Source organism: Ylistrum balloti, unplaced genomic scaffold (assembly GCF_031769215.1).
Source record: "Ylistrum balloti isolate Yb309-2 unplaced genomic scaffold, AGI_CSIRO_Ybal_v1 Utg370448, whole genome shotgun sequence".
NCBI classification, from domain to species: Eukaryota; Metazoa; Mollusca; class Bivalvia; order Pectinida; family Pectinidae; genus Ylistrum; species Ylistrum balloti.
In genome coordinates this window covers 945886-1087500 of record NW_026782298.1, presented here as the reverse complement: position 1 = coordinate 1087500, position 141615 = coordinate 945886, and the positions used below count along the sequence as shown (strand labels likewise).

General features: G+C 37.7%; 5 protein-coding genes across 7 annotated transcripts in view; 2 read left to right on the top strand and 3 right to left on the bottom strand.

The window, feature by feature from the left end:
• Positions 1-3765, bottom strand: part of LOC132554851 (uncharacterized) — a 4259-nt gene extending 494 nt beyond the window's left edge. Inside the window, exons 1-4 of the mRNA XM_060219174.1 lie at positions 3698-3765; positions 2415-2565; positions 1866-1908; positions 1-124 (exon numbers count right to left, since the gene is read on the bottom strand). The exon at positions 1-124 is cut by the window's left edge and continues 494 nt beyond it. Coding sequence (XP_060075157.1) covers positions 24-124; positions 1866-1908; positions 2415-2565; positions 3698-3717 — 315 coding nt within the window. The 5' untranslated portion in view covers positions 3718-3765 and the 3' untranslated portion in view covers positions 1-23. The remainder of the gene's footprint in view (positions 125-1865; positions 1909-2414; positions 2566-3697) is intronic.
• Positions 3766-7434: 3669 nt separating this feature from the next.
• On the bottom strand, positions 7435-12497 carry LOC132554850 (uncharacterized). The gene is made up of 3 exons (XM_060219173.1): positions 12485-12497; positions 8341-8859; positions 7435-7925 (listed from the first exon to the last, which is right to left on the bottom strand). The coding sequence occupies exons 1-3, from the start codon at positions 12495-12497 to the stop codon at positions 7435-7437; spliced, it is 1023 nt and encodes a 340-aa protein (XP_060075156.1).
• An 8247-nt stretch (positions 12498-20744) lies between these two features.
• Positions 20745-68779, top strand: LOC132554849 (coronin-2B-like). The gene is made up of 15 exons (XM_060219172.1): positions 20745-20821; positions 32809-33003; positions 33588-33704; positions 34881-35030; positions 38986-39150; positions 45824-45943; positions 46208-46312; positions 48955-49051; positions 49863-49975; positions 51666-51779; positions 54296-54352; positions 56667-56869; positions 61813-61981; positions 68209-68304; positions 68765-68779. The coding sequence occupies exons 1-15, from the start codon at positions 20816-20818 to the stop codon at positions 68777-68779; spliced, it is 1722 nt and encodes a 573-aa protein (XP_060075155.1). The 5' UTR covers positions 20745-20815.
• Positions 68780-86025: 17246 nt separating this feature from the next.
• LOC132554877 (TBC1 domain family member 16-like) lies at positions 86026-112086 on the bottom strand. Of its 3 annotated transcripts, XR_009554405.1 has the most exons (13): positions 111502-112086; positions 110573-110820; positions 106966-107041; positions 101740-101834; positions 101027-101274; positions 99899-100002; positions 98877-99009; positions 98249-98330; positions 97778-97868; positions 96175-96323; positions 94330-94486; positions 86540-90268; positions 86026-86468 (listed from the first exon to the last, which is right to left on the bottom strand). XR_009554405.1 is itself a non-coding variant. In XM_060219203.1 (12 exons), the coding sequence occupies exons 1-12, from the start codon at positions 111519-111521 to the stop codon at positions 90151-90153; spliced, it is 1521 nt and encodes a 506-aa protein (XP_060075186.1). In that variant the 5' UTR covers positions 111522-112086; the 3' UTR covers positions 86026-90150. The 3 variants fall into 3 exon arrangements, 2 of the variants coding, with proteins under 2 accessions (XP_060075186.1, XP_060075188.1); XM_060219203.1 differs by having other exon boundaries at positions 86026-90268; XM_060219205.1 differs by having other exon boundaries at positions 86026-90268; positions 94330-94471.
• A 511-nt stretch (positions 112087-112597) lies between these two features.
• On the top strand, positions 112598-126358 carry LOC132554870 (uncharacterized). Its single transcript, XM_060219195.1, has 8 exons — positions 112598-112642; positions 115996-116189; positions 117840-117987; positions 118265-118353; positions 120252-120489; positions 122567-122719; positions 124603-124701; positions 125610-126358. The coding sequence occupies exons 1-8, from the start codon at positions 112600-112602 to the stop codon at positions 125759-125761; spliced, it is 1116 nt and encodes a 371-aa protein (XP_060075178.1). The 5' UTR covers positions 112598-112599; the 3' UTR covers positions 125762-126358.
• Positions 126359-141615: the final 15257 nt, after the last annotated feature.

The following is a 141615-nucleotide window of genomic DNA, read 5'->3' as shown; positions in this document are numbered from 1 at the left end:
AGGAAATTCACGTATCACTGTATCTACTCTTTAAACTGCTTTTTAACAGTGTCTGTCAAACTGTCCATGCCTCCACTGACCAGACTAGGAGCATCACTCACAAACTCAAAAGTTTTCTGGACACCTGTAACACAGAAAGTTTATCAAATGTCAAACATTTATGACATAAATATCTATCAAAATTAGTTAACAGATGGACATATCATGGGTTCCCCGTCCATCACCTTGCCTGTGTAATGTTAGACCTTTATAATTTAAACTATGTCTACCAAAATTTGATAAAGCTTCATGTTATCATACTAAACTGTATAATGTAGGTCAGTAAAATGATGGAGTATGTTATACAATATTTGACCGATGCAAACATTTATGAAAAATTTGTGACAAGGAGTCCCTGGACCAGGTGAACTGATTAGCCCTACACAACAACAAGAGTCCCTGGACCAGGTGAGCTGATAAACATTACACAACAATAGGAGCTCCCTTGACCAGGTGAGCTGATAAACACTACAACAGGAGTCCCTGGACCAGGTGAACTGATAAACCTTACACAACAACAGGAGTCCCTGGACCAGGTGAGCTGATAAACCTTACACAACAATAGGAGCTCCCTTGACCAGGTGAGCTGATAAACACTACAACAGGAGTCTCTGGACCAGGTGAGCTGATAAACACTACACAACAACAGGAGTCCGTGGACCAGGTGAGCTGATTAACCTTACACAACAACAGGAGTCCCTGGACCAGGTGAGCTGATAAACACTACACAACAACAGGAGTCCCTGGACCAGGTGAGCTGATAAACACTACACAACAATAGAAGTACGTGGACCAGGTGAACTGATAAACCTTACACAACAACAGGAGTCTGTGGACCAGGTGAGCTGATAAGCCTTACACAACAATAGGAGTCCCTGGACCAGGTGAGCTGATAAACACTAAACAACAACAGGAGTCCCTGGACCAGGTGAGCTGATAAACACTACACAACAACAGGAGTCCCTGGACCAGGTGAGCTGATAAACACTACAACAGGAGTCCCTGGACCAGGTGAGCTGATAAACACTACACAACAATAGGAGTCCCTGGACCAGGTGAGCTGATAAACACTACAACAGGACCTTTGTCCCTTCCACCACAGAGTTTTTGATGGTAACCTTACACAACAACATTATTGTCACTTCTGCTGTCCAGGTAAGATGATAAACAACTGAAACAAATACAAAGTATGCTATATTATACTATTAACCAGGTGAGCTCATAAACAACTAACAACAATAGAATTCATGTGGACTGCTTTTATAACTGATAAACCTTACACAACAACAGGAGCTGTGGAACTTGAGGTGAGCTGATAAGCCTTACACAACAGACTATAGGTAGGCTGATAATTTTCACTCTCACTACAGGAGTCTGGACCAGGTGATGCTTTAAAAAACACTGTCTTAGAGTTGTTTCAGGTGAGGGGGCTGATAAACACTTTTAACAACAGGAGTCCCTGGACCAGGTGAGAGGATGCCTCAAATATGTTTTATAATAAATGGCTGTCTCAGATGGACCAGGTGAACACTGCTGATAAACACTAAAGGACTGTCCGTCCCTAACCTAAAGGAGTGTCTTAGACTTATCTAACACTTGAGGACCCTCTTAGACTTGTCTTACACTAAAGGACTGTCTAAGTCTTGTCTTAGACTACAGTACTGTCTCAGACTTATCTAACACTACAGGAGTGTCTAAGTCTTGTCTTAGACTACAGTACTGTCTCAGACTTATCTAACACTACAGGAGTGTCTAAGTCTTGTCTTAGACTACAGTACTGTCTTTGAACACTACAGGTGCCTAAGTCTTGTCTTAGACTACAGTACTGTCACTTCTGCTGTCCAGGCCTAAAGATGACATAGGCTTCAACTGAAATCAAATACAAAGTATGCTATATTATACTATTAACCAGCAGTAGATCATCAGACAACTAATAACAATGTCATACGCATACTACAGGAGTGTCTAAGTCTTGTATTAGACTTGAATACTGTCTTAGACTTGTCTAACACTAGAGGACTCTCTAAGACTTGTCTAACACTAAAGGACTAAGACTTGTCTAACACTAGAGGACTCTCTAAGACTTGTCTACCACTAGACGGCTATCTCAGACTTATCTAACACTAGAGGACTCTCTCAGACTTGTCTACCACTAGAGGATTTTCTCAGACTTGTCTAACACTGGAATACTGTCTTAGACTTATCTAACACTTGAAGACTGTCTAAGACTAGTCTAACACTTGAGGACTGTCTAAGACTTATCTAACACTAAAAGATGGTCTAAGACTTGCCTAACACTAGAATACCGTCTCAGACTTGAAGTCTTGTACTTGAGAAAACCCCAGTAAACAGTCTGATCCTTTCTGTTTCCTTACCTTGGATATTTCTTCTGGAGTGTATGGTTCTACCAGCTCCTGTAGTTGCTTGTAGGCCTGGACTCCTTGTTCAGTGTCACCCCACACACCATAGTGACTTGTCACACCAACTGCACCACCAAGAAGGCCAAGCTTTGCTAAAGAAGTGCCACTAAAACAAAAATTAATTCATCAGTATATGCAGTGCCACTAAAACACAAATTAATTTCTCAGTACATGCAGTACCACTAAAACACAAATTAATTCATCAGTATATGCAGTGCCACTAAAACACAAATTAATTTCTCAGTATATGCAGTGCCACTAAAACAAAAATTAATTCATCAGTATATGTAAGTACATGTACACTGATTTTGACTGCAACCTAGATTGCTCTTACAATAAATGTTTTTTCCATTCATTTTCAGTGAAGTGAATAATTCAACTAAATGTTCTTACGGAACACAGGTAGGCCTATTAAGACTATTTACCGTAAATACTTGCCAAGTACTAACCACTATTTATACTGCTTCTATTTGACTCTTTCAGTTTGGTATTTAACGAAATATCATGCGTTGTGGTATTTAATGCCTTGGGTTGCATTGAGATTTAGGAAATTTCAAGAAAAACAGTGAGTGATGTAAATGGAAGAAGTCAGTATGACTTGTGTATTATGTTGAATATGGTCTCCGTCATTCACCAGGTGGAGCAGGCTTGTTTGACTCTGTAAGTAGAGCTCTGGGGTTTTTTTTTTGTTTTTTTTTTCTCTATATCGTTAATTAATAAGATATACCATGCTGCTTTCATAAATTATATGATTGACATCTAACCTTTAGATTTTAAAGACTAAATCAAAATATAAAAGCTTTTGATTTCATTTAAATTTACTGGTTTCTTGAGTTTCTTCAAATCCCGTACGTCTTTAAATAGCCCTAACTAATCTATTGTACCCATGATGATGTTATCCACAGGAAGAATGACGAAGTTTGTATACGCTTACATTGTCATTCTTGCTAGGTTACGGCTTGGCTGAATTTCCCCATATATTTTATACAAATTTGAATAAATTGTATATTTTCCTCAAGTCGGGCATATATGACTTAAATGTATTGGAACCACGGTGTTATCATTCTGATGAAATGCTCTGTCTATTCCATTCATGCGTCGTTAGTGATTTTAACGATAAAAAAAAACGACAGGTTTTGTCAGAAAATTCACTATATGTGAGATGACTGTAGAGTACTGTGTCCTTAGTGGAATCGATCAATATCTGTAAATCGTTAAAGTTGCCTCAGTTTACTTACTATTTCACAAGCATTGCCATCGTACCGCAGTAAGCTCTATCACCGAAAGTCAAACAGTTGAACTTCCGTTGAAGGGAAACAACTCTCAATAACTTATCCATTTGGTGGTAGACGGATTATGCCCGTACCAGGAATATAAGAAATAATTAATAACTCGAGCAAAAAAAAAAAAAAATCTTATTAGTTGCAAATTTTCTACATAATATACTTAAATATTTTAAAATTCTGACTCTTTGAATGAATTAATTTAGCTATCAAGGTTTTTTAATCGATGTTTTGTTATTTTTTAAGGGGTAAAAAACTTGTACGCCACACTCAACAGTGAAACTTTCCGATTGTTTTGCAAATTACAGCTATTACAGGGTTGAATTTAAGATTTTTTGAAATTCCAAACAAATAATTATAGCTATCTGATTGTAAACACACCAGTTTACTCAACGAAGCTTACTTCACATCTAATTGTCACCAGAGACGTATATATCACATGTGATATATACGTCTCTGTTGCCGCGAACTTATGATTAAGTGGTGTGAATGATGTACGAGCATGCATGCGAGAGTGAATGCTGATATTTATTGTGGTATTCGTACTCATGCCGTTGTCCAGGTAGGTGATCTATTTTAGCCACGTCACCTGTACAACCGATCCGTGTACCTATGTGTGACTGGCGAGTCGTCCTTTGTGGGTCGAATGTGTGTGACGAGTGGACTTATATTGTGTTTTGTAATGGGTTTTAGAGTGTGTAAGTCAAGTGGCCATTGGTATGAAAGTTGACTTCGTGAGTAGTGTTCTTTTGTGTTAGCAGACAGAGCTTGGACTCCCAAGAGTGCAGACGTGTTTACGACACTCTGTTTTTATTGGCTTTGTCTCTTCCCCGTGAACGTATATACCTGTTTGTACTTTATCTGCAGGTACTTCTGATCATTTTAAACATGCAGAATACAACTTTTTAATTATATCTGTATCCACGTTTCCTAGTCGTATTTGAAGTTGAAGTGAACCGAGTTCCACTCCGCGTGCCCTTAATCTAAAGGTGACAATGTTATTTGTCACATTGGCGCCCAACGTGGGGCCTTGTTAGTGTCGCTTAGTTCATTTTATATTCCATGGGCATGGCCATACGACTTTTTCTTGAACCGTTTCTCTATGTCTACTTTTTCTCCACCTCCCACCGTTGGTACCCCATACTATCGCTTTGGCCCCGGAAGTTGTTCTGGACATGTTTGAAAAACAAAATTAACTCATTTCGTGTTTAATTGATGATTTTCAGGATGAAATAAGAACTGTTTTTGATAATGTCCTTGAAACATATACTTATCTTCTAAGTGAATTAGTCAACACTAGGAAAGAAGTGCAGTTTCTCAATGAACAAACCTTCAATTTGAAGGACAATCTGAACAAGATTCAAAGTGAATTGAGACCCCGTACGCGTGTTTCTATGTCTGACAGATGTTGTCAAACTGATAGTCATACTGACATATGTCTAGCCTCGGATATACTAGTACACACCCTACCTGCTCACGAAACAAGTTCCAATCGTGGAAAACGGGTCATGTTCGTTTAACACATGTGTCCCCTTGGCTAGCAGCACTCAAGTAGACAAACCTGCTGCTCCTGTTAGTACCCAAACATGTGTTGATTTCAGTACTACTCCGTCAGATCGTGCTTGTCCTAAAAGGCCGACTTGTCACACACAGGTACACGGTTGTACAGGTTGTAGAGATGACCTAGTTCTTGTTCGCAGGTATTATCAAAGACTAAAATATCATCCATGTACACTAGACAAAGCTTCCAAGTTAAGCCTGTAAGGACTTGCTCCATCAAATGTTCGAATGTGGCAGGTGCGTTGCAAAGACCAATGGGCATAACTTTAAATTGCCAAAATCCACCATAACCTGTTACAAAGGCTGTTTTCTGTCGATCCTTCTCTGCAACGTCCACCTGCCAATAGCCACTTTTGAGATCTAGAGTGGAGAACCAAGTGGCACCAGCAAGAGTGTCCATAGTATCCTCGATGCGGGGCAATGGATGACTGTCCTTAACTGTGATGTCATTCAGTTCACGGTAGTCAATACAAAACCGTGTTGAACCATCTTTCTTTTTCACTAAAACAATGGGTGATGCCCACTGACCATTTGATTTCTCAATCACACCCATTTATGACATTTCCTTTACTTTCCTCTCCGCTTCTTTTTGTTTTGAAAATGGAATTCTGCGGATCCCTGGTGTATTGGTTTTGCATCACCTGTGTCGATTGCATGGGTAACTACATTTGTATTGCCGATATCTGATTGGCTGTTAGAAAATGTGTCACTGTACCGTATAAGGATATCTGCAACCTGTTGTTGCTGATATTCCGTCAGGTTTTCCTTCGAGCGCTCAAAAAGGTTAATAAGGTGCTCAGGTACAGCATCAACAGTCTCAAACACAGGATTGTTTACATCCTCACCCTCAAACTGCGAGACAGCACATACTGGTTCACAGAATTCAGCAACAGTGCCCTAAAACCAACAGCAAAGTCTGCCATCAGAACATCTCTGGTCCACACGGGTCGTTGTCATGGAAACTGTAGTAGAAATGATGTGCCGTCTCCATCCTTGGCCATCTCCAGTAGCTTGGCTTTAAGTCACTGTTTATTTTGATAAGTCCTACGTAACCTCTGTGAACATTTCTTCCTTCTTGCTCGTTCAGCATGTTGCCTAGTGATAAATTCCAGTAAAAGAGTCAGTCCAACCTGACACAAAATCCCTCTTGTCCACTCATGTTTTAATGAAATCCATGACGATTCTTCTTCTGTTTCCGAATATTGAACCTTGCAGTAATATATGTTATATCGGTTTGAAAAAGCAATCCTTGTTACACAGTCTGCTTTCTTTGGTGTTCCAGTATTAGGACATTTCTTGTCAGGATTCGGAAAGTATTTGTCCTTTTGTGGACGACCTTGATGAATCTTCGCAACTATGGCAGCATCCTTATCTTCCTTCTCTTGTTCATTAAACAATTTGTTTTTGTAGAGGACGTTCCGTTTCTTGCCATCCATATTTTTGGTATCATGAAACTGTCGTCTGAGCTTCTCTGGAACGATTTTTTGGGAAAAGCCATACGTTCGATACATCTCTGTTCTTATACTGGACATAATAATATAGAACGTCGTGACTACGCTTTGCTGACAAAATGTTGGAAATAATCCTCTTTTCCTTGCGACGTGCTATATCCTGACTTTTCTGAATATCTTCCTGACTTTGAGTCTCTGGTGTATCTTGACGATGACAAGTATTGTTCATTTCTGCTTGAGGTGTACTGTCTGTTCGAGTCCTCTCTTGTAACCCTAATGGTTGTGTACCCTGTGGTATATTGTTATCCTCTACTTCATCTTATACGTTACTACCATTTCTTCAGCATCAGGTTCTGCTTCTTCTATATCATCTTCATGCAATTCATGTGGATGAATGGGTCTCTTTTCAGGGTCATAACAAGGCTTTAATCTGTTAGCATGGATTAGTGACCGTACATCTTTGTTGTCGCTACATCTTCTGAGCTTGAATGTATCCTTTGGTCCTTTAGGGGTAATATTGTAAGGTCCAACCCATTTCCTATGTAACTTGGGAGCTGTACCAACAGGAACCTGAGCACAGTATAACCAAACTTTGTCTCTAACTACAAATTCAGTGGGTTTTGCATGTTTGTCACATTGTCTCTTGTACTTTTCCTGTGCTATTTTCATATTGTCCTTTGCTTATTTCCTTGTTAGGTCTAGATTCTCCAGGTGTTGTGAGAGTTGAATTCGGAAATTTTGTGGTAGGGTTGGTTTTGGAATAAGACTTGAATCGATTGGCATTCTCATCTCTTGTCCATATAGTATATAGTACGGAGAATGTAACATTGACTGAGTCACTGGTGTCATGCGATAGGACATCATTATTGCTGGTAACACATCAAGCCATGTGTTCTGCTTCTCATTGCAACGTATTCTCAATTGTTGTAAAATAACAAAGTTCATTCTCTCGCAGGCCGAGTTTGTGCGTAATTTGAGCTCGAAAAGACTCTTTGTTTGAAACATTTCCGATAGAGCTTGAATGAGTGATGACATAAAATTTCTGCCGCGATCCGAAACTAAGGTTCGTGGTGCACCATAACGAGTGAAAATTTCTCTAAACAAAACATGGGCAATTTCATTTGCAGATTGTGTTTTCAGTGAGAATGCCTCACACCACTTAGAAGCGCTGTCTACAACGAGCAGGGTGTATTTGTAGCCTTCTGATGTAATCGGTAGGCCTCCTAGTATGTCGATATGACACCTACTGAATACTTCTTCTACCGGTAAAGGGTTGAGAGGTGTAGGGCGTCCAGCCAAGTGACGTTTGGTTTGCTGACATGCTTCCCAACTTTGAACATAGTCTTTAATTTCTTAGTACATGCGAGGCCAATAGTATTTGCTTCTGATAGCGTCATAGGTACGCTGTTGTCCCTGATGACTTTACTATCATGATAGGCTACGAGAGCCTCGTGTTGAAGGCATTGGGGTACAGCAACTTGGAAAACCAACCTATCTGCTGCTTCTCTATTCTCATATCTTCCTTGGAAAATGTGGAATAGAACTCAATCCCTAAGTTCATAATTTTAAGTTTCAGCTACAACTTGCCTTGCAGTAATATGGTTTTCTGGCACCAGTCCATCCTTCTTGTAGCTAAAATGCTGTCAAAATCTGGACATTGCTGTTGTAACTGGGAAAGTTCAGAATTAGTGTGAAATTCTTCATGGAAGTCTTTGAGTTGGCTGTCATCGATATCATCCTCAGGCTCATCTTCCAAATTTTGCTGAGTGTCAATGTTGCATACACTAGCAGTTTTTTGCGTATCCGCATGATACACGAAGGTTGCCATAGCATATTCTTTTTGGCTCAACTGTTGAGCTTGACTTGATGTAGATGCTATGTTAACTTCATAGCCTGGTACATCTGGGTCTTGTATCTGCTCTGGTCCTTGGTCCTTTGAACATTGGTCCTGTATATACTCCCTCCTTGAAAGTGCAACCACATTTAGATTCTTCTGTCCTGTCTTATGTTTAACGTCAAAATTATACCCTTGGAGTTGTGGTGCCCAGCGTGCTACCTTACTATTTAATTTTTTATTACTTTGTATCCATTTTACGGTCGAATCGTCTGTATACACAGTAAATTTTTGATGATTCCAAATATGGCCGAAATGTATTGATGGCTTCTACGAATGCTAATCCTTCTTTTTTGTATTTATGTAGATATATAAACAATAACAGCTTCTTTTGTTACTCAAACATAGTTTTACATTTTCTATATGAATACTTTAATACTAAGGGATGTTATCCAGAATTTTATCTTTAAGGGGATGCAAACCGAAAATAAGATTGAAGGTGATTTAATCCAGAAACATGTTTTAAGGGGATGTAATCCAGAAAATATTTTCAAGGGAATTAAATAAAAATCATACTTTAAGGTGGACACAAATCAGAAAGATTTTCCTACTGGAAAGAAATCAAGACATGATCAATAAAAACCAAAACTTTAACTTTAATGGCACACTCAAATATTTGTATGTGGATACTGTAAAAGCATGATTGGCTGTGTAAGCTAGGGTCAAAAGGTCATGAGTATGATGCCGTTGTTGTATGTACAATTCTGTGAATTAAAAAGAGCACACGGCAGTAAGATTTATATAAAAACTTTAAAAATTCTCCTGAAAATGGTCAAGCATTCTTAAATTTGTCTACAAAATTTGATTCATTCTGAAAAGTATTCAAGGATAAAAAGAAATATAATATTTAGTTTTTTTCAGAAGTTGGATGTAATTATTTCAACTTTATTTTTTCAATAATTTTAGTTGTACACCCTTAAAATGATTTTTGAAGATAGCTAAATACAAAATCTTGCTGTTAGCTTTTAGGAAAGAATTTTTTTTCTATAAAAACAATATATAGACAATTACACTGACCAATCAGTGATCACTTGACTTAATTACCATACATACATTTACATATAAACTGAAACATCATGTACATAAAACCTAAGTATGTGTGAACCTGTCTGTGTTACAGGTAGATATGATTTTGTACACCTGTCTGTGTTACAGGTAGATATGATTTTGTACACCTGTCTGTGTTACAGGTAGATAATATTTGGTACACCTGTCTCTGTTACAGGTAGATATGATTTTGTACACCTGTCTGTGTTACAGGTAGATATCATTTTGTACACCTGTCTGTGTTACAGGTAGATATCATTTTGTACACCTGTCTCTGTTACAGGTAGATAATATTTTGTACACCTGTCTGTGTTACAGGTAGATAATATTTTGTACACCTGACTGTTACAGGTAGATATGACTTTGTACACTTGTCACTGTTACAGGTTGATAATATTTGGTACACCTGTCTCTGTTACAGGTAGATATGATCTGGCACACCTGTCTCTGTTACAGGTAGATATCATTTTGTACACCTGTCTGTGTTACAGGTAGATAATATTTTGTACACCTGACTGTTACAGGTAGATATGACTTTGTACACTTGTCACTGTTACAGGTAGATATTATTTGGTACACCTGTCTCTGTTAACAGGTAGATAATATTTTGTACACCTGTCTCTGTTACAGGTAGATAATATTTTGTACACCTGTCTGTGTTACAGGTAGAATATATTTGGTACACCTGTCTCTGTTACAGGTAGATAATATTTTGTACACCTGTCTGTGTTACAGGTAGATAATATTTTGTACACCTGACTGTTACAGGTAGATATGACTTTGTACACTTGTCACTGTTACAGGTAGATAATATTTGGTACACCTGTCTGTGTTATAGATAGATATTATTTGGTACACCTGTCTCTGTTACAGGTAGATAATATTTTGTACACCTGTCTCTGTTACAGGTACACATCATTCTGTACTCCAGTATGTTACAGGTAGATATGATTTTGTACACCTGTCTCTGTTACAGGTAGATATGATTTTGTACACCTGTCTCTGTTACAGGTAGACATCATTCTGTACTCCAGTATGTTACAGGTAGATATCATTTTGTACACCTGTCTCTATTACTGGTAGATATCTTTTTAATTGATATAATTTAACAGTTTATCTAGATATTTTGGTTATATAATTGGTATAAATAACTTCTTCTCGGGAAGAACACATTGGATATCACATATAATGGACTGCAGTATCCCTAGAGGATGGGGATTCAAAACTACTGATAATGGGGGATGACCCTCCAGGGGTTCAAGGGCAGGGCAAGAATGGTTATATTAATATGCACCATAACTTTTTCCCTTTTAACTACACACTTATTGTCACATTTGGTTGGTAGCATTCTGGCAAGGTGGAAATTCAATATTGTAAAAAGGCTGGATTTGACTCTCTAGGGGACTGGGGAGTAGCATTTTAAGACTATATTTCTATAAGCAAATATGGCCAAAGTTTAGGAATTTTATATAAATGTTCCACAATTTCTTTTTTCGAAATGTTTCATATTTGATGAAAATCAACAGTTGGTGTCAGCCCTCACTTTGCAGTACAGTACTTTGAATTTGAATTTCAAAGCACAGATTTTGTTTGGTGCGCTTCATGATCAACACACAAGTTGAAATGGACAAGGAAAAGCAAGAAAACTTCAAATTTACAAAATTTTTCCCATTTTTGAAAAGTGAATACTGTATTCGATCCAATAAGCGCCCAGGGCACTCAAAAAATTGCAATAAGGGGGGCGCTTATTAGAGACCATAGTAGATGTAAAAGAAACACATTCAGTACTAAAATACTTAAAAATCTACTGTACGGTTCATGTATTTATAAAATCACTAGTTTTTTTACATGCAATAAAACCATCTTAGATTTAAAAAGTTTTTTTTATGTTTTTCTGGAGTACATCTCCTTAGTAACCGACTTAAAACAATTCTTGATCATGACTAAAAGGCAAATAAATCTAGACTTTTAGGTATCTGAAGGGGGAGGGAGCGCTTATATGGACATGGGTGCTTATTGGGTCGAATACGGTAAATATATTCACAGTAATGTCAACTTTTTAGTTGGGATAAAAACACACCTAGAATTGATTTAAATTTAGTCAGAAGCATCATGGAGGGTAGGGAAACCAAGTTTGTACTGATAGAGGGTCTGGGCCCACCAGGCCTTAGGGTCAGGTTTGTGACAAAGTTGGGGATGTGGCCCAATAAGAGAAATGGAGGAAAAGCTTTATGGGAAGAGAAACCAATTTTGTATACAAGTGGTTGGTCTGACCCCCTTGGGCCCTAAGTTGAAACACTAAGCAAAATCTTTAATACCCCTTGTGTTGGCTGAAGTTATATGGACCAAATTTGATCAAAAGCACTATTTTGGGGAAAGTATGCCAATGTTGGATAAATTAATAGCCTAAAGCCAGATGTATGGTCCATTACTACAGCCAGGATATATAGGAAATTGCTGAATCCTAGAAATTTGTCAAAATGTGATCTGAAGCATCCTTGGTTGCAGTGGACATATATAAATTGCTTTGAAGCACACACTTTGGATCTGGACCCCTGAAGGCAAAGGAGTGAGGCCCAATGAAGACATAGATTATCCTTAAATTAAAATTGACAAAACCAGGTGTACCAGGCCCTAAATCTTACACCAGCAGTGACCATCTTCCAATACAGTAAAGCCTTATGAGGTATTCAGCTACAACAGCTCCAGTACAGCCAGGATCCAGCTGTAAAATGTCATTCTTAGAGATGTCAATACTTAAAGTTATCAACAAAAACACTATACACTCACCAGTTTTGGTCATATTAGTGATACTGTGTCACCATGTTGGTAAGTTTTGGAAAAAAAATCCAAAATAATTACACACAAATGATTTTTGAGGATTTTTCAACAATTCATTCACAATATTTGATACTCAACATAAAAAATTTGAACATCTTTGTCAGGCCGGGAATTGTTCAATTAATCTTACTTGCTTACTTTGTACAAATGTACCTCACTGCAACCTGCAGTCACAATCAGATGTGGTAGAGCCATGTGAGATCAGCTCTTCCCAGGATCCAGCTGCAAAATATTATTCTGACAAACGCTAATTCCCCACCTACCCCTAAACCCCTTCTTGCCTCTTTGCTTTCATCGATGATTTCCTGACAAATAAATACATTTCCTCTGCATAATGCAACGTAGAGAAATTGTCCAATAAAAAACAAACACCAAGCCCACCCCATTAACTCCCTGGCCTCCTGGAACCATTCATTCAATTCAGATGATACATGTAATACCCAGTAGTTAATTTCACCTATCCTCAGATTCAGATTTCAGTCAAATAAAATTTCTCTTTCATTCAGTTGATGTTATCATTGAAAGGATTGAAACTAATTGAACAGGTATATACCACTTTGACATAGACAGGGATGCACAAATTGGAAATCCAAATGACAATTGAGCCTGTATTCCATATTGCTTCATGTGCTCAAACTTATTTAGATTAAAAAAAAAAGCAACTGATGGATGTTGTCTCTTTAACAAGAGGCCCTGGACCTAACCAGTCCTGTGACTAATATAAACAATGTACAATGGTAATAAAACTGCAAAGGGCCATAACTCTGTAACTTAATCAAATTGGTCCCACAACACCAAAGCTGCAGACTCTAGTTTTGTCAAAATATATTCATATTTTCAAGTTTTCACATGCACAAGGTCCATGAAAATGAAGTTGCAAGGTCATACCTCTGTAAATTATGACTTGATTAGTGACATTGCCAAACTCATACAAATATATCGTACAAATATTTAGACTGGAGAAAGCAAAGTGATTTATAGATATATATATTACAACTTTTAAGTCGCTCCAAGTTTCCTGCATTCTATTGTTTTTCAGTTTAGTCATTCCACTAAGTTAATGTTGCCCTTTTCATGCCTTAAATTTTGTATAGGTCATGATTACATATAGGTTCTTTGATTCATTAATTAATAAAAATAACATTGTAAAATTTACCATTCAAATTAGGTCCATTAGTTTTAGCAATCATATTGTGACATTTGCATACTAATCTTAGTGTGAAATTTGAAAATGTTAAATTTGAAAATTATACGATTTCTGAGTGTCACGTGACCTTATCAACAACCATTTTTTCGTAAAAAAACCCACTTAATTTTGCCTTTATAAACCTTCATTTAAAAGTTATTTTTAAAGACATGCCTATATCACGTGAACACTAATCGCCCTATATATATAGACTTCATTACCTTTGACCCTGCTTGTTAACGGTATTAAACAATCAACAATAACACCTTCAGAATTAAATACACCCATCAGCAACAAAGATAGAGTTTGCATCTTTCTGATCATAACAGATCTTGTATTGATTGATGGATGTCAAATTAATTAGTATTAGTTGTAATTGTTCACAGATACGATATACCCCGGGATGTGTACTGACACTACAGTATATAGAGAACTTTTCTTTAGCTCGATTGGTTGAGTGTCAGACTAGTTAGCCAGGGGTCCCGGGTTCGATTTCTAGCGGAGGCATTGAAATAAATAATGACCTCTGTTACATCTATATATAGATCTACTTTCTATCTGCCTTTATAACCATATGTGTATTCAACTGTCCGATAGTCTTCTGGAATTTAGATCAACTTTCATACCCCCCCCCTAATATCTGTATACAGAATACATGGTCAGTGTCTTAAAATATTTTTGACGAGGGTGAAGAAAGACAGAAGTGGAGAGCGCACCAACAAACATCCATGCCCAACCCTACACCCACCAGCATCCCTGTCGAATATAGAAAAAAAACCGTTATGCTATGTGATAGGTGTATTCTGACAATGGCAGCGCAGGTGTTGTCGTACATTGTAGTACTTTTCACAAAGACTTGCTTCTTTTCTTTTCAGTTGTGCAGTAAAAAATACTGGCGCGTTTGAATTTCCCGCGAGTTTATGTTAATATTTATCTCACCCTTGGAGAGTTACATCTGATTTTCGAGCAACCTTTGGATTTATGAGAATGGCAATACACAATTGCCAAGAGTATCCAAGAATAAACACAAATGTCACGTGATTAATCCGAGAGCGCAGCGAATTCACATGGCCGACAGTAGCACAAACAACGCGGTGTTGTCTGCTGTCGATATATATATATAGGTAAGATTGTAACGATATGGACTTACTTATAGAAGCTACTCTAAATTTTGTTGAAGAAATCAGGTAAATTATTTTTTCTATGTGTAACTAGATGAGCTTGTAACTGCAGATTCCGATGTTGGGACGCTGTTGCGCCTTATTTTTATCGATTTTTGGTGTGTGTGCGTCACCTATGTATGTTGCCGAGTATATGTGTAGGGCCAGTCTGATTCACTGAAAGGTTTTTAATTGAAGTGAATGACGCGAAATGTTATCGACATATGAGGAAAGCTAACGGTATGTTTACCGTGCGGTTGGTATCACAGGGTCACGGAACCATAACGAGTGTGTATTACCGTGGTCCGTGGTATTACAGCTGTGACACATGCAATGTAAACATTTGTCGGACACCGACATTTTGATAATTATGACATCGATCACGGCGATCAATATACATGCATTGCATTAAACAATGATACAGCCATGATCAATCCTCTTATATAGTAATACACATATATGTACACTAGGACTTTTCTGAGGTCACTTTATTCAGACTTTCCATTTATGGTGGTGAAGCCAGTTATTGATTTATGCTTGAACTGAAAAGTTATCTCTCTAATTCTGATTCACAAATGCCATTCAAGATAATGAATTTCTGACATCATTGTCGTACAGAGCAAATTCAGTTAGTCATGTACATGTATATAGATTTTTTTTTAGAGATATTTCCTTTAAAGTTGGTGCTGCATTGACAAAGTTGAATGCATATTATATACTCATAGAAATATTTCAAAAGTTAACGTTACTAAGGGACTTATAATACAGTGTTATACGTCCCTGCTAAATGTATGTGTGAATTGAGAAAGTAACAGAACATGAACACTACTGCTTTTGTTAATGAAGAATTATGATTTCCTTTCTAACAATCTGAAATTGGGAACCTCCTTGTAGTAAATTCAACTTCTAATGTAAACAGAACTGGCACTTATATGTGACACTAAGTGTATTGTTTAGCCTACCTGTAGTAAGAGATAGGAGACTATCAGTGAGGTGCTTGCTTGTGTTATCTTTTTTCTGATTCTGGTCATGCATCCTAATTTAATAGAATGTGCTTAAAATTTCAAAAGAGTGGAATCAGGTCAGTTTATGTTGGCCAAGAACAGACATTCCTTTTCAGTGTAATTGAATCATGAATATGGAAGACGCATGTCGTCCTAATTTGTAGAAAACTGATGAGATGACTAAAGACACTGCTGAACTCTGACAGTCATATCCAAGATATAATTGGTATTAGTACTTTTAATGTCTAATTGATCACAGTAAGAACACATGCTGTGTCTAAGTTTAACGACTAACCAAGCTGGTTAATTGGGAATTTGGTCCTTATAATTCAAATTCTCCTATATCTATGGTCTGTAATCTGTCCATCTGTCCATCTGTCTCTCTGTCCATCTACCCGTCCATTCGCCTGTCTGTCCATCCATCTATCTGTCCATCTACCTGTCTGTCAATCCGCCTGTCTGTCCATCCACCTGTCTGTTCATCTGTCTGTCTGTTCATCCATCTATTTGTTCATCCGCCTGCCTGTCCGTCTGTCCGTCTGCTGCCTGTCTGTCCGTCCGTCTATCTGTCCATCTACCTGTCTGTTCATCCACCTGTCTGTTCATCCGGTATTTCTATAGAAGCTCTAGATGGATCTTTCTCGAATTTCATATGTAGGTTCTCCTTGGTCTCTAGTTGTGGCGATTTGATTTTGGGACGCTTGTATTTTGCCTAGTAAAGTGTGTTATGGCTGCATGCTTCTATAAGTACTGGATGGATCTCTCTCAAATTTCATAGGTAGATTCCCATTTTTTTCCTGTAGGATCAAGTGTCATCAGTAACGATGTAACGTTCACTTTAGATTATGAATCTCATCTTCACTTCCCCACCCCTTACTCACTACCATTCCTTCCCCACCTTTCAATCACCCCTCACTCATCACCTTCCCTTCACTCATTACTATTCCCTACCCATCATTCATCACAATCCATTCTTCATCCCTTGCTATCATACCTTTCCTACCCCTCATTCTCCACCACCCTTTCTCATCCCTCACTCAACACCATCCCTTTGCCACCCCTCACTCACACCATCCCTTTGCCACCCCTCACTCAACACCATCCCTTCACAACCCCTCACTCAACACCATCCCTTCACAACCCCTCACTCAATACCATCCCTTTACCACCCCTCATTCAACACCATTCCTTCACAACCCCTCACTCAACATCATCCTTTCCTCACCCCTCACTCAACACCATCCCTTCCTCCCCAATCACTCAGCACCATCCCTGCACAACCCCTCACTCAACACCACACCTTCCTGACCCCTCACTCAACACCATCCCTTTGCCACCCCTCACTCACCACCATCCCTTCACAATCCCTCACTCAACACCACATCTTCCCGGCCCCTCACTCAACACCATCCCTTCCCGACCCCTCACTCAACACCATCCCTTCCCGACCCCTCACTCAACACCATCCCTTCCCAACCCCTCACTCAACACCATCTCTTCCCGACCCCTCACTCAACACCACACCTTCCCGACCCCTCACTCAACACCACACCTTCCCCATCTCTCACTCACTACTATTCTTTCTGTACTGATCACTCAAAACCATCCCTTCCTCATTTCTCACTCACCATTATTCTTTCTTTATCCCTCACCCACCAACATCCTTGCCAATCCCCTCACCCATCAACATCCTTGCCTGTCCCCTCACCCATCAACATCCTTGCCAATCCCCTCACCCACCAACATCCTTGCCAGTCCCCTCACCCACCAACGTCCTTGCCAGTCCCCTTATCCACCAACTCCTATGCCCTACCCCTCACCCCCGAACATCCATGGTCTATCGGTCAGACACCAACATCCATGGCCTATTGGTCAGACACCAACATCCATGCCCTACCTCTCACCTAGCAACATCTTTGCCGTTCTCCCTCACCAACTAACTTTCATTGCCTTACTTATTAATAACCAATTCACCCAGAGTTCCATTATTTTACCCATAAAGGAAAGATGTGATTTCTTCGCATGATATCCCCTCTTTTTTTGTTAGTGTTAGAGTAGGTAAATGATACAGCTAAGAATGATCCAGATTTACCTGTGTCACTATTTATTTGTTTACAATGTTTTAGGTGTAAGAATAGTTATGTAAATACATTATTCATGAACATTGTATTAGCTTTGTTAAATGTGCCTGTAGAATGCTGCAGTTGGATACATTACTTACTGGCTACATGTGTTTCATGTTTCATTCATAGATAACAGTGACAGGTTAGATGTTTAATTCTGAGGAAAAAAAGTCAAAAACTTCAGCTTATCTTCGTGAGGTCAGCTTTTGAGATCCCACTGAGCATTGTTGGCAGGGATGTTGAGAACAAGCCTGTTAATAGTGTTACGGTGTAGCACAGAGAAAATGTTGAATGGGAGACAGCTTAATTCAGGGGAAAATATCACTTGAAATTTCCATTCAGAAAAAAAAATTACTATAGAGGTGTATGTAAAATGTTATATGAAAGTTAGTAAGTGTCTGTAGAGATGTTCTATAAATATCTTAATATATGTCTTTAGAGGTGTTATAGAAATGTTTTGATAGATATCGGTGGAGGTATTATAGAAATATCTTAATAGATGTAGTAGAGGTCTTGTTAATACTTAACATATGTCTATAGAGTTGTTTTATTAATATCTTAAAATATGTCTGTAGAGATGTTCTATAAATATTTTGATAGATGTCTGTAGAGGTATTATAGAAATATTTTAATAGATATATGTGGAGGTATTATAGAAATATTTTAATAGATATATGTGGAGGTGTTATAGAAATATTTTAATAGATATATATGTGGAGGTATTATAGAAATATTTTAATAGATATATGTGGAGGTATTATAGAAATATTTTAATAGATATATGTGGAGGTATTATAGAAATATTTTAATAGATATATGTGGAGGTATTATAGAAATATTTTAATAGATATATGTGGAGGTATTATAGAACTATTTTAATAGATATCTGTGGAGGTGTTATAGAAATATTTTAATAGATATCTTTGGAGGTGTTATAGAAATTTTTAATAGATATCTGTGGAGGTATTATAGAAATATTTTGATAGATATCTGTGGAGGTATTATAGAAATATTTTGATAGATGCTGTAGAGTTGTTCTATACGTATTTTAACAGGTGTATGTGGAGATGTTATATAAACATGTAAATAGATACCTTTATGAGTGTGAGACACTTTGAAACTGTACTAAAATGTTGGACATGTTTGTAGCCACTGTTTTGCATTGTAGACTTCAGTATTGTGGAAGGAAGTTTATGGGATAGATGTGGCTAATGCTGTGGTAAGGTGGGGATATTTCAGGATAGCCATGGTATTTCATTCAGATGAGTACATATATGTATCTGTGATAAAAGGACTCATATCAGCCACAACTCCTACATCTTAAAAAGCCTTATCACCCAATACTGGTAGATTTTTGTCAGAATTTGCATCTTTCATAATTTACCTGTTTATTGAAAGCGTCTCTGATATATAAACGTAACTATAGCGACAACTCAGTGGTCTCACACAAATCCTCATTTCAACACATTGATTTAATTCATGAAAAAGAAAGAAATTTAATATGACACAAACACATGAAATGTGTTAGATTCTGCTCATTAATATGTCACCTGAGCCATAGTCTCATAGTGACCTATTACGATCACCTTTGTCCTGCGTCGTGTGTCTGTAAACTTCCAACAATTGCAATGTCAGCTGATTAGACTGAGATAGATTGAGATTTTATATAATGTCGACCCATTAGAACACACACTTGTAGCATCTATAGTCTGCAACAGTGATGATATGAAAGCAGGTTTATTTTACATCTTATAGATAATGGTATTGTACATGTGGTTTATTGTGACACAAAAAGCATGAAAACACTACTATGTTATGTATATAAGATAGTTGTAACAAAATTGACAAAATTTTTATTTGTGACCTGTCCAGGTATAAAACACATAACCATCACACACACCACCAAGACATCCCAAAAAAGGATGCCATGGTGGTGTTATTTGTACAATTTATTATCGTTATTGCTATGTGTTATGTTAGGTAATTAGACAATTTGCCATATTGATCAATTTGAGTACAATTAACTTCCAAACATCTTTTTTTGGGGATGTCATGGTGGTGTGATTGTTAGGTAGTTTAGAATTTCTTGGCTAGATGATTTGTTCCATAGATCATGAGTTCAAGGCTCAGACAGGGCAAGTGTCAAAATGACTTTTCCTTCATCGTTTGTTTTCATGTCCAAAACTGACATCGTGTCTATTCTGCCTTAAAACATACATTTTGATTAGTATATTTACCAATCCATCCATAGTCACCTACATCATTATAAACAAGACTTAACATTGTCTTTTTATGATGTTATTCGGTCAGAGCCTACCTTTTATTCTTTTTGCTCAGTAATTCACTACATGTATTACAGGTCTCACCTTCACGGAGTTTCATGATTTAACAACTAATGAGAGTTTAATCTATTTTTAGGTCATTCCATTAGAAGTCCTTCAATCTGTGTTGCTGATTCTTGTCTGTGATGAAGTAATGATTTTATAAGGTAAGAGCACCTCTTTCTTAGTTAGGCGCTCTGCTTCTAAACGCCGTATGGAAGAGCTTCACTCTCTGGAGTTGGCTCCTCTGGTGGCCCCTGTTCTTCCCACAGAGACTTTGGTCCCTATTGAAGAGGAGATGGAGCGTATTTATTTAATCTTTTGTTGTTGGGATACATGAAAAAACCTCAATTTCATAATAGAGCACTTTAATCATCATAATGAAGAAAAATGTTTTCTTTTTTCTAGATGACATGTGACAAGTATTCAAATCTGACAACAGGAAGGTGTATCATCGACAGAGACTAGGTTGTTGGACCAATCAGAATGCCTGTAAGTTATATCTGCCAAACATCTGATCACTATAACTGACCATTCATTTGTCACAATCATCAGTCAATCACGTTTGTATATATACACTATCACTATTAGCGTTGTTAGTATGTCAAAGTATGTTTAAATATTTTGAATAATAAGTTAAATATGCTAGTGAATCAGCTAAATTTGTCAGTTGGATGTTAGAGACCAGATCTTGTCATTTCTTGCTGCGATTCCTTTGGGGATATAGCAACAACTTAGGGTCAGTAACCGCAGGTCTGTTTTATTACCAAAAAGAGACGTTAAAACAATACTGCTTTTATTTAAATACAGCAATATGCTGGAATAGTAAAACATGGTTATAATGAATCCGAAAGGAAACCACGTAAATACTGTTGTTTACATACCTATATAACATGTAATATCAGCGTGTGATAAATCCAGTGCTAGTTCGTGCATATATTTGAGAAGTTCATAATTTTCTACATTTCCCTGATCAATTTTACTGTTTGTTATGATCACTAGAAGATCTTTCTTCATGTGATAAGCATTGATCTGTCCATATACATCCAATGATATATTCTCACTGTTGATATCTGCTGTGAAAACTGATCACTAATCAGACTACATCATTTCCTCAAACTTTTACATTTGGGCTTGTATCATGTATTGGATGTTAGTAAACTCTCATGTTAATGTATCTGGGATATTTACTTTATCATTTCCTCAAACCTTTACATTTGAGCTTGTATCATGTATTGGACGTTAGTAAACTCTGATGTTAATGTATCTGGGATACTGACCACATTTCCTCAAACCTTTACATTTGATTGTATCATGTATTGGATGTTAGTAAACTCTCAATTATCACTGTCCATTTTAGGCTGTTAATTTCCTCAAACCTTTACATTTGAGCTTGTATCATGTATTGGATGTTAGTATATAATGGTCTCTGTTTATGTAGGAATATTATACTGGTATCATTTATAAACCTTTACATTTGAGCTTGTATCATGTATTGGACATTAGTAAACTCTGATGTTAATGTATCTGGGATATTTACTTTATCATTTCCTCAAACCTTTACATTTGAGCTTGTATCATGTAGAGAACCCCTGACTATATACTGGTCCCTCTGTAGGGGTGTAGAGAACCCCTGACTATATACTGGTCCTCTGTAGGAGTGTAGAGAACCCCTGACTATATACTGGTCCTCTGTAGGGGTGTAGAGAACCCCTGACTATATACTGGTCTGTAGGGGTGTAGAGAACCCCTGACTATATACTGGTTGTAGGGGTGTAGAGAACCCCTGACTATATACTGGTTCCTCTGTAGGGGTGTAGAGAACCCCTGACTATATACTGGTTGTAGGGGTGTAGAGAACCCCTAACTATATACTGGTTCCTCTGTAGGAGTATAGAGAACCCATGACTATATACTGGTCCTCTGTAGGGGTGTAGAGAACCCCTGACTATAAACTGGTCTGTAGGGGTGTAGAGAACCCCTGACTATATACTGGTCCTCTGTAGGGGTGTAGAGAACCCCTGACTATATACTGGTCTGTAGGGGTGTAGAGAACCCCTGACTATATACTTGTTGTAGGGGTGTAGAGAACCCCTGACTATATACTGGTTCCTCTGTAGGGGTGTAGAGAACCCCTGACTATATACTGGTTCCTCTGTAGGGGTGTAGAGAATCCCTGACTATATACTGGTCCTCTGTAGGGGTGTAGAAAACCCCTGACTATATACTGGTTCCTCTGTAGGGGTGTAGAGAACCCCTGACTATATACTGGTCCCTCTGTAGGAGTGTAGAGAACCCCTGACTATATACTGGTCCTCTGTAGGGGTGTAGAGAACCCCTGACTATATACTGGTCTGTGGGGGTGTATATAACCCCTGACTATATACTGGTTCCTCTGTAGAGGTGTAGAGAATCCCTGACTATATACTGGTCCTCTGTAGGGGTGTAGAAAACCCCTGACTATATACTGGTTCCTCTGTAGGGGTGTAGAGAACCCCTGACTATATACTGGTCCCTCTGTAGGAGTGTAGAGAACCCATGACTATATACTGGTCCTCTGTAGGAGTGTAGAGAACCCCTGACTATATACTGGTCTGTAGGAGTGTAGAGAACCCCTGACTATATACTGGTCCTCTGTAGGAGTGTAGAGAACCCCTGACTATATACTGGTCTGTAGGAGTGTAGAGAACCCCTGACTATATACTGGTCCTCTGTAGGAGTGTAGAGAACCCCTGACTATATACTGGTCTGTAGGAGTGTAGAGAACCCCTGACTATATACTGGTCCTCTGTAGGAGTGTAGAGAACCCCTGACTATATACTGGTCCTCTGTAGGAGTGTAGAGAACCCCTGACTATATACTGGTCTGTAGGAGTGTAGAGAACCCCTGACTATATACTGGTCCTCTGTAGGAGTGTAGAGAACCCCTGACTATATACTGGTCTGTAGGAGTGTAGAGAACCCCTGACTATATACTGGTCCTCTGTAGGAGTGTAGAGAACCCCTGACTATATACTGGTCTGTAGGAGTGTAGAGAACCCCTGACTATATACTGGTCCTCTGTAGGAGTGTAGAGAACCCCTGACTATATACTGGTCTGTAGGAGTGTAGAGAACCCCTGACTATATACTGGTCCTCTGTAGGAGTGTAGAGAACCCCTGACTATATAACAGATTTCCCCTGCTCTCCTATGCTTGACAACGATGGGTAATAGAGGTGGTGTTGTCCCTATTGATAACTGTGATGTAATGATTGGCCTCTATTCAGCTGCTACTTCCTTTTTGTACATTGAAAAGCTATGATGTTGTTATTTCTGTACAAGGATTCAGCGAATGATGATTGTGATGTAGAAACTTTCTAAGCAAGTAGGAAATTTTAATTTAGTTTTGTTAATAAGAGAGGTCTCTTTTAGTAATAGTTAGTTGTTCTATTTCTCATCTTCTAGCTCATTGCTCTTTTAGTGTGAATCATGTCTGAGAGATGATGATTTTAATTTGTTTCGTTTTGAACTATGATATGAAAATCTGTCAGGGGTGAAAGTCTGCATAGATGATACTATTTTAATTCATTGAAGTATCACCAAATTTTTGTTTATCATCCTAGCTATACTAGTACAATTTGGAAGAGATCAGAACTGAAACCTTTACAAATTACTGGTCATAATAATATACTTATACAGAATTAGAAGTGAAGGTAAAGTTCAGCAGCTGTTAACAATGTATACAATAGCCAATGAGGCGTGTCTACAGCTGCTGTTTAGTAGCACCTGTGATACCTGTCTCCCCAGTTATCCGTTTGGACTGATCGGGTTAATGTTGCACTATACAAACTAGAAAATAAACACTGATTCACAGGGGGCACATATATCAGTCCAGCTGTTTTACTGGTCAACATAATATGTGAGCCATTAGACACGGATGATTTGATGGCAGCAATGTCGGAGCAGGTTGAAGAAGCACTTATCAGGACCATGTTATATGGATATGTCAAATACTCTGGTTTCAAGTAATAAAGTGACTAAAAGTCAACACTAACATAAACAAGACAACACTGGAGTTGGTGTCACTACATTAACAGACAACACTAGAGTTGGTATCACTACATTAACAGACAACACTAGAGTTGGTATAACTACATTAACAGACAACACTAGAGTTGGTATCACTACATTAACAGACAACACTAGAGTTGGTATCACTACATTAACAGACAACACTAGAGTTGGTATCACTACATTAACAGACAACACTAGAGTTGGTATCATTACATAAACATACAACACTGGAGTTGGCATCACTACATTAACAGACAACACTAGAGTTGACATCACTACATTAACAGACAACACTAGAGTTGGTATCACTACATTAACAGACAACACTAGAGTTGGTATCACTACATTAACAGACAACACTAGAGTTGGTATCACTACATTAACAGACAACACTAGAGTTGACATCACTACATTAACAGACAACACTAGAGTTGGTATCACTACATTAACAGACAACACTAGAGTTGGTATCACTACATTAACAGACAACACTAGAGTTGGTATCACTACATTAACAGACAACACTAGAGTTGGCATCACTACATTAACAGGCAACACTAAAGTTGGTATAACTACATTAACAGACAACACTAGAGTCAAGGTAAATATCACCATTACAATTTACTGAAAAATCATTAATTATGCACATGAGAGCAGGAATATTGCCCACAATTTGTTTTTGTTTACAAAATATGAAAACTAAATGGTTTACATATGATTTTGACACATCAAGACTTTGCGTTTGGTAAAGAATTTTTTTTATTTGTTGACGTGTAAGTTTTTTTGCTGAGGAATTCTGAATGTTAACTTTGAGATTGAAATCTGACAAACTAGGAGTTATTCTTCTGTAATGGACACATAAAGTTAAGGATCATGAATAGTGATTTTTTCTGTCATTAAAATTAAGTAAGCTTTACACTCCTTGAAAACTGATTGATCACCAATGAATGCACAGTAATTTTTCGGTAATAATTTGCCCGAGCAACCTACAGCATGTAGGCCTGTAGCATGGTACGATGAAGGGCTACCAACTTTGTAAATATGAATGACATTGACCCACTTTCATGGTCACAGGTATAAAATGTGTTATAATGTTTAAATGACTTCTTCCCAATAACTAAAAGGCCCAGGATGATGATTTTGGGCCATCTTTCAAGGTCACAGGGGTCAAATGTATTGAAATGCTTAAACAACTTTTTTTTTCAGTAACTGAAATGCTAAATGTCTTGATAGTGGGTGTGTAGCCTGCTTTTTCAACAAGCCATATATCTGCAGTAATGGTAATTTTGTAGTGCATGATTCAAGAATGATTTCAAGTTCACAGAAAATCTCTTAATAAACCAATATTTTATTCTTTATGTAAAGTGTAAAATATTTGAGTAGTTTATTTAAGGCCTATTTTGCCTTTTTCATATATAGGTCTTTATAGTGAGAAGACCCTTGAGGCCCATTGAGCCTCTTGTCTTTATAGTGAGAAGACCCTTAAGGCCCTTTGGTCCTCTTGTCTTTATAGTGAGAAGACCCTTGAGGCCCATGAGCCTCTTGTCTTTATAGTGAGAAGACCCTTGAGGCCCATGAGCCTCTTGTCTTTATAGTGAGAAGACCCTTGAGGCCCATGAGCCTCTTGTCTTTATAGTGAGGAGACCCTTAAGGCCCATTGGGCCTCTTGTCTGTATAAAAGAATCTAATTGACCATAATGTGAACATTAAATCTCACATGTTTCTTGTTTACTAAGCAGTATTATAGATTTACATTATTTTAAAAATGCTGATGTTGTTTAAGTGGACATTGTCTATAAATAGATGAACATTAGGTGTAGACGTGATGTTATACAGGGTCTGGAATGACTACTATCCTATCTGACGTGCAGAAATTATCAGTAGCTGTTTTATATCATGTGTAAACTCAATATAGAATAAACTTATCTTCATTTTAGTCTCTTGTAAGATTGTGTAGATAGAATTTCAAATCTTCACATTCCAGCTACATCTGATGCTTGGATACTGCTGTATTTTTCTTTTATTCTGTTCAGACACCTTAACGGCAGTAACAGTTGAGCTTCTTCCTCAAGGAGAGGAGGCAGTAGCTAGATCATTCTTTTTCTCTTACACAAAGTAACTGGCGACTTCTTTACGAACACTATGCTGAAGGTCTGTCACATGTTAGGTCAAAATCTAGTCTTGTCCAAGCAAAGAATCATAACAACACAAGACGAACTAGGATCCTTTAAAATAAAAAATTCATTACAGATTCAAATCGGTATCAAGGTGGCATTAGTTCAATGCATTACCTGTAGAGTGAGTCACTAACACCTTGTGAACAGTATCAAATAACGGTCATATACATAACATATTAGTGATTCTATGTATATTGTAAATGATTTATAGATTTATATAGGTAAGACATATCAAACTACTTGTTGAACATGATTTGTTTAGAGTATACTGTATACAGGGACACTTTTGTCACAGTCAGTCATTTGGCCTTTATTAATAGGCACAAAAACAGCTGCTAAAACTTATACTGGTAAGGGGACATGTAATAGGGGATGTAGATTATAGGTGTATGGGGACATGTAATAGGGGATGTAGATTATAGGTGTGACACTGGTAAGGAGACATGTAATAGGGGATGTAGATTATAGGTGTGACACTGGTAAGGGGACATGTAATAGGGGATGTAGATTATAGGTGTGAGACTGGTAAGGGGACATGTAATAGAGGATGTAGATTATAGGTGTGACACTGGTAAGGAGACATGTAATAGAGGATGTAGATTATAGGTGTGACACTGGTAAGGGGACATGTAATAGGGGATGTAGATTATAGGTGTGACACTGGTAAGGAGACATGTAATAGGGGATGTAGATTATAGGTGTGAGACTGGTAAGGTGACATGTAATAGGGGATGTAGATTATAGGTGTGACACTGGTAAGGAGACATGTAATAGGGGATGTAGATTATAGGTGTGACACTGGTAAGGGGACATGTAATAGGGGATGTAGATTATAGGTGTGACACTGGTAAGGGGACATGTAATAGGGGATGTAGATTATAGGTGTGAGACTGGTAAGGTGGCATGTAATAGGGGATGTAGATTATAGGTGTGACACTGGTAAGGGGACATGTAATAGAGGGTGTAGATTATAGGTGTGAGACTGGTAAGGTGGCATGTAATAGGGGATGTAGATTATAGGTGTGACACTGGTAAGGTGGCATGTAATAGAGGATGTAGATTATAGGTGTGACACTGGTAAGGGGACATGTAATAGGGGATGTAGATTATAGGTGTGAGACTGGTAAGGGGACATGTAGAAGTAGATGTACATTATGAATGAAGGTGTGAAACAATTTGAAAATTCATCACTGAATCAGTCATCAATCATTAATTATTGATCATCCATCTCTGTTTATTCTTTCAGCCATCTGTTCATCCTTCTCTCTCATATTGACGTTTCTCATTCATACTTCCTATCTCCCTAAACCCGCCTCCTCTACACTGGTAACCCACTGAGCTGCTGACAGCACCAGAGGAAAGATGCATACAGCTGATTTAGATAACTTAAAGAACCAAGTATGATTGATGTCTGTCTTCTGTCTGTCTTCCGTTTGTCTTTTCAGTCTGGCAGCAGTGCATGTGTGTGTATAATGCTTCATTTTGCTATGCCTACAATTCATCTTTTGTAGAGGAATTTCATAGCTGTTTGGAACCTGATGATGGTGGGGTCGCCATCAGATTGTCCTTAAATCCTACAAAGCCTTAGACAATAGTTGTCAGTGTTATTTCAGGAGTTCATGTATCTCTGAGTTTTTAGTTTTGAAATTATGTTTGATTCTTTTACCTGTCAGAAAACTAAAACGTCTGAAAAGCATACATCTTTCATTAAGATTGTTAAACATTTTCAATTTTAGGGTTGATTAAAATAATGAAATGATCAGTAAGTTGCTATCTTGAATTGTATCTGAAGATATTTATCACTGTTTGTTGAAGTCTCAAAGTATGGAATGTATTTTATTGTTTGATCAATCCACTTTATAAGAATAAAAGAAAAAAAAATATTTACGAATAAAATTGTAATCAAGCTTTAAAAAGAAATCATTCTTGTAATTAAATTTGAGTTTTAAAATTTTGGTCTATTATTAGATCACCTGAAATGAACATTTTTGACTTCATCTCAGAAACCCCAGAACTTATTTCAATGAAATTTTGCTGGAAACCTTTGCTGGCCTAAGATAATTCAGATTAGTGAATTATATGGTCCCCACCCCACAGGGGCCTGAGGGGCCAGGCCAAAGAGTTAATTTGACTCAAATTTCAAAAATCTTCTTCTCATTACTCAGATATGGTAGAATTAAATGCTCTTCATGGATGGAAGTGTCTTAAAGTGCTTTATCAAAATTGTGAATTTCATGGCCCCAGGGTCTTACATTTCCCCATGGGAAAGGAGTAAAATTAACTATACTTAATATAGGAAAAATAGAGTTTTGAGCATAATTTGTTTGATATCCATTGTAAATATTTCAAATTTGGTTAGAATGATCAGGGAAGGATGACTGCTAGGTTGCTATGCACATATTGATCCTGGCTGATCCCCATTGGCTGATGGATGGGGTCAACAGAGGTCAAAATGACTTTGATTTCAAAAATCTGCTCTTCGACACTCAGATCTGGTAGAATTAAATACTCTTCATGGATGGAAACATCTTAAGATGTTGTACCAAAATGAGCCTCACTTTTCTCTCTGGGGAGGTGGTTAACTTTACTATAATTCTATAGAAAAATTGCATTTCTGAGCATTACATTGTTTATTTCCCATTGGAAATGACTTTGTAAGAATTATTATTATAGGATGACAGTGTTGAGGTATGCCTGTATTGATACTGGCTTACTATCATCAATGCCACAATTTTCTCTTTCAAAACACTTGAAAGTTACTTTTCTTTTAACCGTTATATTCAAAATTGCTTATCTTAAGTGACCGTCAAAGCTGCTAGGCCTCTTGTTAATAATTGAAGAGTAATGGTGTTCTGTAAGGTGAAAAGATTTGTTTGCTACATCTTGTGATGTATTTATAACCGACTATTTAATACAAATGCTCTTCTCTCTATCTTTTATTGTTTTATTGGTCAGCTGGAAATTTGCATGGTTTCGTTGACCTCCAATGAAAGATTTCCAATATGTTTTATAGATTTACAACAGGTCAATTTAGGCTGAAATCAAATGAGATGGACTTTATATAAACTATTCAAGTATTACTTTGTGGACATATTTTCATTGCAAGATATCCTTTTAAGTTCTGCCATAGACATAGACGTGAAGGTAACTCTCTTTTATCCTCTCCACTGTTGGAACTGGTCAGCTGTGACATGGTCAGTGTCCTTGTGTGGTTAACTTGGTGCTCCACTGTTGGTACTGGACAGCTGTGACATGGTCAGTGTCCTTGTGTGGTTAACTAGGGGATGATATCATAGACGTTGATCTAATGTTATCTCCATTGTTGGTACTGGACAGCTGTGACATGGTCAGTGTCCTTGTGTGGTTAACTAGGTGGTCCACTGTTGGTACTGGACAGCTGTGACATGGTCAGTGTCATTGTGTGGTTAACTAGGTGGTCTACTGTTGGTACTGGACAGCTGTGACATGGTCAGTGTCCTTGTGTGGTTAACTCGGTCCACAGTTGGAACTGGACAGCTGTGACATGGTCAGTGTCCTTGTGTGGTTAACTCGGTGGTTCACTGTTGGTACTGGACAGCTGTGACATGGTCAGTGTCCTTGTGTGGTTAACTAGGTGGTCCACTGTTGGTACTGGTCAGCTGTGACATGGTCAGTGTCATTGTGTGGTTAACTAGGTGGTCAACTGTTGGTACTGGACAGCTGTGACATGGTCAGTGTCCTTGTGTGGTTAACTAGGTGGTCCACTGTTGGTACTGGACAGCTGTGACATGGTCAGTGTCCTTGTGTGGTTAACTCGGTGGTCCACTGTTGGTACTGGTCAGCTGTGACATGGTCAGTGTCCTTGTGTGGTTAACTCGGTGGTCCACTGTTGGTACTGGTCAGCTGTGACATGGTCAGTGTCCTTGTGTGGTTAACTAGGGGATGTTATCATAGATCTAATGTTCCTTATCTTCACTTTGATGTGATTCAGTCTTAACCAAAAAAATTAGTTTCCAATAGAAATGTGTTATGAAATAAACTGCCTCATGCATGGCTTATGTCCTGACTGTAATTTATATACAGAATTACTAAACAAACATATATACATGCTATCAATAGTTACATTTTAATGTATAAAATGATAAGAAAAGGTAAGTCAGATGTGTCTTATCATATGCCTCACTGTTGTTTTGGCATTTCAGCATGTCAGTATTTTTGCTCACATGCACCCATCAGCATGTGACTGTTTTTTTGTGCACGCCATCTGCATGTGACCTTGTCCTATGTGACCTTGACAGAGCATATTACTTTATGTGACTTTGACTGCAAACAACTGCTTGTGACCTTGACTGTGTGTGTACCTCTCTTAGTGATCTTGGCTGTGTGCACACCATTCTAAGTGACCTTGACTGCACACCTCTAAGTGGACTTGAATGCATGTGCACACCAATTCATGTAACCTTGGGTGTGTGTGTACATCACTCCCCATGACCTTGTGCACAGGTGCACACATTGACCGTTTTGCTTACCCATTGCTTGGTAAATTTGTCTTGATATACACCATCTCTGTGTCATGTAGATGGTGTAAACACACCATTGTCTATATTATATGACCACTGTTTATGCACACCATCTCCATGTCATGTAGATGGTGTAAACACACCATTGTCTATATTATATGACCACTGTTTATGTACACCATCTCCATGTCATATAGATGGTGTAAACACACCATTGTCTATATTATATGACCACTGTTTATGCACACCATCTCCATGTCATGTAGATGGTGTAAACACACCATTGTCTATATTATATGACCACTGTTTATGCACACCATCTGTGTCATGTAGATGGTGTAAACACACCATTGTCTATATTATATGACCGTCACTGTTTATGTACACCATCTCAGTGTCATGTAGATGGTGTAAACACACCATTGTCTATATTATATGACCGTCACTGTTTATGTACACCATCTCAATGTCATGTAGATGGTGTAAACACACCATTGTCTATATTATATGACCGTCACTGTTTATGTACACCATCTCAGTGTCATGTTATGGTGTATACACACCATTTTTAGCCCACCATCTAATAGATGGTGGGTTATTCAAATCACCCTGCGTCCGTGGTCCGTCACCGACAGGTGGCCATCTTGGATTTGGGATGTAAAAGTTTGTTACCGCTATTTCTGAGAAAGTACAGGATGGATCTTTCTCAAATTTCATATGCAGGTTCCCCTTGGTCCCTAGTTGTGCATTATACCTTTTTTGGACTGATTCGAATTCAAGATGGCAGACAGGTGGCCATCTTGGATTTTGAATGTGAAAGTTTGTTACTGCTATTTCTTGGAAAGTACTGGATGGATCTTTCTCAAATTTCATATGCAGGTTCCCTTTGGTTCCAAGTCGTGCATTATACCTTTTTGGACTGATCCGAAATCAAGATGGCTGACAGGCAGCAATCTTGGATTTTGAGAGTAAAATCTTGTTACTGCTATATCTTAGGAAGTACTGGATGGATCCTTCTGATATTTCATAGATATTGGTTTCCCTTGGTCCCTAGTTGTGCATTGTACCTTTTTTGGACTGATTTGAAATCAAGGTGGCCCACAGGCAGCCATCTTGGATGTCGACAGTAATACAGCACAAGCATATTGTCCATTAATTATCCATCTGTAACTGACTGCTATCTAATAATACTTTGGGATCTTTTTCAAATGATATTTGCTAATAGGTGCTTAATAAAAATATCTTGTGCCATCATTGAGTACATTCAATGAAGACCAGTTCATGAACATTTACAACACCTGTAACAAACAAAAAAAAATACACAAATCTTCAAGAACTGAAAACAGATCCTCAAATGGTGGGCGCCAAGATCCCTCTGGGATCTCTTGTCTGTATTATATGACCGTCACTGTTTATGCACACCATCTCCATGTGACCTTAGCTGTTGTAAGGAAGCTACTGGAATGAAAACAAGCAGAAATTAACAGTTAATATGTCATATTTCTGAAATGTGGATTGATTATTTATGATAGAAAAAATATGACTTGTAACATGTTGACATCTACTGATAAAAGTAGATATTTTTGTTGGGTTCTGTTTTTATGGAATTTTTTAAGATCACAATTTCCTGGACTAATAAACGGTAGCTCAGTAAAGTTACGTATACTCAGTTGATCAGTTGGTAGACGTATGATTTCGTGGATATATATATATAAAAAAAATTTCATTAGCCAATGTCATGTTTTCACAGATGCCTTTTCAAATCCGGAGCTCCAAGTTTCGTCATGTTTTTGGACGAGGACACCGCAAAGAACAGTGTTATGAGAATATTAAAATCACACGTAATGCCCATGACAGTAACTTCTGTGCCGTTAACCCCAAGTTTCTGGCTGTGGTGGTCGAGTCGTCTGGTGGTGGATCATTCTTATGTCTGCCTTTACATCAGGTAGGTGTGGAAATCAAAAAGTACAATGTGTAGGAATATTGAAGTAAAACCATTGGTTTCATCTTTAAGACACAGATTATGAAAAAATTCACTGAACTGTCGATTTTCTGTTTATTAATGCCCTTTCAGATATGTCTTGTCTTGAAATATTCTCCTGTAGTTTCTGACTGTTCATGTTTTACTTAATAGACTTTTGTTATGATATCATGTATTCGTACTTTCTAAGCCAAACATACTCGATAATTGCTATTTTACGTTTATGAAACATATCGGTGAAATAAAGGATTATCTGTGTATAAATCATTTTCGAACTTATGTTAAATGTTTCGCTGACAATCTAGAGAAATTTCCTTCTTTTATCAGTTATATCAAGGTAACGGCTAACACATCGTAAGAAAGAGTGTGACATATTCTGGTGATGCTAAAATGAGGATTAAATTGAATAAATCGCTAAAAATCAGTCCTTCAACTTATACATGTCACAGTCTCATACACATAATTTCTATAATTAGCATAAACAGGTTACCAAATATCAGCTACATTTGGCATAATTCAAAAAAGTAAAATAGGGTTTTATTTTACAGACTGGAAGAGTTGATGTCAATGCACCACGGATCTGCGGGCATGCTGGGAAGGTGTTGGATATAAAATGGAGTCCCTTCAGCGATTATATGATAGCTTCGTGCTCTGATGATAATACAGTAATTATAGTCAAAAGGAACATTCTACTGGTTAAGCTGTCATATGTCAGTATATGTGATAGGTGTTAGGTTGATACATGAGGACAATAGATTTTAGTTTTAATGCTCCTTGAAAATTTTTGAGGAGCATAAAGTCATCGCCATGTCTGTCTGTCCTTTCGTGTAAAATTTTCTGTCCGTCTTTCCATTTGTCCTTTACAGAGTTACTGCCCTTTGTTAAAATTTTGTGTTTGAAACCTAACGTTGCTTGCATTTAACCAGGTAAATAGAACTTGGTGTATACATTGATTATGCTAAGAGGATGTGCAGGGTACCAAGTTCAGGGCCCTCAACCATTTAATTACAGAGTTACTGCCCTTTGTTACAAAAGTTAATGGAACTTGATGTATACATTGATCATGCTAAGATGATGTGCAGGGTACCAAGTTCAGGGCCCACAAGCCCTTAATAAGAGGGTTATTGCCCTTTGTTAAAATTTTGTGTCTCTACATTGACATTGAATTGCTTGTATTTAAACAAGGATAATGAAACTTAATGAATACATTGCCCCTGGATCCATCAGTTTTAGAGTTATTGGCCTTTGTTAAAAATTTCTTGTTCAAGGCATAACTTAGATAAGCAAGGATCATGATACTTAGTGCATACATTGATCATACTAAGACAGTGTGTATAAATAGGGTCGTTGACCCCTCAATATCAGAGTTATTGCCCTTTGATAAAATATCTTTTTTTTTCTTGTATTTCAACAAGGACGATGAAACTTGGTGTATACAATGATCAAACAAGGATAATGTGAAGTATACTGATATTCAGCCCTGCATCCCCTCAAGTACAGAGTTATTGCCCTTTTCTTTGTCCAGGGCATTGCTTTGCCTGACAGTGTTTAATCTGTTACCAAGTGACAATTGAATCTGTGACAAGGTGACAATGTTTAATCTGTTACTAAGTGACAGTATTGAATCTGTGACAAGGTGACAGTGTTTAATCTGTTACTTAGTGACAGTATTGAATCTTAGACAAGGTGACAGTGTTTAATCTGTTACTTAGTGACAGTATTGAATCTGTGACAAAGTGACAGTGTTTAATCTATTACTAGATGACACTATTGAATCTTATAGAAGGTGGCAATATTGATTTGAAATTGAGTTGAAATAAAAAGTTCATTTTTATCATCAGGTAAAATTGTGGCAAGTACCACAAGATGGGCTCAAAGGAAACCTGAATGAATGGGTAGTGGATCTACATGGGCACAGTCGTCGAGTTACCTACATCGATTGGCATCCTACCGCGGAAAATATTCTTCTCAGTACAGGGATGGACTTTAAGGTGATCTATGTTACTGAGTATTGTCATTGTAGCTTATCTTTACTTAACTTTGTCACATTCTTATTTCTACTCATCAACGGAATTAAATACAGCTGTGGAATTCACAAAGTGAATACTGGAATGCCACTGTAATGATCAAATGAAATTGCTGAAACATGAATTTTATGGCAAGTAGATGTAATTCAATAGTGTTTGTTCGATGAATATCATCAGATATGTAGGGAATTAACACCATCTTGTTACTGGGACTGGCCGCCTGGGTGTTACCTCGTCCCTGATGACATTGTTCATGTGATAATATGAAGACAGTAAAGAGCCAAATCCTTATATGATATAAACAGTTGTGAGGTATAAAAACACTGGTAGGACTTATCTGCTGGCCAAGGTTTCTCATGTCACTTATTGGAATTAATTAGACACGCTTTATCCAGGTACACATAGAGGCAATGGTCAGGTTGTTGACTGCTCTACAAATAAACGATAGTGATACTTAATTATAACAGTTTCATTAAAGAGATATCCCACTCAAGTTTGGATTTCATGGGATACTTTTGAAGAATACTGTATGAAATCATCTACTTATGTTCTTATGTGAATCATACACCTTGATTAACATTTTAAACAAACATGATATTTAATTTGGGGAAATAGTTTGATCGAGATAACAAAAATTTGTTCAGTCTTGATTGCATCATAACAGGTTTGCATTATTGTAAGCCGACAGAATGAAATATTTGTGTCAATTATAAAAATAACAGAAAATAAGCCTAATAAAGTAACAAAATTGTGCAGAAATTTTAGTGAGCAACACAGTACTCTGCATATAACCTATGATCCAGTGACCTTGCAGTTCTGGATTTCCCAATGTGCTATATTTAGGCCGTTTGGCTGAGAGTATTCCAAACTGACCACAGTAGAGATAATTTGATGCTAATGACAGCTTAAAGAATCATTAGAATGAGTACTGAAAAGGTACAGAACGCCCAGAAATTTTGCAGCGTGGACAGAATATCCCTTAAACAACATGACAGGTGCACGTGGACAGAATATCCCTTAAACAACACGAAAGGTGCACGTGGACAGAATATCCCTTAAACAACACGAAAGGTGCACGTGGACAGAATATCCCTTAAACAACACGAAAGGTGCACGTGGACAGAATATCCCTTAAACAACACGACAGGTACACGTGGACAGAATATCCCTTTAACAACACGACAGGTGCACTTGTTAAAAGTAATGATCTGTGTTAAAACAGTACAAATAACACATAATATACAAGGAACAATACCAGGATCTTCCAGGTATCAAGTGAGTCTGTACAGAGAGGGATAACTACGGGGACCTACTCTGGGGGGTTGGGGAAATACTGCTACACAGTAGTACAAATATATACACGGCAACCATATACAAAACCTCAGACTTGATAATGAATGGGTATATCAAGTGTTGTTTATGTATCAGACTATAAAATATAAAATGTCAGTAGATGGCAGTTGTCAACATTAACCTTCAGAACTTTACAGTTTGTATATAGAGGATCTTACATGAGTGCCAATGTATTATCGGCTTGTGGCGTATCAAATTATTGAACGAGTTTAATAAATTCCATAATACATTGACACGAGTGTAAGATTCTGTTTATCACATAACCAATTAAAATAGAAAAATCGCCAGAAAACTACGATATACTTCCACTATGCAATCAGCTGTTTCTATATAGGTCAAAGCCAACGCACAGTAATCATAGTTTTATCCATCTGTGTTGCAAATAGTACCTTTTTTCAATGATTGAATAAGAGATTGTTATGTTCCAAAATAATATTAACAAAGTAAAGCATTTAAATTCTGTTTAATGCCAAAATAACTTTTAATAATCACACAAAAAAATCTTCTGGAAATTCACTTGATATTGGTAACATGACGTCACTCGCCTCGTCATCACGGGTCATCAGGTTCTGCCTAACTGCTCCAGTTACTGCGAGTCACTGTCACTTTCAATGATAGCTTTTCATTTATTTCTGGTAACTCAAAAAAATTATACAAAAGTTTCATGTCATACAAAGTTTTGCTCAACGTATTCTTGTTTGATTGATCCTGTACAAACTTCCTACCTCATCTTCTCTGACTGAAACGAAACGACTTGGTTCAGGGGCAACAGGACCGCCATCCGGAGCGGTCGTCTGCTGTTGGGAGGGATCTACCACCTTTTCAATACGATCGCGCTCAATCTCAATTTGAAAGTCAGTCCCACACAATTCAACATTATAAAATACAGCAAACCCCCGTGGGATTATCTCCTTCACCACACCAGTCCCCTTCTTATCAATAAAAACTGTGTCGCCAATGTTGATCTGGTCCGCCATATTTTACTACAGTTTGTTGTCGTAGTAAATAAAAGTAGTACGCGCGCGGGCGTATGAATACGTTCACACGGTTTTGACCAATCAGCAGACCCCAAACCTTTATTACACATGTGTATTACCATTATTATGACATGGGCGTATGACATGGGAAAACGGGTCGGTTATGTGATAAATTTATTTATGCATCATCACATAAGATCAGTTTTCTTGGCCAAATAAATTCCAGTGTATCACCCTATAGTTATTATCCTCACTAAAAACAGAAATCTATAGTTCTGTTTGAGTAAATTTACATGTATAGTTCGCACTATTGTGATTAAAACTGCCGTGTTGAAAAGGGGTGCCATTCTTGGTGTTATCAGTCTCTATAGTTCTCTGGTCTGCCATATTGGATTACCTCCCTTCACATAAGTATATTTAGAGTGAAATGTTTCAATATAATTGAGTTTCAACATTATCTAAAAACATACACACACACACACACACACACACACACACACGCACACGCACACGCACACGCACACGCACACACACACACACACATGTTTAGCTTTGTGATTATTTACCGAAATCATCAGATGATATTTTTCACTCTGTATGTGTTATGAGGTAACATTGATTATTCCATTACTATGTGACATTATTGAATCTATGACAGTTACTTTACACTAAACACAAACACAGTCACTGATAACTTATATTACTTTGTACTAAATACAAACACAGTCACTGATAACTTATATTACTTTGTACTAAACACAAACACAGTCACTGATAACTTATATTACTTTACACTAAACACAAACACAGTCACTGATCACTTAACAAAATCCTTTGAATTCATCATTTTCATCGTCACTATTAGATATGTCATACAGCATCACGTGGAGGGCTCTGTGACACTGGAACGAGTCTAGAACTAGTAGGTTCTTATAATAATAAACGTTATTTATTTTACAACAATTGCGAAGCAAGTTTTTCCAACTTATATAAATCACTCTTGTTGGCTCGGATGGAAGCGTGCAAGGGGTGTTATTGTGGGAGGAAACCGGAGTACCCAGGGAAAACACACATGGTCGAGCAGGTGACCCCATACCTTTTCACATCCATTCCGGGAATAGATCCCTGGACGGCTAGGTGAAAGGCGAGTGTGTTACCACTGTGCCACTCTGCCACCCGACCACCCAGTAGGTTCTTCTGGCCAGTGTTGACATGTGTTGGGTGTCTCCCCTCCTATGATCCATTCTTTTATCCTCGTGCTCTTTGTGGTTTCCTTATTATTGATGGACCAAAACATCAACTGATGCATGCGGTAACTGGTAATCAAAATACATTTTGTATATTAATTAATATTTTTCTTTTAATCTGACCACAAAAACTTTCCTGCGCACTATTCCCACAAATTTTTGTTAGTACAGATCAATACCCACTTATTCTCTAGATTTTTGACATACTATTTCATGCTTTCCTCTAAATTTCTGCTCTGAAGAGATATGAAATTGCCCTTAAACCAGTCCAGACCAAGCCTTTCCCCCAACATGTTAAGCTTGTTGTGTCAATCTGTATCATCAATTCATCTTGTCTTTCAGTGTATATTATGGAACACCGAGCAAGCAGAACCTGTCAGCATATTAGATTGTCACCAGGACACTGTGTTCTCCATGGCCTGGAACCGCGATGGCAGTCTGATTGCCACCACCTGTAAAGATCGTAACCTACGTATCATTGATCCCAGACTCGGGTCTGTAGCTATGGTGAGTTTTATCACAAATGGATTCTACATTTCAGTGTATAATCATATCCTTATCAAGACTGTCTGACCTCATGGTTTACTATGTAAGTGTAATATAGACTTAGTTATTACACACAGAGTTTAATACAGACTCAGTAATTCCACAGAGTTTAATACAGACTCAGTAAATCCACACAGAGTTAAATACAGACTCAGTAATTACACAGAGTTTAATACAGACTCAGTAATTACACAGAGTTTAATACAGGCTCAGTAATTCCACAGAGTTTAATACAGACTCAGTAATTCCACAGAGTTTAATACACAGAGTTTAATACAGACTCAGTAATTACACAGAGTTTAATACAGACTCAGTAATTAATACAGACTCAGTAATTACACAGAGTTTAATACAGACTCAGTAATTACACAGAGTTTAATACAGACAGACTCAGTAATTTACAGACTCACACAGAGTTTAATACAGGCTCAGTAATTCCACAGAGTTTAATACAGACTCAGTAATTCTACACAGAGTTTAATACAGACTCAGTAATTACACACAGAGTTTAATACAGACTCAGTAATTACACAGAGTTTAATACAGACTCAGTAATTACACAGAGTTTAATACAGACTCAGTAATTACACACAGAGTTTAATACAGACTCAGTAATTACACACAGATTTTAATACAGACTCAGTAATTCCACAGAGTTTAATACAGACTCAGTAATTCTACACAGAGTTTAATACAGACTCAGTAATTCTACACAGATTTTAATACAGACTCAGTAATTCCACAGAGTTTAATACAGACTCAGTAATTCTACACAGAGTTTAATACAGACTCAGTAATTCTACACAGAGTTTAATACAGACTCAGTAATTCTACACAGAGTTTAATACAGACTCAGTAATTACACAGAGTTTAATACAGACTCAGTAATTACACAGAGTTTAATACAGGCTCAGTAATTCCACAGAGTTTAATACAGACTCACTAATTACACACAGACTCAGTAATTCTACACAGATTTTAATACAGACTCAGTAATTACACAGAGTTTAATACAGACTCAGTAATTACACACAGATTTTAATACAGACTCAGTAATTACACACAGAGTTTAATACAGACTCAGTAATTCTACACAGAGTTTAATACAGACTCAGTAATTCTACACAGATTTTAATACAGACTCAGTAATTCTACACACAGAGTTTAATACAGGCTCAGTAATTCCACAGAGTTTAATACAGACTCAGTAATTACACAGAGTTTAATACAGACTCAGTAATTACACAGAGTTTAATACAGACTCAGTAATTCCACAGAGTTTAATACAGACTCAGTAATTACACACAGAGTTTAATACAGACTCAGTAATTACACAGAGTTTAATACAGGCTCAGTAATTCCACAGAGTTTAATACAGACTCAGTAATTCTACACAGAGTTTAATACAGACTCAGTAATTACACACAGAGTTTAATACAGACTCAGTAATTCCACACAGAGTTTAATACAGACTCAGTAATTCCACAGAGTTTAATACAGACTCAGTAATTCTACACAGAGTTTAATACAGACTCAGTAATTCTACACAGAGTTTAATACAGACTCAGTAATTACACAGAGTTTAATACAGACTCAGTAATTACACACAGAGTTTAATACAGACTCAGTAATTCTACACAGATTTTAATACAGACTCAGTAATTACACAGAGTTTAATACAGACTCAGTAATTCTACACAGAGTTTAATACAGACTCAGTAATTCTACACAGAGTTTAATACAGACTCAGTTTAATACAGACTCAGTAATTCTACACAGAGTTTAATACAGACTCAGTAATTCCACAGAGTTTAATACAGGCTCAGTAATTCCACAGAGTTTAATACAGACTCAGTAATTCTACACAGAGTTTAATACAGACTCAGTAATTACACAGAGTTTAATACAGACTCAGTAATTACACACAGAGTTTAATACAGACTCAGTAATTACACAGAGTTTAATACAGGCTCAGTAATTACACAGAGTTTAATACAGACTCAGTAATTACACACAGAGTTTAATACAGACTCAGTAATTCTACACAGATTTTAATACAGACTCAGTAATTCCACAGAGTTTAATACAGGCTCAGTAATTCCACAGAGTTTAATACAGACTCAGTAATTCTACACAGAGTTTAATACAGACTCAGTAATTCTACACAGAGTTTAATACAGACTCAGTAATTCCACACAGAGTTAAATACAGGCTCAGTAATTCTACACAGATTTTAATACAGACTCAGTAATTCAGACTCAGTAATTACACACAGAGTTTAATACAGACTCAGTAATTCACACAGAGTTTAATACAGACTCAGTAATTCACACAGAGTTTAATACAGACTCAGTAATTACACAGATTTTAATACAGACTTAATTCCAATACACAGTAATTTAATACAGACTCAGTAATTCCACAGAGTTTAATACAGACTCAGTAATTCCACACAGATTTTAATACAGACTCAGTAATTCCACAGAGTTTAATACAGACTCAGTAATTACACACAGAGTTTAATACAGACTCAGTAATTACACAGAGTTTAATACAGACTCAGTAATTACACAGAGTTTAATACAGACTCAGTACACAGATTTTAATACAGACTCACAGAGCTCAGTAATTCCACACACAGAGTTTAATACAGACTCAGTAATTCACACAGAGTTTAATACAGACTCAGTAATTCCACAGAGTTTAATACAGACTCAGTAATTACACACAGTTTAATACAGACTCAGTAATTCTACACAGAGTTTAATACAGACTCAGTAATTCTACACAGAGTTTAATACAGACTCAGTAATTCCACAGAGTTTAATACAGGCTCAGTAATTCTACACAGAGTTTAATACAGACTCAGTAATTCTACACAGATTTTAATACAGACTCAGTAATTACACAGAGTTTAATACAGACTCAGTAATTCTACACAGAGTTCAATACAGACTCAGTAATTCTACACAGAGTTTAATACAGACTCAGTAATTCTACACAGAGTTTAATACAGACTCAGTAATTCTACACAGAGTTTAATACAGACTCAGTAATTCTACACAGAGTTTAATACAGACTCAGTAATTCCACAGAGTTTAATACAGACTCAGTAATTCTACACAGAGTTTAATACAGACTCAGTAATTACACAGAGTTTAATACAGACTCAGTAATTACACACAGAGTTTAATACAGACTCAGTAATTCACACAGAGTTTTAATACAGACTCAGTAATTCCACACAGAGTTTATATACAGACTCAGTAATTACACAGAGTTTAATACAGACTCAGTAATTCTACACAGAGTTTAATACAGACTCAGTAATTACACAGAGTTTAATACAGACTCAGTAATTACACACAGAGTTTAATACAGACTCAGTAATTCTACACAGATTTTAATACAGACTCAGTAATTCTACACAGATTTTAATACAGACTCAGTAATAATTTAATACAGACTCAGTAATTCTACACAGAGTTTAATACAGACTCAGTAATTCTACACAGAGTTTAATACAGACTCAGTAATTCTACACAGAGTTTAATACAGACTCAGTAATTCTACACAGAGTTTAATACAGACTCAGTAATTCTACACAGAGTTAAATACAGGCTCAGTAATTCTACACAGATTAATACAGACTTAGTAAATCCACACAGAGTTAAATACAGGCTCAGTAATTCTACACAGATTAATACAGACTCAGTAATTCCACAGAGTTTAATACAGACTCAGTAATTCTACACAGATTTTAATACAGACTCAGTAATTCCACAGAGTTTAATACAGACTCAGTAATTCTACACAGAGTTTAATACAGACTCAGTAATTACACAGAGTTTAATACAGACTCAGTAATTACACACAGAGTTTAATACAGACTCAGTAATTACACACAGAGTTTAATACAGACTCAGTAATTACACAGAGTTTAATACAGACTCAGTAATTACACACAGAGTTTAATACAGACTCAGTAATTACACAGAGTTTAATACAGACTCAGTAATTCTACACAGAGTTTAATACAGACTCAGTAATTACACAGAGTTTAATACAGACTCAGTAATTACACACAGAGTTTAATACAGACTCAGTAATTACACAGAGTTTAATACAGACTCAGTAATTACACACAGAGTTTAATACAGACTCAGTAATTACACACAGATTTTAATACAGACTCAGTAATTACACACAGATTTTAATACAGACTCAGTAATTCCACACAGATTTTAATACAGACTCAGTAATTACACACAGATTTTAATACAGACTCAGTAATTACACACAGAGTTTAATACAGACTCAGTAATTACACACAGATTTTAATACAGACTCAGTAATTACACACAGATTTTAATACAGACTCAGTAATTACACACAGAGTTTAATACAGACTCAGTAATTCCACACAGATTTTAATAGACTCAGTAATTCCACACAGAGTTTAATACAGACTCAGTAATTACACCCAGAGTTAAATACAGACTCAGTAATTCCACACAGAATTAATACAGATGCAGTGATTCCACACAGAATTTATGACAGACTCCGTAATTCCACACAGAATTAAATACAGACTCAGTAATTCAACACAGAAAACTGCAATATACAATGGCAGGGTTTTCCATAAGAGCTAGTCGCCGGCCAATTTGACCAGCTACTTTGATCATTTGGCCGCCTACACCAATCCAGTTCCGTAATAATGTTCCGTACACGACTACACGTACACAGCAGGCCAGCCTCCTACTTTCACTACACAGCCTACTACTAACAAAATTATGGAAAACCCTGAATGGTATAAAGAGTCCTATGCTTGAGCATTACAATGGCAGGTGGCACATTATTTAAAGTCATGAATGTTTAAGTCACTATTGGGTTTATAATTAGAGAAAGTGAGACCAAAATGGTGCGGAGTAATATAAACAACAGGGTTAGTCAAGAATTGAAAGAAAGGTGAAAATCTAGGGAGGTCACTTATCACTGTTCTATCACTGGGCTAATCAGTTAGTGTTCTATCACTGGGCTAATCAGTTAGTGTTCTATCACTGGGCTAACTAGTTAGTGTTCTATCGCTGGGCTAATCAGTAAGTGTTCTATCACTGGGCTAATCAGTTAGTGTTCTATCACTGGGCTAATCAGTTAGTGTTCTATCACTGGGCTAATCAGTTAGTGATCTATCACTGGGCTAATCAGTGTTCTATCACTGGGCTAATCAGTTAGTGTTTTATCACTGGTCTAATCAGTTAGTGTTCTATCACTGGGCTAATCAGTTAGTGATCTATCACTGGGCTAATCAGTTAGTGTTCTATCACTGGGCTAATCAGTGTTCTATCACTGGGCTAATCAGTTAGTGTTTTATCACTGGTCTAATCAGTAAGTGTTCTATCACTGGGCTAACCAGTTAGTGTTCTATCACTGGGCTAATCAGTTAGTGTTCTATCACTGGGCTAATCAGTTAGTGATCTATCACTGGGCTAATCAGTTAGTGTTCTATCACTGGGCTAATCAGTGTTCTATCACTGGGCTAATCAGTTAGTGTTTTATCACTGGTCTAATCAGTAAGTGTTCTATCACTGGGCTAACCAGTTAGTGTTCTATCACTGGGCTAATCAGTTAGTGTTCTATCACTGGGCTAATCAGTTAGTGTTCTATCACTGGTCTAATCAGTTAGTGTTTTATCACTGGGCTAATCAGTAAGTGTTCTATCACTGGGCTAATCAGTTAGTGTTCTATCACTGGTCTAATCAGTTAGTGTTCTATCACTGGGCTAATCAGTAAGTGTTCTATCACTGGGCTAATCAGTTAGTGTTTTATCACTGGGCTAATCAGTTAGTGTTTTATCACTGGTCTAATCAGTTAGTGTTCTATCACTGGGCTAATTAATGTTCTATCACTGGGCTAACTAGTTAGTGTTCTATCACTGGGCTAATCAGTAAGTGTTCTATCACTGGGCTAATCAGTTAGTGTTTTATCACTGGGCTAATCAGTTAGTGTTCTATCACTGGGCTAATCAGTAAGTGTTCTATCACTGGGCTAATCAGTTAGTGTTTTATCACTGGGCTAATCAGTTAGTGTTCTATCACTGGGCTAATCAGTTAGTGTTCTATCACTGGGCTAATCAGTTAGTGATCTATCACTGGGCTAATCAGTTAGTGTTTTATCACTGGGCTAATCAGTTAGTGTTCTATCACTGGGCTAATCAGTTAGTGTTTTATCACTGGTCTAATCAGTTAGTGTTCTATCACTGGGCTAATCAGTAAGTGTTCTATCATTGGGCTAACCAGTTAGTGTTCTATCACTGGGCTAACTAGTTAGTGTTCTATCACTGGGCTAATCAGTAAGTGTTCTATCACTGGGCTAATCAGTTAGTGTTCTATCACTGGGCTAATCAGTTAGTGTTTTGTTACTATGGGCAATAGAGCTATTGTTCTGTCACTGAACAAAGCCAGTAGTGTTTCATTTATTTTATTCTTAGTTTTTTTGTTCAACCTTACAAATGGCAAGAGGCACTATTTATATAACTATATGAAGGTTATACAAGACCTGATAACAATATGTAATAGAAATATATTAATATCATTCATTTTTGTAGATATAATATATGTTTTGTGTTTACCAGGATACACAAGGACACGTAGGAAACAAGGCATCTAAAGTGGTCTTTGTCAGCGACCAAAACAAACTCGTCACTACTGGCTTTAACAGGATGTCTGCACGCCAGCTGGCATTGTGGGATATTGTAAGTGTTGCTGGAGCATTGCTGGGTACAAATAGTATCACTGAAGCATCATGGGATATTAGAAATATCACTGAAGCATTGTAGGATATCTGACTCAGTAGCCATACTCTGTTACCAGGTATCTTCATTATTGTGAAAAATAACACACAAATTGAAGAGTGTGCAACAAATCTTTCCCTAACCTGTCCAAATCTAGTCCATAGACAACTGTCCAATCTTCCTAACGTCTTTTTCTTATTCTCTTCATTGTTTTTTATGTTTCAGAAAAATTTTCGGAAGCCACTGAACCTAATTGAGACAGACAGTTCAAGTGGTATTGTTCTGCCTTTCTATGACTATGATTCCAGAGTTGTGTATGTCGCTGGAAAGGTAAGTTATTTTCAGCCAATATAACCAGTAACCAGTAAAAGGGACTACAATGTATAGGTTTACACTCCATCAGGCTGTCACCAGTAGTTTACACTCCATCAGGCTGTCACCAGTAGTTTACACTCCATCAGGCTGTCACCAGTAGCTTACACTCCATCAGGCTGTCACCAGTAGTTTACACTCCATCAGGCTGTCACCAGTGGCTTACACTCCATCAGGCTGTCACCAGTAGTTTACACTCCATCAGGCTGTCACTAGTAGTTTACACTCCATCAGGCTGTCACCAGTAGTTTACACTCCATCAGTCTGTCACCGGTAGTTTACACTCCATCAGTCTGTCACCGGTAGTTTACACTCCAACAGTCTGTCACCAGTAGTTTACACTCCATCAGGCTGTCACTAGTAGTTTACACTCCATCAGTCTGTCACTAGTAGTTTACACTCCATCAGTCTGTCACCAGTAGTTTACACTCCATCAGGCTGTCACCAGTAGTTTACACTCCATCAGTATGTCACTAGTAGTTTACACTCCATCAGTCTGTCACCAGTAGTTTACACTCCATCAGTCTGTCACCAGTGGTTTACACTCCATCAGGCTGTCACCAGTAGCTTACACTCCATCAGGCTGTCACCAGTAGTTTACACTCCATCAGGCTGTCACTAGTAGTTTACACTCCATCAGTCTGTCACCAGTAGTTTACACTCCATCAGTCTGTCACCAGTAGTTTACACTCCATCAGTCTCTCACCATTAGTTTACACTCCATCAGTCCGTCACTAGTAGTTTACACTCCATCAGTCTGTCACTAGTGGTTTACACTCCATCAGTCTGTCACCAGTGGTTTACACTCCATCAGTCTGTCACTAGTAGTTTACACTCCATCAGTCTGTCACCAGTAGTTTACACTCCATCAGTCTGTCACCAGTAGTTTACACTCCATCAGTCTGTCACCGGTAGTTTACACTCCATCAGTCTGTCAACAGTAGTTTACACTCCATCAGTGTGTCACCAGTAGTTTACACTCCATCAGTCTGTCACCAGTAGTTTACACTCCATCAGTCTGTCACCAGTAGTTTACACTCCATCAGTCTGTCACTAGTAGTTTACACTCCATCAGTCTGTCACCAGTAGTTTACACTCCATCAGTCTGTCACTAGTAGTTTACACTCCATCAGTCTGTCACTAGTAGTTTACACTCCATCAGTCTGTCACCAGTAGTTTACACTCCATCAGTCTGTCACCAGTAGTTTACACTCCATCAGTCTGTCACCAGTAGTTTACACTCCATCAGTCTGTCACCAGTAGTTTACACTCCATCAGTCTGTCACCAGTAGTTTACACTCCATCAGTCTGTCACTAGTAGTTTACACTCCATCAGTCTGTCACTAGTAGTTTACACTCCATCAGTCTGTCACCAGTAGTTTACACTCCATCAGTCTGTCACCAGTAGTTTACTCCATCAGTCTGTCACTAGTAGTTTACACTCCATCAGTCTGTCACTAGTAGTTACACTCCATCAGTCTGTCACTCCAGTAGTTTACACTCCATCAGTCTGTCACCAGTAGTTTACACTCCATCAGTCTGTCACCAGTAGTTTACACTCCATCAGTCTGTCACCAGTAGTTTACACTCCATCAGTCTGTCTCTAGTAGTTTACACTCCCTCACACTAGTAGTTTACACTCCATCAGTCTGTCACCAGTAGTTTACACTCCATCAGTCTGTCACCAGTAGTTTACACTCCATCAGTCTGTCACCAGTAGTTTACACTCCATCAGTCTGTCACCAGTAGTTTACACTCCATCAGTCTGTCACCAGTAGTTTACACTCCATCAGTCTGTCACCAGTAGTTTACACTCCATCAGTCTGTCACCAGTAGTTTACACTCCATCAGTATGTCACCAGTAGCTTACACTCCATCAGTGTGTCACCAGTAGTTTACACTCCATCAGTGTGTCACCAGTAGTTTACACTCCATCAGTCTCTCACCAGTAGTTTACACTCCATCAGTCCGTCACTAGTAGTTTACACTCCATCAGTCTGTCAACAGTAGTTTACACTCCATCAGTCTGTCTGTCACTCCATCAGTAGTCACCAGTTTTACACTCCATCAGTCTGTCACCAGTAGTTTACACTGTCTGTCACCAGTAGTTTACACTCCATCAGTCTGTCACTGTCACTCCAGTAGTTTTACACTCCATCAGTCTGTCACCAGTAGTTTACACTCCATCAGTCTGTCACCAGTAGTTTACACTCCATCAGTCTGTCACCAGTAGTTTACACTCCATCAGTCTGTCACCAGTAGTTTACACTCCATCAGTCTGTCACCAGTAGTTTACACTCCATCAGTCTGTCACCAGTAGTTTACACTCCATCAGTCTGTCACCAGTAGTTTACACTCCATCAGTATGTCAGCAGTAGTTTTACCAGAGGGGAATATCATATTGAGATTTACATTCTTTTTGTTCTAACAATACATTATTATTATTTTTTGATGTTTGAAATGCTGAGAATATGAGTTTCATTAACCAACAAAGTTAAGATCTGGCACGAAATTGCACAACAATAAACAAGAATTTATTTTATTGATCTGAATAAAAATTTTACCAGATAAATAATTTGCCGTTAATTCTGATATTGTAGGGGGATGGAAACATTCGTTATTTTGAGATCACAGATGACTCCACAGCGATTCACTTTCTGAACCAGTTTCAGTCCCCATTTCCACAGAGAGGTTTTGGTAAGTACTTGATGTTATTTTGCTCTGTCACACGAAGGAAACAGCTGTATGATGCACTTTTATTACATTGTTTGACTAAGCTGTGTCTCACCTTTAATTGATATTTAATTGTCTGTCCTCTATTTTCTACATCAGTATACTTTACGAATGTTCAGGCCATCTTGAATTTGATTATCTTTGTTTGTTATTTATCAGAAAGTGCTGGAAGGACTTTTGTCAAGTTTCTAGGTTCTAATGGTGGTTAGGTAGCTATCTAGGGACTTTTGTCAAGTTTCTAGGTTCTACTGTTTCCTAAAGTTGTCCATGAATCATTTTGACATTAAGGGTGGTTAGGTAGCTATCTAGGTACTTTTGTCAAGTTTCTAGGTTCTACTGTTTCCTAAAGTTGTCCATGAATCATTTTGACATTAAGGGTGGTTAGGTAGCTATCTGTTAAGTTACAGTAAGTGATCAGTTGAAAGATGCTTTTCATGGAAACTTTACCAAATTTGATCCATATTTTCTTTTAGTCTGTAGACATACCTATTCCATTTAAAAACTGATTTTATTTAGAAAGTCAAGATTTTTTTCTCCAGAACTGTAGCGTGATTTTAGTGCATTATTATATATAGTACCAACAAGAGCTTGATTGACAGGAATCAGTTTCTCTTGTTAAATGTTTGTCACACACTTGATGTAATGGCCTCACTATACGAAAGATACATACTGATTGATTTGCAGAGATGACACCAAACTTACAGATCATTGTTGTCTTTGGGGTCATCACTCTCTGAACTCACTCTGAATGTCATTCTGTTTTCTATTATTGTAGGTGTGATGCCAAAGCGAGGCTGTGATACGAGTAAATGTGAAGTGATGAGGTTTTACAAACTTTTAGCTGCCAAAGACACCATAGAACCCATATCAATGATCGTCCCTCGGAAGGTCAGTATTAGTCCGCTGGCTAAGTCCCTGGGAAGGTCAGTATTGATCCACTGGCTAAGTCCCTGGGAAGGTCGGAATCAGTCAGCTGGCTAAGTCCCTCGGAAGGTCAGTATCGGTCCGATGGCTAAGTCCCCGCTGGCTACGTCCCTCGGAAGGTCAGTATCAGTCTGCTGGCTAAGTCCCCGCTGGCTAAGTCCCTCGGAAGGTCAGTATCGGTCAAATGGCTAAGTCCCTCGGAACGTAAGAATCAGTCTGCTGGCTAAATCCCTGGGAAGGTCATAATCAGTCCACTGGCTAAGTCCCTCGGAGGGTCTATATCAGTCCGCTGGCTAAGTCCCTCGGAAGGTCTGTATCAGTCCGCTGGCTAAGTCCCTCGGAAGGTCAGTTTCGGTCGGATGGTTAAGTCCCCCGGAAGGTCAGATTCGGTCGGATGGTTAAGTCCCCCGGAAGGTCAGTATCGGTCCGATGGCTAAGTCCCCCGGAAGGTCAGTTTCGGTCCGATGGTTAAGTCCCCCGGAAGGTCAGTTTCGGTCGGATGGTTAAGTCCCCCGGAAGGTCAGTATCGGTCCGATGGCTAAGTCCCCCGGAAGGTCAGTTTCGGTCCGATGGCTAAGTCCCCCGGAAGATCAGTTTCGGTCCGATGGCTAAGTCCCTCGGAAGGTCTGTATCAGTCCGCTGGCTAAGTCCCCCGGAAGGTCAGTTTCGGTCCGATGGCTAAGTCCCTCGGAAGGTCTGTATCAGTCCGCTGGCTAAGTCCCGCGGAAGGTCAGTATCGGTCCGCTGGCTAAGTCCCTCAGAAGGTCAGTATCGGTCCGATGGCTAAGTCCCTCGGAAGGTCTGTATCAGTCCGCTGGCTAAGTCCCCCGGAAGGTCAGTTTCGGTCCGATGGCTAAGTCCCTCGGAAGGTCTGTATCAGTCCGCTGGCTAAGTCCCTCGGAAAGTCAGTAGCGGTCCGCTGGCTAAGTCCCTCGGAAGGTCAGTATCGGTCAGCTGGCTAAGTCCCTCGGAAGGTCAGTATCGGTCTGCTGGCTAAGTCCCCCGGAAGGTCAGTTTTGGTCTGATGGCTAAGTCCCTCGGAAGGTCAGTATCGGTCCACTGGCTAAGTCCCCCGGAAGGTCAGTTTCGGTCCGATGGCTAAGTCCCCCGGAAGGTCAGTATCGGTCCGCTGGCTAAGTCCCTCGGAAGGTCAGTATCGGTCCGCTGGCTAAGTCCCCTGGAAGGTCAGTTTTGATCCGATGGCTAAGTCCCTCGGAAGGTCAGTATCGGTCCGCTGGCTAAGTCCCCCGGAAGGTCAGTTTCGGTCCGATGGCTAAGTCCCCCGGAAGGTCAGTATCGGTCCGCTGGCTAAGTCCCTCGGAAGGTCAGAATCAGTCCGCTGGCTAAGTCCCTCGGAAGGTCTGTATCGGTCCGCTGGCTAAGTCCCCCAGAAGGTCAGTTTCGGTCCGATGGCTAAGTCACAACAAAACATTTCAAGCAGTAAAAGTTTGGTGTCAGCAACTTTTGAAGTTTTTCAACAACTTTGATTTGATAGAATGAATAATGATATGATTATCAACTTAACACAATACGCATATTTCAAAAATACTTTGAAATGTATTACAACAGAAGCACAGAATTATGATGAACAGTTTTGATTTATCAAACAATGTCACATCAATGTTGTAGACTGACAAAACTGTTTTCATTTCAGTCGGATAAATTCCATGATGACATTTTCCCTCCGACAGCGAGTATGATTCCATCATTGTCGGCTGATGAGTGGATTTCTGGACAGAATCGAGAGCCAATACTAATATCTCTCCTGGTAATATTTTGTTGGGGAATCTAACACATTGTAGGGGTCCATAAGGGATTATTGTAGGGTCCTGAACGGGTTGTGTATGAGTTTGTTACGGTTATTGTAAGTACCAGGGTTTTTGTAGAAGTCCCCAAATGTTAATGTAGGGTTTGATTTACTATACCCAACGGTTCAAGGTAAGTAGCTCAAAATATTTAGATGTAACTCTTCTGTATTGTTTCATTCTAATAGAGCTGTTGTTTCATGTTTGGGATTAAAAGTCATGCATGTCTTAACCTTCCTATCCATTAAACAGACGATGAATTATATTTCCAGGATTTTTATTTGATTTGAAAATATAAACATAAAAAATATCAGATACATTCATTAGTAATACATCAGACTCAACAGATACATTAGTCAGTAATTATAAATACATCAGACTCAACAGAGACATTAGTCAGTAATTATAAATACATCAGACTCAGTAGAGACATTAGTCAGTAATTATAAATACATCAGACTCAACAGATACGTTAGTCAGTAATTATAAATACATCAGACTCAACAGATACATTAGTCAGTAATTATAAATACATCAGACTCAACAGATACATTAGTCAGTAATTATAAATACATCACACTCAACAGATACATTAGTCAGTAATTATAAATACATCAGACTCGACAGAGACATTAGTCAGTAATTATAAATACATCAGACTCGACAGAGACATTAGTCAGTAATTATAAATACATCAGACTCAACAGAGGCATTAGTCAGTAATTATAAATACATCAGACTCGACAGAGACATTAGTCAGTAATTATAAATACATCAGACTCGACAGAGACATTAGTCAGTAATTATAAATACATCAGACTCAACAGAGGCATTAGTCAGTAATTATAAATACATCAGACTCAACAGAGACATTAGTCAGTAATTATAAATACATCAGACTCAGTAGAGACATTAGTCAGTAATTATAAATACATCAGACTCAACAGAGACATTAGTCAGTAATTATAAATACATCAGACTCAGTAGAGACATTAGTCATTAATTATAAATACATCAGACTCAACAGATACATTAGTCAGTAATTATAAATACATCAGACTCAACAGAGACTTTAGTCAGTAATTATAAATACATCAGACTCAACAGAGACATTAGTCAGTAATCATAAATACATCAGACTCAACAGAGACATTAGTCAGTAATTATAAATACATCAGACTCAACAGATACATTAGTCAGTAACCATAAATACATCAGACTCAGTAGAGACATTAGTCAGTAATTATAAATACATCAGACTCAACAGAGACATTAGTCAGTAATTATAAATACATCAGACTCAACAGATACATTAGTCAGTAATTATAAATACATCAGACTCAACAGAGACATTAGTCAGTAATTATAAATATATCAGACTCAACAGATACATTAGTCAGTAATTATAAATACATCAGACTCAACAGAGACATTAGTCAGTAATTATAAATACATCAGACTCAACAGAGACATTAGTCAGTAATCATAAATACATCAGACTCAACAGATACATTAGTCAGTAATTATAAATACATCAGACACAACAGATATATTAGTCAGTAATTATAAATACATCAGACTCAACAAGACATTAGTCAGTAATTATAAATACATCAGACACAACAGATACATTAGTCAGTAATTATAAATACATCTGACTCAACAGATACGTTAGTCAGTAATTATAAATACATCAGACTCAACAGAGACGTTAGTCAGTAATTATAAATACATCACACTCAACAGATACGTTAGTCAGTAATTATAAATACATCTGACTCAACAGATACGTTAGTCAGTAATTATAAATACATCAGACTCAACAGAGACAATAGTCAGTAATTATAAATACATCAGACTCAACGAGACATTAGTCAGTAATTATAAATACATCAGACTCAACGAGACATTAGTCAGTAATTATAAATACATCAGACTCAACAGAGACATTAGTCAGTAATCATAAATACATCTGACTCAACGAGACATTAGTCAGTAATTATAAATACATCTGACTCAACAGAGACAATAGTCAGTAATTATAAATACATCTGACTCAACGAGACATTAGTCAGTAATTATAAATACATCTGACTCAACAGATACGTTAGTCAGTAATTATAAATACATCAGACTCAACAGAGACAATAGTCAGTAATTATAAATACATCTGACTCAACGAGACATTAGTCAGTAATTATAAATACATCTGACTCAACAGATACATTAGTCAGTAATTATAAATACATCAGACTCAACAGATACATTAGTCAGTAATTATAAATACATCAGACTCAACAGAGACATTAATCAGTAATTATAAATACATCAGACTCAACAGACTGTTATTTTCAGTAGCCATTAATCTAACTATGGATATTGTGATTTTTTTTTCTCTTTCTACTAATTTTATTTAAAGATATGATAATAAATGTCCTACACCAATTCTTCATTTGATGTCACCATTGCATGTTCCCAGGATGGTAGTGTAACAAACTCCCCAAAGTGCACATCGGCAAATGCTGTTCAGAAACAGGTAAATGCACCATACAGGTACAGTAGAAACCACCAAATGGTATGTGGGTTAATATCACATTTCCTGTTAATATCACATTTCCAGTTAATATCACATTTTCTTTAAACACCCATTTTCCCCCTATATACTCTTTGTAATCCAACACCTGATCATGTCAATTACTTTCATGTGGGCGTCGCTTAATATCACTTCATTTTGACAACTATCACAAAAAACACAGGTAAGCCACAGGTAAGTGAGGTCAAGAGGTATAGATTCATGTCCCAAGGGTCAAGTCTGATATATATACATCATCTGTATTTTAGCTAACTTTTTACTCTCTCCTGGACAATAGATTGACCCACTTACCTGTAAGATCCAGTTAAGTCTAGGGAAGTCTGGTGCATTTGTTTTTGTAATTGGCTACCACCATGTAAGGTGACTAAGTTTTCTGACATGATGCTGAAACTTCTTGAAAATGAGTCTTTCGTATGCATACTGGTATGATTTCATAACACAAAAGATAATTTTTTGATCTGATGAGAAAATAAGCAAACATGAACATTAATTTACAATTACATTGTGTTTGTTTTGTTTCCTGATACAATGACCACCAAACAGTGGCATGTTTATGTCACCATTATGAATGTCACCTTCTTCAACTTTACGTTAACACATTTACTGTACAGAGCTTAACCCTTTCAGCGCCAAATATCTCTCACAATGTACAGCTCGGCGCCAAATATCTCTCACAATGTACAGCTCAGCGCCAAACATTATAAAAATATATATAATAAAGATATAAAAATTGTCAACCAAAGTCGCCTACGGCGGCCTGTCTGCATGTCGACTTTAGTCACCTATGGCGCTGAAAGGGTTAGGGTGCTAAAATCACTTGTTTTTTATCATCATGATTTTTAAACTTTATTGTAAGATAGGTCTCGCATTTCTTCCTGAGAAGGAAGATTTTTAAACTTTATTGTAAAAATAGGTCTCACATTTCTTCCGGAGAAGGAAGATTTTTAAACTTTATTGTAAAAATAAGTCTCACATTTCTTCCGGAGAAGGAAGATTTTTAAACTTTATTGTAAAAATAAGTCTCACATTTCTTCCGGAGAAGATTTTTAAACTTTATTGTAAAAATAGGTCTCACATTTCTTCCGGAGAAGATTTTTAAACTTTATTGTAAAAATAAGTCTCACATTTCTTCCGGAGAAGGAAGATTTTTAAACTTTATTGTAAAAATAAGTCTCACATTTCTTCCGGAGAAGATTTTTAAACTTTATTGTAAAAATAGGTCTCACATTTCTTCCTGAGAAGATTTTTAAACTTTATTGTAAAAATAAGTCTCACATTTCTTCCGGAGAAGATTTTTAAACTTTATTTAAAAATGAAGTCTCACATTTCTTCCGAAGATTTTTAAACTTTGTCGTAATCTTCATACAAAAATTGCATTTTTCAGCAGAACATTGGTTATTTCCCATTACTATAAGATGACAGTTTTGATGGTATGCAGGTATTGACACTGCCTTACTCTATTCAGTGTCACAATTTCTGTTTCATGACATTTGATATCTCTCCTTTAACCTTTATATTCAATATTGTTTATCTTGAGTGACAGTCAAGGCTGTTAGGCCTCTTGTATACAGCTGTGTTTGTACTGTTATCAGGTCACAACTTTATAACCCACAACTTTGTATACAGCTGTTTGTACTGTTATCAGGTCACAACTTTACAACCCACAACTTTGTATACAGCTGTGTTTGTACTGTTATCAGGTCGCAACTTTACAACCCACAACTTTGTATACAGCTGTGTTTGTACTGTTATCAGGTCACAACTTTATAACCCACAACTTTTTATACAGCTGTTTGTACTGTTATCAGGTCACAACTTTACAACCCACAACTTTTTATACAGCTGTGTTTGTACTGTTATCAGGTCACAACTTTACAACCCACAACTTTATATAGAGCTGACACATTTGTCTGTACTGATCGTTTCTAGTTTTGTTCACAACTTCACTTTAAAGAATGTTGTCTTTGGATTCTTTGTACAGCGTTATGATGTAATTGTAAATCTTTGAAGTGTAGGAATAAATAAAACTGATCGTTTCTAGTTTTGTTCACAAATTCACCTTAAAGAATGTTGTCTTTGGATTCTTTGTACAGCGTTATGATGTAATTGTAAGTGTAGGAATAAATAAAACGTTTGTTTCCTATTTAATCTCCTGCTTGTTGATATTGTAGGTATGTAGATGTGCGTTTTTATTGTGACCCTGAACACTAATCCTTCATTAGTATAGGTACATTTTCTGTGTCGCTGATATTTTCAGGATGGTTCGCTAGCCCAGACGCCTACAATAACAACCTACAAAGCATTGAGTCCTCCTCATCTTGATCGCCCTGTACCATTCCCAACAACAGCCCCTAGTCAGACGGGAAAGCAGACAGGTCAAATACAGCAGCAACGCACAGAACCAGCTTCACTTAAGAACATTAAAAGACTCAGTTCTAATGAGGACTATGTGTCATTGAGGTGAGGTTTCAGGGAGTTATAATCAGGGCCCTGCATGAAAGTATGGGCGCCCTATAGTAATCACAGTGTCTGTCTGCCTGTCTGTTTGTCCGTCCATGGTTTGTTGGTTCATCAGCACTTTTGTTTCTGTGTGATAACTTGAGTTTCCCTGAACTGATCAAGCTCAAACTTCATACAGTACAGTTGAAAGTGCTTGCATGGGATTGCTTTTCAGCATCAAAGGTCAAGGTCACTGTTACTATAAATAGAAAATCAGTTTCCATGTGAAAACTAGAGTTTTTTTTGGTCAATCTAAATTATAGTGATGATAGGTCCCAGTTATAGTGGTGATATGTCCCAGTCATAGTGATGATAGGTCCCAGTTATAGTGGTGATATGTCCCAGTCATAGTGATGATAGGTCCCAGTTATAGTGGTGATATGTCTCAGTTATAGTGGTGATAGGTCTCAGTTATAGTGATGATAGGTCTCAGTTATAGTGATGATATGTCCCAGTTATATTGGTGATAGGTCTCAGTTATAGTGGTGATAGGTCTCAGTTATAGTGGTGATAGGTCTCAGTTATAGTGATGATAGGTCCCAGTTGTAGTGGTGATATGTCTCAGTTATAGTGGTGATAGGTCTCAGTTATAGTGATGATAGGTCTCAGTTATAGTGATGATATGTCCCAGTTATATTGGTGATAGGTCTCAGTTATAGTGGTGATATGTCCCAGTCATAGTGATGATAGGTCCCAGTTATAGTGGTGATATGTCCCAGTCATAGTGATGATAGGTCCCAGTTATAGTGGTGATAGGTCTCAGTTATAGTGGTGATAGGTCTCAGTTATAGTGATGATAGGTCTCAGTTATAGTGATGATATGTCCCAGTTATATTGGTGATAGGTCTCAGTTATAGTGGTGATAGGTCTCAGTTATAGTGGTGATAGGTCTCAGTTATAGTGATGATAGGTCCCAGTTGTAGTGGTGATATGTCTCAGTTATAGTGGTGATAGGTCTCAGTTATAGTGATGATAGGTCTCAGTTATAGTGATGATATGTCCCAGTTATATTGGTGATAGGTCTCAGTTATAGTGGTGATAGGTCTCAGTTATAGTGGTGATAGGTCCCAGTTATATTGGTGATAGGTCTCAGTTATAGTGGTGATAGGTCTCAGTTATAGTGGTGATAGGTCTCAGTTATAGTGATGATAGGTCCCAGTTATAGTGGTGATATGTCCCAGTTATAGTGGTGATAGGTCTCAGTTATAGTGGTGATATGTCCCAGTTATAGTGATGATAGGTCTCAGTTATAGTGGTGATAGGTCCCAGTTATAGTGATGATAGGTCCCAGTTATAGTGGTGATAGGTCTCAGTTATAGTGGTGATAGGTCTCAGTTATAGTGATGATAGGTCTCAGTTATAGTGATGATAGGTCCCAGTTATAGTGGTGATAGGTCTCAGTTATAGTGGTGATAGGTCCCAGTTATAGTGATGATAGGTCCCAGTTATAGTGGTGATAGGTCTCAGTTATAGTGATGATAGGTCTCAGTTATAGTGATGATATGTCCCAGTTATATTGGTGATAGGTCTCAGTTATAGTGGTGATAGGTCTCAGTTATAGTGATGATAGGTCCCAGTTATAGTGGTGATAGGTCTCAGTTATAGTGATGATAGGTCCCAGTTATAGTGGTGATAGGTCCCAGTTATAGTGACAACAGATATTGGTTATAGTGGTGATAGGTCCCAGTTATAGTGGTGATAGGTCCCAGTTATAGTGGTGATAGGTCCCAGTTATAGTGGTGATAGGTCCCAGTTATAGTGACAAGAGTTTGGTTATAGTGGCCCCTTGACATGGTATTTCAGAAATGTGCTTTCTGATATCAGATTAGATACCTTCCATAGCTAAAGCACAGGTACTTCACAATAACAAGAATACCATCAGTCAAGAATTATTACATAAAAATTAAAGGTATGACTTGACCCAGTTATAGTTTGTGGTTGCTTGACCTAGTCATCGTTGTAGTTTGACCTAGATTTATTGATAATTTGACCCAGTTGTAGTGACAGATTTACCAAATTATACCTATCATGTAGGTAGTACAGTCCCTAAGTATTACACAGTGTGTCATCAGTATACGGTGTATATAAAGTAGGTAGTATACAGTGTATATAATGTAGGTAGTACACAGTGTATATAATGTAGGTAGTATACAGTGTATATAATGTAGGTAGTACACAGTGTATATAATGTAGGTAGTACACAGTGTATATAATGTAGGTAGTACACAGTGTATATAATGTAGGTAGTACACAGTGTATATAATGTAGGTAGTACACAGTGTATATAATGTAGGTAGTACACAGTGTATATAATGTAGGTAGTACACAGTGCATATAATGTAGGTAGTACACAGTGCATATAATGTAGGTAGTACACAGTGCATATAATGTAGGTAGTACACAGTGTATATAATGTATGTATTACATATAAATGTAGGTAGTACGCAGTGTATATAATATAGGTAGTACACAGTGTATATAATGTAGGTAGTACACAGTGTATATAATGTAGGTAGTAGGTAGTGTATATAATGTAGGTAGTCTACAGTGTATATAATGTAGGTAGTACACATTGTATATAATGTAGGTAGTACACAGTGTATATAATGTAGGTAGTACACAGTGTATATAATGTAGGTAGTACACAGTGTATATAATGTAGGTAGTACACAGTGTATATAATGTAGGTAGTACACAGTGTATATAATGTAGGTAGTACACAGTGTAGTACACAGTGTATATAATGTAGGTAGTACACAGTGTATATAATGTAGGTAGTACACAGTGTATATAATGTAGGTAGTACACAGTGTATATATTGTAGGTAGTACACAGTGTATATAATGTAGGTAGTACACATTGTATATAATGTAGGTAGTACACAGTGTATATAATGTAGGTAGTACACAGTGTATATAATGTAGGTAGTACACAGTGTATATAATGTAGGTAGTAAACAGTGTATATAATGTAGGTAGTAGGTAGTACACAGTATATAGTACACATGTATATAATGTAGGTAGTACAGTATATAATGTAGGTAGTACACAGTGTATATAATGTAGGTAGTACACAGTGTATATAATGTAGGTAGTACACAGTGTATATAATGTAGGTAGTACACAGTGTATATAATGTAGGTAGTACACAGTGTATATAATGTAGGTAGTATACAGTGTAGTGTATATGTAGGTATACACAGTACACAGTGTATATAATGTAGGTAGTACACAGTGTATATAATGTAGGTAGTACACAGTGTATATAATGTAGGTATTACACAGTGTAGTATACAGTGTATATAATGTAGGTAGTACACAGTGTATATAATGTAGGTAGTACACAGTGTATATAATGTAGGTAGTACACAGTGTATATAATGTAGGTAGTACACAGTGTATATAATGTAGGTAGTACACAGTGTATATAATGTAGGTAGTACACAGTGTATATAATGTAGGTAGTACACAGTGTATATAATGTAGGTAGTACACAGTGTATATAATGTAGGTAGTACACAGTGTATATAATGTAGGTAGTACACAGTGTAGTATACAGTGTATATAATGTAGGTAGTACACAGTGTATATAATGTAGGTAGTACACAGTGTATATAATGTAGGTAGTACACAGTGTATAGAATAAAGGTAGTGTATATAATGTAGGTAGTACACAGTGTATATAATGTAGGTAGTACACGGTGTATATAATGTAGGTAGTATACAGTGTATATAATGTAGGTAGTACACAGTGTATATAATGTAGGTAGTACACAGTGTATATAATGTAGGTAGTACACAGTGTATATAATGTAGGTAGTACACAGTGTATATAATGTAGGTAGTACACAGTGTATATAATGTAGGTAGTACACAGTGTATATAATGTAGGTAGTACACAGTGTATATAATGTAGGTAGTACACAGTGTATATAATGTAGGTAGTACACAGTGTATAGAATGTAGGTAGTGTATATAATGTAGTGTATATATGTAGTATACACAGTGTATATAATGTAGGTAGTACACAGTGTATATAATGTAGGTAGTACACAGTGTATATAATGTAGGTAGTACACAGTGTATATAATGTAGGTAGTACACAGTGTATATAATGTAGGTAGTACACAGTGTATAGAATGTAGGTAGTGTATATAATGTAGGTAGTATACAGTGTATATAATGTAGGTAGTACACAGTGTATATAATGTAGGTAGTACACAGTGTATATAATGTAGGTAGTACACAGTGTATATAATGTAGGTAGTATACAGTGTATATAATGTAGGTAGTACACAGTGTATATAATGTAGGTAGTACACAGTGTATATAATGTAGGTAGTACACAGTGTATATAATGTAGGTATATAATGTACACAGTGTATATAATGTAGGTAGTACACAGTGTATATAATGTAGGTAGTACACAGTGTATATAATGTAGGTAGTACACAGTGTATAGTATACAGTGTATATAATGTAGGTAGTACACAGTGTATATAATGTAGGTAGTACACATTGTATATAATGTAGGTAGTACACAGTGTATATAATGTAGGTAGTACACAGTGTATATAATGTAGGTAGTACACAGTGTATATAATGTAGGTAGTACACAGTATATAATGTATATACGCAGTGTATATAATATAGGTAGTACACAGTGTATATAATGTAGGTAGTACACAGTGTATATAATGTAGGTAGTACACAGTGTATATAATGTAGGTAGTACACAGTGTATATAATGTAGGTAGTACACAGTGTATATAATGTAGGTAGTACACAGTGTATATAATGTAGGAAGTACACAGTGTATATAATGTAGGTAGTACAGAATGTATATATTGTAGATATTACATCATTGCTTCTGTCTCACAATCCTGGTGTTATTTCTGTTCATAGTGATGTTAGTTTAGATAAGAAAGTGAAGCCGTTAGAGTTGAACAAGTCACATTCCGATGACCAGAGTCCTGTCTCTAGGACAGCGCTAAAGAAAGTGTGGACACCAACGTCTCCTGCAAAGAAAGATCCCTCATCTAATGGATTTATTGGACCTGATAACAGCAGTGATGTAAGTGAACGTTTCTGATCCTACAGTCAGTCACTCCTTCTGTACTTCTCCTCCCTATACCATACCTCTGATCTGTTGTCATCTTTCCTCTCAAACTTTACACAATGCTTACTTACAGAAAATGCTTGCCTGGGATGCTCTGACATTCTGTAGACAGAGTTTGGATTATACATTATAGACGACTAGAATATTTACTCCAATCTTGCCGATGGATTGCTTGCTTACAAATGTTTTCCATATTTTAAAGTCATAGGTTAAAGACCACTATTACTTTGAATGAAGAAATCCATTATTTCTGTGTAAAACTTGCCTGTATTCCAACATTGGTATATTACTTGGAAATAATTTGTTTTAATCTTATTATCTACTTGTAATTTTATCTGTTTTCAAGATCCCCATTTTTGTGTGTCAATGTTCACGTAGTGCACTCATCAAATTGTCTGTTCATCTGTATAGTTCACTGTTGTCGCTGGTGTGACTGTCCATCTGTATAGTTCACTGTTGTCACTGATGTGACTATTCACCTGTATAGTTCACTGTTGCCACTGGTGTGACTGTTCACCTGTATAGTTCACTGTTGCCACTGGTGTGACTGTTCACCTGCATAGTTCACTGCTGTCACTGGTGTGATTGTTCACTTGTACAGCTCACTGTTGTCACTGATGTGACTGTTCACCTGTATAGTTCACTGTTGCCACTGGTGTGACTGTTCACTTGTACAGCTCACTGTTGTCACTGGTGTGACTGTCAACCTGTACAGTTCACTGTTGTCACAGGTGTGATTGTTCACCTGTATAGTTCACTGTTGTCACAGGTGTGACTGTTCACCTGTATAGTTCACTGTTGTCACTGGTGTGACTGTTCACCTGTATAGTTCACTGTTGTCACTGGTGTGACTGTTCACCTGTACAGTTCACTGTTGTCACTGGTGTGACTGTTCACCTGTATAGTTCACTGTTGTCACTGGTGTGAATGTTCACCTGTACAGCTCACTGTTGTCACTGGTGTGACTGTCCATCTGTACAGTTCACTGTTGTCACTGGTGTGACTGTTCACCTGTATAGTTCACTGTTGTCACAGGTATGACTGTTCACCTGTATAGTTCACTGTTGTCACAGGTGTGACTGTTCACCTGTATAGTTCACTGTTGTCACTGGTGTGACTGTTCACCTGTATAGTTCACTGTTGTCACTGGTGTGACTGTTCACCTGTACAGTTCACTGTTGTCACTGGTGTGTATGTTCACCTGTATAGTTCACTGTTGTCACTGGTGTGACTGTTCACCTGTATAGTTCACTGTTGTCACTGGTGTGACTGTTCACCTGTATAGTTCACTTGTGAATGCTTATTTGTAAACTTTTCTTTGATCACTTCTAGTCACCCATATTCGTTAAACTGCCATGCTATGGTTAATTTACTTTTGAATATCTGTACAATTTTTGACTTTTTTTACAAATATTTGATATTTTGTCGTTGACTTTGCCAGGTTTTTTTTTTTTTTTTTGTTTTCTTATCTGTTATTTTAGATATCGAGCAATTCATCAAAACAAGACCAGACAGGACCAAACACTAATTCTTACCCTAATAAAAACAATTCTAATTGCCCTTCTTTCATTAAGTCTCTGAATAATAAGCCCTCCCCCCCTGTGGAGCTGTTGCTAGGATACTCGCCTCAACTGCCAGAGGAACAAAATCATGTAAGTCTTGTGATGCAGTGGTTTAGTGACTAACAATACGAAAACAATTCCAATTATAGCTCTCACAATGTATCACCCTGAGTTTTAACCAGACAAACTAGAGCTACTTTATAAATAATATATATAGATATATATATATATATTTAGAGGCTTTTCTCTTTAAGCTGAACAACTACTTATGTGCAGATTTTTAACTAATCTCTGTCTACATACAAAGATTGATCTGCACAAAGTCTTTAACTTGAACAACCAAATCCAATGCCAGGCAGAAGGCTTAAGACACATACTACACATGATCCCTATCTATTTCTTTTGGGATTGCCAATTTGACAATCAAAAGATGCCAAATTGCCAGCCAGAAGCTACAAGTATTAGACAGGACCACAAGTTGCCAATAGAATACCAACAAATTCCTAGTTCCAATTTAACACAGGGCTTAAACTATTACATCGTACTTTTAATAGATATTAATACTAGAAACACACCACTTCTGAAAGACCCTTTGAAATGATTTCAATCCACTTTTGATTCTAGCTAATACAATATTTATACCTCATTTATCAAGCAGCCACCCCAGACAGTGGGGCTGGATGGAACTGGGAGTATACATAGTAATGAAAATATATTGTAATGAATAAATATACATTCATTGTTGACTGATCAAACCCAGCAGATGAACACAAAGACTTACTAAATTTGCTAAGTACTGCAGTTAGGTTGATCACCAAAAACCAACATGATGTTGCCCCAACAACCAATGTAAACACAATGTTAATGGACCATTTATGCTATAATAAACTACCAAATGATAACATATTCTTACTACAAGAATAAATTACAATGTCCCAAATCCAGAAATCTGTGAAATATACTTCTGTAACTACATTAAGAGTCACTTTATTAAAAATAATGATCATTTGGTCAGTATAGCTTCAGAATTAGTTCTGAAACAGCCTTCACTTGCACCGGTGAAAGTTAACCCTCTCCATTACCATACTAACCTTGTACAAAATGAGAAGCATGATAACCCTCACTCCAATAGTAAATTGTCAACATTGATAAATTCTCACTCCAATAGTAAATTGTCAACATTGATAAATTCTTACTTCAATAGTAAATTGTCAACATTGATAAATTCTCAATCCAATAGTAAATTGTCAAACATTGATAAATTCTCACTCCAATAGTAAATTGTCAAACATTGATAAATTCTTACTCCAATAGTAAATTGTCAAACATTGATAAATTCTCACTGCAATAGTAAATTGTCAACATTGATAAATTCTCAATCCAATAGTAAATTGTCAAACATTGATAAGTTCTCACTCCAATAGTAAATTGTCAAACATTGATCAATTCTCACTCCAGTAATTGTCAACATTGATAAATTCTCACGCCAGTAATTGTCAACATTGATAAATTCTCACTCCATTAATTGTCAACATTAGTTAGGTCTCACGGTAATACCAAGTAAATTGTCAACATTTCACAAAGCTGTAGAGCAGTTCTGCATGACTTCTGCTTAATCATTGTTTTTTTTTCGCTAGTTATAGATCCAGATAATGAAACTTACTCTGTATCTTATAAGTGTTTAATGTTTTACCTGACATGACTGATTTATTGTCATATTGCAAAAGCAGTTTTCCTGTTAGCGTCTTAATTCCTACCAAGCTGGTGATTGTGTCAACCTGATTAAGTATACAGGTGTTAGATAACACATAATTTACGGTGACTATACAAAAATAACTCTACTGTGTTGTCTTTGTCTCATTTAATTTCCTCTTGATAATTGTAATTCCCTTTAGTACACTAGGGACTTAACATTGGGCTTATGTTCAATCAACCATGGTTTGTTGTCATCCATCTATGCATTTATCAGTCCTTCAGTTTCATTGGCCCACCAGCCTGCCATTCCTTCAGTCTCATTGGCCCACCAGCCTGCCATTCCTTCAGTCTCATTGGCCCACCAGCCTGCCATTCCATCAGTCGCATTGGCCCACCTGCCTGCCATTCCATCAGTCTAATTGGCCCACCAGCCTGCCATTCCTTCAGTCTCATTGGCCCACCAGCCTGCCATTCCTTCAGTCTCATTGGCCCACCAGCCTGCCATTCCTTCAGTCTCATTGGCCCACCAGCCTGCCATTCCATCAGTCGCATTGGCCCACCTGCCTGCCATTCCATCAGTCTAATTGGCCCACCAGCTTGCGATTCCATCAGTTGCATTGGCCCACCAGCCTGCCATTCCATCAGTCTAATTGGCCCTCCAGTTTGTCAGTCCTTCTGTCTAATTGGCCTATCAGTCTGCCAGTCTATCAGTCTATCTGTTGACCTACCAGTCTGTCAACCCTTCAGTCTAAATGGCCCACTAGTTTCCAGTCTATCAGTCTGGCCTAAAATGAACCAAAACAGTGAAGTTTAGGTATCTACCCCACAGGGACCTAAGGGGCGGGACCAAATAGTCAAATTAACACTAATTTAAAAAATCTTCTTCTCATTACTCAGATATGGTAGAATAAAATGTTCTTTATGAATGGAAGCACCTTAAGGTGCTTGATCAAAATTGTGAATTTCATGGCCCCAGGGTCTAACATTTTCCTGTGGTGAGGGGGTCAACTTTACTATAGTTTATATTGGAAAAATAGATTTTTGAGCATAATTTGTTTAATTTCAATTGGAAATACTTTAAATTTGGATATAATTATGAGAGAAGGCTGACAGCTTGATGGTAAGCTCATATTGATCCTGGCTTACCTCCAGGGGATGATGGGCAGGGCAAAAAGGAGTCAAATTGGCTTTCATTTTAAATATCTTCTTCTCAACACCCAGATACGGTAGAATCAAATGCTGCATGGTTTTGCAGCATCTTTGGTGCTTTATTTACCTAAGTGGGTCTCACATTTCTTTCTTTCTGAGGAGGTCAACGTAACTTTAATTTTTATAGAAAAATTGCATTTCTGAGCATTACATTTTTTATTTCCTACTGGGAAGTAAGAATCATTATTATAGGATGACAATTTTGATGGTATGCATGTATTGACACTGGCTAACTATCATCAATGTCACAATTTCTTTTTTCGTGACACTTTAAAGCAACCCTTTCACTTTCCTCACTATAACAGAATCGTCCAGAGTTCTTATATTGGGCCTGTGCCATGCTGGAATGAAGGGCTACCAAGTTTGTTAAAATTAATGACCTTGACTCACTTTCAAGGCAACAGGGGTCAAATGTGTTAAAATCTTAAATAACTCCTACTCAATTGCTAAAAGGCCTGGAGTGCTGACATTGGGCCTGTATCATGGGTGGCTGAACGGCTACCAAAGGTCACAAGAATCAAATGTGTTGAAATCTTTACAAATGCCTTTTTTCATTAACCAATGTCTTTACAAAATAATACAGTGAGTAAATACAGGCTGATGCTCCGGAATCTGATTGGCTGAGGCATATCTTATGGAATTCATATGTCAGTGAATGCAGTGAAAGATAATGACATAGTAATTTTAAATTATCTGAGTATATAATAAATTGATACTATTCCTTCATTGTCACTGGATTTGGTGACAAAGTCCCATTAGTACAGTAGATAGCTGACTATATAGACAGAATTAGGGAGCCTGCTACTAGTAGAAAATGGTCAGGTTTACCTTGTAGCAGACCATAGTTTATATTTAACATTTTAGTATATTTATTTTGAGGTAATTTTCTATAAATGAGTTTTGATTTAGATACCTATATATACTGTAGGTATTAGTTTTTCTGTACTGTTATCTTCCCCTTTTTGTATCAAGTGAAATGGAAAACGAAGGTTCCACTTAATAGCAGATCTGACTTATCTTCCTGGAAATTGGTTGCCAACTATTTTTTATAAGTTGAGATTTGAACTTTTTTCAGTTGGCATTCATGTACATGTGAATGCCAACAGGATAAGGACAAATCCATGAAGCATGTTGGCATTTGATGTACCTGGTATCTGTAAATTTTTTGGCATTTAAAATGCCCAGGAATCTCAGCTCAAATTTGTTCAATGGTTTTGTTTATCATTTTCATAAAGGGAGATAATCTCTTTGTTTACATTTCTGTTTACACACAACTGACTTTGGTGATGTTATACACCAGGCCCCACTTGTATAAAACATCTCAACTTGAGATTTCCTCAAGTCGAGATTTTCCTCAGCTGATATATCCTCAAAAACGGCTTGTATAAAATTTTCTCAAGGAACAGGAGGAAGGCATCGGCTAGGATGTCCTGAAATTCCTTGAGGAATTTTCATACAAGATATTTTCAAGGAGATATTAGCTGACGAAAATTTCGACTTGAGGAAATCTCAAGTTGAGATGTTTTATGCAAGTGGGGCCAGATAAGAAAGACACTATAGTAAGTGATATGGCTATGGTGATAGATAGGAGCCAAAGTTTTCCATTTGACTTGTCCACTGTTATCTGTAACCTATTAGTTTTGCTTTGCTCTGTTCTACATGTACTCAGTTCTTGCTTGTGTATATACCTGTGGCATGGTGATCTTATTCTTGTAGAAAGTACACATCAAGAAGGTATGGGCTTCCTCTCCCAGCCCTAACACTTTACCCACAATGCACCTGTGGCAGGAAGTGTCATTGAATGAATCTGAGGTAGGTTTTAAGTAGTTACGATAGTGTGGCGTTTATAGTATGTGTCAAAACGGTAATTAATGCTTGTTATTGTTTTTTTCCTACAGGTTTTGCATTTAATTTTTTGCCTTGTTAGAAGATAGTTATAAATAGATACAAATTTGTTATTGATACATTGTGTTTACCTAAGAAATCCTTGATGTACATTAAGTTAAGTGTAAGATGAAAACTGGTGTGTATAGGATCTAACATACAATGTCATTTTACAGAAGACAAATGTCAATTTGCCAATTCTGGCATTCATATTTTACAATGCATCAATACCAAAATATATCATCACTTCTGTGGTGCTTGCATGTTGTTATCAGAATGAGACACGAATTTTGAGTATCTGTATTCCGTATAAGCAGGACTGATTAGATATAATTACACATTATTCAGATGCTTACCAAGATTGTCTTATATCCTTTGTTTACTAAAGATTGAAAGTGATTAGATTTATTTATAACATTATCTAAATTTTGTCACACGTTTCATATTTACCTGACTACAAAATTCTTAACTTTTATATAAAATAGTTATACACATGTCTGTGTGTGTGTGTTTGTTGTTGTGAAGTGAAAAATGTCTGTGTGTGTGTTTTGGTTGGCTGATAGAAGGTTAGTGTGTGTCTGTGTGTGTTTTGTGGTTGTTGGGTGTGTGTGTTTATGGTTGTTAGAAGTGTCTGTGTGTGTTTTGGTTGTTGGGTTTAGAAGGTTAGAAGTGTCTGTGTGTGTGTTGGTTGTTGGGTGTAGAAGGTTAGAAGTGTCTGTGTGTGTGTTGGTTGTTGGGTGTAGAAGGTTAGAAGTGTCTGTGTGTGTTTTGGTTGTTGGGTTTAGAAGGTTAGAAGTGTCTGTGTGTGTGTTTTGGTTGTTGGGTGTAGAAGGTTAGAAGTGTCTGTGTGTGTTTTGGTTGTTGGGTGTAGAAGGTTAGAAGTGTCTGTGTGTGTTTTGGTTTTTGGGTGTAGAAGGTTAGAAGTGTCTGTGTGTGTTTTGGTTGTTGGGTGTAGAAGGTTAGAAGTGTCTGTGTGTTTTGGTTGTTGGGTGTAGAAGGTTAGAAGTGTCTCTGTGTGTGTTAGTTGTTGGGTTGAAAAGGTTAGAAGTGTCTGTGTGTGGTTTGATTGTTGGGTTTAGAAGATTAGAAGTGTCTGTGTGTGTTTTGGTTGTTGGGTGTAGAAGGTTAGAAGTGTCTGTGTGTGTGTTGGTTGTTGGGTGTAGAAGGTTAGAAGTGTCTGTGTGTGTGTTTTGGTTGTTGTGTTTAGAAGGTTAGAAGTGTCTGTGTGTGTTTTGGTTGTTGGGTGTAGAAGGTTAGAAGTGTCTGTGTGTGTTTTGGTTGTTGGGTGTAGAAGGTTAGAAGTGTCTGTGTGGTTTTGGTTGTTGGGTGTAGAAGGTTAGGTTCTGTGTGTGTGTTGGTTGTTGGGTGTAGAAGGTTAGAAGTGTCTGTGTGTGTTTTGGTTGTTGGGTGTAGAAGGTTAGAAGTGTCTGTGTGTGTTTTGGTTGTTGGGTGTAGAAGGTTAGAAGTGTCTGTGTGTGTTGGTTGTTGGGTGTAGAAGGTTAGAAGTGTCTGTGTGTGTGTTGTGTGTGTTGGTTGTTGGGTGTGTGTTTTGGTTGTTGTGTTAGAAGGTTAGAAGTGTCTGTGTGTGTTTTGGTGTGTTGGGTTGTAGAAGGTTAGAAGTGTCTGTGTGTGTGTTTTGGTTGTTGGGTGTAGAAGGTTAGAAGTGTCTGTGTGTGTTTTGGTTGTTGTGTTTAGAAGGTTAGAAGTGCCTGTGTGTTTTGGTTGTTGGGTGTAGAAGGTTAGAAGTGTCTGTGTATGTTTTGGTTGTTGGGTGTAGAAGGTTAGAAGTGTCTGTGTGTGTGTTTTGGTTGTTGTGTTTAGAAGGTTAGAAGTGTCTGTGTATGTTTTGGTTGTTGGGTGTAGAAGGTTAGAAGTGTCTGTGTGTTTTGGTTGTTGGGTGTAGAAGGTTAGAAGTGTCTGTGTGTGTTAGTTGTTGGGTTGAGAAGCTTTGAAGTGTCTGTGTGTTTTGGTTGTTGGGTGTAGAAGGTTAGAAGTGTCTGTGTGTGTTTTGGTTGTTGGGTGTGTGTTTTGGTTGTTGGGTGTAGAAGGTTAGAAGTGTCTGTGTGTGTTTTGGTTGTTGGGTGTAGAAGGTTAGAAGTGTCTGTGTGTGTTTTGGTTGTTGTGTTTAGAAGGTTAGAAGTGCCTGTGTGTTTTGGTTGTTGGGTGTAGAAGGTTAGAAGTGTCTGTGTGTGTTTTGGTTGTTGGGTTGAGAAGGTTAGAAGTGTCTGTGTGTGTTTTGGTTGTTGGGTGTAGAAGGTTAGAAGTGTCTGTGTGTGGTTTGGTTGATGTGTGTAGAAGGTTAGAAGTGTCTGTGTGTTTTGGTTGTTGGGTGTAGAAGGTTAGAAGTGTCTGTGTGTGTTTTGGTTGTTGGGTTTAGAAGGTTTGAAATGTCTGTGTGTGTGTTTTGGTTGTTGGGTGTAGAAGGTTAGAAGTGTCTGTGTGAGTTTTGGTTGTTGGGTGTAGAAGGTTAGAAGTGTCTGTGTGTGTTGTTGTTTAGAAGGTTAGGTTGTGTGTGTTTGGTTGTTGTAGAAGGTTAGAAGTGTCTGTGTGTGTTTTGGTTGTTGGGTGTAGAAGGTTAGAAGTGTCTGTGTGTTTTGGTTGTTGGGTGTAGAAGGTTAGAAGTGTCTGTGTGTGTTTTGGTTGTTGGGTTGAGAAGGTTATAAGTGTCTGTGTGTGTGGTTTGGTTGTTGGGTTTAGAAGGTTAGAAGTGTCTGTGTGTGTGTTGTTGGGTGTAGAAGGTTAGAAGTGTCTGTGTGTGTTTTGGTTGTTGGGTTGAGAAGGTTAGAAGTGTCTGTGTGTGTGTTGGTTGTTGGGTGTAGAAGGTTAGAAGTGTCTGTGTGTGTTTTGGTTGTTGGGTGTAGAAGGTTAGAAGTGTCTGTGTGTGTTTTGGTTAGAAGTGTCTGTGTGTGTGTTTGGTTGTTGGGTGTAGAAGGTTAGAAGTGTCTGTGTGTGTTTTGGTTTGGTTGGTGTGTGTTTTGTAGAAGGTTAGAAGTGTCTGTGTGTGTTTGGTTGTTGGGTGTAGAAGGTTAGAAGTGTCTGTGTATGTTTTGGTTGTTGTGTTTAGAAGGTTAGAAGTGTCTGTGTGTGTTTTGGTTGTTGGGTGTAGAAGGTTAGAAGTGTCTGTGTGTGTTTTGGTTGTTGGGTGTAGAAGGTTAGAAGTGTCTGTGTGTGTTTTGGTTGTTGGGTTTAGAAGGTTAGATGTGTCTGTGTGTGTTTTGGTTGTTGGGTGTAGAAGGTTAGAAGTGTCTGTGTGTGTGTGTGTTTTGGTTGTTGGGTGTAGAAGGTTAGAAGTGTCTGTGTGTGTTTTGGTTGTTGGGTGTAGAAGGTTAGAAGTGTCTGTGTGTGTTTTGGTTGTTGGGTGTAGAAGGTTAGAAGTGTCTGTGTGTGTTTTGGTTGTTGGGTTGAGAAGGTTAGAAGTGTCTGTGTGTGTTTTGGTTGTTGTGTTTAGAAGGTTAGAAGTGTCTGTGTGTGTTTTGGTTGTTGGGTTTAGAAGGTTAGAAGTGTCTGTGTGTGTGTTTGGTTGTTGGGTTGAAGGTTAGGTGTCTGTGTGTGTGTTTGGTTGTTGGGTTTAGTTAGAAGTGTCAGTGTGTGTTTTGGTTGTTGGGTGAAGAAGGTTAGAAGTGTCTGTGTGTTTTGGTTGTTGTGTGTAGAAGGTTAGAAGTGTCTGTGTGTGTTTTGGTTGTTGGGTTTAGAAGGTTAGAAGTGTCTGTGTGTGTTTTGGTTGTTGGGTGTAGAAGGTTAGAAGTGTCTGTGTGTGTTTTGGTTGTTGGGTTGAAGAAGGTTGTGTGTTTTGTGTCTGTGTGTGTGTGTGTGTTGGTTGTTGGGTGTAGAAGGTTAGAAGTGTCTGTGTGTGTGTTTTGGTTGTTGTGTTGAGAAGGTTAGAAGTGTCTGTGTGTGTTTTGGTTGTTGGGTTGAGAAGGTTAGAAGTGTCTGTGTGTGTGTTGGTTGTTGGGTGTAGAAGGTTAGAAGTGTCTGTGTGTGTTTTGGTTGTTGGGTTGAGAAGGTTAGAAGTGTCTGTGTGTGTTGGTTGTTGGGTTGAGAAGGTTAGAAGTGTCTGTGTGTGTTTTGGTTGTTGGGTTGAGAAGGTTAGAAGTGTCTGTGTGTGTTTTGGTTGTTGGGTTGAGAAGGTTATAAGTGTCTGTGTGTGTGGTTTGGTTGTTGGGTTTAGAAGGTTAGAAGTGTCTGTGTGTGTGGTTTGGTTGTTGTGTTTAGAAGGTTAGAAGTGTCTGTGTGTGTGTTTTGGTTGTTGGGTGTAGAAGGTTAGAAGTGTCTGTGTGTGTTTTGGTTGTTGTGTTTAGAAGGTTAGAAGTGCCTGTGTGTGTTTTGGTTGTTGGGTGTAGAAGGTTAGAAGTGTCTGTGTGTGTTTTGGTTGTTGGGTTTAGAAGGTTAGAAGTGTCTGTGTGTGTTTTGGTTGTTGGGTTTAGAAGGTTAGAAGTGTCTGTGTGTGTTTTGGTTGTTGGGTTTAGAAGGTTAGAAGTGTCTGTGTGTGTTTTGGTTGTTGTGTTTAGAAGGTTAGAAGTGTCTGTGTGTGTGTTGGTTGTTGGGTGTAGAAGGTTAGAAGTGTCTGTGTGTGTGTTTTGGTTGTTGTGTTTAGAAGGTTAGAAGTGTCTGTGTGTGTGTTGGTTGTTGGGTGTAGAAGGTTAGAAGTGTCTGTGTGTGTGTTTTGGTTGTTGTGTTTAGAAGGTTAGAAGTGTCTGTGTATGTTTTGGTTGTTGGGTGTAGAAGGTTAGAAGTGTCTGTGTGTTTTGGTTGTTGGGTGTAGAAGGTTAGAAGTGTCTGTGTGTGTTTTGGTTGTTGGGTTGAGAAGCTTTGAAGTGTCTGTGTGTGTTAGTTGTTGGGTTGAAAAGGTTAGAAGTGTCTGTGTGGTTTGATTGTTGGGTTTAGAAGATTAGAAGTGTCAGTGTGTGTTTTGGTTGTTGGGTTGAGAAGGTTATAAGTGTCTGTGTGTGTGGTTTGGTTGTTGGGTTTAGAAGGTTAGAAGTGTCTGTGTGTGTTTTGGTTGTTGGGTTGAGAAGGTTAGAAGTGTCTGTGTGTGTTTTGGTTGTTGTGTTTAGAAGGTTAGAAGATGTGTGTTTTGGTTTCATGAGGAATAATAGAATTTGATGGTATAGAATTATTTGATGGTAGAATCAGGGATTTCATGAGGAATAATAGAATTATTTGATGGTAGAATCAGGGATTTCATGAGGAATAATAGAATTATTTGATGGTAGAATCAGGGATTTCATGAGGAATAATAGAATTATTTGATGGTAGAATCAGGGATTTCATGAGGAATAATAGAATTATTTGATGGTAGAATCAGGGATTTCATGAATTATTTGATGGTAGAATCAGGGATTTCATGAATAATAGAATTATTTGATGGTAGAATCAGGGATTTCATGAGGAATAATAGAATTATTTGATGGTAGAATCAGGGATTTCATGAGGAATAATAGAATTATTTGATGGTAGAATCAGGGATTTCATGAGGAATAATAGAATTATTTGATGGTAGAATCAGGGATTTCATGAGGAATAATAGAATTATTTGATGGTAGAATCAGGGATTTCATGAGAAATAATAGAATTATTTGATGGTAGAATCAGGGATTTCATGAGGAATAATAGAATTATTTGATGGTAGAATCAGGGATTTCATGAGGAATAATAGAATTATTTGATGGTAGAATCAGGGATTTCATGAAGAATAATAGAATTATTTGATGGTAGAATCAGGGATTTCATGAGGAATAATAGAATTATTTGATTAGATCAGGGATTTCATGAGAATAATAGAATTATGTGATGGTATTTCATGAGGAATAATAGAATTATTTGATGGTAGAATCAGGGATTTCATGAGGAATTTCAGGGATTTCATGAGGAATAATAGAACTTTGTGATGGTAGAATCAGGGATTTCATGAGAAATAATAGAATTATTTGATGGTAGAATCAGGGATTTCATGAGGAATAATAGAATTATTTGATGGTAGAATCAGGGATTTCATGAGAAATAATAGAATTATTTGATGGTAGAATCAGGGATTTCATGAGGAATAATAGAATTATTTGATGGTAGAATCAGGGATTTCATGAGGAATAATAGAATAATGAATCTAATAATAGAATTAGATGGTAGAATCAGGGATTTCATGAGGAATAATAGAATTATTTGATGGTAGAATCAGGGATTTCATGAGGAATAATAGAATTATTTGATGGTAGAATCAGGGATTTCATGAGGAATAATAGAATTATTTGATGGTAGAATCAGGGATTTCATGAGGAATAATAGAACTTTGTGATGGTAGAATCAGGGATTTCATGAGAAATAATAGAATTATTTGATGGTAGAATCAGGGATTTCATGAGAAATAATAGAACTTTGTGATGGTAGAATTTCGCAAGGCTTGAAAGGGTTATCTCCCCTTGATAGCAAAGTCAGTATTTTTTAAAACATTAACGTATATCTAGCTTTTGTATTGTTTACAAAGATGTTTCTCATTATGATAATTCTAGAGTTTTGAGATCATAAAATACATGTTATTAATAAACATGTGTGTTACAGGTTCACATGAATGTAATACAGGCCTGTCTTTGAAACTTTGACAAATTGAAGATTTATAACAATTCTTTTCTTTCTTTAAATCTTGTTTTCAAGATTTCAAAGGAGATACTTCTTGTCAATATAACACAAACACAGTTGAATATGTGCATGATAAAAAAAATCAAATATTTCATTCTGTAAACATTCTCATAGAGAAAGTGTAACTTCATTCATTTGTACAGTTTAACTGACAGATTCTAAACTAACCTAGGAGAGAGATTGAATATTCCTCGCTTTATTGTTAGGCTTAATGTTCGTTGTTGAGGGACTCTGGCTTAAATACCCATTTATAGAAATTGTCAAAAAATGTGCTGAGAATGTTTAACAGGAACAGTAATGATGCAGAGGTGTAGATACATATCAGTGTAGAAACATATCGTTGTGGTGACAGAGTTGATACAGAGGAGGTATAGATACATACTGTTGTGATGACAAAGTTGATACAGATGTCTCACTGCCGAGACACTATACTTTGCCTGTGTTGTACTCACTAATCCAGCATGATAGAGCTCTGTGATGCTATTGCTGTGTCTATAAATCAGATAATGATAGATGACAAATTCTGCTCATTCTGTCGTCTCCTGGTTAACCTGGCTTACACAAGATCTTAGTTTTTTTTAAGTAAACTTTATGTTATACCCTGGTTTTTAACTTTAGATAATTTTAACTGTAAGAATCGTCACAGAATCTTCCTTATACATACATGTATATGTTTTATCCAAAGTTACCTGGGTATTTATAGATACAAATTCCTGGGTATTTATAGATACAAATTTCTGGGTATTTCTAGGTACAAATTCCTGGGTATTTATAGATACAAATTCCTGGGTATTTTTAGATACAAATTCCTGGGTATTTTTAGATACAAATTTCTGGGTATTTATAGGTACAAATTCCTGGGTATTTATATATACAAATTCTTGTGTATTTATAGGTACGATTTTCTGGGTATTTATATGTACAAATTCCTGAGTTTTTATAGATACAAAGTCCAGTGTATTTATAGGTACAAATTCCTGGGTATTTATTTATAGATACAAATTCCTGGGTTTTAATAGATGCAAATTCCTTGGTATTTATAGATACAAATTCCTGGGTATTTATAGATACAAATTCCTGGGTTTTTATAGATACAAATTCCTTGGTATTTATGGGTACAAATTCCTGGGTATGTTCAGTCTTATAACCCACCACCTCATGTCTATATGGTTGGCTGTTTAAATTATGCTTTGACCATCATCAGTCATCTGTCCATCTTTTCTTCTTCAATCAAATTGTCTTTAGAGCAATCCTTTATGGATCATTCACAAAATTCTCTCATTGTGTGTATAGCTGTGGATAGTTGGGACCATGTTCCATGTTGGAGACAGTACATATTTATCCTAAGTCTGGTATCGGGATCTTTACCTGTAGAAACACAGGATGGATCTCAAATTTCATGTGTACATTCCCCTTTGTCCTTAGTTTTGCATGGTCCATTTTGTAATTGTTTATAGAAAGCAAAGTGGTAACTTGGCCATTTGCAAAAAGATCAGGCTTCCATAACATAGAGCAATAAGGATCATGACATTGTAGATACCGTGATCCGTCAGGAATTGTACCGTCACACAATAATGGATATTCAGTCCATTGATAACTTATCTGTTTCTCCCTATTATTGATAAAAAATTCTCCCGCAGTTCATTTACTTCAGAAACATGGTATGAATCAGGAAATTTACCATTTATATGAGAAAACTACAAGATAACCCATCATCATTGTTAAATCCTTGTCTGTGAGAAGATTAGCTTTCATCATCCTGTCGCTATTTATCATTTTATCAAGACATTATTTTACATAGACAGTGTTTTATCATCTTTTATGTTATATGTTTGTAGTTTACAGAATCAGAAAGGAAAAAATCTTTTTTGATGTTAATGTAATAATAATTTTATGTAAATGTGTACTTAACTCTTATTTTGATTGAATTGTTTATTAAGATAAGACAGGAGGTTTAAAAACATTATTTGATAATGCATTAAGTTTAAACAAGAGTGTGGATATGACAAAGTTGGTACGGCTGTATTCCTCTCAATCAGCTTCTTATATTCCTCATATCCTCTTCTCCTGGAAATCCTCATTTCCTTTATTTTATTCCTGTCGTTTTTAACTTGTTTTTTTTTTATATACAAATATTGCATTTTGATCTGTTAGCTATCTTCTGAGTCCTGAACCCAGCAGATCAGTGTGTATCTTGTGATCTGTGACCCTCTGAGTACTGACCCCAGCAGATCAGTGTGTATCTTGTGATCTGTGACCCTCTGAGTACTGACCCCAACAGATCCTGTGATCTGTGACCCTTCCTCTGAGTACTGACCCCAGCAGATCAGTGTGTATCCTGTGATCTGTGACCCTCTGAGTACTGACCCCAGCAGATCAGTGTGTATCCTGTGATCTGTGACCCTCTGAGCACTGACCCCAGCAGATCAGTGTGTATCCTGTGATCTGTGACCCTTCCTCTGAGTATTGACCCCAGCAGATCAGTGTGTATCATGTGATCTGTTTCCCTAATCTCCAACGACACGCAGATTTTTTTTGAGAATTTTCAGCTCACCTTTTCTTGAAGGAATCAGATGATTTTGAAGTGCGCTCTGGTCCATCTGTGACCTTGACCTTGTGTGATATGAATAAAATTTCTTCAGGAGATAATATTGCCAGTTACTTTTATTTACTGTACACAAGGTCTTGATATATATTCATGGATATTTCTTATCGATTTGAAAAAAGTACCCAAAAATAAACTTGATGATATTTTGACAAAGTATATAGTAAGACCATTTCCAACTTTTCCATCGTCAAGTAAACTGTGTCGCCTTGATTGGCTTTGATCGCAAAAACATAAACAAAATCTTCCAAAGACGTGTATGTAAATGTCTGTTTACTGAATATCATGTTCATTTAGATTAATTTGACTTAATATGAAAATTATAGATGTGTGATAACAGCATTGAATAAAAGGTGAGCAAAACAGGTCCATTAGACCTCTTGTTGAATAATATCAGATCTGTGAATCGGTGTACATGTTGAAATGGTTTTTCTCGATGTTTTTCACACACTATGTTTATATATTTGTATCAGCTCCATATTACCTTGTATCTATTCAGGTTGTGTATTAAGTTCTAGGCTTTACAGATGAAATAATTATTGCAATAACTGTATTTATGATTGGAAGATATTTACATAATATGTTATGAATTATTTTGTGTCAATATTTTGTTATAGATAATTAGTGCTGCGTGCCTGGTTTCCATACATCAGCACCTTTAATGTAGCGGCCCATGTATCTTTGTGATATGTTACACCTCAGATAGAAATAGCACTGAAACTCATTCATGTAGAAAACTTATGCAATTTTATATGAGTGTGTGCAAGTGTGTGTGATTATATACATAAACTATCATATTACATGGTTCTTTTAGTCATTTTAGCCTGAAAATGTTTTAAACTATTACATTGAAATGATCTGATCCAGTTGTTAAACAATAGGTTACTATCAATGGTAACAGAACCCCGAATACCATACTCCATGTATGGTGTGTAGAACCATCAGATAGGCAAGAAGAATTATAATTTTGATTTTTTTGTTAAGGATAGCTAAGTGATATGTTCTTTATAGGGACCAAAGAATCTCCAACACTAACTTGCTAATACAATGTTTGTAATTATAGATGTTGTGTTGACTAGATAATACAAAGTACACAGACCTGGTCCTTTTAGGCCTTTAGAGTTAGGTAGAAGAATACTGTAGATAGCTAGCCCTGACAGGTCCAAGGACTGGTACAGGGTTCTCTTTCGGCACTATGTGATGAAGGATACTGTGAACGACTGTCCCTGACAGGTCCAAGGACTGGTACAGGGTTCTCTTTCGGCACTATGTGATGAAGAATACTGTAGACGGCTATCCCTGACAGGTCCAAGGACTGGTACAGGGTTCTCTTTCGGCACTATGTGATGAAGGATACTCTAGACGACTATCCCTGACAGGTCCAAGGACTGGTACAGGGTTCTCTTTCGGCACTATGTGATGAAGGATACTGTAAACGACTGTCCCTGACAGGTCCAAGGACTGGTACAGGGTTCTCTTTCGGCACTATGTGATGAAGGATACTCTAGGCGACTATCCCTGACAGGTCCAAGGACTGGTACAGGGTTCTCTTTCGGCACTATGTGATGAAGGATACTGTAAACGACTATCCCTGACAGGTCCAAGGACTGGTACAGGGTTCTCTTTCGGCACTATGTGATGAAGGATACTGTAAACGACTATCCCTGACAGGTCCAAGGACTGGTACAGGGTTCTCTTTCGGCACTATGTGATGAAGGATACTGTAAACGACTAGCCCTGACAGGTCCAAGGACTGGTACAGGGTTCTCTTTCGGCACTATGTGATGAAGGATACTCTAGACGACCATCCCTGACAGGTCCAAGGACTGGTACAGGGTTCTCTTTCGGCACTATGTGATGAAGGATACTGTAGAAGGCTATCCCTGACAGGTCCAAGGACTGGTACAGGGTCCTCTTTCGGCACTATGTGATGAAGGATACTCTAGACGACCATCCCTGACAGGTCCAAGGACTGGTACAGGGTTCTCTTTCGGCACTATGTGATGAAGGATACTGTAGAAGGCTATCCCTGACAGGTCCAAGGACTGGTACAGGGTTCTCTTTCGGCACTATGTGATGAAGGATACATTTTTTTTTCTGTACTATTACAGAATGTATAGTTTTATATCACTATTTTTTCTGTTTACATTACTTTTCAAACATAAAAAGATATCTTCTGTTAATTTCTTCTCCCCAATTACATCGTGAGGAGATTGAAAGTCAGAAGTTCAATTGTCAATTACTAGAGGAAGCATGACATGAAGGACCAACACATTTATTCTGATTTTACAACATTTTACAATTCTTCTTTGAGGTGGTATACATGCATTATCATTGAACTAAATACATCGTTATAGTAATGCTTAATCAAGCTTCATGCCTTGTTATTTTTAACCGATTTATTTTACATTCTTGTTGTCTTGAGCTAGTCTCTCAGTGAAGTTAGCCACAAAACACTGACACATTGAGATCATCCACTGACCTATCAGTATAATTTCAGTGGACACAGTCTAGGAAAATACCTGTTAACATTTCATGCTTCCTCTAGAAAATGACAGTTTAATTAAGACTCTCAACCTCCTCACTACCTAATTTGAAATTTAAAAATAAATTAACAACCACATTTGTTTTTTGTTTTTTTATTTTTTGTTTTTTTTTTTTTTTTGTTTTTGCAAACATGCATCAGGTTTACTTTTATAATTGTGAAATATATGCTTAGTTGTATTTTTTTTTTAATTGATAAGTGTTCATTGTTCAGGTTGTTAAGATGTATGCTACCTAACTATTACAGTTTTGTGGGTGTATGCTTTGCTATGGAACAGTGTTAAGGATGTATGCTACCTTACTATGAGTTTTGTGGGAGTATGCTTCATTGCTATGGAACAGTGTTAAGGATGTATGCTACCTTACTATGAGTTTTGTGGGTGTATGCTTCATTGCTATGGAACAGTGTTAATGATGTATGCTGCCTTACTATGAGTTTTGTGGGTGTATGCTTCCTTATTCTACCTTACTTTTGTCATTGTGTTAAGGACATATGCTACCTTACTATGACATGGTGTTAAGGGTGTATGCTACCTTACTATAACATGGTGTTAAGGGTGTATGTTACCTTACTATGACATGGTGTTAAGGGTGTATGCTACCTTACTATGACATGGTGTTAAGGGTGTATGCTACCTTACTATGACATAGTGTTAAGGGTGTATGCTACTTACTATGACATAGTGTTAAGGGTGTATGCTACCTTACTATGACATGGTGTTAAGGGTGTATGCTACTTACTATGACATAGTGTTAAGGATGTATGCTACCTTACTATGACATGGTGTTAAGGGTGTATGCTACTTACTATGACATAGTGTTAAGGGTGTATGCTGCCTGTGTATTTGAGGAGGTTTTTTTTAATTCACAGATGTTAAGTGTAAGCCACAGACAAGGCTGCATTCATCAGGTAAAACTAGAATTTAGGCAGGAGAAACCTGTCATACTGTTGAATGAATTGAATTGTTAAGTTATTTATTCAAGATTTCAAAGTCGTCGTTATTCTAGTGAAAAATTATCTTTCAAGATTGATGAGCACACCTTCTAGCATATTTTTTCCCCACTTTTGTTCATACACAAATAGATATGCAATTTGTCTTATTTTTGTATAACTTATGCAATTCATATCGAAGTGCATTAATACTAAATACAGCTAAATTTCACTTTATGTTGTATAAATAAGCCTAACACACTTGCCAGACTGCCTAATATATGTCTCTGCTAGGTTTATAAGCATTCCACTCCTTCAAATAGAACAAAGAAAACAGTGAAATCTGTCCAGTGAAATGAAATTGAAAAAAGATGCTGTATGATGAATTGTCTTTTCAAGAGCTTTGTGCAGGTAGGAATCTGTAATTATCATGGCCACTTTGTATTCCTGAACTTAACATTGTAATGTGTTGCCAATTTGTATGTTAAGTTAATAAAAACTTTAATAATAATCAACAGGTTCTTAGCTTCATTTAAGTTCAACTGGTTCAGACGGTACACATCGAAAATGGCACCACATTAAAATACCTCAACTGGTTCAGACGGTACACATCGAAAATGGCACTACATTAAAATACCTCAACTGGTTCAGACGGTACACATCAAAAATGGCACCAACATTAAAATACCTCAACTGGTTCAGACGGTACACGTCGAAAATGGCACCAACATTAAAATACAGACTAATACTGGACTGTTATATATCACCGTTGTAATACTGGACTGATAAACTCAGAAGTCAGACTTTTCTGTAGACAGGCAAGGTAAGCCCTTTTCACCACTGGAAACAGACTCAGGGGACAGTGGAATATCTATATATTCATATTAGCCAGTGTACAGTCAACACACATTTGAACAATAGGTGACTTCACTCTCGCCAACTAGTAAAGCATCTTCTGTTGACAAAAAAAGTCACAAAGAAACAAGACTGCAATATTTGGTGTTGGTGAAGAGACCACTAGCCTGATAAAGGTCACTTGTTAATTAACTCGGTAGATGGCAGAGTCCATGTTGGGAGATCAAGAAATATGACATACCATCAGAATCTGGTACAAGTATCAGGTGAGCATATGTGGGACACGCATCACGTGAGCATATGTGGGACACACATCACTTGAGCATATGTGGGACATGCATCACTTGAGCATATGTGGGACACGCATCACGTGAGCATATGTGGGACACGCATCACTTGAGCATATGTGGGACACGCATCACTTGAGCATATGTGGGACACGCATCACTTGAGCATATGTGGGACACGCATCACTTGAGCATATGTGGGACACGCATCACTTGAGCATATGTGGGACACGCATCACGTGAGCATATGTGGGACAAGCATCACGTGAGCATATGTTGGACACGCATCACATGAGCATATGTGGGACACGCATCACTTGAGCATATGTGGGACACACATCACGTGAGCATATGTTGGACAAGCATCACGGGAGCATATGTTGGACACGCATCACGTGAGCATATGTGGGACATGCATCACTTGAGCATATGTGGGACACACATCACTTGAGCATATGTGGGACACGCATCACTTGAGCATTTGTGGGAGTATCTTCGACCAAATGTCAATGCTTAAGATCCAAAATGCCAAACAAAAGGAGACAGACTGCTTTAAATTTGGGACACACATCACTTGAGCATATGTGTGTTGACACGCATCACTTGAGCATAGATTATCTTCTTAATCAAGTAGTATGAATTGATACAGCACTACCAGATCTTAATTTCATCAGATGCTGAAAAAAAATCATTTCTAATCTATAGGACCAGGCCCCACTTGTATAAAACATCTCATCTTGGACCAAATGTCAATGCTTAAGATCCAAAATGCCAAACAAAAGGAGACAGACTGCTTTAATTTAGGAGTCACAGAATTTTCCCCAGAACATGCTTCAGTGTCTGCTCAATGGTATGAGACGACTGACAAAAGTACAGCAGTGTGTTGGCTATACCTAATACTGACATACCCAACTACAACCTGTTGATCACTAGATTATCTTCTTAATCAAGTAGTATGAATTGATACAGCACTGCCAGATCTTATTTTCATCAGATGCTGAAAAAAAAATCATTTCTAATCTATAGGTCCAGGCCCCACTTGTATAAAACATCTCAACTTGAGATTTTCCTTTTTATGTATGTTGATAAAATTCTGAAGAAATATTTCCTTTCATGCTAATGCTGATATCCATTTCAAAATGGCTTGTATAAAATTTTCTCAAGGAACAGGAGGAAGGCATCACAGCTAGGATGTTTGAATTTCCTTGAGGAATTTTCATACAAGATATTTTCAAGGAGATATTAGCTGAGGAAAATCTGTACACAAATCTTAGGTTTGAGATTTTTATATAAGTTCACAATCAGCTGATGATGAATATTTTTCTTAAATTCAACATCAAGCAAAATCTAAAATATCTCCTAACAGATGGCCAAGTGTTTACATATTACAACAACAATATAACGGTTATTTGTCTTTATTATTACCAGCTGAGTATTTGGGAATTGACACATGTATAACTTTAATTGCACATCACATTACTTTACAGAATGTTAAAATCAGCTCCAGAAGTGTTTAAGATGTAATACATATGTAATGTCACAGAACAGGTTTCTTTGTTACATTTCCTCATTGTAAATATACACTCTCAAACCTACACCTATACACAGCAACAGGTTTGAGATTTGTTGCCATTTCACAATCGCGACGGAATCACAAACCTAAACCTATACACAGCAACAGGTTTGAGATTTGTTGCCATTTCACAATCACGACAGAATCACTCTCAAACCTACACCTATACACAGCAACAGGTTTGAGATTTGTTGCCATTTCACAATCGCGACGGAATCACTCTCAAACCTACACCTATACACAGCAACAGGTTTGAGATTTGTTGCCATTTCACAATCGCGACGGAATCACTCACCTAAACCTATACACAGCAACAGGTTTGAGATTTGTTGCCATTTCACAATCGCGACGGAATCACAAACCTACACCTATACACAGCAACAGGTTTGAGATTTGTTGCCATTTCACAATCGCGACAGAATGACTCTCAAACCTACACCTATACACAGCAACAGGTTTGAGATTTGTTGCCATTTCACAATCGCGACGGAATCACTCTCAAACCTACACCTATACACAGCAACAGGTTTGAGATTTGTTGCCATTTCACAATCACGACAGAATCACTCTCAAACCTACACCTATACACAGCAACAGGTTTGAGATTTGTTGCCATTTCACAATCGCGACGGAATCACTCTCAAACCTACACCTATACACAGCAACAGGTTTGAGATTTGTTGCCATTTCACAATCACGACAGAATGACTCTCGAACCTAAACCTATACACAGCAACAGGTTTGAGATTTGTTGCCATTTCACAATCACGACGGAATCACTCTCAAACCTAAACCTATACACAGCAACAGGTTTGAGATTTGTTGCCATTTCACAATCGCGACGGAATCACTCTCAAACCTACACCTATACACAGCAACAGGTTTGAGATTTGTTGCCATTTCACAATCGCGACGGAATCACTCTCAAACCTACACCTATACACAGCAACAGGTTTGAGATTTGTTGCCATTTCACAATCGCGACGGAATCACTCTCAAACCTACACCTATACACAGCAACAGGTTTGAGATTTGTTGCCATTTCACAATCGCGACGGAATCACTCTCAAACCTACACCTATACACAGCAACAGGTTTGAGATTTGTTGCCATTTCACAATCGCGACGGAATCACTCTCAAACCTACACCTATACACAGCAACAGGTTTGAGATTTGTTGCCATTTCACAATCGCGACGGAATCACTCTCAAACCTACACCTATACACAGCAACAGGTTTGAGATTTGTTGCCATTTCACAATCGCGACGGAATCACTCTCAAACCTACACCTATACACAGCAACAGGTTTGAGATTTGTTGCCATTTCACAATCGCGACGGAATCACTCTCAAACCTACACCTATACACAGCAACAGGTTTGAGATTTGTTGCCATTTCACAATCGCGACGGAATCACTCTCAAACCTGAACCTATACACAGCAACAGGTTTGAGATTTGTTGCCATTTCACAATCACGACGGAATCACTCTCAAACCTGAAGCTATACACAGCAACAGGTTTGAGATTTGTTGCCATTTCACAATCGCGACGGAATCACTCTCAAACCTACACCTATACACAGCAACAGGTTTGAGATTTGTTGCCATTTCACAATCGCGACGGAATCACTCTCAAACCTACACCTATACACAGCAACAGGTTTGAGATTTGTTGCCATTTCACAATCACGACAGAATCACTCTCAAACCTACACCTATACACAGCAACAGGTTTGAGATTTGTTGCCATTTCACAATCGCGACGGAATCACTCTCAAACCTACACCTATACACAGCAACAGGTTTGAGATTTGTTGCCATTTCACAATCGCGACGGAATCACTCTCAAACCTACACCTATACACAGCAACAGGTTTGAGATTTGTTGCCATTTCACAATCGCGACGGAATCACTCTCAAACCTACACCTATACACAGCAACAGGTTTGAGATTTGTTGCCATTTCACAATCGCGACGGAATCACTCTCAAACCTACACCTATACACAGCAACAGGTTTGAGATTTGTTGCCATTTCACAATCGCAAACCTACACCTATACACAGCAACTGAATTTGTTGCCATTTCACAATCAATCACCTCAAACCTACACCTATACACAGCAACAGGTTTGAGATTTGTTGCCATTTCACAATCGTGACGGAATCACTCTCAAACCTACACCTATACACAGCAACAGGTTTGAGATTTGTTGCCATTTCACAATCGTGACGGAATCACTCTCAAACCTACACCTATACACAGCAACAGGTTTGAGATTTGTTGCCATTTCACAATCGTGACGGAATCACTCACCTGAACCTATACACAGCAACAGGTTTGAGATTTGTTGCCATTTCACAATCGTGACGGAATCACTCTCAAACCTAAACCTATACACAGCAACAGGTTTGAGATTTGTTGCCATTTCACAATCGCGACGGAATCACTCACCTGAACCTGTACACAGCAACAGGTTTGAGATTTGTTGCCATTTCACAATCACGACAGAATGACTCTCGAACCTAAACCTATACACAGCAACAGGTTTGAGATTAGTTGCCATTTCACAATTATGACAGAATCACTCTCAAACCTACACCTATACACAGCAACAGGTTTGAGATTTGTTGCCATTTCACAATCGCGACGGAATCACTCACCTGAACCTGTACACAGCAACAGGTTTGAGATTAGTTGCCATTTCACAATCATGACAGAATGACTCTCGAACCTAAACCTATACACAGCAACAGGTTTGAGATTTGTTGCCATTTCACAATCGCGACGGAATCACTCACCTGAACCTGTACACAGCAACAGGTTTGAGATTTGTTGCCATTTCACAATCGCGACGGAATCACTCACCTAAACCTATACACAGCAACAGGTTTGAGATTAGTTGCCATTTCACAATCACGACGGAATCACTCTCAAACCAGAAGCTATACACAGCAACAGGTTTGAGATTTGTTGCCATTTCACAATCACGACAGAATGACTCTCGAACCTAAACCTATACACAGCAACAGGTTTGAGATTAGTTGCCATTTCACAATCACGACGGAATCACTCTCAAACCTGAAGCTATACACAGCAACAGGTTTGAGATTGGTTGCCACCTTATACAAAATACATGTATAAGTCTGCTAATGTTCCTGTAGCTAGTAATACTACTGCTCCAATGCTCTGATATATCACAGTGTGTTTACAGTATCTAACACTGCAGTGATTGTTCAGGAATTATCAGCTGTTAGTAAGTATGTATACTGAACACAAAAAGTTCAGGATTATCAATGTATGTGATTTTAAGATAAGCTTGACACTCTTTCACCTCTGTTTAACATCCCATGTATGTACATTAACTTTTCACTAACAATTTGCACATACAAGCAACAGTTAACCTGCGGCAAAACATCATAGGGTTAAAATCCAACTGTCAATGGTGGTTTTATTGAAAGTCTGTATGGACGTCAAATCAGTCTATAAACTTTGTGTTTCTTCTGAGTGTCCTGTCATTTTACATCCTGTTTAATTTTAATATTTGTGAGCAGTCAGGATGCTACAGGCAGGACAATCACAAATGAACTGTGACTGTACACTTCAATGTGTCAAAGAATGTCATTTCTTAAATATGGCATCAATGGTATGATGGCTATTGCATTACTAAACAAGACTGTTACGGTCGGGGCTCTGTAATGATTTGGGCAAGGATCAACTTTGGTGGCGGACTGACTCATACATGATTTAAGATGGTAGCCTCACTGGTTTACAATACTGGATTGAAATTCTTCATCCAAATGTTAAATAATTTGCGGATGTTGTCGGCCCCGAGTTTGCAATGAGTGACGACAATGCTCAACCACATAGAGCTAGACTTGTGAATAAACACCTCCAAGCTATTAAGTGTATGCACTGGTCTAGTTGTTCACCAGACCGTAACACAATCGTGCATGCATGGAACATGTTACACCAACACATTACCGATCATCCCCAATTTCCTGTCAACTGACGGGAACTTGTTGGTGCTTTTCATCGAGAAAGACCACAAATTCGACGTGATGCTTGATTCACATCATTCCATGCCCAAACCATTACGGAGCCCCCACTGTAACAGTCTTGTTTTGTGATGCAATAGTCAGCACACCATTGATGCCATATTTAAGAAATGACATTCTTTGACACAGTTCACTGGGGTTAGTGAGAGCACATTCACTATTAATAGTATTGCGAAACCCACTGAAGCAATTTAAATTTTCAGTGCCATTGGGACTTTAACACTGTTTCAAAGGCGTATGATTTTTTTATGTAATCATAAATGACACAAATGAAATCGAAAATCAGGTCAAAATAATTTCATCATTGTTTGACTTCCCTTTTGTATTTCAAATTCCAAAAGTTTTTCCCTTTAGAAATAAATCAAAAGTGCTCTTTTTGTGCCAGTATATAGAATGACCAGGATTGTTATAAGTGACAGTGTTGTTTGTTCCTACTTAAACAGCAATAAAATCACATCGTCCTAGTCAGCCATGTTTGTTTGAATCTCTGACATTACATGGTGTCAGAAGTACACTTCATAAGAACAAAATTTTACAAAGTATAAAACAGTGCAATACATCTTCAGAGCATACGTATAGTAAAAACACACTAAACAGGTTGTTAAAATGAAGAAACCATAGTTAAAACAACCTCCTCATCAACTTTTGAAACAATTATAATTTGTACACATAATTTCAACCCTGAGAAATTGTCTACATCTCCATGATGTTTACAACACGCAGTGCACTTATATCTATATCATATCTTACCTTGACAATTATGAAAACAAAAATAACAAACATTACCACAATAATATTTACATAATTTATCGTCACTCAGGACATATCTTTATAACACAGTGTCACTCAGGACATATCTTTATAACACAGTGTCACTCAGGACATATCTTTATAACACAGTGTCACTCAGGACATATCTTTATAACACAGTGTCACACAGGAGATCATCTCTTTATAACTCAGCGTAACACAGATTATCTCTTTATAACTCAGTGTCACTCAGGAGATTATCTCTTTATAACTCAGTGTCACACAGGAGATCATCTCTTTATAACTCAGTGTAACACAGATTATCTCTTTATAACTCAGTGTCACTCAGGAGATTATCTCTTTATAGTGCAGTGTCCCTCAGGAGATTATCTCTTTATAACACAGTGTCACACAGGAGATCATCTCTTTATAACTCTGTGTCACTCAGGAGATTATCTCTTTATAACTCAGTGTCACACAGGAGATTATCTCTTTATAACTCAGTGTCACTCAGGAGATTATCTCTTTATAACTCAGTGTCACACAGGAGATCATCTCTTTATAACTCAGTGTAACACAGATTATCTCTTTATAACTCATTGTAACACAGATTATCTCTTTATAACTCAGTGTCACTCAGGAGATTATCTCTTTATAACTCAGTGTCACTCAGGAGATTATCTCTTTATAACACAGTGTCACACAGGAGATCATCTCTTTACAACTCAGTGTCACACAGGAGATTATCTCTTTACAACTCAGTGTCACACAGGAGATTATCTCTTTATAACTCAGTGTCACTCAGGAGATTATCTCTTTATAACTCAGTGTCACTCAGGAGATCATCTCTTTATAACACAGTGTCACACAGGAGATCATCTCTTTACAACTCAGTGTCACACAGGAGATTATCTCTTTACAACTTAGTGTCACACAGGAGATTATCTCTTTATAACTCAGTGTCACTCAGGAGATTATCTCTTTATAACACAGTGTCACACAGGAGATTATCTCTTTAGAACTCAGTGTCACTCAGGAGATTATCTCTTTATAACTCAAAGTCACACAGACTATCTTTTTTATAATCTGCATCAATAAGAAGATGATATCAAATCTTCAGGCCTCTGCGGAGATAACTTCGGGCCTCTGCGGAGATAACTTCGGGCCTCTGCGGAGATAACTTCGGGCCTCTGCGGAGATAACTTCGGGCCTCTGCGGAGATAACTTCGGGCCTCTGCGGAGATAACTTCAGGCCTCTGCGGAGATAACTTCAGGCCTCTGCGGAGATAACTTCAGGCCTCTGCGGAGATAACTTCAGGCCTCTGCGGAGATAACTTCTGGCCTCTGCGGAGATAACTTCAGGCCTCTGCGGAGATAACTTCTATCTATATTACTGTGGCTAATTTTTCCTGCAAACCTTGTCCAAACTTGTTGCTTTGTGGCTGTGTGACCTCTGGTGGTTGTTATGGAGACGAATTCATCTAATTACATAAAAGTTTCATATTGTTTTTGTTGTTACCGACATTAATTTTTTCTTTCACCTCTTCGATTTTGGTGGCTCAATCATCAGAAAGCTTTCTTCCACTGTCTTTTTACAGTACTTATAGAAGAGTTTCGCTGCTTTAGTAAGCGTTTCCTCCAAATTGATTTTCAAACTGGAAAGCAATGATAAAAAGTGTGAGTAGACAGTTTTACCTAGATATAACATAGATCTGGATCTTTATGTTTTAAAATGTATATATTGAGGAATTCATGGTGTATCACAAAGTCATACACATGACAAACTAAATTGAGCACTTAGGTGGTGCCATCCTTAAAATCAGCTCTATCACTCCTGTCCTAGTCAGGGAGTACCATTATATTTTACTCTATCACTCCTAGTCAGGGAGTACCATTATATTTTACTCTATCACTCCTAGTCAGGGAGTACCATTATATTTTACTCTATCACTCCTAGTCAGGGAGTACCATTATATTTTACTCTATCACTCCTGTCCTAGTCAGGGAGTACCATTATATTTTACTCTATCACTCCTAGTCAGGGAGTACCATTATATTTTACTCTATCACTCCTGTCCTAGTCAGGGAGTACCATTATATTTTACTCTATCACTCCTGTCCTAGTCAGGGAGTACCATTATATTTTACTCTATCACTCCTGTCCTAGTCAGGGAGTACCATTATATTTTACTCTATCACTCCTAGTCAGGGAGTACCATTATATTTTACTCTATCACTCCTGTCCTAGTCAGGGAGTACCATTATATTTTACTCTATCACTCCTAGTCAGGGAGTACCATTATATTTTACTCTATCACTCCTAGTCTACCATTATATTTTACTCTATCACTCCTAGTCAGGGAGTACCATTATATTTTACTCTATCACTCCTAGTCAGGGAGTACCATTATATTTTACTCTATCACTCCTAGTCAGGGAGTACCATTATATTTTACTCTATCACTCCTAGTCAGGGAGTACCATTATATTTTACTCTATCACTCCTGTCCATTATATTTTACTCTATCACTCCTGTCCTAGTCAGGGAGTACCATTATATTTTACTCTATCACTCCTGTCCTAGTCAGGGAGTACCATTATATTTTACTCTATCACTCCTGTCCTAGTCAGGGAGTACCATTATATTTTACTCTATCACTCCTAGTCAGGGAGTACCATTATATTTTACTCTATCACTCCTAGTCAGGGAGTACCATTATATTTTACTCTATCACTCCTAGTCATATTTTACTCTATCACTCCTAGTCAGGGATTACCATTATATTTTACTCTATCACTCCTAGTCAGGGAGTACCATTATATTTTACTCTATCACTCCTGTCCTAGTCAGGGAGTACCATTATATTTTACTCCATCACTCCTGTCCTAGTCAGGGGGTACCATTATATTTTACTCTATCACTCCTGTCCTAGTCAGGGAGTACCATTATATTTTACTCTATCACTCCTGTCCTAGTCAGGGAGTACCATTATATTTTACTCTATCATCACTCCTAGTCAGGGAGTACCATTATATTTTACTCTATCACTCCTAGTCAGGTAGTACCATTATATTTTACTCTATCACTCCTCTCTATCACTCCTAGTCAGGGAGTACCATTATATTTTACTCTATCACTCCTGTCCTAGTCAGGGAGTACCATTATATTTTACTCTATCACTCCTGTCCTAGTCAGGGAGTACCATTATATTTTACTCTATCACTCCTAGTCAGGGAGTACCATTATATTTTACTCTATCACTCCTAGTCAGGGAGTACCATTATATTTTACTCTATCACTCCTAGTCAGGGAGTACCATTATATTTTACTCTATCACTCCTAGTCAGGGAGTACCATTATATTTTACTCTATCACTCCTAGTCAGGGAGTACCATTATATTTTACTCTATCACTCCTGTCCTAGTCAGGGAGTACCATTATATTTTACTCTATCACTCCTGTCCTAGTCAGGGAGTACCATTATATTTTACTCTATCACTCCTGTCCTAGTCAGGGAGTACCATTATATTTTACTCTATCACTCCTAGTCAGGGAGTACCATTATATTTTACTCTATCACTCCTGTCCTAGTCAGGGAGTACCATTATATTTTACTCTATCACTCCTAGTCAGGGAGTACCATTATATTTTACTCTATCACTCCTGTCCTAGTCAGGGAGTACCATTATATTTTACTCTATCACTCCTGTCCTAGTCAGGGAGTACCATTATATTTTACTCTATCACTCCTAGTCAGGGAGTACCAGTCCTAGGGGAGTACCATTATATTTTACTCTATCACTCCTGTCCTAGTCAGGGAGTACCATTATATTTTACTCTATCACTCCTGTCCTAGTCAGGGAGTACCATTATATTTTACTCTATCACTCCTGTCCTAGTCAGGGAGTACCATTATATTTTACTCTATCACTCCTGTCCTAGTCAGGGAGTACCATTATATTTTACTCTATCACTCCTGTCCTAGTCAGGGAGTACCATTATATTTTACTCTATCACTCCTAGTCAGGGAGTACCATTATATTTTACTCTATCACTCCTGTCCTAGTCAGGGAGTACCATTATATTTTACTCTATCACTCCTGTCCTTGTCAGGGAGTACCATTATATTTTACTCTATCACTCCTGTCAGGGAGTACCATTATATTTTACTCTATCACTCCTGTCCTAGTCAGGGAGTACCATTATATTTTACTCTATCACTCCTGTCCTAGTCAGGGAGTACCATTATATTTTACTCTATCACTCCTGTCCTAGTCAGGGAGTACCATTATATTTTACTCTATCACTCCTAGTCAGGGAGTACCATTATATTTTACTCTATCACTCCTAGTCAGGGAGTACCATTATATTTTACTCTATCACTCCTAGTCCATTATATTTTACTCTATCACTCCTGTCCTAGTCAGGGAGTACCATTATATTTTACTCTATCACTCCTGTCCTAGTCAGGGAGTACCATTATATTTTACTCTATCACTCCTGTCCTAGTCAGGGAGTACCATTATATTTTACTCTATCACTCCTGTCCTAGTCAGGGAGTACCATTATATTTTACTCTATCACTCCTGTCCTAGTCAGGGAGTACCATTATATTTTACTCTATCACAGGGAGTACCATTATCCTAGTCAGGGAGTACCATTATATTTTACTCTATCACTCCTGTCCTAGTCAGGGAGTACCATTATATTTTACTCTATCACTCCTAGTCAGGGAGTACCATTATATTTTACTCTATCACTCCTGTCCTAGTCAGGGAGTACCATTATATTTTACTCTATCACTCCTAGTCAGGGAGTACCATTATATTTTACTCTATCACTCCTGTCCTAGTCAGGGAGTACCATTATATTTTACTCTATCACTCCTGTCCTAGTCAGGGAGTACCATTATATTTTACTCTATCACTCCTGTCCTAGTCAGGGAGTACCATTATATTTTACTCTATCACTCCTAGTCAGGGAGTACCATTATATTTTACTCTATCACTCCTGTCCTAGTCAGGGAGTACCATTATATTTTACTCTATCACTCCTAGTCAGGGAGTACCATTATATTTTACTCTATCACTCCTGTCCTAGTCAGGGAGTACCATTATATTTTACTCTATCACTCCTAGTCAGGGAGTACCATTATATTTTACTCTATCACTCCTATTCAGGGAGTACCATTATATTTTACTCTATCACTCCTGTCCTAGTCAGGGAGTACCATTATATTTTACTCTATCACTCCTGTCCTAGTCAGGGAGTACCATTATATTTTACTCTATCACTCCTGTCCTAGTCAGGGAGTACCATTATATTTTACTCTATCACTCCTAGTCAGGGAGTACCATTATATTTTACTCTATCACTCCTTGTCTGGGAGGACCATTATATTTTACTCTATCACTCCTGTCCTAGTCAGGGAGTACCATTATATTTTACTCTATCACTCCTGTCCTAGTCAGGGAGTACCATTATATTTTACTCTATCACTCCTAGTCAGGGAGTACCATTATATTTTACTCTATCACTCCTAGTCAGGGAGTACCATTATATTTTACTCTATCACTCCTAGTCAGGGAGTACCATTATATTTTACTCTATCACTCCTGTCCTAGTCAGGGAGTACCATTATATTATGTATTATGGGAGAGGAAACCTCCCTTATACTTTAAGGTTGATGATGAGAGACAGTGAGGTTACTTTCACCTGTTAATTGTAGAGAACACCATAGCAGAGTCGACACAGTTCAGGAGGTCTTTTCTACAGTCCATCAGTAAGGCAAGACACATAAACAGCTCAAATGTGTAGTCGAAGCTGACTGACAGGTGCTCTGACCGTGTCCCTCCTCCTGGAAATATGTACGCTAAAACAATTGTAGGACATCATCAGGAAGCATAACATTCTGTACCAGGAATTATACACAAACTTAGCTACCATTCAATACCTGTGGTTACACCCAAACTAATGTACTGTTCTGTACCAGTAACACAAACTAATGTACTGTTCTGTACCAGTAACACAAACTAATGTACTGTTCTGTACCAGTAACACAAACTAATGTACTGTTCTGTACCAGTAACACAAACTAATGTACTGTTCTGTACCAGTAATTATACACAAACTAATGTACTGTTCTGTACCAGTAACACAAACTAATGTACTGTTCTGTACCAGTAACACAAACTAATGTACTGTTCTGTACCAGTAACACAAACTAATGTACTGTTCTGTACCAGTAATTATACACAAACTAATGTACTGTTCTGTACCAGTAACACAAACTAATGTACTGTTCTGTACCAGTAACACAAACTAATGTACTGTTCTGTACCAGTAATTATACACAAACTAATGTACTGTTCTGTACCAGTAATTATACACAAACTAATGTACTGTTCTGTACCAGTAACACAAACTAATGTACTTTTCTGTACCAGTAACACAAACTAATGTACTGTTCTGTACCAGTAACACAAACTAATGTACTGTTCTGTACCAGTAACACAAACTAATGTACTGTTCTGTACCAGTAACACAAACTAATGTACTTTTCTGTACCACACAAACTAATGTACTGTTCTGTACCAGTAACACAAACTAATGTACTGTTCTGTACCAGTAACACAAACTAATGTACTGTTCTGTACCAGTAACACAAACTAATGTACTGTTCTGTACCAGTAACACAAACTAATGTACTGTTCTGTACCAGTAACACAAACTAATGTACTGTTCTGTACCAGTAATTATACACAAACTAATGTACTGTTCTGTACCAGTAACACAAACTAATGTACTGTTCTGTACCAGTAACACAAACTAATGTACTGTTCTGTACCAGTAACACAAACTAATGTACTGTTCTGTACCAGTAATTATACACAAACTAATGTACTGTTCTGTACCAGTAACACAAACTAATGTACTGTTCTGTACCAGTAATTATACACAAACTAATGTACTGTTCTGTACCAGTAATTATACACAAACTAATGTACTGTTCTGTACCAGTAACACAAACTAATGTACTGTTCTGTACCAGTAACACAAACTAATGTACTGTTCTGTACCAGTAATTATACACAAACTAATGTACTGTTCTGCACCAGTAATTATACACAAACTAATGTACTGTTCTGTACCAGTAACACAAACTAATGTACTGTTCTGTACCAGTAATTATACACAAACTAATGTACTGTTCTGTACCAGTAACACAAACTAATTTACTGTTCTGTACCAGTAATTATACACAAACTAATGTACTGTTCTGTACCAGTAACACATACTAATGTACTGTTCTGTACCAGTAACACAAACTAATGTACTGTTCTGTACCAGTAACACAAACTAATGTACTGTTCTGTACCAGTAACACAAACTAATTTACTGTTCTGTACCAGTAATTATACATGGATGGAGATGAACAAGGAACTACAGACCACAGATGAAGGGTAAACTGAATGGCCTGCCACCTGATAATGAAGACATAAAGACATATTTCTCTACAAATAGTACTTAACAATCAAGTCACTGTGTTATCTAACTTACCAAAATTTTCAAACTCTTTCATGACTTCCTTACGACGTGCATTTTCTGCTTCCATGGAGGAGAGTTCTAAATGATGACTGCTAAGGATTTCAAAACATCGCAAGGAATCGGAGAAGCTGAACTCCCTCTTAAACCCCAGTAAAAGCCATCTGTAAAATACAAGAGTACAGGTATCAGACAGGTGTGTCACAAGTCATCCGTGACATGAGGTCAGACACAGAGATTGTGTCTTTACCTGTGACAGAACATTAGGTCAGATACAGAGATTGTGTCTTTACCTGTGACAGAACATGAGGTCAGATACAGAAATTGTGTCTTTACCTGTGACAGTACATGAGGTCAGATACAGAGATTGTGTCTTTACCTGTGACAGAGCATTAGGTCAGATACAGAGATTGTGTCTTTACCTGTGACAGAACATGAGGTTAGCTACAGAGACTGTGTCTTTACCAGTGACAGAACATGAGGTTAGCTACAGAGATTGTGTCTTTACCAGTGACAGAACATGAGGTCAGATACAGAGATTGTGTCTTTACCTGTGACAGAGCATTAGGTCAGATACAGAGATTGTGTCTTTACCTGTGACAGAGCATTAGGTCAGATACAGAGATTGTGTCTTTACCTGTGACAGAACATGAGGTTAGCTACAGAGACTGTGTCTTTACCAGTGACAGAACATGAGGTCAGATACAGAGATTGTCTTTACCTGTGACAGAGCATTAGGTCAGATACAGAGATTGTGTCTTTACCTGTGATAGAGCATGAGGTTAGCTACAGAGACTGTGTCTTTACCAGTGACAGAACATGAGGTCAGATACAGAGATTGTCTTTACCTGTGACAGAGCATTAGGTCAGATACAGAGATTGTGTCTTTACCTGTGATAGAGCATGAAGTCAGATTCAGAGATTGTCTCTTTACCTGTGACAGAACATGAGGTTAGCTATAGAGACTGTGTCTTTACCAGTGATAGAACATGAGGTTAGCTACAGAAATTGTGTCTTTACCAGTGACAGAACATGAGGTTAGCTACAGAGATTGTGTCTTTACCAGTGACAGAACATGAGGTCAGATACAGAGATTGTCTTTACCTGTGACAGAGCATTAGGTCAGATACAGAGATTGTGTCTTTACCTGTGATAGAGCATGAAGTCAGATTCAGAGATTGTCTCTTTACCTGTGACAGAACATGAGGTTAGCTATAGAGACTGTGTCTTTACCAGTGATAGAACATGAGGTTAGCTACAGAAATTGTGTCTTTACCAGTGACAGAACATGAGGTTAGCTACAGAGATTGTGTCTTTACCAGTGACAGAACATGAGGTCAGATACAGAGATTGTCTTTACCTGTGACAGAGCATTAGGTCAGATACAGAGATTGTGTCTTTACCTGTGATAGAGCATGAAGTCAGATTCAGAGATTGTCTCTTTACCTGTGACAGAACATGAGGTTAGCTATAGAGACTGTGTCTTTACCAGTGATAGAACATGAGGTTAGCTACAGAAATTGTGTCTTTACCAGTGACAGAACATGAGGTTAGCTACAGAGATTGTGTCTTTACCAGTGACAGAACATGAGGTCAGATACAGAGATTGTGTCTTTACCTGTGACAGAACATGAGGTCGCCTAGTTCATGTGTGTTTAGGTGATCTAATAACTCTTGGTCCATTTCTCGTAGAAGCATCACCACCAAATCTACAACACATCATGTATTCGGATGAAGCCAGTGGCTAATATTTTACTACAACAATGAATCAGCATTGTACATTGATTTGAACGCAAATGTGAGTAAAAAATTATTTCATGACTAAATAAAATTCTAGGGCTGACAACATGGACTGAAATATATATCGTTCTCAAATCTCACCACATGTTGATTATTTATGCTTTGTCCGTGTCTGTAGAATATTTAGAGTCTAGAAGACATCGGTAAATATCTCAAAGTTCTGTCCTTGACGCTATAGAGAGATACCCTCCATCCTTAGTCAATAACAAATGAGGCCAATAGAGTCTGTAATATATAGGGGCACTCCACAAAATAAGGATTTATCAATATGGCAAGGGAGATAACTCACTTATCTTTTTCATCATGCCATCTTCTGTAAATTCCTCTTGTATGTGATCCAGGTAGTTACGGAAGCACCAGTAGGCCTCAACCTGTAAGTGACAAAATTGCTATAGGTTGCAAAGACTCATGATAAAAGGCTCAGAACTGTAGGACATCAGATACAAAGTACAGTCCTATAGGGCTCTACACACAAGGTACAGTCCTGTAGGGCTCTACACACAAGATACAGTCCTGCAGGGCTTTAGACACAAGGTATAGTCCTATAGGGCTCTACACACAAGGTACAGTCCTGTAGGGCTCTACACACAAGGTACAGTCCTATAGGGCTCTACACACAAGGTACAGTCCTGTAGGGCTCTACACACAAGGTACAGTCCTATAGGGCTCTACACACAAGGTACAGTCCTATAGGGCTCTACACACAAGGTACAGTCCTATAGGGCTCTACACACAAGTTACAGTCCTATAGGGCTCTACACACAAGATCTATTTTGGGTTAGTGAACTTATCTTACAATTATAATTGTTTATATAATTTAGCCTTTTTGAATACTGATATATGTAGGTTATAACTTGTTAAAATTGTTCATAACACATCTGTTTTACTGTAATAGTATAGCACAGAATTTCTCCTACCTCTGAATCAAACACCACGAGGAATCGTGCCAGAATATCATTCATTCCTTGAGCATATCCAATGACAGGGTGAAAAGCCGAGAAAGTCACAAGTATGTCACGCAGCACTGTTAAGTGAGGATTCTGCGCTCCACTGTTAAAAAAAAAATCTACATACAGACCTGATTTTCTTTTTATAAATTCTGATGGACTAATACTGTTTACTTAAGGTAATTTTTATGTCAGTATTGCTTTTTCTACAATTCAATAATGCAGCAGATTAAGATTAATATCATGTTCCGAATCCATTTTGAGGTAAATGTGATAATATGTGTAATGTGATAATATGTGTAATGTGATAATAAACAGAATATTATTGGTTTACACAATTTGTCGGACACTTAAGCCCTGAAGTTGGCTTCATAATGTGTTAAACTGACATGTTTTATACAAAAATTGTTTGAGACAGAAATTGATAATTCAATTTGATTTATCTATTTATTTATTCATAAGGTAAATGTTCTGGTTGAAAGTAGATGTTTGAATGTCAGTCATTTTAGATTTAACAAGAAAGTTACGTGTATGTAGTATAGACATGTAAATAAGGTAATTGTAATAAAATCTTCTCTGGATTCTAACAAAGGAAAGTTCACGTTTATTTAGAAATTAAAAAAAAAACATGTAAAAATAAAATACTTCCTGTTTCACATATTCTGAAACTGTATCAAAAAATGAGAGTAACAAATTGGATTTTTACTTTAAGATAACTCATTGCATCCTAAACTTTCTGGAACTTATCATCATAACAAATTTTAGAAATTTTGGACATCAAACCTTCCTGAACTGCATCTAAAACAATACTGGGCCATCTTGGTTTCTGTGAAAATCTCTACAAAACTTCACCTTTCATAAAAAGGAGACAAATTCTCTTTTCACTATTTTTTTTGATACTTTGAGTTTTGTGATCAATAGAATTTGACCTTATCATACACACGTAAGTGTCATATATAAAATCAGTCAATGAAATAGGGTCGCCGAGATACCTGAAATACTCCTGATCCCTGTCTGTACGGGGAACATCTTTGTCTATCACTCGTATATGTGTCCATAGGTTTTTTACATCCACCTTTTGTCTGTTGACGAACACCTGTGTTAAACAAAAATAAACGCTTTAATACATTAAATTATTAACAAGTCTGACATCTCAATTTCTCACCTTATCAACAGGTAATCAATGTTAAACATTATATTCTGTAGTTTGCTGTAGAAAGTCTGAGATTTCAATGTCTCACCTTATCAACAGGTAATCAATGTTAAACATTATATTCTGTAGTCTGTTGTAGAAAGTCTGAGATTTCAATGTCTCACCTTATTGACAGGTAATCAATGTTAAACATTATATTCTGTAGTCTGCTGTAGAAAGTCTGAGATTTCAATGCCTCACCTTATTGACAGGTAATCTATGTTAAACATTATATTCTGTAGTTTGCTGTAGAAAGTCTGAGATTTCAATGCCTCACCTTATTGACAGGTAATCAGTGTTAAACATTTTATTCTGTAGTCTGTTGTAGAAAGTCTGACATCTCAATGTCTCACCTTATTGACAGGTAATCAGTGTTAAACATTTTATTCTGTAGTCTGTTGTAGAAAGTCTGACATCTCAATGTCTCAGATGAAAACCAACAAATGTTTTATTATTTCTACCCGTTTCCAAAGTAAAGTATTCGGTTGATAATTAGAGTTTGCGGTACCAGGTAGTTACAACCTGTGTTGTATTGGAGTCTTGTTCTCTATTATATGGAAGAACCAGACATATTTCTATATATAAACTGAATTTCATTTTGTGTTTAGATTTGGTCATTGTAGTACATCAACTTTTTGAAAAACTTATCTAATCACAACTGTTTGGAATCTCTAATAAAACTGACACCCTGCTGTTTCTCCGCTTCTCTGTTGTGTTGAGACAAAAACAAAAATGCTTATTCATTGCTAAACTAATACAACTGAATACCTATATTACTGGGAACTATTATTTCTATAAGGTAAAATCGTCTTCAATGGGTAAGGGGAAGTAACTCCAAATTATGTCAAAATATACTTTGCCCAGTAAAAATGCTATTATATATACAAATTAGTATGATGATGACTTGTAATACCACCACAGTTAATACCTGAGACTGTATTTTCACGAAGTCAATTTTCTGTCGCATTTCTGGTGTGGACACATCAATGTTTGCGAAGTTTTTTGACAGGATGCTGAAGTCAGGTTGGTCCACAGACATACGGGCGGCATTCTCATTCTTGAGATGAAGTTCCATTGGTGACATGATGCCACCTGGGGGAGTGGTGGGACTCTGTAGCTGGTTACTAGGGTCCTGTACCTGGTAGCGTCCTATCAGCCCCTGCTCCAGTGCTGTGGCTACAACCATTTAATTTTGTCTGTCAATTATTCTTAACATTTTTTTGTCTGTCGTTTACAACACCATAACAGTCAAACATCTCAATATATATATATAAAAAATTATGTGTTGTCTATTTACTACACAAAAGTAACATTACACATATACTGTATTTACATTCACCTTACAGCCACACAATGTATAACTATGATGTTTTTGTTTTCATCTAATTTCTTTTTAAAATTAAAGCACATCGTTCCATTATCTTACATCATTTTGCAGAAATTTGAGTTCTGTTTCAACTCAATCATTTCATTTCAATTATGATCAAACTGCAAATTCAAGAATCTATTTAAAGATTGAAGTTTTAAATTTTAGACAACACAGGATAATTCAAAATCTCAAATAAATACTGTAATCTTAGTTAAATAACTCATCAATATTTTAACCTGTTATAAACAACTGTAACAGTTAGCGACACTGACCTCCAGGCTTAGAGTCCAATACAAGCATGGTTTTCCATCGAGATTTTTGTTCGTGATATTTCATGATGTAATCCAACAGGAGTTCTTCCCTTTCCCTGAAATGGTTCACAAAAGAGCTATACCAAGAGATTATTTCCACTGTCAGATCACCAGTTACTTTAAACAGCTCTAGAGTAAATGAGTCGAGGAGTACGGGTCTCATTTATAATGATCGCTAACAAACTTTTAAACAGCTCTAGAGTAATTGAGTCGAGGAGTATTTTAAACAGCTCTAGAGTAATTGAGTCGAGGAGTGTGGGTCTTGTTTATAACGATCAACAACAAACTTTTAAACAGCTCTAGAGTAATTGAGTCGAGGAGTATGGGTCTCGTTTATAACGATCAACAACGAACTTTTACACAGCTCTAGAGTAATTGAGTCGAGGAGTATTTTAAACAGCTCTAGAGTAATTGAGTCGAGGAGTATGGGTCTCGTTTATAACTATCAACAACAAACTTTTACACAGCTCTAGAGTAATTGAGTCGAGGAGTATTTTAAACAGCTCTAGAGTAATTGAGTCGAGGAGTGTGGGTCTTGTTTATAACTACCAACAACAAACTTTTAAACAGCTCTAGAGGAAATGATTCGAGGAGTATGGGTCTCGTTTATAAATATATCAATAACAAACTTTAAAACAGCTCTAGAGTAATTGAGTCGAGGAGTATGGGTCTCGTTTATAACGATCAATAACGAACTTTTAAACAGCTCTAGAGTAAATGATTCGAGGAGTATGGGTCTCGTTTATAACGATCAACAACAAACTTTTAAACAGCTCTAGAGTAAATGAGTCGAGGAGTATGGGTCTCGTTTATAACGATCAACAACAAACTTTTAAACAGCTCTAGAGTAAATGAGTCGAGGAGTATGGGTCTCGTTTATAACGATCGCTAACAAACTTTTAAACAGCTCTAGAGTAATTGAGTCGAGGAGTGTGGGTCTCGTTTATAACGATCAACAACGAACTTTTAAACAGCTCTAGAGTAATTGAGTCGAGGAGTATGGGTCTCGTTTATAAATATCAATAACAAACTTTTAAACAGCTCTAGAGTAAATGAGTTGAGGAGTATGGGTCTCGTTTATAACGATCAACAACGAACTTTTAAACAGCTCTAGAGTAATTGAGTCGAGGAGTGTGGGTCTCGTTTATAACGATCAACAACGAACTTTTAAACAGCTCTAGAGTAATTGAGTCGAGGAGTGTGGGTCTCGTTTATAACGATCAACAACGAACTTTTAAACAGCTCTAGAGTAAATGAGTCGAGGAGTATGGGTCTCGTTTATAAATATATCAATAACAAACTTTTAAACAGCTCTAGAGTAATTGAGTCGAGGAGTGTGGGTCTCGTTTATAACGATCAACAACGAACTTTTAAACAGCTCTAGAGTAAATGAGTCGAGGAGTATGGGTCTCGTTTATAACGATCAACAATGAACTTTTAAACAGCTCTAGAGTAAATGAGTCGAGGAGTATGGGTCTCGTTTATGACTACCAACAACAAACTTTTAAACAGCTCTAGAGGAAATGATTCGAGGAGTATGGGTCTCATTTATAATGATCGCTAACAAACTTTTAAACAGCTCTAGAGTAATTGAGTCGAGGAGTATTTTAAACAGCTCTAGAGTAATTGAGTCGAGGAGTGTGGGTCTTGTTTATAACTACCAACAACAAACTTTTAAACAGCTCTAGAGGAAATGATTCGAGGAGTATGGGTCTCGTTTATAAATATATCAATAACAAACTTTAAAACAGCTCTAGAGTAATTGAGTCGAGGAGTGTGGGTCTCGTTTATAACGATCAACAACGAACTTTTAAACAGCTCTAGAGTAATTGAGTCGAGGAGTATGGGTCTCATTTATAAATATCAATAACAAACTTTTAAACAGCTCTAGAGTAAATGATTTGAGGAGTATGGGTCTCGTTTATGACTACCAACAACAAACTTTTAAACAGCTCCAGAGTAAATGAGTCGAGGAGTATGGGTCTCGTTTATAACGATCAACAACAAACTTTTAAACAGCTCCAGAGTAAATGAGTCGAGGAGTATGGGTCTCGTTTAAAAATATCAATCAAACTTTTAAACAAACTTTTAAACAGCTTTTAAACAGCTAGAGTAATTGAGTCGAGGAGTGTGGGTCTCGTTTATAACGATCAACAACAAACTTTTAAACAGCTCTAGAGTAAATGAGTCGAGGAGTATGGGTCTCGTTTATAATGATCGCTAACAAACTTTTAAACAGCTCTAGAGTAAATGATTCGAGGAGTATGGGTCTCGTTTATGACTACCAACAACGAACTTTTAAACAGCTCTAGAGTAAATGAGTCGAGGAGTATGGGTCTCGTTTATAAATATCAATAACAAACTTTTAAACAGCTCTAGAGTAAATGAGTCGAGGAGTATGGGTCTCGTTTATAACTATCAACAACAAACTTTTACACAGCTCTAGAGTAATTGAGTCGAGGAGTATTTTAAACAGCTCTAGAGTAATTGAGTCGAGGAGTGTGGGTCTTGTTTATAACTACCAACAACAAACTTTTAAACAGCTCTAGAGGAAATGATTCGAGGAGTATGGGTCTCGTTTATAAATATATCAATAACAAACTTTTAAAACAGCTCTAGAGTAATTGAGTCGAGGAGTATGGGTCTCGTTTATAACGATCAATAACGAACTTTTAAACAGCTCTAGAGTAAATGATTCGAGGAGTATGGGTCTCGTTTATAACGATCAACAACAAACTTTTAAACAGCTCTAGAGTAAATGAGTCGAGGAGTATGGGTCTCGTTTATAACGATCAACAACAAACTTTTAAACAGCTCTAGAGTAAATGAGTCGAGGAGTATGGGTCTCGTTTATAACGATCGCTAACAAACTTTTAAACAGCTCTAGAGTAATTGAGTCGAGGAGTGTGGGTCTCGTTTATAACGATCAACAACGAACTTTTAAACAGCTCTAGAGTAATTGAGTCGAGGAGTATGGGTCTCGTTTATAAATATCAATAACAAACTTTTAAACAGCTCTAGAGTAAATGAGTTGAGGAGTATGGGTCTCGTTTATAACGAAACGAACTTTTAAACAGCTCTAGAGTAATTGAGTCGAGGAGTGTGGGTCTCGTTTATAACGATCAACAACGAACTTTTAAACAGCTCTAGAGTAATTGAGTCGAGGAGTGTGGGTCTCGTTTATAACGATCAACAACGAACTTTTAAACAGCTCTAGAGTAAATGAGTCGAGGAGTATGGGTCTCGTTTATAAATATATCAATAACAAACTTTTAAACAGCTCTAGAGTAATTGAGTCGAGGAGTGTGGGTCTCGTTTATAACGATCAACAACGAACTTTTAAACAGCTCTAGAGTAAATGAGTCGAGGAGTATGGGTCTCGTTTATAACGATCAACAACAAACTTTTAAACAGCTCTAGAGTAAATGAGTCGAGGAGTATGGGTCTCGTTTATGACTACCAACAACAAACTTTTAAACAGCTCTAGAGGAAATGATTCGAGGAGTATGGGTCTCATTTATAATGATCGCTAACAAACTTTTAAACAGCTCTAGAGTAATTGAGTCGAGGAGTATTTTAAACAGCTCTAGAGTAATTGAGTCGAGGAGTGTGGGTCTTGTTTATAACTACCAACAACAAACTTTTAAACAGCTCTAGAGGAAATGATTCGAGGAGTATGGGTCTCGTTTATAAATATATCAATAACAAACTTTAAAACAGCTCTAGAGTAATTGAGTCGAGGAGTGTGGGTCTCGTTTATAACGATCAACAACGAACTTTTAAACAGCTCTAGAGTAATTGAGTCGAGGAGTATGGGTCTCATTTATAAATATCAATAACAAACTTTTAAACAGCTCTAGAGTAAATGATTTGAGGAGTATGGGTCTCGTTTATGACTACCAACAACAAACTTTTAAACAGCTCTAGAGTAAATGAGTTGAGGAGTATGGGTCTCGTTTATAACGATCAACAACAAACTTTTAAACAGCTCCAGAGTAAATGAGTCGAGGAGTATGGGTCTCGTTTATAACGATCAACAACAAACTTTTAAACAGCTCTAGAGTAAATGAGTCGAGGAGTATGGGTCTCGTTTATAATGATCGCTAACAAACTTTTAAACAGCTCTAGAGTAAATGATTCGAGGAGTATGGGTCTCGTTTATGACTACCAACAACGAACTTTTAAACAGCTCTAGAGTAAATGAGTCGAGGAGTATGGGTCTCGTTTATAAATATCAATAACAAACTTTTAAACAGCTCTAGAGTAAATGAGTCGAGGAGTATGGGTCTCGTTTATAACGATCAACAACAAACTTTTAAACAGCTCTAAAGTAAATGAGTCGAGGAGTATGGGTCTCGTTTATAACTATCAATAACAAACTAAGTCTCCTTCTCCACATGGTTTTTATGATATATCTATCACATCAACCACAAGATTTTGTCAGAATGTCCTGGTACCTTCCTTCCTGTCTAAACACACTCATGTCAGTGATTTTATGTAAAATCCAAATGGTTAAAGGTCCTACAGATTTCTGTATATACAGTAACACTAATGGTCAAAATGTGAGAGGATTTGTTTCAAACATATATCATCTCCTGCTTACTATATATTTATGTGATTATCAATTTCCTTTCATGCCAATACTGTTGAATTTACATCATACAGGTATATTTGAAGAAAAAACAAATAATTTTTCCAACTGGATACAATACAGATGTTGACGTCAACCAGCATAACCAATTGTACACAGCAGATATATAAAAGTGCTGAAAACACCTGTTAATCGTTACAATATGTATGTTTTTGACCTTTCCATCTGAAAACAAAAATGTCACAAGTCCTTCATCAGGTTCTGATGGTGGGTTTTAAAACAGCTGTGTGATGACTAATTTTTCATTAAAACTTATTTTAGCTTTGCCCCGGTGTCACCTGTTGATGTATTAATCAGTCCTAATACATGATTAGTAGTAGTAACCTGGGGTGTCGGTGAAGTCAAACATACTTATCTTAAGTAGAGTACTAGAATTTGTCAAGTGAGAAAGATTGGACAGATGCTGACAAACCAAGTAACATACCAATTGACATTACAAAAACCTGAGATTTCTAAATAAAATTCTCGTCTAGAAATGGTTAACTCAAAAATTTCCTTCTAATAACATTTCCTTCACTGAAAGTGTGATACTTTACCTGGCAGTAGAAGTACAGGGGTATAGTCCAAATAGGAACTGCCAAACCTCCCTTCTGATGGAAACGTCGACACCACCTTAAACACAAAATTCTGTTATAAAACCTGTCGTCTGATGGAAACGTCGACACCACCTTAAACACAAAATTCTGTTATAAAACCTGTCGTCTGATGGAAACGTCGACACCACCTTAAACACAAAATTCTGTTATAAAACCTGTCGTCTGATGGAAATGTCGACACCATCTTAAACACAAAATTTTTGTTATAAAACCTGTCGTCTGATGGAAACATTAACTCCACCTTAAACACAAAATTCTGTTATAAAACCTGTCGTCTGATGAATTTGTGAACCCCACATAAAACACTGTAGTAATTTTTTTGTAACCCCACCACCCAACTTCCATTGGATGGCTGGTTAACTCCATCTATACTGTGAAAGGAAAACACATTCCTGCTGATCAGTGCCTGGAATCAATAGTCAATTCATGGCCTTACCAACTCAGCTAAACTCTTACATAACAGAAGCATGCTCCTTCAGTGATAGAAGCTACAGTTGACAGTAAATATGTTGTAACCAGCCAAATTTCCTTTAAGGTAAAAAGGGAAAAAACATATTCCAACAGTCAAACTAGGGTTTCTGGTATATCAATTCATGGCCCTACCAACTCATCCCATATGCTTCAAATTTCCTTTAAGAGTGCCGTGGACACAATATACTCTCCACCACAAAATATCAAGATCAAGATTGGTGCTTTTAATTATCGCTTTTAACATGTCGGTATACAAAAACGAAGTCTGTGAGACCAGTAAGCTTAGCTGGAAGAGACAGGGACCTGCAATCATATATGGCATAAATCTTACAAAAATCAAATAATCAAAAAATTGCCCCATCATGCACATCTACCTATTGAAGTAGTGACATTGAGCAAGTTTCATGAAAATCTGATGATTAGTTTAGGAGGAGTTGCGTTCACAATAAAAGGACGTACGGACAGACAGACGGAGAAGATGACTCCAATATACAACCGCCTCCAGCGGCATATAAAAATAAATGAAAGAATTAAAAGTTGCAAAATTTACCAGCTGCCAGGATTTCACTCAAAAATAAAAATATTTTTATCCTTGTACATTTTTCTATAATCTCAGACTTTTTTGAATGTTTTTTTCCGATCTTTATGAATTTGGGAAAGCTGAATTTTGTCAAAATTCTAAAATGGCTCCAAATGTTATATACTCAATGCTTTCATATGTAAGAAATGTGTCTACAAGAGGAACCAGTGCTACCCCAGCAGTGTTTTTACCTTCCTTTACCAAAAACAACAGAACTCGGGAATGATAGCCCCAAGAATGGCATGTTCCTGTGTATAATGCGCACCCCCTTTTTGACACGACAGTTTTAGCTTGAAAAAGTGCACACTATACGCGAAAATTTACGGTATTCTTAAACACTCCAGCTACAGTTGTTCTATATTATCGAATGATCTCAGTGATGTTATGAAACAGTCTCGCAGTAAATGTTTTCTAAAACAACTAGTAGCAAATGGGATACAATTTTATATGTGTGTATATGTATTTAAGCATCACTTAACTTGGCTTTGTTCTCCAACTATAATATCATACCATTAAGACAAAAATGCATTATTGTTACAAGTTAACCAGTGATAAGTATTCACAAAGGTTTTTTTTGTGTTCAATATGTTGCTGTGTCTATCATTTGTGTTAATTAAAGATTTGGAATAAAAAAAAAATATATATATATATATATGTGTTAGCTGTGTTTTGGCCCATATATGTATTTGCAAAATATAAACACATTTTTACATTTAAAAGAACAGATGAATGTTTAAAAATGATAAATAATATATTCTGATAATACTGATCTTGATCAAACTCAAGTCATCCTCAATGATTAAAAAGTGTTAAATGTAAATGAAATGTTTACAGAGCGGTTTTTAAAGGGAAGTAACTCCAGACAGCTTAGATTACAATTCAAGTAGATTATATTTCAGCTAGTAAACCTTGTACAATGTCTCTGTGATGTAAGATCATCTAATTTAGTCAAGACCTTTTCAGAACAGCTGTTCAACATAAAAATTGGTATTTTTATATAGATAACATGTTAACTAGTAAAAGGTGCTTTGATTTAACTATATATTGGGGTCCTGTAACATATGATACAGTGTCACAGGGTTTTCCATAATTTCGTTAGAAGTAGACTGTGTAGTGAAAGTAGGAAGCTGGCCTGCCATGTACGTGTAGTTGTGTATTCAAAACATTCCATAGAAAACATGTAGGAAACAATATTTGGTACATGATATATGTATTCATCAGTTTTATTCAAAAACAAGAATTCCATTGAAGAGGCAAGGTCTCTGGTGTAGCAGTAGACATTCTTTGTATTTATGCTATTTACATAATTTAGCCATTTGTTTGAGAGGTGATGAGTAAACTTGCAAATAAGATGTAATGAGAATAAGAAAGAAAACATATATGAATATAAAAAGAGGCCTAAAGGCCTGAACAGTCACCTGAGTGAACTCACAAACGAAAAAAATTTAAATGTGTAAATGTGTAGAAGAGAGAAGAGAAATCAAGAAATCTTTTCGGCACTGGGACGGAAGAGTTTTACTGTAAGACCCTTCCATGCATGAGGAGTATTTGATTCCACTATATTTGGATATTGAGGAGAGTTTATGACTTGAAATTTCAGTCAATTTGATCCCCTTTTGGCCACGCCCATCAGCCCCTGGGGGGCATGGGTCAATATGTGTCTCAAGCTGTCAACCTATACTTACTATTCTAACTAATTTGACAAAAGGGTATAGAAATAGGTCACCATGAGACTTTGTCTTGAGTGTCACAAAAATGTCCCAGCTGAGCTTTGGACCCTTGTAACTGGTCACCTGGCCCAGGCTATTTCACAGTCTGTCATTTCTATCTGCATTATGTCGCCTTTATTTTATACATCCGATGGAAATAACTTATAAATGTTATACATGTACAACACATTTGTATGTTCTATGAACTGAAAATACCCCTGGTTAATGAATATTTGCTGTCAATTCAATTTTCTACATTGACAATGCCATCTTGGTACCAAGAATCAGGCCATGATGTCACCTGATTTCAGAACTAAAACGTTATTTTCCCAAAATTGTTTTTTTGTATTAAAAAGAAATTATTTTGAAGGCAAAAAAAAATATCAATGTATTTTTCAAATGAATTTATTCAAATAAAGTGGGAGAACAAAAAAGAGTAGTTAACAACTGGCATATTGGAGAGATTATCTTTAGAGCATGATCGTTTAAAAGCTTTACAATACTGACTCTTTCAAACTCTTTAATAACAGACAACCACTATGGTGATAGAAAGAACCAGAAAACAGATGAATTGGTCATTAAATCAAATATATTTCAGCATGTAAATTTTGTACTATGTCCTTATATGGTCATCTAATTTAGTCATCGTATATCTAGGTCAGTTGTTATTTAGGTGCTATGGTCATTAACATAGAAAATCTCATGATTAGGATTATCATTTAAATGCTTTTTCAATTATAATAATACTTATTATTATTACAACATAAGAGAGCTAGAACAATCTTACCCATAAACACAGCTTTACGTAAAGAGTGTTCGTCCACAATACGCCCATCTTCATCAAACATTTGCTGGAACATCTCGCGTGTCACAGGAGTGCCTCGTGACGACTCTCCATCGCTTAGCCAGCCATACTCCGAGTTATGGGACAGCTGTTCTGACCCTGAAACTTTTCTTTCTTGCTGTGTTGGATCATAGCCCACATAATCCTCTGGATAATTGATGAATTCAAACGATTCATCAACACTCTCTGGCCTACAACAGGTAAAGATTCGTCAACACTCTCTGGCCTACAACAGGTAAAGATTCGTCAACACTCTCTGCCCTACAACAGGTAAAGATTCGTCAACACTCTCTGGTCTACAACAGGTAAAGATTTGTCAACACTCTCTGGTCTACAACAGGTAAAGATTTGTCAACACTCTCTGGTCTACAACAGGTAAAGATTTGTCAACACTCTCTGGCCTACAACAGGTAAAGATTTGTCAACACTCTCTGGCCTACAACAGGTAAAGATTTGTCAACACTCTCTGGCCTACAACAGGTAAAGATTCGTCAACACTCTCTGGCCTACAACAGGTAAAGATTCGTCAACACTCTCTGGCCTACAACAGGTAAAGATTTGTCAACACTCTCTGTCCTACAACAGGTAAAGATTCGTCAACACACTCTGACCTATATTCTGACCTACAACAGATAAAGACTCCATCAACACATTCTCACCTACAACAGGTAAAGATTGCATCATTTTACATCAATATTGTGTCAGTTTATTTTGACCTACAACAGGTAAAGACAGCATCTATATACATCAATATTGTGTCAGTTTATTTTGGCCTACTATAGGTAAAGACAGTATCTATATACATCAATATTGTGTCAGCTTATTTTGGCCTACAACAGGTAAAGCTTCACTTTGTAATTCACCAGTCTTACCTTTCATTATTGTCTGCCATATCAGTTTCAGAAAGTTCTCACAACAACTGGTGCTGGAAACGAATCAGCCACCGATGTTTTCATATGATTATGTCTCCGTCACATTCAACATTGTCCGTATCCTTTAATGAGATTAAGCATTTTCAATCATATGACACTGTGTCATATTTCTTATTTGTTATTTGGTACACTACACCGAATATATACAGACCTATGTACAAATAGCACATTCAATAGTCATACTATATGATAAAAAATCACCACTCGTTCTTTATGAAAAAAAAGGGGGGGGGGTTAAAGACCTAACATTGTCTTCTGTAAGAACATCGCCTTACAAAAATGGCATATAGTACTCTTTTTGGCCAGTATGTAGTCATCAGATACACTATCACTTATCAGACATTGCCCTCATCTTGATCCCAGAAGTGCGAACAATAAAGTTTATATGAATTCTAAGTCAATGTTACGCTTCAGGCTCTGTGTATTAAGTTGTCCTTGCCTAAATTGACGAATATTCTAACAAAAGACTGTGATACGTCGTTATCCATCGTCAATGTCTCACAGACATAACACAGCATCAGCAGTTGGATGCAATATTTTAGAGGCCAGCTCCATCCGGAAGTGATCTAATACGTAGCCACCGATCGATGCTTATTTGCGTATTATAGGCTATGCCAAGTAGGGGAATGAACGACTTGGGGTATGTGTGTGCGATGAATAATACTACTTTCTCGTTGGAAGTTCATAATATATATATGTATATTATTTAATGTACTATCTTCTAAAATTATTGCTTAACATATTGCAAAACGAAAGAGAAAGACATGTTTAACCACTGTTTACATGTTCTGTTTACATGGGAAATAAATATTACGGCATATTTAAAACGAAATACAAATTTATCCGTCATACTATAGAACCAGCAAGGAAAAATAGTCAATAATTCTGGATAAGATACAGGAAACACTTCTATAATATGTATTTGGAGAAAAATCTGATAATGTCTGGCTTGGTGCAATTACTTGTTGGCCCTGCATGTCGTTTACATCTGACAGTTTGTAATTTCAATTTACCCAACATACGAGGAAGACACTCAGGATGGGAGTACAGTGGCTATTTCACGTTTGGCTCACGGTTACTGGTAATGTTTTTATTGACAGTAGACTTGTCATATTCAGTCATATTTTAGTAATATAATGTATGGATGTAATACTAGAATTGCACTGGTTTCTGTTCGATACGATCTTGTTTATTGTCACCTGGTCACAGGTGAACGATCTCTACACCTCATCACATGACCAGAGAAAAATTAATTCAGCAAAATTAGTGATAAATACTTATGCGTAAATATAAATTAGTACATGTATATATGATTAATTTGATCAAGTAAGACTATACTTGACCCTGGAACACGATTTAAAGTTAGCGAATCAATCCATCGGGTTGTTCAACTTTTTCAATAAATTGTAACCGATATTTGTTATTTAAATTTCTTGATATATATATATATAAGTATTATGCCTGTATGTAACCTGTATTGATAAGGCAAACACAACTAATATTAAAGCATATATAGTGAAGTAGTGTCCCAACTTAAGTATTTTTGTCGGATTTTTCCGATGAGTCCAGAACACTTTACTGAAATTTTAATAAATCCCATTTATATTGCTAAGAAATATTGTTTGTCTTCAAAATTTGAGCGAGTCCCACAGGAAAATCATGAGTCAAGGTCTCAGATATCTGAGTCCCAATACAGCGTAATGTCAGGTAAACAAAGACTGAGCAATAGAATTGATGAAGTTTTGATTGTCTGATTTTCAATCGGTGTTGCAGGATAAATAGAATACATGATCAGTGCCTTCAAATATAAGTTGTATTTTGGCTCGGGACAGAAATGTAACACACACAGAACGGTCAGTGTCATAAAATAAAATAAATAACAAACAAAACGGCTTGCCAGAGGATCACCTTTTTTGTCTTTATTCACCCTCTTGAAAATGTGGCTTATATTTTTTGACACTGACCATATATTCTGTATGTGTTATATTTAGAGTAGAACCTGTTTAATTATTGAAAAGATGCCAAATTATATTTGTTGTCAATAATATAAAATATGCACTGCTTTAGGGTAAGCTCATGTCTATGAGATGCAAATAATGCAAAGTAATATTTTTTTGTATTTTCTCAAACTAGAAACATCTGTCAATACATTGTGTTTTGTCAATTTGATAGAATTTCAAGACACACTTGCATGGTAGTTAATGCTCACAGGGACTAGTGATGATAGCACTATACATTGTAACATAGAATATGCTGCCATCCGCAGTGCCATGTTTCCCTGTTCCGTATTAATTGTATCATTCTGTGTTTTAGTCACACACTTTAATCAGGAAATCACATAAGCAGGAAATCAGACGTACAAATATACATAAATGCTTGAACAAATATTTTGTAGGACATGATACTTTTTAAACCATTGTTAGTTCACACAGTTCTAAATGCAAAAAGTTCCAGGAAGCCAGCTGTCAAAAGTCGATCATATATATGATTTTATTTTTTCCTTTTTTTAGTTTAGTTCTCGGCCTCATTGAATTAACATACATGCATGCTTTGAATGTAACCAGTGTGACAGATAAATAGAATGCTGATTATCCAGACCATAAAATTAACCTACAACTGTTCAGTATAAAGTTAACTACAACTGTTCAGTATAAAGTTAACTACAACTGTTCAGTATAAAGTTAACTACAACTATTCAGTATAAAGTTAACTACAACTGTTCATTATAAAGTTAACTACAACTGTTTAGTATAAAGTTAACTACAACTGTTCAGTATTAAGTTAACCTACAACTGTTCAGTATAAAGTTAACTACAACTGTTCAGTATAAAGTTAACCTACAACTGTACAGTATAAAGTTAACTACAACTGTTCAGTATAAAGTTAACTACAACTGTTCAGTATAAAGTTAACTACAACTGTTCAGTATAAAGTTAACTACAACTGTTCAGTATAAAGTTAACTACAACTGTTCAGTATAAAGTTAACTACAACTGTACAGTATAAAGTTAACTACAACTGTTTAGTATAAAGTTAACTACAACTGTACAGTATAAAGTTAACTACAAATGTACAGTATAAAGTTAACTACAACTGTTTAGTATAAAGTTAACTACAACTGTTTAGTATAAAGTTAACCTACAATTGTTCAGTATAAAGTTAACCTACAACTGTACAGTATAAAGTTAACTACAACTGTTCAGTATAAAGTTAACTACAACTGTTCAGTATAAAGTTAACCTACAACTGTTCAGTATAAAGTTAACTACAACTGTACAGTATAAAGTTAACTACAACTGTTCTGTATAAAGTTTACTACAACTGTGCAGTATAAAGTTAACTACAACTGTTCAGTATAAAGTTAACTACAACTGTTCAGTATAAAGTTAACTACAACTGTACAGTATAAAGTTAACTACAACTGTTCAGTATAAAGTTAACTACAACTGTTCAGTATAAAGTTAACTACAACTGTACAGTATAAAGTTAACTACAACTGTACAGTATAAAGTTAACTACAACTGTTCTGTATAAAGTTAACTACAACTGTACAGTATAAAGTTAACTACAACTATTCAGTATAAAGTTAACTACAACTGTTCAGTATAAAGTTAACTACAACTGTTCAGTATAAAGTTAACTACAACTGTTCAGTATAAAGTTAACTACAACTGTTCTGTATAAAGTTAACTACAACTGTTTAGTATAAAGTTAACCTACAACTGTTCAGTATAAAGTTAACTACAACTGTTCAGTATAAAGTTAACTACAACTCTACAGTAGTTTAATGTTATATTTTATAAATATTGTTGTGTCATAATTAAATTGTATTTTCTTCTTTATGGTTTATGCATAATCAACACGCACAAATATGATGCCAAACTAACCTCATATTATTTTTGTTTTGTGATCTAGAATATATTTCTGTGAATTTTAATGAAAACTGAGTTTGAGATCATGTGAAGCCATTCTGAAGATTGAAATACATTGAAGTGGGCACATCAGTCGTTGTGTTTCACTAATATAATCAGGCCTTACAGCCATCTCCAGGCAATTTACACTTTATTTTAACATCTTGCAGATTACATCATTTTGTTATAAAACAAATATTAAGGGGAGGTAATACCATGAATAATCCCCATTTAAGGTGTAATGTCATTAATGTTTATAGATGTTTTATACACTACAACAATTTCTAATGTTATTGTAGTGTAACATTATACTCATTGCTTTGTTAAATGCCTGAATGAAGTATATGCCTGTAATTTCCCCATGATGAACACTTTCCATTTAAAGCATAAATATTATTTATTTCGCTAGCCTCATACAATACGTTAAAAACATTTTTTTTGTAATGTTGTATGTGTAACATTATTTCTATGAAGAAATGAAAGGTTCCAGCTCGCTGTGACCTATGCTGTTGTTTTTGGACAGGTTTTCTGATATATGGCGTGGAAAGCCAGCCTTCTCCTCAAGAGTCTCTGCGTCAGTGTGCCCCATGGACAAGGCTGTCCAAAGGCATCAACCAGTATCAGGGCAGACAGGGGAAGGGTGTGAACATAGCCTGTAAGGATCACAGTCATGACAAGTGTGAACAGCTGGACTGTGGAGGCAGATATATCTTAGATGTAAGTGATGGGAATAGTTGTCACTCAGGATCTCCAAGCACCACAACACAAAACCCCGAACAACAATTAACAGCTCATGCTGCCTCCCTAGGGTTAGCTATCACTTCAAAACCCCCAACAACAAATGACAGCTCATGCTGCCTCCCTAGGGATAGTTCTCACTCCAAAACCCTGAACAACAAACGACAGCTCATGCTGCCTCCCTAGGGATAGTTCTCACTCCAAAACCCCCAACAACAAATGACAGCTCATGCTGCCTCCCTAGGGATAGTTCTCACTCCAAAACCCTGAACAACAAACGACAGCTCATGCTGCCTCCCTAGGGATAGTTCTCACTCCAAAACCCTGAACAACAAACAACAGCTCATTCTGCCTTCCTTGGGATATCTCTTGCCTCCAAATTCCTAACAACAAACAACAACTCATATTGCATTCCCAGTGATAAATCTTGGCCTTGACTTCCCAGCAACAAGCAACAACGGCTGATGCTGTCTACCCAGAGAAAGAACTGGGGTACAAACTCCTGAGTTTTAGAATTACCTTCATATTGTAACAGGTCATTATTTCACTGCCTGTACAATTACTGATGTGTGTCTACAGTTTGTCAGAGATCTGTCCCAGTCTGTACAAGTACTGATGTGTGTCTACAGTTTGACAGAGATCTGTCCCAGTCTGTACAATTACTGATGTGTGTCTACAGCTTGTCAGAGGTCTGTCTCCCAGTCTGTACAATTACTGATGTGTCTACAGTTTGACAGAGATCTGTCCCAGTCTGTACAATTACTGATGTGTCTACAGTTTGTCAGAGGTCTGTCCCAGTCTGTACAATTACTGATGTGTCTACAGTTTGACAGAGATCTGTCCCAGTCTGTACAATTACTGATGTGTGTCTACAGCTTGTCAGAGGTCTGTCTCCCAGCCTGTACAATTACTGATGTGTGTCTACAGTTTGTCAGAGATCTGTCCCAGTCTGTACAATTACTGATGTGTGTCTACAGTTTGTCAGAGGTCTGTCCCAGTCTGTACAATTACTGATGTGTGTCTACAGTTTGTCAGAGGTCTGTCCCAGTCTGTACAATTACTGATGTGTGTCTACAGCTTGTCAGAGATCTGTCCCAGTCTGTACAATTACTGATGTATGTCTGCAGTTTGTCAGAGGTCTGTCCCAGTCTGTACAAGTACTGATGTGTGTCTACAGTTTGTCAGAGGTCTGTCCCAGTCTGTACAAGTACTGATGTGTGTCTACAGTTTGTCAGAGATCAGTCCCAGTCTGTACAATTACTGATGTGTGTCTACAGTTTGTCAGAGGTCTGTCCCAGTCTGTACGATTACTGATGTATGTCTACAGTTTGTCAGAGGTCTGTCCCAGTCTGTACAATTACTGATGTGTGTCTACAGTTTGTCAGAGGTCTGTCCCAGTCTGTACAATTACTGATGTGTGTCTACAGTTTGTCAGAGATCTGTCCCAGCCTGTACAATTACTGATGTGTGTCTACAGTTTGTCAGAGGTCTGTCCCAGTCTGTACAATTACTGATGTGTGTCTACAGTTTGACAGAGGTCTGTCTCCCAGCCTGTACAATTACTGATGTATGTCTACAGTTTGTCAGAGATCTGTTCAAATCTGACCAATTACTTTTATTTCTCTACAGTTTGTCAGTATCGAGTTTAATGTGTGTCTGGGGTTGATTTTCCATCACTGTAACAACCCTCCCGCCATGGAATTCAGCTTACAGCTGCCTACCCTTAACAGCAGCATTCATCAGATGGTAGTCCACAACGACAGCATCCCAGTACCAGGTAAATCAGTCTGATGGCTTGTCAATTAGGATGGAATTGTGTGCTTGAATGTTTGGTTGATTTTCATGTTTGTTTGAACTTTGAATTCATCTTCTTTAATATGTGTATTCATCTCCCACAGCCTCATAGATGTAAAACTTTAGAAAAATCTTACTTAACTTTATATACTATGTTTTAATTTCACTGAAGTTAGATTTAGGAAATGGTGAATCCTAATATGCTCTCTGGGCTTTTTGTGTTTAATGCTGTAGACTTGATTAGATTACTTTCTTTGTAGGTCTGAGTAAGAAAGTTGGAAATAACACAGCTGAAGTTGAGCTATATGTGGAACTGCGGAGAAAGAATGCTACAAGCTTCGCCTTCAGGGTAGGTTTGTGTGATATTGATATGGAAACCACTGTGATTGCATATACCTTCCGTGATGATGTTTATTGAAGTGGGTCATCGCAGAGATGGGTCTAAACATGGACCTGGAGTTAAAGAAGTGACCACATCCCCGTTTATAATATGTAGATTTAATTAGATCAAATTGGAAACAATAATGATATAACACTTCTTTGAGATAAACCTACAGCATCCAAATCACCCCCTGCTATACCTATGTCAGTCCCTGCTATATCTATGTCAGTCCCTGCTATATCTGTGTCAGTCCCTGCTATACCTATGTCAGTCCCTGCTATACCTATGTCAGTCCCTGCTATATCTATGTCAGTCCCTGCTATATCTATGTCAGTACCTGCTATACCTATGTCAGCCCCTGCTATACCTATGTCAGTCCCTGCTATATCTATGTCAGTCCCTGCTATACCTATGTCAGTCCCTGCTATACCTATGTCAGCCCCTGCTATATCTGTGTCAGTCCCTGCTATATCTGTCCGCCCCTGCTGTACCTATGTCAGTCCCTGCTGTACCTGTGTCAGTCCCTGCTATACCTATGTCAGCCCCTGCTATATCTGTGTCAGTCCCTGCTATACCTATGTCAGCCCCTGCTGTATCTGTGTCAGTCCCTGCTATACCTATGTCAGCCCCTGCTATATCTGTGTCAGTACCTGCTATACCTATATCAGTCCGTGCTATACCTATGTCAGCCCCTGCTATACCTATGTCAGCCCCTGCTATACCTGTGTCAGTCCCTGCTATACCTATGTCAGTCCCTGCTATATCTGTGTCAGTCCCTGCTATACCTATGTCAGTATACTGCGTCAGCCCCTGCTATACCTATGTCAGCCCCTGCTATATCCTACATGTCAGCCCTTGATATATCCTATGTCAGCCCCTATACCTGTGTCAGCCCCTGCTATACCTAAGTGAGAACCTGTTATATCTCTGTCAGTCCCTGCTATACCTGTGTCAGTCCCTGCTATACCTGTGTCAGCCCCTGGTCAGCCCCTGCTATACCTAAGGGAGAACCTGTTATATCTCTGTCAGTCCCTGCTATACCTGTGTCAGTCCCTGCTATACCTATGTCAGTCCCTGCTATATCTATGTCAGCCCCTGCTATACCTATGTCAGCCCCTGCTATACCTGTGTCAGTCCCTGCTATACCTATGTCAGTCCCTGCTATACCTGCGTCAGCCCCTGCTATACCTATGTCAGCCCATGCTATACCTATTCAGCCCCTGCTTTTCCTGTGTCAGTCCCTGTTATAACTATGTCAGCCCCTGCTTTACCTATGTCAGTCCCTGCTATACCTGTGTCAGCCCCTGCTATACTTATGTCAGCTCCTGCTATACCTACATCAGCCCTTGCTATACCTATGTCAGCCCCTGGTCAGCCCCTGCTATACCTAAGTGAGAACCTGTTATATCTCTGTCAGTCCCTGCTATACCTGTGTCAGTCCCTGCTATACCTGTGTCAGCCCTTGGTTAGCCCCTGCTATACCTAAGTGAGAACCTGTTATATCTCTGTCAGTCCCTGCTATACCTGTGTCAGTCCCTGCTATACCTATGTCAGCCCCTGCTCTACCTATGTCAGCCCCTGCTTTACCTGTGTCAGTCCCTGCTATACCTATGTCAGCCCTTGCTATACCAACATCAGCCCCTGCTATACTTAACTGAGAACCTGTTATATCTATGTCAACCCCTGATATACCTAAGTGAGAACCTGTTATATCTATGTCAGCCCATGCTGACTTTGTGTTTATTCCTTCGCTTAACATTTAGAGAAATTTTATTATTCACAGTAGGTTTTGACAACAAGATATTGGGTTCGTCACCACACTTTAAAATTGTTTTCCCGCTAAACACAAATATTTTCATGACTAGATATCAGGACGTGTTCGCCTAACATCAACTCTATTTGGCCGTGTGATTACTGACTGGCCAGAGAATTTACAGAGAGACATCATAACCATTGATGACCTCCCTGTGACTAGATGTACCACCACAACCAACTCCACGCTATCTCCACTAAAAGTGTGTAATGTCGATGAGTTCATTGGCACTAGTGTATCAACTGCGAAGCCCGTTTCAACAACCACAACACCCATTAAAATCACCTCAGGTATGTACATATTGTAAATTACTGGACGTTGGTAGGGTGTTATTATACCAGGCCCCACTTGTATAAAACATCTCAACTTGAGATTTCCTCAAGTTGAGATTTTCCTTAGCTGATATCTCCTCAAAAACGGCTTGTATAAAATTTTCTCAAGGAACAGGAAGAAGGCATCGGCTAGGATGTCCTGAAATTCCTTGAGGAATTTTCATACAAGATATTTTCAAGGAGATATTAGCTGAGAAAAATCTCGACTTGAGGAAATCTGAAGTTGAGTTGTTTTATACAAGTGGGGCCAGATCTTTTACCTTATAATAATGAGGGGAGTATCACCATCATCATTTACTCTGTCTCCAGTAGTTACCAATAGTAATTAAGAACAAGATATGTAAAGTAAGTAAGATATCATTTGAGTAAACAATTATAAGTACACATACAAAACAAAAATTGTAATCTGAAACACTCGTCGTTGAATTGCAGTGTCTGGACCTGCACCCACTTTAATACACATAACTCACTGAAATCAAAAGTTTTGATATAAATATTGTATGAAAATTACAATACAGGGCTCTTGATCTGCCAGATTTGGGGCCGAATTCCCAATGCAAAATAGTATCTTTTTTTCCCAATTTAGACCCGAAGTTTTCCCAATTCTAAGGAAAACACCATTATTTTCCCAATTCTAAGGGCCACGGGCCCCAGTCCCAAAATGGGGTGTGAGAGCCCTGCAGTAGGGCTTGTTAACCATGATATGATTGACCAGTCACACTCAGTCCTGCGAAACGAAGCCAGGAAATTTGACTCAACAGTATTTGAAACATACATGTTCAATTAACTAAGATAAATCAGAACTGAACAATTCCGACTGATCCAATGTGTTAGAGGTTATAAATAGTAACATTACCTGTGTGTTAGAGGTTATAAATAGTAACATTACCTGTGTGTTAGAGGTTATAAATAGTAACATCACCTGTGTGTTAGAGGTTATAAATAGTAACATCACCTGTGTGTTAGAGGTTATAAATAGTAACATCACCTGTGTGTTAGAGGTTATAAATAGTAACATCACCTGTGTGTTAGAGGTTATAAATAGTAACATTACCTGTGTGTTAGAGGTTATAAATAGTAACATCACCTGTGTGTTAGAGGTTATAAATAGTAACATCACCTGTGTGTTAGAGGTTATAAATAGTAACATCACCTGTGTGTTAGAGGTTATAATTAGTAACATCACCTGTGTGTTAGAGGTTATAAATAGTAACATCACCTGTGTGTTAGAGATTATAAATAGTAACATCACCTGTGTGTTAGAGGTTATGAATAGTAACATCACCTGTGTGTTAGAGGTTATAAATAGTAACACTACCTGTGTGTTAGAGGTTATAAATAGTAACACTACCTGTGTTAGAGGTTATAAATAGTAACATTACCTGTGTGTTAGAGGTTATAAATAGTAACATCACCTGTGTGTTAGAGGTTATAAATAGTAACACTACCTGTGTGTTAGAGTTTATAAATAGTAACATTTCCTGTGTGTTAGAGGTTATAAATAGTAACACTACCTGTGTGTTAGAGGTCATAAATAGTAGCACTACCTGTGTGTTAGAGGTTATAAATAGTAACACAACCTGTGTTAGAGTTTATAAATAGTAACACTACCTGTGTGTTAGAGGTTATAAATAGTAACACTACCTGTGTGTTAGAGGTTATGAATAGTAAATATACCTGTGTGTTAGAGGTTATAAATAGTAACATAACTTGTGTGTTAGAAGTTATATATAGTAACACTACCTGTGTGTTAGAGGTTATAAATAGTAACATAACCTGTGTGTTAAAAGTTATATATAGTAACACTACCTGTGTGTTAGAGGTTATGAATAGTAACATCACCTGTGTGTTAGAGGTTATAAATAGTAACATCACCTGTGTGTTAGAGGTTATAAATAGTAACACCACCTATGTGTTAGAGACTATAAATATCAACATCACCTGTGTGTTAAAGGTTAGAGATATTAACATTCCCAGTCTTTTAGATGTTATAGATAATATCTGTTTTGTAAATGTCATTTTGTTAATATTATAGCAACATACAATAAGTCCTGTGAGTTTGGGTCATTGGGAAAACCACAGTGTAGCCAAGGTGAGGCCTGCTTTAGCAGTCGATGTCTGTGTGCATATGACTACCAGTTGTCCTCTCATGGCATCTGCCAGTTTGTTGGAAAGAAGACTATCGGGCGTAAGTATTGATCCCTTTACTAGAAATTATAGCTGATTTCTGAATGAATAAGATTTATTTAAGAACTATTTGATCTATCATATGTTTATCTACACTGACTGGTCTATATTCCCCTGTATATCTACACTGATTGGTCTATATTCCCCTGTATATCTACACTGACTGGTCTATATTCCCCTGTATATCTACACTGATTGGTCTATAATTCTCTGTATATCTACACTGATTGGTCTATATTCCCCTGTATATCTACACTGATTGGTCTATATTCCCCTGTATATCTACACTGATTGGTCTATATTCCCCTGTATATCTACACTGATTGGTCTATATTCCCCTGTATATCTACACTGATTGGTCTATAATTCCTGTATATCTACACTGATTGGTCTATATTCCCCTGTATATCTACACTGATTGGTCTATATTCCCCTGTATATCTACACTGATTGGTCTATATTCCCCTGTATATCTACACTGATTGGTCTATATTCCCCTGTATATCTACACTGATTGGTCTATATTCCCCTGTATATCTACACTGATTGGTCTATAATCCCCTGTATATCTACACTGATTGGTCTATATTCCCCTGTATATCTACACTGATTGGTCTATATTCCCCTGTATATCTACACTGATTGGTCTATATTCCCCTGTATATCTACACTGATTGGTCTATAACTCTCTGTATATCTACACTGATTGGTCTATATTCCCCTGTATATCTACACTGATTGGTCTATATTCCCCTGTATATCTACACTGATTGGTCTATATTCCCCTGTATATCTACACTGATTGGTCTATAATCCCCTGTATATCTACACTGATTGGTCTATATTCCCCTGTATATCTACACTGATTGGTCTATAATCCCCTGTATATCTACACTGATTGGTCTATAATCCCCTGTATATCTACACTGATTGGTCTATATTCCCCTGTATATCAACACTGATTGGTCTATATTCCCCTGTATATCTACACTGATTGGTCTATATTCCCCTGTATATCTACACTGATTGGTCTATATTCCCCTGTATATCTACACTGATTGGTCTATATTCCCCTGTATATCTACACTGATTGGTCTATATTCCCTGTATATTCTACACTGATTGGTCTATATTCCCCTGTATATCTACACTGATTGGTCTATATTCCCCTGTATATCTACACTGATTGGTCTATAATCCCCTGTATATCTACACTGATTGGTCTATATTCCCCTGTATATCTACACTGATTGGTCTATATTCCCCTGTATATCTACACTGATTGGTCTATATTCCCCTGTATATCTACACTGATTGGTCTATATTCCCCTGTATATCTACACTGATTGGTCTATAACTCTCTGTATATCTACACTGATTGGTCTATATTCCCCTGTATATCTACACTGATTGGTCTATATTCCCCTGTATATCTACACTGATTGGTCTATATTCCCCTGTATATCTACACTGATTGGTCTATATTCCCCTGTATATCTACACTGATTGGTCTATAATTCCCTGTATGTCTACACTGATTGGTCTATATTCCCCTGTATATCTACACTGATTGGTCTATATTCCCCTGTATATATACACTGATTGGTCTATAACTCTCTGTATATCTACACTGATTGGTCTATATTCCCCTGTATATCTACACTGATTGGTCTATATTCCCCTGTATATCTACACTGATTGGTCTATATTCCCCTGTATATCTACACTGATTGGTCTATATTCCCCTGTATATCTACACTGATTGGTCTATATTCCCCGGTTTATCTTGAATGATCTAATTTTTTCAACACTCTTTATGTCTGTAAAGCAGCATTGTCTGACTGTGTTTAGGTTGCCCTGACTTTTCTTTTGTCAATGTTTCAGCTATATTAAAAATCCCCCTTGATACATCAAATCCAACCAAACCAGCAATTCCTCAGCCTGCCAGTCAGCACCAGCCTACTTCCACCCCTGGGATGAACAGTAAGTAGAAATCAAAAGTGACATAGTTTTAGTACTATACGCGAATATTTACGGTAATAAAGGCAGTTTTGTAGTCCCCCTGGAATCAGTATGTTCTTAACCATCAGTATTGGTAGTAATACTATAATCATATTCAAGATCAACAGGGAGGGTCTGACAGTGACACTGTAGTCACACTGATGATCAACAGGAAGGGTCTGACAGTGACACTGTAGTCACACTGACAACAGGGAGGGTCTGACAGTGACACTGTAGTCACACTGATGATCAACAGGGAGGGTCTGACAGTGACACTGTAGTCACACTGACAACAGGGAGGGTCTGACAGTGACACTGTAGTCACACTGACAACAGGGAGGGTCTGACAGTGACACTGTAGTCACACTGACAACAGGGAGGGTCTGACAGTGACACTGTAGTCACACTGACAACAGGGAGGGTCTGACAGTGACACTGTAGTCACACTGATGATCAACAGGGAGGGTCTGAGAGTGACACTGTAGTCACACTGATGATCAACAGGGAGGGTCTGACAGTGACACTGTAGTCACACTGACAACAGGGAGGGTCTGACAGTGACACTGTAGTCACACTGATGATCAACAGGGAGGGTCTGACAGTGACACTGTAGTCACACTGACAACAGGGAGGGTCTGACAGTGACACTGTAGTCACACTGATGATCAACAGGGAGGGTCTGACAGTGACACTGTAGTCACACTGACAACAGGGAGGGTCTGACAGTGATACTGTAGTCACACTGACAACAGGGAGGGTCTGACAGTGATACTGTAGTCACACTGACAACAGGGAGGGTCTGACAGTTGTTATAATCTCTAGTATATGCCCTACAATTGTTTTTTTTTTTTTCACTATCTAACTAAGTTATTTCCACCTTTACTTTGCAGAAACTGCCATGATAATTGGAGGTTCAGTTGGTGGTCTCGTCCTCGTAGCAGCAATCATCATTGCTGTTGTGGTGATAATCCGTAAGCGAGGAGCACGTTATCAAGGACGCGAGCTCCTCCTGACTGAGGAGGACACTGATGTAGCAATATGACATGGATGTAACTTGACAGGGCATGGAAATCTTTACATCAATTCACCTATCACCCGTGTTCATGAATACAAACCATAAGTTTTCAAAATCATTTACAAGTGAAATCCTAAATGTTTATTTTTCATTCACCATCAAATTTACGGTAACATGGTTATTTTCCAGAAGGTCTATGTTTCACTCTTTTCTAATATGGAATCATTTTGTGAAAATTAGATGCATTGAACATAAAATTAGATTTCAAGACTTCAATGAAAAAAATTGTTAGAACAACAAAAACTCTGTACGTCTCTGTGTGAGGAGAAAACTTCCTGTCTTTGTGCAGTATTTTGATTCATTGTAGTGAGGAAAACTTATGATTTAAATAAGAGTAATTAATTGGTGACTGGTTAGAAGTGATGTACACCAGGGACATCGAGGCGACTGGTGTAATGCTGAATGTTTACAGAGCTCTGAGATATTATCTCCCTTTATTTATGCTGTACATATTGAAATCTTAAGTAGCTATTTCTACTACTAAATCTGTAACTGATATGTGAATCTACTGTTGATCTGAAATTCTTTACAGATTGATCTGAAATTCTTTACAGATTGATCTGAAAATCTGAAATTCTTTACAGATTGATCTGAAATTCTTTACAGATTGATCTGAAAATCTGAAATTCTTTACAGATTGATCTGAAATTCTTTACAGATTGATCTGAAAAAAATTGAAATTCTTTACAGATTGATCTGAAATTCTTTACAGATTGATCTGAAATTCTTTACAGATTGATCTGAAATTCTTTACAGATTGATCTGAAATTCTTGGTACAGATTGATCTGAAAATCTGAAATTCTTTACAGATTGATCTCAGATCTGAAATTCTTTACAGATTGATCTGAAAATCTGAAATTCTTTACAGATTGATCTCAGATCTGAAATTCTTTACAGATTGATCTGAAAATCTGAAATTCTTTACAGATTGATCTGAAATTCTTTACAGATTGATCTGAAAATCTGAAATTCTTTACAGATTGATCTGAAATTCTTTACAGATTGATCTGAAATTCTTTACAGATTGATCTGAAATTCTTTACAGATTGATCTGAAAATCTGAAATTCTTTACAGATTGATCTCAGATCTGAAATTCTTTACAGATTGATCTGAAAATCTGAAATTCTTTACAGATTGATCTGAAAATCTGAAATTCTTTACAGATTGATCTGAAAATCTGAAATTCTTTACAGATTGATCTGAAATTCTTTACAGATTGATCTGAAAATCTGAAATTCTTTACATATTGATCTCAGATCTGAAATTCTTTACAGATTGATCTGAAAATCTTTACAAATAGATCTGAAAATGTTTCTAGATCTGAATACATGGATAACTAGTTAATCAAACCAGAAAGAGTTGTGGTAGGAAGAATGAGAGGTTTCTAGGTCACCTGAGTCTCATGGTGACCCATTGCAATCACCATTGTCCGGTGTTGTGCGTTGTGCACCCGTAAACAATTCAAATTTTCAACTTCTTCTCAGAAAGTTTACTACAGTTTATATAGGAGAATTAGATTTTTGAGCCTAATTTGTTTAATTTCCATTTGAAATATTTCAAACTTGGGTAGAATTTTGAGCGAAGGATGACAGCTAGATAGTATGCCCATGTTTTTCCTGGCTGATGGGCGTGGTCAAAAGGGTCAAATTGACTCAGATTTCAAAAATCTTCTTCTCAACACCCAGATATTGTAGAATTAAATACTCATGGATGGGAGCATCTTAAGATGCTTTACCTAAATTGTGAATTTCATGGCCCCAGAGTCTCACATTTCCCCATGGGGAGGGGGTAAAGTTTACTAGTTTGTATAGAAAAAATAGAACTTTGAGCATCATTGTTTAACTTCCATCGGAAATATTTCAAACTTGATTAGAACTATGAGTGAGGGATGACAGCTATGTCCATGATCTTGACAGATGGGTGGGGCCAAAAGTGTCAAATTGACGTCAATTTCAACTGGGGAGGATTTTAACTGTACTGTAATTTTTGTAGTAAACTGCGTTGTTGAACATAGCATTGTTTATTTCCCACTATAACAATTATTATTATAGGTTGATGTTTTTGATGGTACGCATGATTGACCTTGGCTTACTATCATCAATGTCACTATTTCTTTTTCATGACACTTGAAAGCTACTTACCCTTTAAAAAATTGCTTAGTTCAGGTGACCTCGGTATCTCAAGGCCACTAGGCCTTAATGTTAGGTAATGGACGAAAGTTGTATCAGAATGTCTGTCTTGTTTTATGTATTATTGTAATATATCTGGCAATAGTTAGTGCCATATGCAAAATGTGATATTTGTAGATATGTAATGTTGTTAAACGGATTCCTCTACAGATGACTATTGATGACTCGTCTGACATGTGTAGCGACCCTGTCTTTATCTTACCTGAGATTATAACAATGAGATTTTTTTTTTAAATCATTGTCTTGGTGAATTATTCCTGTTTTTGTGTTGTGGTGCCACCTTTATGACACTGAAATTGTAATGCTTAACTGTGGTGGCACTAAAACCTTTATCAGAAAACGTTTATATGGTCTGTTATGTGTATATCATATAAGTCATTTTGGTTGTGTTGTCCTTATTCTACAGAGTTTCGTTTGTGGAAAATTACGTGTATTTTCCCCGAGATGTACAATAGGAGAGATCTGTATTCCTAAAAGAAATAAAGTGGAGTTATCTCCCTTGACGTAGATGTTGCGACTAGGTGGTGATGAGTTTAGATAATGAACACATTTCAGTGAAAACTGTATAAAATCCACAAGCTGTGAAGAACTTTTTCTATTGTTGTTTGTAGGCTATGTCTTGTGTGATGAGGCATACATTATCATTGTCAGTTTTAGCAGTGGAAAACATTGTCTGTAGACCTGTAATGGCCACTGTACCTGGGTTCCATTGTCAGTTTTAGCAGTGGAAAACATTGTGTCTGTAGACCTGTAATGGCCACTGTACCTGGGTTCCATTGTCAGTTTTAGCAGTGGAAAACATAGTGTCTGTCTGTAGACCTGTAATGGTCACTGTACCCGGGTTCCATTTTCGGTTTTAGCAGTGGAAAACATTGTGTCTGTAGACCTGTAATGGCCACTGTACCTGGGTTCCATTGTCAGTTTTAGCAGTGGAAAACATTGTGTCTGTAGACCTGTAATGGCCACTGTACCTGGGTTCCATTGTCAGTTTTAGCAGTGGAAAACATAGTGTCTGTCTGTAGACCTGTAATGGCCACTGTACCTGGGTTCCATTGTCAGTTTTAGCAGTGGAAAACATTGTGTCTGTAGACCTGTAATGGCCACTGTACCTGGGTTCCATTTTCGGTTTTAGCAGTGGAAAACATTGTGTCTGTAGACCTGTAATGGTCACTGTACCCGGGTTCCATTTTCGGTTTTAGCAGTGGAAAACATTGTGTCTGTAGACCTGTAATGGTCACTGTACCCGGGTTCCATTTTCGGTTTTAGCAGTGGAAAACATTGTGTCTGTAGACCTGTAATGGCCACTGTACCTGGGTTCCATTGTCAGTTTTAGCAGTGGAAAACATTGTGTCTGTAGACCTGTAATGGCCACTGTACCTGGGTTCCATTTTCGGTTTTAGCATTGTAAAACATTGTCTGTAGACCTGTAATGGCCACTGTACCTGGGTTCCATTGTCAGTTTTAGCAGTGGAAAACATTGTGTCTGTAGACCTGTAATGGCCACTGTACCTGGGTTCCATTGTCAGTTTTAGCAGTGGAAAACATTGTGTCTGTAGACCTGTAATGGCCACTGTACCTGGGTTCCATTGTCAGTTTTAGCAGTGGAAAACATTGTGTCTGTAGACCTGTAATGGCCACTGTACCTGGGTTCCATTGTCAGTTTTAGCAGTGGAAAACATTGTGTCTGTAGACCTGTAATGGCCACTGTACCTGGGTTCCATTGTCAGTTTTAGCAGTGGAAAACATTGTCTGTCTGTAGACCTGTAATGGTCACTGTACCTGGGTTCCATTGTCAGTTTTAGCAGTGGAAAACATTGTGTCTGTCTGTAGACCAGTAATGGTCACTGTACCTGGGTTCTCATACATTTCTTCCACTATTCTTCTCAATCACAAAATGATAAAACCATTGTTATACCAGACATAACCAGTCCTATGATAAAACCATTGTTATACCAGACATAACCAGTCCTATGATAAAACCATTGTTATACCAGACATAACTTGTCCTATGATAAAACCATTGTTATACCAGACATAACCAGTCCTATGATAAAACCATTGTGATACCAGACATAACCAGTCCTATGATAAAACCATTGTGATACCAGACATAACCAGTCCTATGATAAAACCATTGTTATACCAGACATAACCTGTCCTATGATAAAACCATTAGGATACCAGACATGGTAATATTTATTACTGTAAAATTATGTATTTTTGTGGGTCTTAATTTTCTACCTTTTATTAAAAATACTATATCATGGACACTTTGTGGATAAATATAATAAATAACAATTTGTTGATGTCTGAAGTCATGGATTAAGCGGTGAAATCAACCTAAACCATTCCCACGTCAATATTAATAATTATTAAGGATAACGGCAAAAGCTGGCAGTACATTGTAGCTGGTTCTAACTACTACAGCGATGATTTACACAATTAATCTACACAAGTGATATAAGAATCACTATATTTGGCTACTATGTTCCTCTTATGGTGCCCTACAAAGTTTGCTAAAAGATATGACCTTGACCAATCTTCAAGGTCACAGGAGTCAAATGTGTTCAAACATTTAAACAATTTCTTCTGAAATATCGAAAAATCCTAGAATCATTCTAATTGGCCAGTATGTTCCTTTTATGAAGTCCAAGAAAGTAAAAGAAATGACCTTGACCCGTAGTCAAGGTCACAGGGGTCAAATGTGTTAAACATGGAACATATGCACAGATATAGTACTGTTGGTCATAAAGATCCAGGTGAGCGATACAGGCCCTCTGGGCCTGTTGTTGTAAATATCAAATGATGGTGGTCACCAAGGTTTTTCTGGGATCTCTTGTTGTGAAGATCAAATGATGGTGTAGCTTCTTTTTGGTCATTCATTCAAATGAAATCATTAGATTTTAGAATATAAAAATAGTTGAGCAAATTTACTTATTGAAAACAGCAAAATTATAGTCTCTTTCTGAAGAGGGAGGACTGGCAGGTATGGAAACAAAACTTGATTACATGTCAGTGTTGTCAGGTCAAAAGCAATTATAGTTTACACAATTATGTAATTATATCCATTCTGTGTTTGATGATGATTTGTTTGGTTTTGTTTTTCACATGCGTTTTAAATCATCAATATGTATATATAAGCTTGATGTCAAACTCTTTAAAGACATTAACCTGATACATTGAATAAACTGATAAGAATGTGGAATTAGTGTTTGTTGGTATTAAACTCAAAAGGTTGTTAACATTAAACCAGTAACATTTAACCAGTAACATTAACCAGTAACATTTAACTAGTAACATTAACTAGTAATATTTAACTAGTAACATTTAACCAGTAACATCTAACCAGTAACATTTAACCAGTAACATCTAACAGTAACATTTACCAGTAACATTTACCAGTAACATCTAACAGTAACATTTAACCAGTAACATCTAACCAGTAACATTTACCAGTAACATTTACCAGTAACATTTACCAGTAACATTTAACCAGTAACATTAACCAGTAACATTTACCAGTAACATTTAACCAGTAACATTTAACTAGTAACATTTAACCAGTAACATTAACCAGTAACATTTACCACCCGTAACATTAACCAGTAACATTTACCAGTAATATTTGACCAGTAACCTTTACCTGTAACATTTACCAGTAATATTTGACCAGTAACATTAACCAGTAACATTTACCAGTAATATTTGACCAGTAACATTAACCAGTAACATTTACCAGTAATATTTGACCAGTAACATTAACCAGTAACATTTACCAGTAATATTTGACCAGTAACATTAACCAGTAACATTTACCAGTAATATTTGACCCGTAACATTAACCAGTAACATTTACCAGTAATATTTGACCAGTAACATTAACCTGTAACATTTACCAGTAATATTTGACCAGTAACATTAACCAGTAACATTTACCAGTAATATTTGACCAGTAACATTAACCAGTAACATTTACCAGTAATATTTGACCAGTAACATTAACCAGTAACATTTACCAGTAATATTTGACCAGTAACCTTTAACCTGTAACATTTACCAGTAATATTTGACCAGTAACATTAACCAGTAACATTTACCAGTAATATTTGACCAGTAACATTAACCAGTAACATTAACCAGTAACATTTACCAGTAATATTTGACCAGTAACCTTTAACCTGTAACATTTAACCAGTAACATTTAACTAGTAATATTTAACATCTATCACTAACATTTCCTTATCTCTTTGGTATCCTCCTTTTTAGTAAGTTACTATGAAGACTGGCAAGCTTTACACTATTACAATATTTTATTAAAAGTTTGATTAACTAAACTTGGAAGAATTTTCCGTTTCTGGATAGCAACATATCTGCATTCCTAACCTATCGTGTTTACATATCGCAGTTGATTAAATATCCAAGGGTTTATTCAGAACAGTACATCGTTGAAAAGGTGGGCAACTAACAGACTCACAACACTTGTTTTCTAAAGATGTAAATTGATGAAGATTATGGGAAAATTTAACGGTCATTACAAGGATCTCGATGTGAAATATTCCGTGTTCTTGTGAGATATGAAGTTAAACGTACTTGATGATCGCTTTTTACAATCTTGTCATCGTTTCACACCACGCTTGAACCAATGGTACAAGGGAGATAACTCCAAAAGCACCGATGCTCAAACGCAATAAACCTTACATGCGAGTGAAGGAGAGTTGCAGTGACGTCACAAAGTCACAAAGCGACTGCAGTCAGTGGTTGGTTTAGCGAAATCAATAAATATTTTTAATTATCATGTCTCAGAATTGTCGGTGTGTGCTATAAACGTTGTCGTATCATTTTCAGACGATTACCAAACTCTTTCTATTTCGGTAATTACGATAAGCCATGTGTACATACAGACAGGTGTGTCCTGTATCAATGGCGAGATACAGGCAAATATCCTTACCCGACCACTGAATGGTTAGAGTGACCCAATGGTCAATGAAAAATTCAAATTGCTGCCACTGATAAAGTAAACGCATTAAAGGTAATATTAACACTCACAATATATCGATATAACCTCAACAAATTACAGCCATGATCTGATAAAACAGTGTTCCCAATCTCGTTCGGTTGATGTCTGCAAGTTTTCAGTAATCACTGACTGTTTCTAACCAGCCTTTAAACAACCGACGCTAAGCCACCTTAACTAACCCGTAGAGGGGCTATAGACAGACTTCTGTTGACCAGGCCGATGTCGTGAAAACATCGCTTCCGCAGCGATGGCAAGTGAGGGGGATTATAGACAGACTTCTGTTGACCAGGCCGATGTCGTGCAAACATCGCTCCTGTAGCGATGGCGAGTGAGAGGGATTACAGACAGAGTTCTGTTGACCAGGTCGATGTTGTGGAACATCGCTCCCGCAGCGATGGCGAGTGAGCGGGATTATAGACAGACTTCTGTTGACCAGGCCGATGTCGTGCAAACATCGCTCCCGCAGCGATGGCGAGTGAGAGGGATTACAGACAGAGTTCTGTTGACCAGGTCGATGTTGTGGAACATCGCTCCTGTAGCGATGGCGAGTGAGCGGGATTATAGACAGACTTCTGTTGACCAGGCCGATGTCGTGCAAACATCGCTCCCGCAGCGATGGCGAGTGAGAGGGATTACAGACAGAGTTCTGTTGACCAGGTCGATGTTGTGGAACATCGCTCCCGCAGCGATGGCGAGTGAGAGGGATTACAGACAGAGTTCTGTTGACCAGGTCGATGTTGTGGAACATCGCTCCCGCAGCGATGGCGAGTGAGAGGGATTACAGACAGAGTTCTGTTGACCAGGTCGATGTTGTGGAACATCGCTCCCGCAGCGATGGCGAGTGAGAGGGATTACAGACAGAGTTCTGTTGACTTGGCCGATGTTGTGGAACATCGCTCCCGCAGCGATGGCGAGTGAGAGGGATTATAGACAAACGTCTGTTGACTTGGCCGATGCCGTGAGAACATCGCTCCTGCAGCGATGGCGAGTGAGAGGGATTATAGACAGCCTTCTGTTTGACCAGGCCGATGTCGTGGGAACATGGCTCCCGCAGCGATGGCGAGTGAGCGGGATTATAGACAGACGTCTGTTGACTTGGCCGATGCCGTGAGAACATCGCTCCTGCAGCGATGGCGAGTGAGAGGGATTATAGACAGACGTCTGTTGACCTCGTCGATGCCGTGGGAACATCGCTCCTGCAGCGATGGCGAGTGAGAGGGATTATAGACAGAATGCTGTTGATCAGGTCGATGTTAGAACATCGCTCCCGCAGCGATGGCGAGTGAGAGGGATTATAGACAGCCTTCTGTTGACCAGGTCGATGTTAGAACATCGCTCCTGTAGCGATGGCGAGTGAGAGGGATACCCTGTAACTTACATCGGTGTATTGCTGAAATTATCAAAATAACATTACTTTAAATGAATATTGGATAGAGTAGATTTTTGTCGTCCTTGATCGATATATTAGCTACCTCTTTCCACACGGCGCTGATGTATTCAAATGACGTGGATGGTATGGAAAACATATTTCAAATTTATATTTATGACATTCATCACTTTGTATATGGTCACCTGAGTGTCTAAACTAGTTGTATTGGAGTCATTTACTAGAAAAAAAAGTTGTGACGTCTGAAAGAATGCGTCTTCTAGTCTTGTGTGAAAGCAAAACATTAAAAAGAATTTGACCCCATACCGTGTGACGTCATAAGAGGAATATCTGCTGGTCAGGTGTAATGACATGACAAGCGGTGCTTTCATGTTAAAACAGTTGTCATCATCAAAGTCAGAAAGTTGAGATTGAGAGGTACTTACTGTTTAACAAGGCTTTCAAAAGCTGAACATTTTCTTTTGAATAAAGTAATGTTAAGTGACCACGGTAGAGCATACTCTGATACAATATAGATACGTATTGAGAACGACTTGTAACCCCTTGTCTGATACAATGTAGATACGTAGTGAGAACGATTTGTAACCCCCTGTCTGATACAATGTAGATACGTAGTGAGAACGATTTGTAACACCTCGTCTGATACAATGTAGATACGTAGTGAGAACGACCTGTAACCACTTGTCTGATACAATGTAGATACGTAGTGAGAACGACTTGTAACCCCTTGTCTGATACAATGTAGATACGTAGTGAGAACGATTTGTACTCCTTGTCTGATACAATATAGATACGTAGTGAGAACGACTTGTAACCCCTTGTCTGATACAATGTAGATACGTAGTGAGAACGATTTGTACTCCTTGTCTGATACAATGTAGATACGTAGTGAGAACGACCTGTATCCCCGCGTCTGATACAATATAGATACGTAGTGAGAACGACTTGTAACCTCTTGTCTGATACAATGTAGATACGTAGTGAGAATGACTTGTAACCCCTTGTCTGATACAATGTAGATACGTAGTGAGAACGACTTGTAACCCCTTGTCTGATACAATGTAGATACGTAGTGAGAACGACTTGTAACCCCTTGTCTGATACAATGTAGATACGTAGTGAGAACGACTTGTAACCCCTTGTCTGATACAATGTAGATACGTAGTGAGAACGATTTGTTACTCCTTGTCTGATACAATGTAGATACGTAGTGAGAATGACTTGTAACCCCTTGTCTGATACAATGTAGATACGTAGTGAGAACGACTTGTAACCCCTTGTCTGATACAATGTAGATACGTAGTGAGAACGACTTGTAACCCCTTGTCTGATACAATGTAGATACGTAGTGAGAACGATTTGTAACCCCTTGTCTGATACAATGTAGATACGTAGTGAGAACGACTTGTACTCCTTGTCTGATACAATGTAGATACGTAGTGAGAACGATTTGTTACTCCTTGTCTGATACAATGTAGATACGTAGTGAGAACGATTTGTAACCCCCTGTCTGATACAATGTAGATACGTAGTGAGAACGACTTGTAACCCCTTGTCTGATACAATGTAGATACGTAGTGAGAACGATTTGTAACCCCCTGTCTGATACAATGTAGATACGTAGTGAGAACGACTTGTAACCCCTTGTCTGATACAATGTAGATACGTAGTGAGAACGACTTGTAACCCCTTGTCTGATACAATGTAGATACGTAGTGAGAACGATTTGTAACACCTTGTCTCATACAGTATAGATACGTAGTGAGAACGACTTGTAACCCCTTGTCTGATACAATGTAGATACGTAGTGAGAACGATTTGTAACACCTCGTCTGATACAATGTAGATACGTAGTGAGAACGATTTGTAACACCTTGTCTCATACAGTATAGATACGTAGTGAGAACGACTTGTAACCCCTTGTCTGATACAATATAGATACGTAGTGAGAACGACTTGTAACCCCTTGTATGATACAATGTAGATAGGTACATCTTAGAGCGACTAGTGACTCGCCGTTAGATGGGACCTAAGACGTGATCCGTGACTGACGACCCGTCAGTGGTAACAGCACCAGCAGGCTGTACGCTCAGTTTACACACCAACCCCAAACCTAGCGGCTACACTAGAGAGGAGGAGCACGCTAGGCTTCTCCCAACATTACGTGGAATTGAAACCATACGGGTTTCAATTGAATCGGAATCAATCTATTTTCATTTTAAGTGTGGCAGCTAGAAGGGTTTTATGTGACGGAGGAAAACACTTAATCTAGCTTTTAGTATGATTTATGTTACACCTTTTTTTATTCTATTAATTTCGCGATTGTAGTTGTGTGTTTTGGATGGTCTGTTGTTTTTTCCAGTCTATAGGAAATGTGTGTTTAGGAAAACTATCCAATCGCAATCTGCAATTCTATGCTCGGATTTTCAGCAGGTGATTTTTTTTATTCCTTTGAAGCATGAGTCTCCGGAACTGATTCACCAAACCCGTGGATAAATCGAGGAGCTGGGTCGTCCGGAATTTTAGCTGTGTACGGGACTCGGAGTACCGAGTATCCGCCCTAATTTCAGTTCGGGTGAAGTTGGAATATATCTCTGTAAGGTGTCACTGATTATATATTTATTTATTGTGTAATTATACAGAAAATCATCAGGAGTCCCGTATAGATTAGCTATCCCACAGAACATACATTGGTTGACCTTGTTCTGATATGGGGAAAAACGAATCTTACGAGTTTCAAGACATGGGGAAATACGCCAGCAATTCCGAACTGCCAAATACGACCAAAAAGGGAGGTTGTTTTGTGACGACCACAACAGGATTTATCCTAACCTTACTGGCGGCCTGTCTAGCCGTGGGGGTAGGACTCATCGTGCACTTCTCAGGCGCGGCCCGTCAGTTCGAGTGTAACTGTAACTGGGGGTCGGGTAGTCCCGAGAGTGGGGCGGTTGTAGGAAATGGTGACAAGTCTACCTCGAGTCCAATGGACCCTTCGGTGCAAAAGTGTGTTGAGTGGGCGACGTCAGGAAACACCGATATATGTAAGTATTTCTTTACCTATAATCTATAGTTACTATTATACTATTATACTTGTACGTACTCGTATCCCCCTGATGCTGACAGAGAGTTCTGTCCTCACGTCCTCATGTACTGACCGAGATCCTGATTGAGTGTTCTGTCCTCACGTCCTCATGTACTGACCGAGATACTAATTGAGTGTTCTGTCTGCACGTCCTCATGTACTGACCGATATACTAATTGAGTGTTCCGTCCTCACGTCCTCATGTACTGACCGAGATCCTGATTGAGAGTTCTGTCCTCACGTCCTCATGTACTGACCGAGATACTAATTGAGTGTTCCGTCTGCACGTCCTCGTGTACTGACCGAGATCCTGATTGAGTGTTCCGTCCTCACGTCCTCATGTACTGACCGAGATACTGATTGAGTGTTCTGTCCTCACGTCCTCATGTACTGACCGAGATCCTGATTGAGTGTTCTGTCCTCACGTCCTCATGTACTGACCGAGATCCTGATTGAGTGTTCCGTCTGCACGTCCTCATGTACTGACCGAGATCCTGATTGAGTGTTCCGTCCTCACGTCCTCATGTACTGACCGAGATCCTGATTGAGTGTTCTGTCCTCACGTCCTCATGTTCTGACTGAGATACTGATTGAGTGTTCCGTCCTCACGTCCTCATGTACTGACCGAGATCCTGATTGAGTGTTCCGTCTTCACGTCCTCATGTACTGACCGAGATCCTGATTGAGTGTTCTGTCCTCACGTCCTCATGTACTGACCGAGATACTGATTGAGTGTTCTGTCCTCACGTCCTCATGTACTGATCGAGATCCTGATTGAGTGTTCTGACCTCACGTCCTCATGTTCTGACCGAGATACTGATTGAGTGTTCCGTCCTCACGTCCTCATGTACTGACCGAGATCCTGATTGAGTGTTCCGTCTTCACGTCCTCATGTACTGACCGAGATCCTGATTGAGTGTTCTGTCCTCACGTCCTCATGTACTGACCGAGATCCTGATTGAGTGTTCTGTCCTCACGTCCTCATGTACTGATCGAGATCCTGATTGAGTGTTCTGTCCTCACGTCCTCATGTTCTGACCGAGATACTGATTGAGTGTTCCGTCTTCACGTCCTCATGTTCTGACCGAGATCCTGATTGATTGTTCTGTCCTCACGTCCTCATGTTCTGACCGAGATACTGATTGAGTGTTCTGTCCTCACGTCCTCATGTTCTGACCGAGATACTGATTGAGTGTTCCGTCCTCACGTCCTCATGTACTGACCGAGATCCTGATTGAGTGTTCCGTCCTCACGTCCTCATGTTCTGACCGAGATACTGATTGAGTGTTCCGTCCTCACGTCCTCATGTACTGACCGAGATCCTGATTGAGTGTTCTGTCCTCACGTCCTCATGTACTGACCGAGATCCTGATTGAGTGTTCTGTCCTTACGTCCTCATGTTCTGACCGAGATCCTGATTGAGTGTTCTGTCCTCACGTCCTCATGTACTGACCGAGATCCTGATTGAGTGTTCTGTCCTCACGTCCTCATGTTCTGACCGAGATACTGATTGAGTGTTCCGTCCTCACGTCCTCATGTACTGACCGAGATCTTGATTGAGTGTTCCGTCCTCACGTCCTCATGTACTGAGATACTGAAAGGGTATTCCGTTCTTACGTCCTTATCTGATTGAGATACTGACTGCATGTTCCGTCCTTACGTCCTCATGTACTGGATGAAATACTGATAGGGCATTCCGTCCTCATGTATGGACTGAGATACTGTCAGGAAGATCTGTCCTCACATCCTCATGTACTGAGATACTGACAGGATGTTCCGTCCTCACGTCCTCGTTTACTGAGAAACTGACTGGTTATTCCGTCCACACGCCCTCATCTTCTGAGTGAAATACTGACAGGATTTTCCGTCTTCGCGTCCTCATGAACTGACTGAGATACTGAGTGTTCTGTCTTCGCGTCCTCATGTACTGACTTAGATACTGAGTGTTCGTCTTCGCATCCCCATAAGATTTTTGATAAGTCAGAGGTCATCGTTTTTATGATCACTATTGGTGTTTTTTTGTACAGACATCTCATTGTAATCTGAAATCGAACAAATCATGTTACATGTACAGATCTACTTTGCTTTCTGTTTGGTCGTCAAACGCTCACTGCTGATTTCGTTTTAAAGAAAATCGCCAAAGCAGCGTTCAAAGCTGGTAACAAACACAGAAACCTAGTAGAGAGCCTGTGTGTGTTCAGTATCTTTCAAACCAATTATCACATAAAATGATGTTCTAATCTGGAAGCAGGCAGGAAAATGTTCCTAATAGACTGAAATGCGTATGCAATAATGCCATTATGTTTTGGTCATACTGGAGTTTTTAACTTCGTTTTATATTTTACTGCAGGTCATTATACTGGGTAACTCGCAGGTTCACAAGGACCTAAAGAAATCTGTTTAATCATTCAAACTAATTCATCGACAAATTACACGTTTCATTTGTGTATACCGGAACTTTAATACTCATCATTACTATGTACATTATGTACACGCTGATTGGTGTTACGTTAACAAATGACCACAAAAACACCGCCCACGCTCACATGACGGTTTGCAGATTTGTAATGAAACATGTCCGTCTGTCGTCCGTTCGGCGGTCGCAAGATTTCCGGGATATTTCTATAGCTTGTTTTTAGCTTACCACCATTAGAGATGTTCAAATCGGCCTTCGTCATTTATCTGTCCGTGGTGAGTCCGCCCGTTTACAATTCTTGTTATCGCTATTTCTCAAGAAGAACTGAATAGTTGGTTTAAGACTTTATATGTAGGTCCTCCTTGGTCAATGTGCAATGTCTCTACTCGAAAATGACCGACATGTGCCCATCTTGAATTTTAAGGGTACAACTTTGTAGAAAAGTGTGCGGATTTATAAGTAGAGTGTGTGTGTGTGTGTGTGTGTGTGTGTGTGTAGGGGATTGGGGCGGGGGGGGGGAGGGGGTGTTTTTTTTAAATTAGATTTCCCATTGATCAATAGATGTGCATTGTCCATATCAAGACTGGTAAAAAAGAAGACGGTCGACAGACAGAAGACATCTTGAAATTTCACAATCTCTCCTAAAGTGTATTACGGTGCCCCCATCACCCCTCTGATTCAGGCTCTGAAACAAAAATAATTTTTGTTCGATAATAAAGGGTTTCATCATTTGTCGTTATGTTTTGCTATTTGTATCTTTATTTTGTAAATAGATGTTTGTTCATCTGGAAAATGACTTCACTAGTTTATATAATTAAAACCGTTAATGATTATTTCGCGGAGGAATAAATTTGAGTAAACAGTCACCAACCATTGTGTTTAAAATTTTGTATTATCAGTTCAACTACCGACATGGTCTTGAGACACATGTTAATATATTGTAACATTAATGATAACTCGTGGTAATTAGACTACAGTATTACTGACGCATAACATCTCAAAAATCCCAAATGTGTTTTAACGCTGATCGATAGCAAATAATCTACCGCCGTGGCATTCGTTGGTGTTGACAGGACTGCCGCACCACGTCAAACCTAGACCCTGACCTCGAGGTCAAATATTGGTAGTCCGTTAGCCGTTTTCAGAGGTGAATTTTCACTGTTTAAGAACGACAACTCTGATAGAGATTGGAAATTTGATGGTAATAGTTTATCATTTATAATTCCCTATCTATGGAGAAATACTGGAACGATCATTTCATATGTAAGTTCCTTTAGAGTCTAGTGATGTACTCTAACAGACGACCGTCTTTGATTGACAGTTAAACATTATCAGGAGCTATCAATTTTCATGTAAGAAAAAATGGCACCAAGATTCGCCTGGGATCTCTTGTATTGAGACGCGGTCGGTTTAACCATTCTACCACTCCTATCACAGCCATGTCTACTTTAGTGTTACGGTTAAGTACACATTGTTGTTTTAAAAAAAACTGATTAAATGTGATGTTCTTGTCATTCTGTGGCAATAACTAACGTCACATAAAAATGATCACGCTTAACACACCCTCTGTCACCTCAGGTAACACAACCATGTCACACCTTCTGTTACCTCAGGTAACACTCACCTATGTCACATCCTCAGTCACCTTTAGGTAACACAACCATGTCACACCTCAATCACCTTAGGTAACACATTAATGTCACACCCTCTGTCACCTCAGGTGACACA

Excerpts from the sequence above, each read along its gene's own strand:
- LOC132554877 (XM_060219203.1), bottom strand. The coding sequence starts at position 111,521 with ATGGCAGACAATAATGAAAG. Across the intron at positions 101,835-106,965 it reads CCCTGTACTTCTACTGCCAG|GGAAAGGGAAGAACTCCTGT; the intron begins GTAAAGTATCAC and ends GAACCATTTCAG. Across the intron at positions 101,275-101,739 it reads ATTGGACTCTAAGCCTGGAG|CCACAGCACTGGAGCAGGGG; the intron begins GTCAGTGTCGCT and ends AAATGGTTGTAG.
- LOC132554849 (XM_060219172.1), top strand. Across the intron at positions 39,151-45,823 it reads GACTCGGGTCTGTAGCTATG|GATACACAAGGACACGTAGG; the intron begins GTGAGTTTTATC and ends TGTGTTTACCAG. Across the intron at positions 61,982-68,208 it reads GACCTGATAACAGCAGTGAT|AAAGTACACATCAAGAAGGT; the intron begins GTAAGTGAACGT and ends TTATTCTTGTAG.
- LOC132554850 (XM_060219173.1), bottom strand. Across the intron at positions 7,926-8,340 it reads GAAAACCATATTACTGCAAG|ACAGCGCTTCTAAGTGGTGT; the intron begins GCAAGTTGTAGC and ends TGCTCGTTGTAG.
- LOC132554870 (XM_060219195.1), top strand. The coding sequence starts at position 112,600 with ATGGGAGTACAGTGGCTATTTCACGTTTGGCTCACGGTTACTG. Across the intron at positions 118,354-120,251 it reads CTACAAGCTTCGCCTTCAGG|ATATCAGGACGTGTTCGCCT; the intron begins GTAGGTTTGTGT and ends TTTCATGACTAG. Across the intron at positions 122,720-124,602 it reads TGGAAAGAAGACTATCGGGC|CTATATTAAAAATCCCCCTT; the intron begins GTAAGTATTGAT and ends TCAATGTTTCAG.